This window comes from Poecilia mexicana, unplaced genomic scaffold (genome assembly GCF_051168715.1).
Source record: "Poecilia mexicana isolate PSO_F unplaced genomic scaffold, ASM5116871v1 scaffold_19, whole genome shotgun sequence".
Classification (NCBI taxonomy): Eukaryota; Metazoa; Chordata; class Actinopteri; order Cyprinodontiformes; family Poeciliidae; genus Poecilia; species Poecilia mexicana.
In genome coordinates, this window is record NW_028263388.1 from 22,827,374 (window position 1) to 22,971,253 (window position 143,880).

A 143,880-nucleotide genomic window follows, 5' to 3' on the forward strand; every position below is an offset into this window, starting at 1 on the left:
GGCTTGGTTTCAAATCTTGATTTTGAACTTGTAAGATTACATTTAGTGAGAAATTTACAATAATTTGGAAAGAGAAGCTTGATTTTGCTAGTAATTAGATGAAAATGCATTTATTTTTAGATTATGTGTCAAACAGAAGGTCCGGGTGCCAAATCCGGCCCACCGTAGCTTTTTAAGAGGCCCTTTAGACTCCAAACTTAAGCATAAATAGAACCGTCAAGATAACAGTCGTGTGCTTAAATATTGTTTTATTAATTAAATCAAAGTGGCTCTTTACTTGAAGCATTAGTCAACGCTTCCAGTTTTACTACGGTGTGGAAATTCACACAAAATCAACAAATTGCGTCATTTTTTGTGCTAATTCATAATTGGGAGTTTACTGGAAATTTTCCAAAATATTGGTTTGAAGTGATGCCAACTCCCGCCTGTAGGTGGCAGTATATTTTACTCCTCCACTTCTGCCTCTCTGTACTTATGTCAAGTTCTAGTCTGTGATAGATTTTTTTGTTTGTTTGTTTGTTTGTTTTTTGCGAGTAACAAAAAGTCACATTTAAAGTCATACATAAGTGGAAATATTGCAAAAGTCCTTGGTAATATTTTTAAATTAGCAATTTATTGCAAAACATTACAAAAATAAAATGACATCCTGGAGGGACTGATCGATATGAAAATGAACTTATCAAATGCAGAGACGGTTCTAACTTTTTGTTTATCGGGTTTATCGATACATTTCGGCAGAACCGGCCCTTTAAGAATATTCGTGATATTGATCTCAAAATGAAAACGAGTTTGCGCTCTTGATGGGAATATAATCGGTCAAATGCAAATATGTCAGATGAATTTTGTGGGTGGCATCATAAACGGTGGCTGGGCTTCACACACACACACGCAGTGAAGGCCAGATGGCATCTGCAGCATATTGGCGACCTGGCCTCCCCTTTGTCTTCCTCTCGGGACCCGTTCAGCAGCGAATGAATCTGACAAGCAGGTGGCGTGCACGCATGTTTACGTGCGAGCCGAGAGGAGAGAGACATTTGGTTAAAATATCTGTACGCAATGTTTGGAGATTTGGCCGGTTTCTCGTTTAACAACATGTGTGATCCACATTAACGTAAGCTGATTTACCAAGTATACACTCCGCCTCATGCGGTTCGTAGTTTTTGTCTCTTTAATGATCATTTCTCTGCATCACTACTGACATTTCCTTCTGCTTTAGTTTCACTGAAATCTTCATTCATGCTCTCACTGCGCGCTCCTTCGTCTAAATCCTGGAGGTTGGATAAAAGCACCATATGGTCCATGGAAACCATAAGTAACTCGAGTTAATGAGTGAGAGAAACACCAGAATGATGCTTGAGTTAAGCTGTTGCTGACAGATTGTGATTGGAGAGAGTCGGATTGTCGACTCCCAGGGCCAAACATAGAAAAGTCGAGGAATGTGCTAAGTAGGCAAAAGCCTGATTCTCACGGTGTAATAATGACCCTGAGCATCCAGGTGCTGCTGACACCAAAATCTCAGCCGAAAAAGCAGAATATGATATTTGCTTTCAGTTAAAGAAGGAAATCATTCCAACTGCAACTAAAGTAATGTAATATATTGAATATTCTTTATACTATTGCTGTAAGAACCCTTTTTGCATTACTAGATTTATGACAAAACCCTTAATTTTCTTTAAGTATTTATATTAGAGCCTTTTTGCTTTTCTCTTTATGTGGTGCAAACAAAAATATCAAGCTACTATAAGCTAGTTAGTCAGGTTATGACCAACTGTAATTTTAAAGCGGCATCCTCTCCGTTAAAGGTGCTGGGAGACATTTATCGTTCTCTTAACCAAGGAACCATGTGAGCCTGCAAGGTCAGACCTGCAGTGCACAGCATCTTATTGTACCTTCTTTGGTATTCTTGGTGGATAACTGATCCATGTTTAGTGCCAAGTGAGCATTCAAATTGAAATTAATTCAAAAATACTTTATTAATCCCAGAGGGAAATTAAATGTAACCTGTATTATTGAAGGTTCGTCAAAAGGTTGTTGAGGAGAATTGTTCGTTTGTTTTGGGTCTGAGAACAAGCCAAGCTATAAATAGTAGTTTGAAAAATAATATGTCAAAATCATGCCAACTCTGACAAGTTTTTATTTAATATGTTTAAATTCGTTTAAATTAAAATACATTATTTTGTCTTATTAAAGATTAAAGCTAAAGAAAAGACAGCCATTGAGTTTTAAGCAGGCGATAACCATTCTCTTCTTTATATCTGTGTTGTATTTAACCAGCTTTCAAAATGGAGTCAAGAATTTACATTTCCCAACATTATCTGAACTGAGATTTTCTACATTTTAAGTATATTTTCTGAAACTGTAACAGAACACTTTAATGTGGGAAATCAGTTTTATTTCTCTGCACATTCAGCTCAATAAACACATAATGAGTGAAATTGAACTGAAGTTGTAACATGAACGCATCCAGCAGCGATAGACTGAATCAGTCTGGGAATATTATTATCATTGATGCCTGGTTTAAGGCTCAGTCTTTGACTGAGGTTAAAGGTCATGACTCAGCTGAGCAGTTTCACACAGATGGCTTGTAATCACAGTGGCGACATAAGTCTTTCACCATACTGTATGAGGATTAGTTCAGGCACAGCTGTGCAAAATAATAGGGTTGAGGAGAAGCAGATAAAAGTTTGTTTTTGTCACTTTTTGTTATATACAGACATATATACCACGGTAACCACTGATATTGTTTATTTTCTTGCAGCACCATGTTCGAGTAAAATTACTACCATCACAGCATTTAGAGAAATGCATTATTACAGTATAGCCATACGCCAATTTGTGCTGCATTTGTGCTGGTTTGTGGAGCAAAACAATTCATTTCAGCTGCTGTCACTTTAAGATATTAATAAAAGTTTCTGGAGGTCAGAGATCTTCAATCTGTGCCTCTCACATTTATGAAATAAATCAAACTGAGCAGCCAAAAGTTGGTTTTTGTCTCTTTTTGTTATATATACACCACTGTAGCCACTGATATTGCTTATTTTCTTGCAGCACAACGTTCTAGTGATGATTGACACCAAATTTGGTGAGCTACAATTTTCCTGCACAAACATAGGGCAAACGTTTAACATCAATTTTGTTTCATTTGGTTAACGTAGAGGGGCTGGTTGAACCTTTCACCTTTAGACTTTCATTAATATCTTCAAAACAAACACAGCTCTTAACCAAGAATGACAAATATTAACACTTTAGTATCGGTGGCATGATGAGTAAAACTTTTCCAGTTTTATTTGACCTCAGTTCTTCCAGTGCAGCAGTTTGAGATTAGTTTCATGCCTCAGTAAAAAGAGCAGGTAATAATTACAGCATCGCTTCAGCATGAATGAATCCATGGATCACCGTCAGAAGGACGCCGCTCTCTCCTTCATCTTGCATTTAATGGCTTTTTAATTAGAAATTACAATCAGAGCTATGCCATCTGTAATGTCATGTGTAAAAAGGTTTTAGTTGCCAGAGCACACAACTTTGATTCACCTTAACTGTCTGTAAAAATGTTTTTTTTTCCTGTAGTTGTGTGTGACTCTCCACACAGCTTTCCTTCCTTTCCCCTCCTCGTTCTCTCCATCTCCTCATCCTCCTTGGGTTGAAGTCATGCCCATCGTTTCGGCAAATACAGGTAGAGTGAAGTAAATGTCCTACATGTTTGTTCACACGTTTAATGTACTTACAGAAAAATCCAGATGTTGTACGATGGTCATTTGCCTGTTATTTAAAAACTGGATTGTGAAGGAATAAAACAAGCATGCTAATAATGGTATGATTATTATTTATTTATTATTTGCAGGGCTCCATGAGACTCTGGCCATCCTCACATCTCAGCTCCACCCTGACGCCAACCACAAGGAGGACCTGGTCTTCCTCAGAGACGTCTTCAGTGAGAAAAGCATCGGTTACCTCATGAAGGTAGAGCAGATTCTTCATATTAGACGTACAAAACGTCATTTAGGAACCTTTTTCTTTGCATCTACTGTTGACAATAATGTTTAAATCCACCAATTCAACAACAAAAATCTGCCAACCAACAAATAATTAATAAAATCCACTACCACTCCATTTCCATAAATAGTATTAAAAGTAGCAACTAAGTTGTTATATAATATATATATCAAAATATTGAATGCACAGTTATTTTATTTCTTGTAAATAATAATAAATGTTGTTTTGTTCACAAATATCCATTCACGTTTCTTTGAATTACTCTCCTCATTTGCACATTTCTTTTAAACACAATATGCTTTTTTTAGTTACTGTGCAGTATTATTTATTTTGTTGTAATTTTACCCCTTACTGCTGTTGAAGAAGATTTTAGGTTATTTGTATCTTAAGAAAACTCTCTAGCTCGATCTTCTTCTCATCCCAGGTTCTCCCGGCGGGCCGCGTGTATCCACACAGAAAACAACGAGTATAAATGTCACAGAATTACAGAGTTTAATCCAATAGAAGACAACGTATGAAATTACAACAGAAATGGCAGAACAACAGAGACATACATTCATTTATCTGAGACAAATGGAAAAGAAGAAGAAAGAAAGAAAAGCAAAGACGTCTTTGGAGAATTGCGAGAGCAAATCTGATTTGTTACTCCTGTGTAGAAAGTTTTATAGTAAAGGTGTATTCTTGTCTTTAATATATTCAAATAAGGCGTACCTTTGCTCATCCAACCAGGAGCTATCTCTGACCCTCTTTAAAAGTTAGAAACTCCCTGCAAGTCATGATGTAAGGCCATCTGTCTCCTTTGTTTAAACAAAGTGAGAGTAGAGCTTCTCCTGAACTGATATTTTATGGCTTTTCACAGATCTGTGTGAAAAGCTGGAACTTCTCCTGATTGTTTCCCACACAGACAAAGATCTAATTTGTCTAAAAGTTACTAATTTTAAAACTATAATTAGGCTATTTCAATCAAGACATGTTAAGTTTCAAAACCAGCATACTTTAAATTTATTTTCTTAACACTGTACAATCTCTTATTCCAATTTTTCTGTTTTTATATACATTTTTTTACCTAAGTTTGAATCTGTGTGCTTACATTAATGTAAAATTTTAGCATTGAGTTAATCAGTTATGTAACATCTGATTACAGTACTTTTTTTTTTTTACTTCTTAAGGAATGTGTTTATCCCCTTAAACAGATATAAAAATATATTGGGGTATCACTGGCATTTAAGTTTATGATTTCTTAAAAAAGAAGTTTCATTAATATTCATCGTCTCTCTGTTTTACTCCTTACATCTATTTAGTAGTTTCTCTTATTTTCCTGTAGATCCATGAGCGGTTAAAGCTGTACGAGAAGTACAGCCCCACTCCGGTCCTACACAGCGCCTCCTGTCTGGCAGAGGATGTAGGTGCAGTGAAGTTTCCCTCATTTTTTAAATTGAGCTGTTCTTTTCTCTTTGTGTGACACTCATGTCTCATAGAGTGATCTATGAAAGAAATAAGTGTGATTTTGGCTCGTTAGCTGGCAGAAGAGCTTCAGAGCGGGCCGCTGCAGGATGACGAGCGAGAGCTGCTGCTTTTGCTGAACACACCTCACCTGAAGGTAGATTCACATTTACTCTAAAACTTTTTCCCTCGACTTTTCTTCAACATTAGATTTTTTTTTTACATTCTTCAATTAAAAAATGCTGTTTTTATCACAAAGAGAAATTAAATGTTGTATCTTGAAAGAGTTGTTGATGGGGATTGTGTGGTAGCAGTCAGTCTTTCAGCGAATCTAAAGAGGCCTCTGACTGAAGACTGCTGCTGACGTGCTAACACCTTAGTTTCCAGACAACAGAGACAATATTTCACAGCAACATGTCCTGTATGACTCTTTAAATTCTCATTTTTAACTCCTTTGGGATTTGGGGCTAATAGTTCAGGTATTATTTGAGCTTTTGAGATGCTAATCAGCTATTCACAGTTGTAATAACAAAATCTTGTTCCTACAGTTTTGCAGAAGTTTAAAAAAACAGACCAATAATCTTTCCATACTCAGTATCTAAAACCAAAGGGAATAACTATCCAAACATATAACCTCAGCCAAAAAAAATCTGAACAAAAGTTGAGAAAAAACAAATCAGAATAAAGTAGCAGAGTTTCTCCAGCTTGCTGCCTCCATGAGCGAACTCTGTGTTCTCGGTTTACTTTAATGCATCTGTTTTATCTGTTGGCTCATGCAGGCGGTGCTGTCAGCTCACGACATTGTTGCCCAGAAGAAATTTGACCCGGTTCTTCCCCCATTGCCAGAAGATTTGGACGATGACTTTGAGGAAGAGTCTGTGAAGATCGTCCGTCTGGTTAAGAACAAAGAGCCTCTGGTGAGGGTTGACTTTAAATGCTTACCTTGACCAGAGAAAACCCAAGCTCCAGTTGAATGTTCATGTTTCTGTTTTTTCTTCCTTATTTTTCACAAGGGAGCAACCATTCGGAGAGACGAGGCCACCGGAGCTGTAATTGTGGCCAGAATCATGCGGGGAGGGGCAGCTGACCGCAGCGGTGAGGCCTCTGAATGCTAAATCTTTCCGTTCTTTTAGGAAACAAATGAACATTCAGCAGGACAGCAGCAGGAAGGAGCTATATGTAAATAATCCTGAAGCTTCTATAGAGGAAACTACAGTAATCTTTCTCTTATACGTTATAAGTTGATGTCATCAGAGCTGCTACATGTGAGGAGATTAAACTGTGCGACCCATTGAACTGTCAGCAGGCATCAAATCCTTGAGATTATGGCCACAAAATTGCATATTTCCAGATTATAAGCGACTGGCCGTCGCCATGGGGATGTTGTTGACTTGTCGCCAGTGGGAAATGGCTCCAGTCTTTTTCTGCCTGCGGTTTGAAACACGTCTGCTTTCAGGTCTGGTCCATGTAGGAGATGAGCTGCGAGAGGTGAACGGAAACCTGATCACTCACAAAAGGCCTGATGAGATCAGCCAGATCCTGGTAAACAGCAAACAACTGATCAGAATGATGATGATGGTGGTGGTGGTGATGATGATGATGGTGGTGGTGATGATGATGGTGGTGGTGGTGGTGGTGGTGATGATGATGATTTTGATGATGATATTAGGCCTGTCGCGATAAATCAATTAATCGCACGATAAATTAAACCTATCGACCTCATTTTAATTATCGGCTTTATTGTCTCTTCCTGCCTTTTATTCTTTCTGTTGATGACACTGAATGAAAAAAAGCTCAGCTCCGGTGCTCTCCACTGACCCTCCCTTCCTCATTTTCTTTGTGCAATATCCAGCTTACACTACACGAGTTGTCGGCCGATTGTCGGCCCATTTTCAAAACCTGAGAGACCACCATTAGCCGACAGAAATCCTGGGTATAACGGTTCGATCGGGTTCGTCGTACCGTGTGGTGTCCAGCCACATGGGCACAAAATAATGGCTACAAGACCAGTTAACTAATTTTAAAATCAGTTATTCATAATCATAATCTGCACTCTTTTGGTTGAATGCAGTATTTATTTCCACTTTGGCTTTATGTTGTTTAGTTTTTATTCAAGTACATTTTTTTGTTAATGGAGACTGAGAATCCATTTTTGTTTGTTTTGTTTATTTAGTTTATCAGTTCCAGTATTATGTTCTTTTGAAAATAAAGAGTATCTATCTATGGCAGGAAATCACATGCATTATTACGTCATTTCCATTAAATCAGTGTCAAAAGGTCTTGAAACAATATTATCGTTTATCGCAATAATTTTTTAGACAATTGCCCAGCAAAATTTGTTATCGTGACAGGCCTAATGATTATGTAGATAATGATTATGTAGATGATGATGATGCTAATGATGATTTTGATGGTGGTGGTGATGATGATGATTATGTAGATAATGATGATGATGATGCTAATGATGATTTTGATGGTGGTGGTGATGATGATGATTATGTAGATAATGATGATGATGATGCTAATGATGATTTTGATGGTGGTGGTGATGATGATGATTATGTAGATAATGATGATGATGATGCTAATGATGATTTTGATGGTGGTGGTGATGATGTAGATAATGATGATGATGACGTACATGATGATGATGTAGATAATGATGATTTTGATGGTGGTGATGATAAAGATGATCATGATCATGGTGATGATGATGATGATTTTGATGATGGTGATGATGATGATGATGATGATGATGTAGATAATTATAATGTAGATAATAATGATTGTGATGAAGATGATGGTGATGATGATGTAGATAATGATGATGATGACGTACATAATGATGATGCTAATGATGATTTTGATGGTGGTGATGATGAAGATGAGCATGGTGATGATGATGATGTAGATAATTATAATGTAGATGATGATGATGATTGTGATGAAGATGATGGTGATGATGATGATGTTGATGCTAATGATGATTTTGATGGTGGTGGTGATGATGATGATTATGTAGATAATGATGATGATGATGCTAATGATGATTTTGATGGTGGTGGTGATGATGATGATTATGTAGATAATGATGATGATGATGCTAATGATGATTTTGATGGTGGTGGTGATGATGATGATTATGTAGATAATGATGATGATGATGCTAATGATGATTTTGATGGTGGTGGTGATGATGTAGATAATGATGATGATGACGTACATGATGATGATGTAGATAATGATGATTTTGATGGTGGTGATGATAAAGATGATCATGATCATGGTGATGATGATGATGATTTTGATGATGGTGATGATGATGATGATGATGATGATGTAGATAATTATAATGTAGATAATAATGATTGTGATGAAGATGATGGTGATGATGATGTAGATAATGATGATGATGACGTACATAATGATGATGCTAATGATGATTTTGATGGTGGTGATGATGAAGATGAGCATGGTGATGATGATGATGTAGATAATTATAATGTAGATGATGATGATGATTGTGATGAAGATGATGGTGATGATGATGATGTTGATGCTAATGATGATTTTGATGGTGGTGATGATGAAGATGATGATGTAGATAATTATAATGTAGATAATGATGGTGATGATGATGATGATGCTAATGATGATTTTGATGGTGGTGATGATGAAGATGATCATGATCATGGTGATGATGATGATTTTTATGATGATGATGTAGATAATTATAATGTAGATAATGATGATGATGGTGATGATGATGATTGTGATGAAGATGATGTAGATGATGATTATGATGCTGATGATGATGTAGATGATGATGATGCTAATGATGATTTTGATGGTGGTGATGATGAAGATGATGTAGATAATGATGATGATGTAGATGTAGATGATGATGCTAATGATGATTTTGATGGTGGTGATGATGAAGATGATCATGATCATGGTGATGATGATGATTTTGATGATGATGATGTAGATAATTATAATGATGATGATGGTGATGATGATGATGATGATTGTGATGAAGATGATGGTGATGATGATGAAGATGATGACCATGTTTCTCTGCTGCTGTCTCCTCAGTCTCAGTCTCAGGGCTCCATCACTCTGAAAATCATCCCAGCTGTTGCTGAAGAAGATCGACTGAAGGAGAGCAGAGTAAAGTTCATCCATCCATCCATCTGTGCATCAATCTGTTTCATCATCAATCCATCCCTCTGTCTATCCATTAACCTGTCATTCACGAGAGGATCCAAATTTGGGTCCTCTCGTCCTGTCCTGCAACTTTTAGATGTGCCTCTGCTGCACCACACCTGAAAAGAATAATTAGGTCATTAGCAAGGCTCAGGAGAACCGATCTACACAGGGAGGAGGTAATTAAGCCATTTCATTCCACTGTTTTTTACCTGTGGCACATCTAAACACTGCAGGACAGCGGCCCTTGAGGACTGGAGTTTGACACCCCTGTCATTGTGAATGACAACCTGTGAATGACAGGTTAATTAGTCATCCTTCTCTCATTTGTTTATTTCTATCCATCCATCCGTCTTGTTCTGTAACTGAATTTATTTTTTAAACTCTTCATTGTTTTGTCCAGTGAAATAATGTAGAATATTTAGTCATTTTTGCTTCCTGACCTGAAGGTCTACCTGCGCGCTCTGTTTGACTACACACCTTTTGAGGACAAAGCAACGCCATGTCAAGAGGCGGGACTTCCTTTCAAGAGAGGGGACATCCTGCAGGTCGTCAGCCAAGAGGACGCCACCTGGTGGCAAGCCAAGAAAGTGGGCGACTGCAACCTGCGTGCTGCCCTCATCCCCTCCATTCAGTTTCAGGAGAGGTAACATAAAATGACTCTTCACATTACTGTGTGTATTGTCTCTTTTGTAACGGAAACATTATGGATCTGGTTCCAGGCGTCTGAGATACAGAATGAAGATGAATTCCCTTCCTGCTCCTCTGTCTCCCAAAGCTCCAACATGTAAGAGTTATTTACTCTTATTTAAAGCTCTGCATATGACCAGCAACTTCAGATTTACATGACATCACATGTAGATGAAATCCAATCTATGGAAGATACACAGAAAAAGAGATTATTTAAAAAGTTGGGCTTAATCTCTGAAATAGTAAAAGATTTAATTTAAAAAGCAAATCTATTATTAGAATCAAATTTCCAGACTAGACATTTTTCAGTCATGTCACATTCTCTTGTATAGATTTAGATTTAATGTGTCTTTCCAACCTCTTGTGCTTCTTTTCTTTTTTCTTTCTTTCTGTTAATCTTCCTTTTTTTCTTGTCCTAAGTTCCATTTTACCTTGAGTCATTCTTTCTCTTTCCTTTGTTTTTGTTCTTTCCTTTCTTTTTCCCATTTTCTCCTACATTCCTTATTCCTTCCTTCCTTTCTCACTTTATTTTTTCATTTTCCTTTCTTTCCTTCTTTTTGTTTTTTGTCTTATTTTTGTTCCTTTTTCTTTTCTATCTTTATTCTTTTTTGTTTGCGTCTTTATTTTTCCTTCCTTGTTTTTTTTCCTTTTGATTTCTTTCTTCCTTTCTCTGTTTCCTTCTTTCTTTTTAATTTCTTTCTCACTTTCTTTTATTGTTCCCTTTGTTTTACCTTTTTCTTCTTTTTGTTTTCTCTCTTTCCTTCTTTTCTTCCTTTGTTCCTTTTCTCTTTGTTCCCTTCTTTCTTCCTTAGTTCTTTTTTTTGTTTTCTTTCACCACCATTTATATCTGGACTACGCCTCTAAAGCAGTTCTGGTTTGTTTTTAATTTTTCCCCTGCTGTTTTGTTTAATTATCAGATTCTGAGAAAAACATTGGATTATAATTTTACAAGCCCAAACTTAACAGCATTGAGTGATCATGAATGTATCTGAACTTCTCACCAGACCTCAGTTATCCAGGTCCAAACCTCCCTGATAAAATAGGTACAGAAAAGCAGAAACATGACACTTTAGAAATGGTTGTGAATTTGGGAAAAACATTGCCGAAAACGTTGGTAATAACGTTTTGCTACAATGATGCTTTGTGTTGCTCTCACTTTGCCAACTTCAGCTGATCGGACAGAGAAAGGTACGTTCAGAAACCCTCATGTTAGAAAACATGAACCATCTTTAGACAGAAACAACCAACCTGAGGCGTTAAACACAAATACAACTCAACACACAACAGATCAGAGGTGGGCAGAGAAACCAAAAACTGTTCTCAAGTAGGAGTAGCACTACTTCAACATATTTTTATTCAAGTAGAGTAAAAGGTATTTGGTAAAACATCTACTCAAGTACTGAGAAACTGATCAAATTATCTATCATTTAATATTTAAAAACTTCATAATCAGACTTACAAAAATATAAATCCAAGTGGAAATTTTGGCATTTTAAGGATGAAAATGACGATAATTCATAGAAGTAACAACAAATAACAAAATCAGGCAAATGAAAAAAAAAATTCAAATCAGTTTCTTTCAATAAAAAACTCATGAAACTTAACGAAAACTGCAGGTGTGTGTCTGTGTCTGGTTAATTTTTGGTTAAAACATGTTTGTTTTTCATTCAGTGGATAAAAAATTTACTCAAGTAAGAGTAGAGATACTTCATTAAAAAATTACTCAAGTGAAAGTAAAAAGTACAGCCATAAAAGTAAATTTTTTCCATAAAGTTACTCAAGTAACTGTAATTTAGTAAATGTAACTAGCTACCACTCAACTCTGCTCAGACACAGCAATGAAAAGCTTTTTTATTGTTTTTTTTATCTAAAAACTGCTTCTCAGAGGAAATGTAAAAGTGTCTGAATATTTTTTCTTCTTTGTTGTTTTTGTGTTTGACGCCTCGGTGAAACATCACCATATTTTCATGCCTGAATATCGTTCTGAAATTCCCCCCAAGTGTCTCACCTGAAACTCAGAAACATTCTGATTCAGTTTTAATCCTTCCTTCATTCAGGATCATGAATTTGCTTTGAAACATTTGTTTTTACTTTGTTTATACCACGCCTCTCCTTACTGTGCCTGCTGCCTGAGTCTCCTCTGCAGCATCCCCTGCCCGTTCTCACCCCGTTCTCTCCCTGCTTGTTGTCCCACAGAAGACTGTGACAGTAAAAGTGCTCTGAATGGAAAGGATGTAGGTGAGGAAGCACGCCGCCTGAAACATCACATGTTGGCTTAGCCTGTGCGCTAATTCATGCTTTATTTTAGAGGCTGCAGGCTATTGTTGCTAAAGTGTTAATGTAGGTGTTTGTGTGTGTTTTTTCTGCTCCTTACATATTAAAGTTGTTTTTTCTTTAAATATTCATTTATTTAAAGAAATGTAAACATTTCCTTTGATATTTGTGAACTGTTGCTTAGTTTCCAAGGTCCTCAGCTTTCTAAAGAAAACTGTTCTGAACAAATATGCTGGGATGAGTTACATTTTTAAGGCTCAGACAAACAGTACTATGTTTTCCTTTAAATTCAGTAGATAAAACAGTTAAATAAGCATTCTGGGTTGTTTTTTTTAAGCTGAACTTTCCTGCTTGGTTAGAAAGTTTTTAAAGATTTTAAATCAGTTTAAACAGTTATTGAGACTTGACGATATAAACAAAGTACATTTTGTCACTAAATTTAACATTGTGTGTTAGAATGGTAAAAAATATATTTTATTTCTTAGGCTTGTTAAATTGCACATTAATCTTTAGATTGAAGTCAATGAAACCTACACTAGGACACAAAATCATTTACTTCCACTTTTAATGATAGAAACATTGATGGTTTAACTTTCACTGTGAAGTGTTTGGAAAAGTTTCCATCTATTAATTATACCACCACAATCACTTCATGAGAACTACTAAATAATTTAATTTCTTAAAAGAATAAAATCAATAGAAAATGGGCCAAACAGTGAACTAACTACTACACCCTCATAAAGAAATGATTATCAGTGTAACTTAAAATAAGTTTTTAAATTAGATATCTTCAAAATTTTGGAAAAGGCCAATAATATGTACATTGATGGTATATTTATGTCAAATATGTGTAAAACTGCGTGATTTGTCTCCCCCTGCTGGCAAAAGTAGTAATACTTTTGATGTATTGGTTTAATAGCATTTAGATTTTTTTTTTTCACGTTTTTGTTTTTTTAGAACAAGAAACAATCCCCAAAATAACAATATTTCAAGTGACTTCTTGCTGATTTATGCTTTGGTAGAGAAATAAATTTTTGGTTAGTTTGTAAGGTGAACAGTCAGGTGTGAGAATTACAAGGACGTCCCATTCGGCAATGTGTGTTTTTATAGCTTATCACATAATATCCTTTGTAAATTAGTCTTAGAAATTTTTGCACTTGATTAATTCAAAGAAAAATTACTTCCTCCTCCAAAATATTAAACTTAAGCTAATATGTTTTTATTACATAGGAAGGAGGGGAAAAAGAACAAAATACAACAAAACAGTTTAATCTAAATCGTCTGCTCTAATAACTATATAATTCAGTTGAAGAAATGTAACTAAACTGATGTAGAGAAAAGCTGAATATTTCTATGTAAATAATGGGAATCATAGTCTTTTCCTATTTAGTTTTGTGTCTGATGCATTTATTAAACCGTATTTTAGAGTTTACGTTGATTTAGAACAGTTTTAATTATCATTATCAGTAACACACGGCTTAATATCCGGTTCATCTTTTCTGTTTCCAAAAAAGTAACAATCTATTACTGCAGCGTACAGATTATTAGTAAATATGCACATTTTAAATGAATCTCTGACATTATAGAAAGCATCGGCTGATTGTGCTTTCTGTTTCTTTGAAACGCCGTTTTGAGCTAATTTATTCTAACAAGCAGGATTGTTGGAATACATTAGGAGGCTTTTTGTCTCACCAAGCTTCTCACGTTGTCACTGTGAGCCGTCGTGGCATCTCATTGGCCAGCTCCAACTGCTGATTTTTTCCATGTGTTTGAAAGGCGGACGCGGCATGCATGGCTTCATAGCTTCCATTGTGTTGGTGACTGAAACTGGTGAAATAAATGGTCTAATATGACGCTGTAGTTTCTCCCAAGAGTAAGGCAGCTCCTGCCTTCTGTGGCCATGCTTTCTCATGGGAATTTTACTCAGGTACTCTTACTGGTTTCCTACGGTGTTTGCTGTGCTGTAACACAGTTCTAATCGTGCTTCTGTAATATGTTTAAATAAAAATAGAGAGTTTATGTTTAAGGAGTTGTAGCATTTTACTGAATCTCTTTTCTTTTCTGGATAAACAATAAGTCTATTTCTGTATGTCTCGACCGCAGCCAGTTTACGCCGAAGTTTCCGGCTGAAAAAAGATCGACAGGGTTCACCGGCAGAGACCCAAACGCCAGACGGCCATCGGTCGGACTTCCGGATCTATGAGGAAGTTACGCAATATTTGCCCCGCCCTGGAGAAAAGCCCCGCCTTATTGTACTGATAGGTAGGTACGCTGTTAAAAAAAACGGACGTATTTTCAAAAACATTTGGTGTGGCAGCAGAAATGAAAGAAAATTACTGTTGTGAGAAGCTAAAAGTGTTTTTCAGTCTTTAACTGAAAATGTGTTAAACTCATGCTAAACAAATACAATAAGGTTTATTTCTTGGAGATATGTTTTAGAAAAATATGCGGGAAAGCTTATGCTGCTTGGAGTTTGATGATACTTTATGAATAACAAAGTTATTCTCTCTACACTGTTTTTTCTCCTGTTGACGTCAACAGGAATGTACTTTTTAAAATCTATTTCTGTATTTGTTTTGTCTTGATTTTTCCTTTGGTTACACTTTATTTGAAGGGATTTGCATAAGACTGGCATGGATTTGGTTAAAAATGACATTCTTAATGCAAAATTGACACTTTTATTGGATTTTTAATGCATGTTTTATTGAACTTTGCATTAAAAGTTTCATTTTTTGCCAAATAATGCAAAGTTGGCACTTTTAATGGTCTTTTAGTTCATCTTTTAGTGCATCTTTTCATTAAAATTGTCATTATTATTAAATAAATAATTACCAGATTATTTATTTAATGCAAAGTTAACACTTTTATTGGGCTTTTAATGCTTGTTTAATTGAACTTTGCATTAAAAGTTTCATTATTTAGCAAATAATGCAAAGTTGACACTATTAATGGACGTTTAATGCAACTTTGCATTAAAATTGTCATTATTTACCGAATGACATTCATGACAGCAGTGGTAAACATTTATGAAGACTCTTTCATGTTCATGACGGTTGTCATGTCAATCTTATGCATAAGCCTTCAAAATAATTGCTACCTTTTCGTTTTTGATTTGCACATGGAAAGATTAAAAATTTCAGATATCAGATTTGATGGAAATTATAGGGTTACATTTTTAAAAAATATGTTCAAACAAATCATTTTGTGGGCCACAGGTTCGCTGGGAGCTCGGGTCACGGAGCTAAAACAGAAGGTGATAGCAGATAATCCTCGGTGGTTTGGTCTGGCTGTTCCCCGTAAGCATTCCTGTACATAAAACAGATAATTCAGCTGATGCAGCCTCTATATTCAAAAACATGTGTTTATCCCCATCTCACCTGACCTGGTGGTTGTTTGAACCTTGACCTGAAGACACGACCCGAGCCAGAAAGACTCACGAGAGAGAAGGAGTGGAGTACCACTTCATCAGCAGAGCAGCTTTTGAGGCCGACATCCAGAATGGGAAGTGAGTAAACAAACAGTATTATAAATGAAAAGTTTTAACAAATTGATTTTTTTTTTTAACTCGTGCAAACTAATTTCTGAGAATTATGTTTCGTTCTTCAGGTTTATTGAATATGGGGAGTATAAAGAGAATCTGTACGGCACCAGCTTGGAGTCCATTCATAAAGTTCTGAGTCAGAACAAAGTCTGTTTAGTGGATGTGCAGCCAGAGGTGAGTATGACTGTCACCATCTGCAGCAGGGATGACAAACCCGTCTCCCTTTTGGGCCAAATCAAGACCATAGATGTTCTTAAAGGGCCGGAATGTACTGATAAAGTCTGTTGAAACAGAAATAAATTCTTAAAATTAAATAATATCGAACATCTTTTCAGTCCATCCAGAATTTCGCAATTGTTTTGGTGATTTTTGTTTGTTTTTTTTTTGCATTAGAAAAGTGTTTGTGGTAGTAATTTAGAAATATTTGCGCCTTTTTATTACTCGCCATATCATTATGCATAATAACTCGACATTAAGAAAGGCTGAGGCAGCTGTTTGGTAGAAAAAACATTACTAAGAAAATGGGGAATATTTTTCTCCATTTTTGTGAAAAATCTACAATAAATTCACAATCATGCATTAGTGCAAAAAAAGTGCAGAGTTTTGAATTTTATGTGAATTTCCACGATAATTCAAAAGAAACTGGAGGGACTGATTGATGCAATTTGGCAGTAAACAGATAAAAACTGCTTGAACTGATTGATAAAATAATATTTAAACACTGTTATCTTGACGGTTCCATTCATGTATCAGTCTGCTGGTTGTTATGTTACATCTCAGTTTAAGGTACATTTTTAATTATAGATGACTGTAATGCATCATAGTAGATTGTTTAGCTGCATTGTGATGAATGCTTCCACATCATTCAGGCCCTGAAGACGCTGCGAACGGCCGAGTTCAAACCATACGTCATCTTCGTGACGCCTCGCTTCCCCGACTGCCAAAGAAAACACTTCGGCTCCTCTTCCTCTCTCAGCGCCGGGATCACGGTAACTCACACGAAAACCAGCATACGGATTCTTATTACTGGTGACGTTTGAGTGAAAGTAAGCGTCTGGTTGTCACCAGGAGGAGGACCTCCAGGAAATGAAGCAGTCTGCAGAGAAGATGGACGAGTGCTACGGCCATTGGGTGGACTACGTGTTGGTGAAGGAGGACCCAGTGAGTGCCTTAGCGGAGCTCCAGGTGGCGCTGGAGAGGGTGCAGACGGAGCCGCAGTGGGTTCCTGTGTGCTGGGTGAGGCGTTAGCCTAATCAGCTTCCTGATAAACGGAGACCACTGTGCAAGGACCCACCGCTGTGGGGGGGTCAAATGTCTACTGCCATGTAACCATTCCACACTTAGAGAAGGACCGCCATAAAAAAACAGAAAAATGTTCCTGATAGTTGATGCAGTCACAGGAAAAATAAGTACACCCTGTTTTGGCAGACTCTTAAAGGGGCAGCATGCGTTTTCCACTTAGTGCCGTTTTATAGCACCATCAAGTAACTATGTTAACTTTTGTTATAAAAATGCTGTATGACTTAGTAATTTAATGAAGAAAAATGATTAAAACGTCTGCTCTTTCTAAAACTCCACCTTCAGGACATCATCACAACATGGCTCCTCTGTTGACCCTGTAACATTTTTACCAGCACTGCATTCAGCAGTAGCTCATGTAATGAGCTCAGCAGTTCCACCTGAGGTGTTTGCTAATTGCTGCTGGCTAGTCTGAAGGAGCTGAATGAGCTGCTCTGTGAAGCAGAAGCTTGAAAGCCGCAGCTCTGAGGAGGAGCTGCGTCTCAAAGGCGGGGCTAGGGCCATCCAGACGTTTTGCACAGCTGAATGGTTGCCATGGGAGATTCAATGATTTCTGGAACATGCATGAAAGAATCAAGGGAACGTACAGCTCTGGAAAAAAAGAAGAGCCTCTGCACTGAACCGCATTGAAAACCTCCTGGTTATTCCACCAAATACCGATTTCTGATCTCTTCCCGAGTTAAAACGTTTATGTTGTTTCTAAATGAATATGAACTTGTTTTCTTTGCATTATTTGAGGTCTGGAAGCACTGCATCTTTTTTATTTTGACCATTTCTCATTTTCTGCAAATACTAAATATTTGCTTTGAATTTCAGAGACATGTCAGTAGTTCATAGAATAAAAGAACAAAGTTCATTTTACTCTAACATAAACCTATAAAAAGCAAAATCAGAGAAACTGATCATTTTAAGTGGTCTCTTAAATTGTTTTACAAAGCTGCATGTGTTTTTGGTGAGGGACTAACGTGAGGCAACTCTAAATTTATTTCCGATTACACACATAGATGACTAATTTATCTTTGTAAAATCCTCTGGAAGCAGCAAGGGTGTACTTATTTTCCTATGTCTGTTGCTACAGTTAAGGGAACTTTCTTTCCAGCGGCTAATTGTGTCTTTAATCCAAATAAAGTCTGCAGTGGCTCCCGGGTTGCAGGTGAGACTGTTGCAGTGAAGCAGTGCTGATGTACATACTGTATATCTGAAGTACGGCGGTAAAATAACGGCTAACTCAGGCATGCAGGACCAAGTTTCAGTCAATGTCTCAGATCTGTGGTGGTCAGTAATAGAAGACCTGTTTTAATACTGTGAAGTGCCATAATGAATGTGTTGAATTCACACAGGAAACTGTTGTAACCTGTGAGGTGACAGAATAAATCTGCCCTGCTGGACAAACGTTAAGTTTGGTTTATTAAATATTTGGAATTAAAAACCAAACAAACCAACTATCACCAGGGAAACCATTTAATTCTGGACTCATACAAACAAAGAAAGGAAAATGTACATATGTATTTGCAACGTGTGCAGGAACTCCACACTTTTTTTTTTTTTTACTTCCACAGCTTCTTGATAGACATGTTCTTCTCGCTGTCTTTCTGCATCACCTTTGCCACGGCCATCTCGAAGTCCTCCTGCGTGACGTGAACTCTCCGCTCCCTCAGAGCGTACATCCCTGCCTCTGTGCAGACGCCCTAAAACCAAAACAACACGCACATTATTTATTAATCGATTATTCTGACCATTAATCAGATAAAAACAAATTGCCAAATTCTGCTGGTTTTTCCATTCGATCACTAGAGCCTTTTTATAGAGTATTAAAAATGCACTAAATTTAATATTTAATAGCCTAAAATTGAACGTTTGATAATTTGTAGCAAAGGATGAATTTGTAGCTAAAGAAAAATACTTTAAACATCAATATGTGTAATGTTTGACCACTCTATGACTGGTTAATTTTTGGATTAACTGATTACTAGGATAACTAAAGGTGAAGCTGAAGCTGTTTATTTTTAATCTTGCATAAAAGTTTTGTACAGTTTTGGCTGAAAAACTGCTCTCAGTATGTTGCTCTTTCAGCAAATGGATTTTTTTAGTCTATACTCCAGCTAACGATTAATCATCTACTGAATTAGTTGATTATTTCAAGAATTGTTTCACCCTAAACCAGATTTAGTCGTGTTCCTGCTCATCCAGATGCTAAATTCTCCAGATTAACGGCTGTAATTCCCACCTTGACTTCGGCTCCGGAGGCTCCCGGCATGAGCTCTGCGATCTTCCTCAGGTTGATGCCGCGAGTGAGATTCATTTTCCTGGAGTGGATCTTCAGGATGTCCAGACGGGCCTGTTACACGCAGAAGTGTTAACATTTTTAAGCAAATAAAATAAATGACCCTTTTTAAGAAAATGTGGTGATAGGAACCTCTTCATTAGGAGGAGGGAACTCGATCTTTCTGTCGATCCTTCCTGGCCTGAGCAGAGCCGAGTCCAAGATGTCGATGCGGTTGGTGGCCATGATGACCTGCAGGGGAAAAGTAACATGATGTCAGCTTTTCATCTCTAAGCAGAACGTCTGTTTTCTGAAATGTGACCTGAAATCAGATTTTACAGACCAGGAAATACATCAGTTCTAACAGGTTGAAGTAAAACACTCTTCTGTGTGGAAGTTATTACTGTAAAAAATACTTATTTTTATCCATATAAGGATTCTTTGGTTTTGTTGTGTGTTTGGAAAAAAAAGTTAATTATTAAAGTAATAGTTTATGTGCAATATAATTTCTGATGTTACAATGATTATATTTTCTTGGCTCTTTGTTCTCAGAATGTCCCCAACGCTCTTTGACCTTTAGCATCTCAAACACTTTGGGCACTGATGGCAGGAAAAGCAAATCTAGAAGGCCAAATATGTAACTGCAGTCGTCAATTTGCATTTGAAATGGTATATTTTCATATTTTTATGAATGCCAGTCCTTATATTTTTCTCCAGAAGTTAAAGGGGAAAATATTTACAGAGTGGGAACATTTTTTACAATACCTGCCATAAAATTGTAAAAGTGATATCAGAAAATTAGTTGCAGCTGTTACGGGGGGAATTTTAAAATTTTCAAAACCTTTTCTATATTAAACTGATTACATATGCCATCACAACTACTTTAGTGTGGGTTTCTTACTTATGGTGCAGGACACTTCACTGTACACTCATTAAACCTGTAGTTGTGGAAACGAACCGATCTGCATCACCTTGATGTTTTTAGTGGCCTCGAACCCGTCCAGCTGGTTGAGCAGCTCCAGCATCGTCCTCTGCACCTCGCTGTCGCCACCCGAGCCGCCCTCCAGGCGGGACGAGCCGATGGAGTCGATCTCGTCCATGAAAATGATGGAGGGGGCGTGTTCCCTCGCCATGACGAACAGCTCGCGCACCATGCGAGCACCTGGATCGGAGCCGGAGACATTACAGAGTTAGGAGACGGTTCAGGATCTTGGCTGCAGGATTGATAAGAGATGTGACGATGGGAAGTCACCCTCTCCGATGAATTTCTGGACCAGTTCAGAGCCGGAGACCCTGATGAAGGTGCAGTCAGTGTGGTGGGCTACCGCTCTGGCTAGCAGAGTCTTGCCAGTTCCTGGTGGTCCATACAGCAGCACACCCTGCAACAAACAAGAAACTTTGTTGACGACTGTGGCAATAAATCAAATAATCCAATTTCTGGCATTTTAAGATTTAATTTTTGGAGAATCTGGATTTTTGTTTTCACTGATGCACTCTCAGGCGTGTGCATCAGTGTGATGTCAGCGCGCCCAAGGCGGCCATCTTGTTTGATAAGCAACCTTTACAGCTTCAACTTATTTGGACTTTGAAGCTATGATTTTGTTTTAATTATAAGAATAAAGTTCTAATATTAGGAGAATGAAGCAATAATTTCATGAAAATCAAACACAAAAAATTCAAAAAAATTAATGAGGAATGTAGAGCATCTTGTAAAGTTACACAGCATCACTTTTACAGATAATACCTGATAGAAAAACTTCATCTTTTAACACATCAGCATCAAATGATTATCAGTAACAGGGCTATGAAACTACATTCCTGTAATTAAACAAAAATTCTTGTAGCCTGATCCTATTACTCTGTTGTACAACTAAAATAAAACCCACTTTTTGAAAATTTTTTCTGTCATTTCTTTTTTTTTTTTTTTAGAAAAGATAATTAGAAAAATAATAAGTTGATTAAAATCAGAGAACTTGCTCAGCCCTAGTGGTCTCCAAACTAAAACATAAAAAAATAAAAGCATTCATTGACTTTCACCCACCTTTGGCTGTGCGATTCCCAAAGCCTCAAACAGCTCTGGGTGCTTCACCGGCAGCTCTATGACTTCTTTGATCTCCTTGATCTGTTTGTCCAGCCCACCAATCATTTCATAGGTGGAGTCCGGAACCTTCTCCACCATCATCAGGGAAACCAGGGGGTCCACTTTGTTGGGCAGGATCTTGTGGAGGGTGTAGCTGTCGTTACGCAAAGCCACGCGGCAATTTGGAGTTACCTGGTGGAAAAGTGACATTAATATAAAACCTGAAAATGTGTTCTCCTGAAACTGATCGGCTGTGATACTTACATCATTGATGTCAATGTTCTTGTCCACATCCACAACAAATTTCCCCTCAGGATGTACCTAAGTGGACGAAGGAAGAAGTCAGACAAAACTGCAGAGAAAGCATAAAGCTGCAGTTCAGACCTGGAGCGCTGCATACTTTCACCAGCACTTTCTTTTTGTCCATAACCCGAACCACTTCCCCCACGTAGGATCCCTGCTCCTGCAGCAGCTGCAGCTCCTCACGGAGCAGACGCACTGACGGGCAAAGACGTGTGAACATGTTTACATCCAAACCCTGCGAGCTTTTTAAAAATAATATGCTAAAACATAAAAATCTACCTTTGGCATTGAGTTCATTCCTTTGCGCCTGCAGACGTCTCAGATTCTGGCTCTTATCGTTCACCGTCAGCTGTTATGAGAGAAAGAGAACAACAGAAATGAAGCACTGACACTTTAGCAGAAGGAGTTTTCACTAACTTTGCATATCGTGCTTACCTGTAGCTCTTCTATCTTCGATAAGTAGTACTGTCGGAGACCTGATCCACCTTTAAACTCCCCTGTCTCCATCTGGCAGAGGAGAAGTGACCTTAGATGCATTTCTTATACAGCAGGAGTTTGTCTCTTAATTATTTACACTACATTTAGAGTGGAAAGGGTTCAGGCTTTTATTATTGCATCTTACAAGCATGAAAACAATAAAAAAGCGAGAATATTCAAAGCTAAAAACAACAGGGGATTATCAAAACTACTAAAAAGTTTTCCAGTTATATTCATGGTCTTAATGAAAGCAGCAAAAGTCGGGTAAGGAAAAAACGAAATTACCTACACCTTAAAATGGCTTTTCTAAATGGTGAAAATATGTTGAACAACTTACACTACAATGTGAAGCAAAATGACTCTAGATAAATCAATAGATAGATCAATAATTTGTTCTATTTTACGCTGCCATTTTTTCGCTATATAAAAAAATGGATACATATTGTTCCTCTTAGCTTTTGTTTTATTTCGTCTACGTTTAAATATAATGTATGTCTGAAGTCGAAGTCAAACTCCGTGTGCACAAAATCTCGCCTAATCGAGCTAATTCTGATATCTATGAAAACTGGTGGATCACTAGACTTTAAAAGCACTTGTTTGTAAGTAACAAATCCAAAGTGAGCAGATTCTCAATATCCAACTGAAATTTATACATAAACACAAATTTCACTGACTCCAGAGTGAAATTATTTTCTTTTAACTCTGATTAACATTTGTTAGCATGAGCTAATACCCGAGTAAACGTTTGGTTAAAAGGTGATAAACCAAAAACTTGGTTGCTTATAAAAACACAATACATCTTAAAAGTATAAACATACGCTACAATTGTGAAGAAGTTGTTTACATTCGGTACAGGAAGCAAAGTTAATGTTAACGAAGCATATAGTTGACAGCGAGCCTGCAGCTATTTAGCAGGCTCGGCTACAATGAGACAGCAAACCTCCACAGCACATTCATTGTTTTCAATAAAAATATCCCGTAAGTTTTTAAACTAAAGCCTCAAATAGCTGGCACAACACAACAGGTTCAAAGTAATTATTTACCAAAAAGCGCTACAATATGATTTTCCTACTATTTTTTTAAATTAAAATCAGCAAAACGACAGAAAATTACACCTACTTGATCGACACCGTCTACCTCCATCTTGAAATTTCGGCGTCCGCTTTAGTGCAGTCGTATTTCCGGTGAGCTTCTTCTTCTTCAATGTGAATTTGTAGTAAATAACTTAGATCGCCCCCTGCAGTTCAAGTTATAAAACGGAACTACTTTTTCTTAGTTAAACGAATGGTCCCCAAACTTTTTATACAAAATACTCAGAAGTGGAGTACCCAAAAATCGTATTCAAGTAAAAGTAGCAATACCTCAACATATTTTAGTCAAGTAAAAGTAGCTTCCTAAGAAATTACTCAAGCAAAAGAGTATTTGGTAAAAAAAAAAAAAAAAAAAAAAGCTACTGAAGTACTGAGCACCTGGTCAGAATGACTGATTTAATGTTTAAAATGATTTCACCACACAGGCAAAAAATAAAAAAAAGATATGAGTACATTTTAAAGACTGAAATAAAACAATAATACGTACAAATATCACTATTTTAAGCACTTTTCCAAATCATTTTTTACCATGTAAAACTTCACACTGTAGGTAATGTATATATTTTTAGAACAGTTCTTGCAGTGACAAGTGTTTACCATAAATTCACTTGACCTCCACATGGCACAGTAGGCTCTGCAGATAAAAGATAAACATTTTTTAAGAAAGAAAAAAAAAAGGTCTGCTCACATTTTGCATTAACTGAAAGTTTATGCAAAATATATCTCATGCAGTTTTGGGTAAAATGTCCTTGTTCTTCATTCAATGAATTTACTCACTGGAGAGTATCCAGAAATTTCACTTATGTAGCTTTAGTGTAGTAAAAAGATGCAGTGAAACTAATCCTAAAAGTAATTTTCTTCGTATTACCAGTCAATCTAGACCAATTCCTAACAGATCAATGTATTTAGTTTATGATTCTGATTAGATTTTTTATCTTTTTTTGCCAACTAAGCCTCTTTGGGGATTGGGTTTGCCCAGCATGCTGTTAAACGTGAGAACCACCGCTGTAAACCGGTGTCAATTTCCAAGCCGAGACTCAGAAGGGAAGGTTGTATTTATCTTGGCTTTTAGTTGAGGAGTGGTAGTGTTTGAGTAAAACCAGATATACCTGTTGAAACGGCAGCCCTGCAGAACAACCTGAGCCCTGGGACCAGCCCAAACACGCAGCTGTGCGACTGCAGCACAAGTGGAGGAGGTATCGCTATCATCTGCCGTGACCGTGCAATGGAAAGCACTGCACAGAAATGCTCAACTCTTTATGAAGAACTTAAAAAACATTAAGATTTATAAGTACATTTATTGAAAAATACCTCAAATGTATAAAAGATAAAAGCTTTTGAACAAACAACAAGCCAACATTTTACAAAGAAGCTTTACAAAAATACTTGTACACATTTCTTATTCACAAAACACATTTTGGCACAATACGGTGGAATGGTCCGAACCTTTACAGAGGATTTCAATTAAACTCTTCATAAGCTGTGTCGATCTAACACGTTGGAATGTGCCCTATTAATTAATAAACTTCCACAAAGTCTGCCAAAGTTTCTGTTTTTGGTCTTAAAACAATGATAAACACAAAGAAAAACAGCATGTAAACCTTCACAAGGTAATGGAGAAAGCCAGTGAACTGCTTCCTCACATATCAAATATTAAAAGAATATTAAAAACATAAACAGCACAAATTACTCAAATATATTTTTGCATAAAAAGAGCTTCCTGTTCTGATGTCTTGCAAAGAATGGGATGGTAAATGTTAAAATGCTTTGAAGCATTTGTTACTAGACACTGGGCACTTTGGGTATTTAAATCTTACTTCTCTTTTTTTAAAGGTTTTGTTGGCTCTAGTGGCCTTTATTTGAAAGTAGTTAGACAGGAAAGATGATAATGAGAGGGGGAAGACGTGGCAAATGTCGCCAGGCCGGGAATCAAACCTGCGACCACCATGGGTCGGTTTTGCCCCTGCGCCACCACAGCACCACAAATGTTACTTCCGTTTAATATGAGCAAAGACCCCTCTAATAAATGGGAAAAAGGAAAAAGAAAATACAGCACCAGCACTTATCGGTTTTCAGAATTTTGTACCATATATAAAATATGTAAAACAAGGCACAATTTCTTTTTTAAAAAGACTCACAATGACGGACAATGCAAAGCAAATACTTTACTACATAACACATAAATCATCACTTTTGTCCCAACTTCTTGCTAAGAGAAAAAGGCTGTGTAAAACATTTTAACCTGCAAGAATGGCTGAACTATTTCCAGTTTCAAATAAGCAGATATCAAGATTGGATGAGCTGACTGAAGCCGACCGGTGGCTACGAAGACTCCAGAATCCATGTTTAGGTGAGTCGGATGCCCAACACTTGCTCCAACTCCTGCTTCCTCTGCTGCACCTGAAACAAAGATGGTTTAGTGCAAAGATGTCATAAATCATCATAAATGTTCTCAAAGGGCCACAGTGTACTGATAAAATCGGATAAACAGTTGAAATATAAATGAATTCTTCAAATTAAATAATATTGAACATCTTTTCAGTCCATCCAGAATTTCCCAATTGTTTTGGTGATTTTTTTTTTTTTGCACTATAAAAGTGTTTGTGGTAGTAATTTAGAAATATTTGCGACTTTTTATTACTTGCCATATCATTATGGATAATAACTCAACTTTAAGTAAGGCTGAGGCAGCTGTTTGGTAGAAGTAAGAAACCAATCCAATGTTTTTCTCCATTTTTGCGAAAAAATCTGCAATAAACTTACAATCATGCTTTAGCACAAAAAAGTGCAGGGATTTGTTGATTTTGTGTGAATTTCCACAATAACTCACAAAGAAACTGGAGGGACTGATTTATGAAATTTGGCAGTAAACAGACAAAAACTGCTTTGAACTGATTGATAAAATAATATTTATACACACTGTTATCTTGACGGCTCTTTTTATGTGTCACTTTAGAGCCTAGAGGGCCACATAAAAAGCTACAGTGAGCCAGATTTGGCCTCTGGGCCTTGAGTTTGACACATGTGGTTTAGAGTCTGCAAACAGTAACAAAAAGCAATCTGCTATTTAATCTGCCACTTTGCTTAAATTCAGCTTATTTATACAGCAACAATTCACAACACTTAGCCATTAGGCACAAGATCAAGATGATAAGAACGGGGAGGTTGGTGAATGTTTTTAATAAATGAAATTGAGTCTAAAATAGCATTAAAATTTACATTTAGGCTATAAACTTTAACAAACACTAAAAACAGTGATAGTTTGTACTTACTTTGGAATAGACATATCTGCCCACTGCTTCAGGAACCCAGGGTTCCTGGTAGAACTCGGTTCTTCGCTCTTCTTCTGGGTTTCCTGCTACGTCGGTCATCAGCTGGTGGAACAGAAACGCTTCATGAACACAGTGAACCATATTCCAAACCTACAAAAACCTTTACGCACAAAGCTTGAAACCTGAATCCTGTTTTTGTGAATAAAGGCAGCACAACTGAAGAGCAGGAAAACAAATGAAATGTAGACAGGTTAAGCCTTTAAAGCCCAAAATTCATAGTTGGTGGGCGAAAGGTTTTACCTCCTGACATGTTTTTAGACGTTTTGTTTCAAGTCTGACACTCCTTAGCTGGAGTGTAATTATTTTCTAAACTATGATGGATTTGAGCTGTCTAAGCATACCCTCATTATGGGTTTGGTTGAAAGTTTTGTATATATTGGATAAAGTGTTTTCGCTGACATCACAGTTTGCATTTCATGAATGCAGGCTGTGTTCCTGTGTGTGAATGTTTTCTGTAGTCTGCAGCTGAGAAGTTTTAGATTAATTTAAACCATTAACTTCAGCTTTGAAATGCAATGAACATTAGAAATTCCTGAATAACTGAGCTAAATAAACAATTTACAAACTGGAGAACTCTCTTTAGTTAGTTTTAATTTGCTCCCTGATGGTAACTCCCAGCACAGGAGATTGCTTTATCTACATCTAATGCCAGCTAAAATGGAAAGTTAAATGATTTTAATTTTTCGTATCATTATTTGCAAATAAACCTCTTAAAGAAGCTACACTAGTCTTTTAAACATTTACAGAGGTTCTAAGATAAATACTGAGTTATAGTAGTTTTTATTTACAGTTTAGTTTAATTTTGTTGCGACTTTTTGTCAAGTTAGTTTGTAGAGCGTGTTTGCTAGTTTTTAGTAGTTATTAGTTAAATATTGCTTAGTTTTTATTAGTTTTTATTAGTTATAGTAGTAGTTTTTGTTTTACCATTCTTTGGTTAATGTTTTTTGATGCAGAATTCAAAAAGGCCAAAGTATTGTATTGTGATTATCTGTATATCTCGACTTGGAACAGAAAATACAGTTTTCAAAAAATTTATTCAATCATTGTTGAACCACCTACTGACTCTTCTGTTTAATCCCAACTTTTGCAGTCGCCATTTTGCAGACAACCTAGTGCCACCAGGAGGATTAAGGGCTAATAATAATTTATATCATTTATACAGTTTAACTTCCACGCAGTATTTAAAAAACATTTTTAGTTTGTATTAAAATAAGCTTCTATAAACACAAGAGATGTTTGACTGACTAACATCCAACAAAGACTCCTGTGTTGAGGTGGTAGAAAACTTTACATTTATTTACCTTCAGATCTCTGCACTGGGACTTCAACCAGTCCTTGATGAACTCTTGTGGATTATTGCTGAAGCTCAGCATGAAGTCTCTCTCCGTCTTAAGCTGGTTGATGTATTCAATCGTTTCATGGATCTGTAGCAAGCAGCAGAAAGGTTTCACTCTAACAGTTTTATGATAAAGATTAAAAACGTTTGGGGATTACTATTCAGGTCCGACCTTCATTTCAAGAGCAGCAATTTCCTGTTGGTTGGTGGTGGAGGACAGGAAGCTGTTCATCTGGCCTTTCAGAGGGTCGTCCACCTCCACGTCGATATCATAACAGGCCGTTTTCTTCTGATCGGTGGGGTCCACACTATTCAGAGGAAACATGCAGGTGGAGAGCTGTTGCTAATCAGGGTTTGATTTCCAAGAAAAATCAAGTTCAGACAACAGGACAGTTTTCAACTGTCCCTCATTTCAGGAGAAATGTATATTAAGACCCAAACAGAGATTGGACAGTAACTATTCCTTTACCTGATAATGTGATTGATGATGATAGGGTCGGGGTGGTGCAGCAGGCCTGCTAGTTTCATGGGAATATCAGAGAACTTCATGCGTGGACAGCCGAAGATCTGAGATGTGTCACAATAATCAATCAGTTAAATGCCTAAGAAAGGCAAACATTTGTGCAATACAAGACAAGGATAAAACTGAACTTCGTGAATGCCAGCTCTGACAAAACTAAGCTGGGACTTTTGGGCCACAATCCCATGATATAACTTTACAAGAAAACAACACTGAGCATCACCAAAAGAACACTATGCCCAGACTGAAACATGCGGGTGACGGCTCCAAATATCTGCAAGAAAGCTTAAGTTGAGGAGGGATTTCCTTTTTTGGTATCACAAGGAGTCAAAATCAACAAATTTTACAAGTTGTAAAATGGTTGACATCTAAAGCCATCAGACTTTGTGGCCTGACCTGTCTGAAGTAGCGGTTGCAGTTGATGTACTCCTTCTCGTGGCTATCCTGCAGCTTGTTGTTCTTGATGTAGAGCCAGAGAGCTTGCATGATGCTGGCCCGAGTCTGCGTGTGAACGCCCAGAAGACGCGCCAAGCGAGGGTCCAGCTTGTACTGCGGGGGCTGAAAAGGAGAAATATTGGCCAAAAGTGAGTCCTGGTCGACAAAAAATATGTTAAACTATGACAAAAAGAGCAGCGGCAGAGGGGGTTTTGCTACCTGGTGGTCAAGCATGAGCAGAAGAGTGCATTTGACATTCACATCGCCCGGCCTTTTCACCTGGAAACCATCCGTCTCCTGAGTGGTGGGCATTCTGTGCCACTGGGAAAGAAAAACAAACAAAATTCTCTTAAATTACAATAGAATGGGTGTAAATTTGAAATTCTGGGTGAGGAAAACTAGTGGAAACAAACCTGAAAAGACTTGCAGTGAGAGATTGTTTTTACAAAGCACTCAGTTTAAAAAAAAAAAATTTAAGGTGAACAATTGTTTTAAAAAAACAGTTCAGTAACATTAATTTACTCTCTCAATTTCACAACTTTATTCTTGTAATTTTATTATTGTTATTTTCTTAGCATGGTGAGTATTTGTAATTATTTATAAGTACTGAAAGGCATGTAAGCTGGTGTAAATATTGGATATCTGCTTCTTTGGATGTTTAAACACTGTTTAAATGAAGAAAACACAAAGAAACCACTTCTTTTCACTTAATATAAGTTTTTATTGCGAGATAAATCCATGTGAAGCTGGATCATCGCTGCGTACCTCTACTAAGTGATTGTCGGGTCCATAAAGCTCCTTATCGAGCTCAATCACCAGACTTTTGAAGAAAGAGGAGAACTTCTTCTTCTGCTTACCAGGCTGAAAAAAAAAACAGAAAGAGACAAAGAAAGAAAGAGAGAGAGCAGAAAGACTGTGAAAAGCCAGCACAACACGTTGGCCTCAGTGTTTCCTTACTCCGCAGTGTCAGTCCACAACTGCATTGTTTAGCTCTGACCACATCGGGAGTGAGGAACCAAACTGTTGAGTAGAAAAAGCTGTTGCACCCCCCCAGCCTCCTCGCTGCCCTGTCAAAGCCTGTTTGCTCAACGTGACCCCTCTCACTCCTTCCCCGACATCCCCTTTGCCTTTTTTTCACTTGCGCCATGCGGCGCTCCTACGCATGCCTGAACCAATGAGCAAGAGGGAAAAAATTAACAGAAAGAAAGAAAAAAAAAAGAAAAAAGATCCATCTTCTGTGGCCCCAGATGACACAATGAGCCGGGCTAGAATTGATGGAGGGAGGGGAGGCATGTCAGCTCTTGGTATGCAACGGCCAGTGGTTTCAATTCCGCGTTTCAACAGAGAGTGTGAGCTTGTGTGCGTGTGTGCAAGTGTGTGAGAACGTTAGCTGTTGTGGGGTGGGATAGGGGAAAGCTGTAAACGCACATCTGGCTACGCGGTCTGAGCCAAGGACCAACTGCAACTCGCAGGAACACAACAACAGGGAATCAGAAGGCAGCGAGCGAACGTCCAAACAGAAACGAAGAGTCCGGTTCCCCAGCTGCGCCGTCCACTTACTTCCTCCAGGAGTTTGCCTTCCACTCTCAGCTCCCAGGAGGACACTTTCTCAGATTCCTCTCCCTCCGGCTTGCTGGGAGTGTAAGTGTTGGAAATGTAGATGCGAAGCTTGCGCTTTTGCTGCATCAAGAGGAGAAAGAAGAAGAAGAAAAAAAAAAGGCTGTAAATTCAGGCCGGCGTAACGGCTCCGACGCAACAGCTGTTTATTAAAACCTGTTTCAGATAAATGGCAGCATGAGTCAAAAAAGCCTTAAAATAAAGAGCTTTCCGAGTCTTAAATGGAGAAATGCAGGAAAAATCCAACATATTTTTTAGTTAGGAGAAAAAAGAAGTTCTTTAACAAAACAATACGAAGTGCAGCTTTTGAATTAGGGACATTTATCGCATCATTCATCACGATAAATTTACCGTTTTTACGATGAATTCATGATGCTTAAAAACCCTGAAAGCTTTTCTTGTTGTCAGAACTGATGATGTTTGCTCAATAAAAGCATCAATAAATATGAATCCAAATGAAAAACATTACAACTGGGAACGATTTTAAAAGCATTATTTATATTTGTGGAGTTGTGAATGCTGTCACAGTCATAGTTACCTCAAAAAGATGTAATAAAATAGATCTTATCGTCAGCTTTATATTCTGTAGTGTTTCACAAGGTTGGAGCAGAAAGAGAGGAATCTTTCAACACTTCTCTCCAGACTCATTAGTTCTTCCATTTGTTCTTTTATCAGGTTTTCTATCAGATTTAGACATGATGACTGAGAGGTGAATGACTTGTTTTGTGTCTGCCAAACCATTTTAACCATATTTTTGGACAGATTTCTGCTAAAGAACCCAATTATGACCAGTTTATTGTTTTCTAGTTTTCCAGGTGATAGACTGAGCCGAATCAGAATATATCTGTTTTTTTCTTAGATTATATTAAGCATGAATCTAAGCAGGAAATTCATCAATATTTATGCATCAAGTCCTTCTTTTGCATAATCAATACTCCAGTGATCCAAAGAAACCATGCAGGTTTTCAAGAGGTTTTATGATTTGGATCATAGCCTAAATGTGCTTTTATCTAGACTCTATTACACATTAATCTCAGTATCATTTCACAAATAATTCCTTTAAAATCTAGACTACTCTTTTAATTCTAGACTAAATGAAGGTAAACTAAGGACTTGTTCCTGTGAACTCTTCTAAATGCTACTTCATGGAAAGTTTTCATCTCATTGCTGAATCCCAAACAGATGTTTCTTTGAGAAAAAAAAAAACAAAACAGCATTAGTCCGCTGTTGTCGCCGGTGGACAGCCAGAGTTTTCACACTGCAGAGTTTATTCTCAGAATGGATCAAAGATCTTTCCGTAACCCAACAGTGATCTCTTTCACTTTCATTCAAAGCCCTTTGAACCACATGTTGGTCAACAACAACAAATTTGAATCAACCGAAGATCTGTTATGCAAATAATAAACTGACAAAGAAATGCACATCCGGAATATTTCTAATAATCTTTGATTCTCAGACAAAAACAAGCCCAGCAGCTCTTCTTAACTCGAGTTTCTGCTGCTTGAAAAGCCTGAAATCCACAAAAATAAGTAAATGAAGAGGAGATACCATGATCGGCTTCTTGATGGCCTCCTGAATCTCCATGCGTTTCCGAGCGATGGTCTGATCCAGCTTCCTTTCAAAGGCCAGAAGATCCATGTAGGCCTGAGACTCGGGGACCAGGTCTCGAATCTAAACGCCGAGAAAAAGGCGAGTTTTTATGAGCTCATCATCTTTGATGGGTTGTTTTTACTTATGACTGTTGGGTCAAACATATACCTACCCTTTGAGGAAGGACCTTGTCAGCCATTTTGCGCCTTTTTGCTCTAAAACGACCAGAAAAGAAACGGTGAGCTCCCTAACTGACAGGAAACAAGCCCTTCTATATTGCGTTTGATCACTCTTTGGTTAACCAATTTCTCAGGAACTCAGTAAAAGACCATATTTGATTATCAAATACTGGGGAATAACTTCACAGTGCAATCACACGATCACAGCCAACGTTAGCTCTTTATTAAATCTTCCTGAGGTTTCTACTGATCATTTGCTGCTCAACACAAGAGCTGATCTGTTCTTTTAATCTAATTATACAGTAACTCCCCCCCCCCTTTCATTCAGGATGGTGCTTTAAGCAGTTTGGCGTTCCTTAATAAACATTACTGTGTTGCTAAATAAACCCCAGAGCGCAGCAGATTCATTAAAGCCGATGCTGTAAATGTCGTTTCACGTCGCGGTGCAGCACTTTCATAAGCGTGGCGTCACCAAGCGGTTTGAAGTCAAAAATAGCCTCTTGTGTCTGTTGCTTTGAAAGCCAAAGGCCAGTCATGAGACACTGGGCTCTTCGTGTTTTAACACTGCAGCCACTTTCAGGGATTTTCTTTAGGATCATGACTTTAAGGAAACACACACACACACACACAAAAATAAAAAATAAAACAGTTTGATGATCAGAATCACAACTGATTTCTGAATGGTAGGTCAAAAACTAAGAATCCGATCTTTTTTTCTGATCAGTGAATGCACCAAAACTAAGCCAGGTCACTGACGGCAGCAACCTTCAGTGTAGAAGTTATTACTGAGGAAAGAACATCCAAAGTTAGCGAGATGTTTTTTTTAAATTTACTACCAAAATTGAAGAGTTGGACATGAGGAAGCTTAACGTAAAGTATAAGTCTATAAACTCTCCAGCAAATACACACACACACTGATCTTTGCCGTTATTAGTACTACGCTAACAAACGTTTAAAACGGCACTCTGTAATCATTTTTTTTAATCTGTTTACCGGCAGAGCTGTGTAATACCAACTGCTCTCTCTCATGCACACAAAAATTTAAATAGGTGATAATTGACTATGACTGAGAGACTCCTTATGGCTTCTTTATAGTTTTAAAAAGTTAGTGGAGGAATCATTGTAAGTCAGCTTTTTTGTAGAAAACAATTAACATATTTTAACATGGAGCTTCTACAGTTTTCAATCTACAAAAAAATATAATGAGTAACTGTCTTGGAAAAGAGAAAAGCAGATATTCTGTAAATATTTTTACCACTGCGTCCTGATTTAAGGGATTTCACTTTGTAGGTTTTCAGTCATACAGACAGAGACAACACTGTAGAGCTGAAACGATTAAACGCTAACGATTGATTATTGAAGTAATCATCATCTAATTTAGTACTCGTGAATGATCGGGAGTATACAGATTCAAAAAGAGGCTATTTGCTGAAAAAACATTCAGCAGTAACTAAGCCAAAACTGTACAAAATATATTTAGAATTTAAGATAAAAATACTTTTGTCTGCAAATATGTTCTACCCTAAACTCTTTGAGTGGCAGATTTAGCTTCACTTGGTTCAAATTCACTAAGGGAATTTTATGTTATTGTGTTCTGGGGAATAAAATTTTCAAAAAGGAATTTGTTTATTTGCCTCTGCTAATGTTTTTCTAATATTGCATATAAAAAAGCTTTTTCGATTTTTGTTTTAAAATCGATCAATAGAATAATCAATTAACATTCTTGTCCTATCATCTTATAGAAATGACATTTTTGTGACAGAACTTCCAACCATTAAAAAATTAAGTATCTTGATGTTATTGATACTTCTTTAAAAGAAGTCGTAATCCGCTGAAATCTATATGAAACCTTTACAAAGGTGGTCAAATAACTGCAATACTCCTGATTGTTTTCATTTCTACATATTACAGAAAAAAAATCACTTTCAATTATAATACTTAATTTACAAATTATGCAGCTGAACTTGTTTTACATAACTTACCCCCTTCTTAGGCCTCCCAGCGCCTCCTGCTGCTGCTGCTGAAGGAAGCGCTTCCTTGAGGCGTCCATGCCGGGATGGCCCATGCCTGGACGCATCGGAATGCTGCCACCGCCGTAAGAAGGGCCCGGCATCTGTCCCCCCATTGATCCTATGAGGCCCCCCAATCTGCTAGGGGGCATCCCAGATCGCTGGAGTGAAAAAAAGACGGAGATTGACGAATAGAAGTATTGAAAAAGCTAATGGTATAAAACTACAGATCTGTGCAAAAAAACATAAAGTAGGTCAAACACAAAATGTATAAAACATAAAATAACAGCAGCACAGAGTTTTAACAGCTTGAGGCAAAAAGCTAAAGCATTCTGCTGGTTCTGCACCTGTAATAACCATTCTGAGCTCCCCTCACTATCCTCTGCAGGACTATTTTCTCTGCCGTACCACAGTCAGAGTACAACCATGATTTCAAGTTTATCTGTAATGCCAAGACATTTTGGCCATCTAAACCCTCTCTTCTGTTGGGAAAAAGTTAATATTTCTAATGTTGAGTGATTTCTATTAAATCTGATAGCTTTAGTTACTCGGTTGGTCTTCAAACTCCTTAAAACCCACTGTAACTTGTCCCCAACTCACAGCACCATCTTTTACCATAAGTTTCAACGATAAATAAAAGTGTAAAAGTGTGATTTCCTCTATTATTTGATACAATGGTGTGGTATTGAAGATTCCAGTTTTCATTTCTGACAAAAGACATATGAAAACCCAAGTGTTGATCAGTGCTAGAATCAATAAATAATCTTCTCTGGGAGTTTAATGGTTGAAGGTCTTAACCCAAACTAGAAATGGTTTAATTGGGGTTTTAAAAATGACAAAAAACAGAAAAAAAAGTCTCTAATGACATGAAGTAGAAGGTAGCAGAGTGACAAGAGTTTTTAAGGTGTTGAGAATATTTGCAGTCTTGGAAAATGGACAGTTTTCTGCATGGAAATTAAAGGAAATGCAATTATCAGTCATTAAAACTACAGTTCACAAGCCATTAGCAAAATAACTGACTGCAGGTTAGCTAAAATGGTAGAACAAAAAAAAACTAAGTTGGTTCAATTGAAAACTAATACTTTATTTTACTAACTACGTGTATTAATAAAAAAAATACTTCAAAATTATGCCTCAAGGTTCAACTTATTTTAACTGAGGTCAAAATAATTGTTGCTTATCTGCATCAAACTAAATTAACTAAATTCTGTTACACGTTTTTTGTTTCAAATAATTCAGCAAATACAGTTGTATTGTGAAAAACAAAAATATGAATCGTGGATGTTTATATATTTTGGACAGATATTATTTTCAGGTTTTAAGCTGAAATGTTATGAGAAAGTGTAGAACATGTGTCTTTATCTGATCTCAAGAAAATAACTGAAGCCCCGCATGTTTTAACTGCCAAAATAGATATCTGCTGCGTTTGTGCATGCCAGTTTCAACAATATGAACCTGCAGATGGTAGAAGTGGGATAATATATGCAGGCTTGCCCTGGGGGCAGATGGTGGTGATGATAAACTGTTATTTTCACTAACTGACAGGATGCTAAGGGCAACCACGTGACTTTCTCCTTCATACCTGAACAAAACATATTTATTGTATCACTTTTTTATATTTAATTATATGCAAAGCATCTTAAATTTCAGTAGAAAAACGATAAAGTCACAGTAAAGAGTTGCGACAATTTAACAGATGGCAGGAAAGTAGTGTAGAGCTCTTTTAAAGGCGGAAGTGCCATCAATAATGTGGAATTTTAACACATCGAAAATTAATTATACTTCTATAACTTTGTATTAAATTCAGAGTTTAATACAAAGCAACTCAAATTATAAAACTGACTTGATTCACAAAGTAAATGGAGGTTAAATATAAAAAAGGAAGTTCAAACCTGGTGGTATTGGGGAGTGCTGGTCATGCTCCGGGGGTAACCCGCGGGAGGCTGCGGCATCCCAGGCATCCTCATGCCCGCGATATGGCCAACATTCATGGGGCTCACAGTCGGATTCATCTGGGGAGCCGGGAAGCCCCCTCTTGATGCCATCTTCTGGATCCACAAGTGGTTTTAAAAAAAAAGTGACGGAAACTCAAGGAGGTTTTGAATGTGTAAATAAAAGCCCGGAAGGCTTTTAAAAAAGAAGCGCTCAACGAGAGAGAGCCTTCCGCCTTTCCTCCGCGGAGTTGACAGCAAACACACCGTCAACGAAAAGCTAGCCGACGTTAGCTCGTTTCCGACCGTTTCGAGTTCCGGGTTTTTTTTTTTTTTTTTGCGTCTGTAAAGCCCCCGCACTTCCCCACTCACTAACTCAGGGCTGACTGTTGTTCCTCACCTCCCGCCTGTGTTTACCCTCCTGAACATGCCCAACTTACACCGACTTGACTGCCTCACCAGGCGCCTTCTCCAAAGCGCCTCACTTCAGACAAATTCAGTCCTAAAGCCAAGTCAACTGCTCGGTCTGAGCACTGCCCACCCACGAGACACCAACGGTGCCTTCAAGTACCGTCGGAAATATCGAATGTTGTCAGGCTTTCCGCACAGTTCCGATTTTTGTTAACGTCTTCAACTTTTTTCAATACAAAAATGCTTCAACTTATTCTTTCAAAGTAAATATACCTAGTTTTCAAAAATAATGAACGGAGGAAACAATTAGAATTAGCAAAATTTTCTATTAGCTAAATGCCTCAATAATGAGAGAAATAATTTACTTATTACTATTATCTTTAAAAACTAAAGTTATTTCCTCTGTATTGGTTGCAGAGGTTGCATTAGGTTAAAACTCATCTTTACAATACATCTTTAATTGATGTATTGTTTTTACTCTGTTTTGTCGTTTGTGTTGTCGTTCTTGTACAGCACTTTGGTGCAGTTTTATACCTGTTTTAAAGTGCTATATAAATAAATTTGACATTGACCTTTAAGCTATCAGTCAAAACTTTTGGGGTTTTCACAATACTTTTGGTTGAACTCTCACTTATTTCTCCTGACAGAACCCATCTTGCTGGATTTACATTTCAGACAATGGAACAAACAATAGATATGCGAGATGTTCAAAGCTTGTGATGTTGTTTTGGAACCGAACCCCGTTTTAAACTTCTCCCAAAACGTTCTGCTGTGTTTCTTGTTTCATAATCCCATCTGCTCAATGTTCTCCAACCTCTCAAAAGCTTCAAAGAACAGCTGGATTTATACTGAAATAAAATGACCCACAGGTGCTTTCTATTTACTAAAATGCCAGACTTCTGAAGGTACTTTGCTAGATTTTATTTATGGGTAAATGGGGCTGAGTGCATATGTTGTCTAGAGCTGAAAGTGACTCAGGTATGACTGGGTGAACTGGTTAAAAACGTTATTCTTTTGGGAGGGAAAACGGAAAAAAAGAACCAATTACTTAATTTGTACAAAACCAAAATAGAGTCACTGTGTGAGGAAAACTACTGCAATATGTTGAGTTTATTAGACCTCCACTATGGAGTGAGTCATTTTAAATTAAGATAGGGTCGAATTGGTGATGGCTGCCCCCTGTTGGTCAGTTCGTTTTAGTCAAGCAAGCAGGAATCCTTCCGACAGGTAACAAATCATTTATTATGCTAGACAGATGAAAACAAACCGAGCCATGACAGCAGCAATTCGACTATTAGAATATTTACACTATCACATCACACCATGGACAAATGTGACCCTTTACAATGTAAACATGATACGAAGACGTATTTGAATGCTAGAAAACAAGCTGAGTCTATCCACCGAAAGAGAACCCAAAAGAAACCTGCTTTCTGCAGGCAACCTGCAGCCTGCGTGCAAAATCCGATGTTCATTCACCGAACATTTCAAAACCAGTTTCCTTAGGCGAGCACCAAACAGAGCTGCTCACGCCGTGAACTGGAAAACTACAACCCCGACAGTCAATGTGGAAACAAGACAAACCATTTCCAATGATTGTCTTTGACATTAGTTCTCGAATAATTAGATTTTCTTTTTTTAAAAAACAAAAAGGAGGAGACGTCAGCTCACCTACTGCCTGATCTTTTCTGTCTTATGAAATAAAATACTGTGTGCAGACTGTTGCACCAAACGCGGCCGTCTTCGCTTTAGCCTCTGGATCATTTCCAGACTCTTATTCTGTGCAGAAAAATTATACATGATGATATTCACTATTCAGGACAAAAAATATATATAATTAAACAAATGAGGAAAACATTGTTTGGTTCAATGATTCTGTGATTAAAACTAAAACAAATCCATCAAGAACAAAGTGGGAGGTTCAGGATTTCTTCTGCAGAGCAGCAGACACCACGAATGTCACCGATAACATCAACGCCCGCCGGTTCGACAACGTCAAGAACCGAAGGGCTCCTGCTCTCCCTCGAGTTCTCCGCCTGTGTGTGTTCGTCTACACAGTTCAAGAAGGTGTGTTTGTGGCCAAGTGCGTTACTGAGAGAAAGCCTCGTCTTTCATCAGCATGCGGGGACTCTCCTGGTTTTCCATCCGCCGTCTAGGGCCCATCATGCCTGTGCAGAAACAAAAAGCAAGGGGTCGCTCCTAACACACAACATACACTGTGAGCTCTTTAGATTTCATCAATATGCACAAACTCTTTTCTAATACGGGATATTTGGAGAGGAAAAATAAATAAAACAAAAAAACAAAGCAGATCCTACGTGGTCAGTCAGCTACAAACCCATATGAAAGGTTTACCCCTGTCCATACCCACAGGCCTTGAAGAGGCAATGTACGAGTCTTTGGGCGGCGCATGAGCTTCATTGTCTTGATTGGTCTTACTGGCTGTACCTGGGAAAAGGCGGATAAAAGGCATTTTGTTAAAACATTCTGTTGCGACACATTTTTCAGGTCAAAATGTCAGACCTCTACAGAATCTAATGTTAATGTTTCTTTGCCCTTCTGAAGATAATAGACAAATGTAAGAAAAAAGGTGCAGATGCTTCTGTAGCAGTCAGAGGAAAATGTAGACTTTCAAAGAATGAACAGATGGAAGGATGGCGAGACTAACATGAATGGATACATGGTTAGATTAATGGAATGGTAATTAGAAAGATGGATGGATGGACGGACAAAAAAATGATTGGAAGAATGACAGAGATAAATGGATGGGTGGATAAATAAGTGGACTGATGAATAGACTTAATATAACTTCTAGATAATCAGAATAGAAAATATGATCTTGAAATCTTATTTCTTCCACACATGATTTCTATTTCCATTCTTATCAAAATCTGAACAAAATAAAAAGTAAATACTTTTCCACATAACAGGAAGGAACCCCGTTTTACTATTATGTTCTGTTTATTATTTCCAATTTCATTTCATTTTGTCACAATAGGAACCTCGTTTACCTTTATTTTTTACATGTGGGCATAAAAATCACACTTACAGGTCTCCATTTCCTAAGTTGTTAATAATGTATAAATTGTAAAGCATTCCATACAAACTGTTTCCATATCTTGGAGAAGATATGTTCAAAATGTCACCTATAATCAATGATGCTTTCCTCAAAATATTTAACTCTAAATTAGTTTTTTCCTCTAATTATCTTTTATTGCTTTGTTTAGTTGTTTTCCGTTTCTAAAGGAAAATTTGATGTACTCTAATCGCACATGTGATTTCCTATTTTTACTGCAATCTACGTTTTCAAACAGAGCTGATAGAATTTCACATGAGTTATCTGTGTAAATAATAATAAAGATATGTTTACTTACTGCTTTTATGCTTGAATGATTTGGATCTTCTTGGTGAATTTGGATTCTGAGGATCAACAAAAGAAAAAAAAATAGAGCTACTATTTGGTTTGGGTTAAGAAGTCAGGACAAAAATTCTGAACACTTTCATGAATAAAACAGATGATAAACAATATATATATTTAAGGGTAAAATAAAAGCACCTTATCCGACTTTCTTTTCTTTGCTGTAAAATAAAAAAACAGATGAGGAAAAACAGAAAATCTGCAGTGAATCAGTTTTTGAGGAACATGAAGAAAGTCCAAAGCTTTACCTTTCTTTTCTGCCCCGTAGGACCAGTCGTTATCGTTGACGTCGTCGTTATCTTCTTGGTCACTCTCCGACTTGTTGTTGGTGTTGTTGCCAGTAACTATTCTGTAAAACGGCGAAAGACGGCAGCATTACTTATGAGAAATGACCCAAAACAGATTCCAGGAAGAAACCATGAAGCTAATTCTGATTGTGGGAACCAATCAGATTCACAGATGGAATCGGAGATAAACACAACGTGAACATCTGAGAGGATGCTGGTCTGCACTTTGAACCTGCGGTTAGCTATGCGGCTGCTGTTGCGTCCCATCCCGAGGCATTTCTCCAGGTGTGGCGCGAAGCGAGACGCCGCAATGCTCCGGTTGCAGTTGGGACAAACACACTCTTTGTTTTTCCACTGGTTGTACACTTGGCCGAACACGTCCAGTCCAGGCTGGTCCACAATTTCTGAAAGGGATTCGAATCGAGAACCGTGAATAAAACTGTCATCAAATCTCAAACTAAATACTTTAGGGAAAATTCTGCATTTAATCAGAGAACATTTAGTCAGTGAGGAAAAGAAAAATGTAGATTTTCAAAATTAATCACAGTTTTCACAATTTCTGCCAACAATAAATCTTGTTAGTTAATTCCTAACATGGATCTTCACTCAGCCATGATTGTTCCTGTAGTTTTAAACAGTTTCATTCATTCATTCATCTGACTTCAGATAATAGTAAATTATAAAGATTGAGACGCATCAGTATTACGAGGGACATGTTTTCTTGCCATTCCTATTATAAACAACTGATAAGAGAAATATCCATTTTTTACCCCAGATAAACAGAAAAGTATGGGTGGCAAAATAAATGTTTCTAGATACATTTCTAGTGAACAATTGTTCTTTGATGCAGCATTTCTTTACATTGAATAAATTTTAAATAAAACTTGGATTTTATTTATCAGCATGAGATTATATTGGAGAACTGATTCATTTATTGTAGGGTTTTTAGACACCATTAACAGAATCAACACAAGTTTGTGTGCATCTGTGTATTAGTTATCATCTGCATGTATGTTTGTTTGAAAAACTCAGATTTTTGTGTTTGGCTTTTATTCAGTGATGCAATATAATCTTTTTGCAAGGTAAGACAGATTGTGCTCACCAAAGTCCCTCATGCTTTCTTGGTCCGTGTCATCCAGGAAGAAGTAGCCCTGCTTCACAGCCCGGTGGACCTCAAAGCAAAGACCCAGACATGCGTCCTCCACCAGGTCAGACAGGATGTCCTGAGCCATTGCCTGCCAGGGACGACATGCGGTACATTTCTGTGGCTTGTCTGAGGTGATAAAGTCTTAAACCCCTTCAAAATAAATTCTGTTTTTGCTTTTTTTTTTTTTTTTTTTAAAGCCCACTTGCAAGTTTGAGATTTAACCAAGTCAGACAAAAAATTACCTAACTGTAAAAAATAAATAAATTCTGATTTCACTAATTAAGCGTTAAACCTTTTTTAAACCAACCCTACGTAAACATTTGTTTCCATCCAGTGTCACATACATTTTTCTGAATATGGTTAAGGTTTGAACCCTGGTGGAAATGAAGTCTCATGCTCAAGGAAACAGCTCATCCTGGAATATCCCTGTTCATCAGGGAAGAAACCAGCTCATAGTATATTCAGGTAATCAGCTGACGTGACCAGTTGCAGCAACCCCAGATCATAGTGCTTCCTCCACAGGCTGCGCCAGAAGCGCCCATCACTCAGGAAGAGGGTAAATCTGGACCCATCAGAGCACATGACCTTCTTCCATCACTCTAGAGTTCAATCTTTTTGCTCCTTTGCAGGTTGAAGCATTTTTCTCCAGCTACCTTCACTGACTGAACAACTTTTCAGTCCTAATTCTTTGAGTTTTCTTCACGTTGAGGTGTGAAAATACTCCTACTTAAACATAGTTCTAGTTTAGTTTTTCTTCGATTTGATCTCACCAAACTTTCCGGGGATCACTCAGGATCTTTTTTCTGACCACATTTCTTCTTCAAAGATGATGACGACGATTCCCCTCTTTCGCTAGTTTTTAACAACAAGTTGGACAGTTCTCAATCCACTTTTAAGAGTTTCCTTACAGGTTTTCTCTGCTTGATGCCAGGAATTTTACTATTCTTAATCAACCACAGGATGCCTTTTCAAGATCCAAAGGAGACTTGCACTCCTTTGCTTTTTGGGGGGTATCAGGCATTGTATAGTATAGTTTGGGTGGGTATTTCTTTTTAAATCATGAATGAAATCATCATTTGAAAATGTTACTTTTTGCATTTACACAGGTCTGGTCTGATATTAAAATGTCTTTGATGACACCTGTTCACAACAATGCGTGTCTGCTTGTTGCTGCTTTCCACCACCACCATCATCATCATCATCACCACCGTACCTCCAGCTTGCTGTTGTCCAGGCTGGACACCGAAAGCTCCTCCATTTTCATTTGCCAGATCTACCAGATGAGCAGACGTTGTTGTGTTCATGCTGTAGCGCAGCAAGCATCGGCCGGAGCTGGGCTGCTGCAGGAGGGAAGCACAGTTAGCAGCACAGATGCCAGTCGGTCACTGAGAAAGGGATGCAGGGACTCACAACGGAGCAGAGGGCTGCTTCCCGCACTCACAGCCTGAGAACAAGCACACAGACACAAAACACGAAAAGGAAAGTCAGCGGAGTCCAAAACACGGCGCGAGTCCTCGACACTTCCCAGCAGCCCCGAGCTTTGCCATTCAATGAAAGGAGCTTAGCCTGAAGCTGGAGGAAAACAAAGAGCGCGGCTATGAATAGGCTGGAGGTAGTGAAAATACCAGGAGGTAACAGGAGAGGCGGCGTCCTGCGTCAACAGCTAATATGGCTACAACACAGAAGATGTACACGAGCGGTTGCAATTATAACAGCGATAAAAATATAGATATTTTTAATTGTTTCGCAGTTGGAGGAACATCCAACAGTAGCTAGGCTGCTCGTCCCTGAAGCAAGCACTGCTGCTGCTGCAGTGCGGCTGTGCGCCTCCCCGCTCCCTGGAAGAACCTCCGGCAGCCAAAATTCCGGTTCTCAACCCCCAAATACAGCCTTCCCGGCGGGGAATATCGCAACCGCGGTCCCAGCAAAACCTTAATTGAGTTTATTTACCTATTTCGACAGGCATCCATCTTTACTAAGCGATCAGGCAGAAACAATCACTCTCTGCACGCGTTCCACCGATGGCCTCCTGTGCCGCAGATTACCCGGCTGCTTTCACTTTGTTCGCCAATTCTGCTTATTTGAAACACCACCAGAAATAAAAAGCCATGCAATTAACACAATTCTTACTTTTCTTACATTTACAAGATGAACTATTAAGTTTAATGAAAAACCTAACTAAAATCATGCGTACTTTAATATGCACCCGTCTCAGGCAGAAGCAATCGATCTCCTCAGGAGTCACAGCTGCGCCTCTTGAGCTGCACTGACTCCCACAGAATCCACCGTCTGTTGCTACTTTGATCAAATCCACCTTTTAACAATTTAACGACCATTGATTAATTTAATGCGTTTTAATTACGTCACACTTAAAAATATATAGTTTCTTTTTAGAGAAATATAATAGCTCAACCACCTTCTGTCATGGAGATCGTTTTTAGTATTAGAAAAAACATTTTGTAAAATTTCACTGAATAAATTAAAAGGTATTTATGTATATTTATTTACAACATGTAGAAAATATTTTTTTAGGTGTATTACTACAACAAATGGAGGCAAATTATGTTAAAAATGGACTGCCACTAAGCCTGCAGCATTAGATCTTTTTTATACCAATAAAAGCATAGTTGGTTTGTTTGCTTCAAACTATGGATCTCGGTGTATATTTTTCAGTTGTACTCAACTCTTTGACCCATGTACTGCAATTTATTTATGAAACAGCAATAAAGTGATTTAAAGAAATAAAAACTCGGTGAACCGACTGAACTTTAAGTGAACTACATTTACAATCCATTCAGCTCAAGTAAAATTAAATATAAAATATCTGAAGTCACACTTATTGTAATTACAGGCAGCAAATTTTGAAAGTCGCATCTAAATTCCAAAGCACAAATATGAGTTGTATTATTGTATAATCTGCAAAATAATTTACCTCTATTTTTTTTACTCTTAACAGTTCTGTTTTGTTTTTTTTTAAGAAAACTTCCACACCTCTTAAACAAAAACACTTAATTGGTCTTTAAAATATATAATTTGTCACCAAAATTACTTATATCTGTTCTATATTTTTCATTTAAAAAACCTACAAATCCCAAATTCATGTTTTAGTTTTTCTTTAATTACTACATCATCCCTGACATGACATATAAAAAGTGACAAAATTAACCTCAATTACATTCCCAATTCCCCTCTATGAATATGAATTTAAAACAGTTTACATCATTTTAACCAAGAGGCGAATGAACTAAAATAAGCACTTGAAAAATGTAAAATTATCGTGGCGTGAACGAGGAAATGACCCTTTCTGTTCTTCTGTAATTTTTCTTCTTACTCCCAGGAACTCACTCTAAAGCTATGAAAATATTCTTGATGTAGCTATAATAACGACAAGTAAACATTATTGAGAATATCTCTGCCACACAATGATGTAACTTTACAGGCAGCACTTTTTCAGCTCAGTTGTGTTCATCTAAGTTTGCCTATAGCAGTGTATGAAGGTTCTGATTCCGTCAATCAGCGATGCATCTCAAACATGTTCCAGTCCTCTCCACTCTCATCCTGTGGACCAGAAGATGATAGAATTGAATCAATTCATCTTGTGACTCATTTAGAAAAAAATCCAACAATTCTTCCGAGGACATTCATTGTTTTCAACAGGAAGAACCATCAACATCACCTCATAACTGATCCAAATATCATCTTCACTGCTGTTGTCCGTGATGTCTTCGTCCTCCGAGTCCTGAGAACCAAAAACAAACAGGAAGCAAAATTACAGCTCAGCGTGAGAAACCTCTTCCTTCTCTCACAAGTCAAAAAACTGTCAGACAAAAGATCATTGGGTAGCGATCATGCATCATGGATGTGAATCAATAAGTCCAAAGTCTCCCTGGCTTTGTAACCAGACAAAGATTTAAAGAGGAGCAGCAAAAGCAAATGAGAAGGATTAGCAGAGCGCGTAAAGAACAGATGGTGTCATCCAGGAAATTTTAGAGTGGAAGATCGTCTCTGCTGGCCAAACATGGAGCAATTAGCATTATAATGACAGTCATAAAGCAGAGGCTTCTTCAGATTTGTTGCAACACTGACTGCTGTCCTTCCTGCCCACGGCTTCTCCATTTGCAAAACTTTTTGAATACAATTGACATGCGTTATGACACTTAATTTCCATTTTAGATATAAAAACAACAACATTGTTTAACTGGATTGAATGTGTGTGTTTTATTCATATAACTTACTGAAGGTTGACTCAGATGTAGCTCTTCTCTGTTGTGCACCTGTTTTTGTTTGGGATCGAGGAACTGCAATTTCTGCAATGCAAGTTGGAACATGATTTCCAGAAAACCAACTTTGAAAACATTGGCGAATTTCAAAGTACTCACGCTGGGATTTTGTTTCAAATACTTCGTTTGCTCTTCTGTGGTCAAATTCTGCACAGAGAATGGAAAATAGATACATTTATCTCCCAGAACATTTGGGAAAAACCCAAAGCAAAGATGGACATTTGTAAACACCTTGAACCACTTTTGCAGGTTTTCTGAGTATTGTTTCATGTTTGAATGCATCTGTTCTTTGTAACGTTCCTTCTCCTTTGCAGGAAGCTTGTCCCAAAGTTTCATAGATTTGGCTGAAGACATCCTCTGACCTTTGGCAAAGTATGTCAATACAGTTCTGAAAAACAGAAAAACAGTGCTGAATTAGTCAAACTGAATCTTGTCAGGGAACATTTCGAAGGTTTTGGTCACACACTCACTGGCTGGGCATCTTGGGCTCACGGGGTGACGTCCTCTGCACAGAGTAAAATGTGTTTATGCAAAGTGAAGATCCAATACGATAGCAAGTACAGAAGTATTCACACCTCTTCAACGTCAATTCATTGGAATTTATTTTTGTCGTTTCAAAAAGTAAAACTCGTATCACATAAATCCATAACATGTGAAGTGAAATATTTCAAACTATTTCTTGTATTTTTTCTGTGATTATTTAAACCTTATTTCTTAGGATTGCCTGTTTGTAACACGAGTAACTGTGAAACTTAAAACATTAAAAATATCCCTAAGCCAAGTGTTTGAGTTTATTAACAAGGAAACTGTAATATTTCGTCTTACCAAAGGCTTTGCCTTCACAAATCCGATACCTTGTTCTTTAATGGTTTGTTGCTTCTCTGTCTCATCCAAGCGCTGAGGAACAAACAAACTGTCACACGTCTCTTCCTGTTAAATCTAGAAAAGTCTCAACTTACATCCAAAGATTCCTTTAGCTTGGCATTATACTCATGCTTCATCTAAAAATGACAAAAAAAATACTTTTAGGGTATTGTTAAGTCAAAACAACCACGTTCTTTTTTTTGTCCTATGTTGGTACCTTTAGACAGCGTGAGCAATACTCATGCTTCTCTGCTTCGTTCAGTTCTCTCCAGTCTTTCCTCATATCATTGTGCAAGTCCGAACCTAATGAAGGTCTGTTTTCTGCAGCACTCTCCTTCATGAACAGAAACAGACCATTTCTGAAAACATGCAAAGGGACAGAAAATTAGACAAACGGCAACAAAAGTCTGTAAATAATGAGATAAAAGTTCTAACCTAACAGCACAAAGTTTGGGGCCGTTTTCAATGGGACCGAGTGAAGGTTTGTAAATATCAGAACACAATTATCAAACCTTCTGATTTTAAGCAGAATAATAATAGTAGAAATGCTCCCAGCAACTTCCTCAGATGTCTACTGGAAGCTTTATGAATGTTAGTGTTGAGAACATTAGACAAGTAAAAAATCTGCAGTCAGAGCAATCTCTCAATTTGGTGAATCAAGGAGAGATTTTCAGTGGAGAGTCATGCAAACAGGAGTTATTTCTGCAAGTCTCATTAAACTGAATTCGAGACTTTTAAAGGCCGTTTCAGACAGGTTTTGGACCCACCCTTTATGAAAAGTAATACGTTACTTAAATTATATTCACCTTAATAGCTTAAGTTAAAACTGTAAACACATGATCAACAAAATAAACCAGTTCACAAGTTTTGCTTTTTCCTAGCTAAAGTAAAAAAATGTGACAAAAATAATCTCTTACCGAGGTGGCTTCGTAGGCAGGTCTGCATCAATCTGACAGAGAAAATTAACAGATTTATACAAGAGAGGTCAAACATCTACAGTAGAAACGTTTCTCACCCAGCAAATCGTGCGAACAGCATGCCGAGACAAGGCAGAATAGAAGACTTACAACTGCAGAGAGTCTTGCCCTTTTAGATTTTCGAGGAGAGGGTAGATTGTTGTCTTTACTGAAAAAGAGCACACACAAAAAAAAAAGTTTACAATATAAATTTAGATCAACCGCTTTGTTAAGTCAAGCCTGCATAGAGGGAGTTTTGTACCAAAGGTTGTCTGACTTTCTCTTGCGCTCCACACGTCCACGGGCGTGCTTCTTTTTATATCCGTCCTACAATAAAAAGTCAAATCTGTTAACTTTCAAGTCACTCTTATCAATGAGTATTTATTTATATATCCACTTCTCATAGACTACCAATCTTCTAGAAGCACATCGTACACAGTAATGATTTCAGGGATTTCACAATCTTGCATCTTGGGGTAGACTGATAAATTGTCCCGTTTCCTTCATTGTGCATCATCAGCCGATACTTAAAAGTGAAACCTAAAAAAACGGTCTGAAAAAATTCACCAACTGTCCCTTTTTGGTCTGCCAATTAAGCGCATCATAAGTTAAAATGAGTTTCATCATTTTCATTCTGATTATTAATTTTGAAGGGAAATTGATTACAGAATTTTCAAAGTCCATTTTATTTGTGGTTTCAGTTGTGTGTGCTTTTTCATTTCCGGTTAATTTATTGATTAGTTATGGTTTAGTTTGGATATTTAAATATATTTCAGTTTCAGTGTTGCATGTTCTTTACAAAATTAAAGTTTATTGATCATTGGGAGGGCCATTATCAACAGATCACTTGAAAATGGTCTCAAAACAACAAAATTATCAATTACTGCAATAATCACTGGGACATTTTATCATCCAGCAAACACTTTTGAACCTGCGCATATAACAGTCACCCCACTGTTGCTAACTTAGCAACTTTATTGCTCTATTTAGCAACTTTTTATATGATTTAAAAAAAAGAAGAGAGAAAAAAAAAATCCCCATTGTCCAAAATCCAAATTAGCAGGTTTTGTTAAAGATCGGTGATTGTCTGGAAAACTGCAATTAATGCACCACCACTTGGAACATTAATTAATGATTAATGATACACCAAGGAGGTCATTCAGCCTTTTGATTCAGGGGTGTTGGAGCAGAGATGCATCCAAAAGCTGAACTAAAGTGGCACTTGGGGATCGGAGTTGCAGACCCTGGTTTAAACCACCTAGAATCAGCTATTACACAAAAATAAAACGTTAACGTTCCAAAGGCAGTTTTATTTGGCTATAGATTTTAAAGACAACACAGGAACAGAAACATTTTATTCAAAAGTAGGGTTAAGACAAAATACAATTAGACTCCATGTAGGTACATATTAGGTATTTACCTTTTTCTTGTGAAGGGGAGGCTTGGAAATGGCCTCTTCAGCTTCTGCAATGAGTTCCGACAGGCTCCGAAATATGCGCATCTACGCAACAATAACAAATTTATCACACTTGTTACAAAAGTTTCCACATTTTGGCACAATGCAACCTTAATCTGCAGAGATTTCTATTGGAACTTTGTATGATAGACCAACAAAGTAGTGTAAATGTATTAAGTGATGGGGAAAACAAATGTTTCTCCACTCTCAGCTGTTCTAAGACGACATCAGTGAACAAACGGCACCATAAAAACCAAGCAACACAGCAATAAGGGAGAAGTTTAGAGGAGAACTCACCTTTTCCATCACCTTTTGCCACTGGTCGTGGCATTCCTTAGCAGAATAGGGAGGGAATGCTGTTTTATCCCAGTTTACAGACAACACTCCAATTTCACACCTCGTCGTTTTCTCACTTTCTGGGATGTTGCTCCTAATACGGTCAACAAGCTTCAGGAGGTTTGCAATGGTCCATCCTGTAGGTATAGCACATTTGCACAGAACATACTCACTTAACCTCAATTTACCAGCAGCAAGTTTTCGTTAGGTCAGTAATTATACCCACCAGATTCTGCACCGTTCATTTTGCTTTTACTCATTTTTACTTTTCAAGACTTTTAAGTGTGTCGAAGTAACATGCAGTAGTTAAAACACGTAACTGAGAAGCTAGCTTTAAAATTAGATTAACATATCAATCTAAAACAGCTTTTCATAAAGCTGTAGCCAAACACATGACGCTCGTCAGTTTTGAAACATTCGCAAAAGTCCTTTGCTAATGGGCGGAACCCTAGATAGGACGTCCAATCGGAGAGAAGGACCAAGAAACGTCACTTGAGCAGCGGAAACACCAGCCAATAAGATGTGTCCGTGTTTAAAACGACAATAAATGGAAGAGGAGTGTAGCTTGAAAAATGTCCGGTACTCGCCCCCTACTGGCCAGGAGCTCGGAAAGTAAAATAACGAACTGGGTTATATTGAGGAACACAGTTTAATATTTTAAAACAAATATTTATAAGTTGTATGTTATAGTCTAAATAAAACTGAAATTTCATAACTTAAATACACACGTTTTGTCTGATTATTTACATTTTTCAACAGTTCATTTGCAACTGTTACATTATAAGCATGCATAATTATTTCAGTATTTACAAATTCCCTAGACTCTGCATCTATTTCTCAATAACTTAGTTTTCTTGCCTTATAAATATATTTTGTATTAATGTAGTTCTTTTTTCCATTATTGCTTTTCAATGTGCATATGTATGATGCCATTTGCCTGTCACTTAGTCACCAATTAGAGGGTAGCGTCCAAACTCAATATAGAATTTGAGTTCAAATAAAGTTCATTTGTCAATTTAAAAATACATTTTAAAACAATATTAAAGCTGGTATTAAACATACTCTTCATAACTCCAAATTTCTGTTACTCTGATAATTTAATTTCATTAGCTGAAAGCCAAGATCATAAAAAAAAAACCAAGATAAATGTTTATTTTATTTTATTGGCACATATTTCCTGGCTCACAAAGCAGCAACAACAAACAAATCTGTTGGAGAGGAACATCTAAACATAGGAAGAAAAAAATTATGCTTTATAAAGCTACCTCTTTAACTTTATGCAATTCAAATAAAAAAACATGTTCCTTATGAATTGCATGAAAATATGCAAGCATTCTTATGTCCAGCAGTCAGTAACACATTGTAAGCAAAGTCCAAGACAAATATTTCTGTGTGGCATTGTTTAGATTTGTTTTTCAGTGCATGAACTTCAGCTCTGCATCTGCCACCCTGCAGAAAGTGAACACAGCACTCAAGATGGACCACCGCAGACCTCCTGGGTGGCGTTTTCTTCCTGGCATCCATCACAGAAACCAGTTGGTTGAGAATCCTCCATCTGGATTTGTCATCAATGATGCATCTTGAACATGTTGCCATCCTTTTTTGCTCTCAACCTGACAATGAAAACTTGATGATTAATAAACTGATGTGAAATGTCAACAATATTTACATTCAATCCTCTAAGACGAGTAGAATGAATTCTATTTGATGAAGGTTGAAATGAGAACAAATTTTAGAGGTTTGTTTTTGTTATCGTCTTTCAATAACAAATTTACCCAGCTGATGATGCCGTGGCTTTTGAATCTTTTGTAATTTAAAACAGTGAAGGTCCACCAGTTGGGGATTTGAAAGCAACACCTAAAACACACTGGATACTTGTAACATCACAGAAAAATCAAAACGATTAATGAAGACATCAGGAGGAGTGACTGGTTCCTCCTTACGTTTCAACTTCCTATTTTCTGATGGTGCATATATTTGATAACACAAAATATTCAAGGAGTCTTGAGCGTCCAGGAAGTTCAGCCCAAGAAGGAGACAAGTTCTCTGACCAGACATAAATGTGTTTTAGTAAAAAAAAAAAAAAAAAAAAAAAAGTACTTTACAGACTACAGACTTGCTCTGAAACGCCTCAGAGAGGAAGAAGCCATTAGTCAAAAACAAAGTTTTCATAATTGCTTTTGTGATTTTTTTTTTTTTTTGCAATCAAAATGACTGCAAAAATTTTGTGGCGCTAATTTAGAAAGGAATTATGTACGATTATAAATGTGACTTTTTGTTACTCCAAATAACCTACAGATGGGAGTTAGTCAATTAAACCCAATTTTTTTTTTCTTTCAGAAAATTTCCAATTAGCTAAAAATTATACATTAGCACAAAATAAATATCCTGAGATCTGTTTATTTTCGTAAATTTCCGCAATCACAGAATTGCAAAAAAACTGAAGGAACTGCCTAAGAGACAACCTGATTATTGGAGACACGTTGTCTGGTCTAATAAAATTTAATTTGAAGTATTTGGTCATAATCAGCAGGTAAAACAGTTAGAAAGCTATTAGAAAGCAATGTGATTGGCCTCAGAAAATCATCATTTATTGCGAGACGCTTGTGGAAAATGTTTGATATTTTAGGTCATACAGTTCAAAATGGAATTCTGAGGCATTTAGCAAACAGAAATAATTTGGAGAAAACTGTCTGACCTAAAAGTTTGAAAGTTTAATCTGATTTAATGTCAGACGGAGAGAAACAAATTTACACGGCGTATAAAGTAAACAACCTTGCACTTGCTCTCGTTGCTACTTTCGTTGTACTCGTCTTCTCGTCCTGTGTGCCAAAAACAAACAAAAACTGAACATGCATTCATTCTTTTTTTGATTCATCAATTGCTGCCAAATACATTTTGGATCAGCTAATCGTTTCTGTGCATTAAAAAGTTGAAGGTGTGAGCATATTTTAGAAGCAAATCAAAACTGTGTCACTATTATTACATTCATACTTACTGAATGTAGGTCAAGAGGCTCCTTTTTCTCGTCTATATATTTCTGGAGAAAAACAATCCTCTGTAAAAACAGAATGTGATACGATTAGGAACTTTCTTTCAGGCTTCTTGAAATAAAAAAAATACAGTAAAGGGACTTACATCGGGTTTTTTCCTCAAGTAATCCCCCTGCTCCTCTTCACTCAGCGTCTACTCAAATAATGCAGAACAATTTTAACTCCCAGCTGAAATTTCAAACACTTGAGTTAAAATGAATGACTGGATGAATACCTGGAACCACGCTGGCAGCTCTTCTGCGTATTTTCTCATATTTTCCTCAACTATTTTAGCGTAATGATTCTTCTTTGCTTCTGAGAACTTGTGCCACTCTTCCCTGGCCTTTTCAAAACGCTCTTTCCTTGGCATAGATTTCTCGGCATGTTTCAAAATATCCAAGTGAAAATATATAAACCCAGAGCTAAAGGAAAAAAAAAAAAAGCAACATTTTCAGGTTGGATTTTGAGAATAAAAACAATTAATATCTTTAAGATATTTTGGTTACACGATGTGGGGAAAAATTTTCTCCTTACAATTTTGTTTTCCTATTTTTGCTTTTAATTACACTTAAATGTTTCAGATAATCAGAAAAAAGTGTCAAACATAACCTGTGTAAAGAAAAGAGGTTTATTTTAAATGTTGATTTTGATTGAAAAAATTTGAAACTTTATTTCCTAAACCTAATAAGTTGATGTGTCACCCTTGGAGGCAGAATCAAGATATTTTTAACAATAAGCCTTTTACATACTTATTGGGAGAATCTCTTTTTTTTTTTTTTTTTGGAAGAAATTCATGAGGGACAATTTTATTTGTTTATTTTTTCAACAGCACTTTATATACTCACCGGGAGGGCATCGTCGGCTCACCAGGGTGCATCTTGTGTTGGTCCTACAGTGAAATAAACACGACAAATTTTAGAGGAAATTCCCAGAAGGAGGCCTTGAAATTAGGCGCTTGTCTCTTTAAGAATCTCCTTCTGGTTCCGCCACTGCACAGAATTAAACCCCAGGAAAACCCCAGGTTGGAAATGAAATAATAAGCTAATTGCAATTAGCATATTATAACTGTATTTTACGACAAAACCATTTAATAAAAGTCAATTAACACATGCTGAGTCCTTAGACTTAATTCAGAAAGCTTTGGTGGTGAAATATGAACATAAATTAATTCAGATTTAAACCTGAACAGATCAGAACTTTTAAGTATTTCTCATCAGAGGTGGACTTGCACAAGACCGATCGCAGGAGGCAGGGAGAACTTATGGCAAGCCATTTTGGTCTTTAATTGGGCACTTTCCCCTGGCATCTCCTGAACACCGTTAAAAGTGCCACATGGTGTTTATTAGCGCCACTACATGTTTAATAAATGCCAACAAACATTTAATAGGAACATTCAAACATTAAAGCACCACAAGGTGTTAATTAAACATCTGGTAGCACTTAAGTAACTCCGCCCAACTGTTTTGACAGCCAGTAGTTTTGAATTGCAAGTTCAGATGTTCAAACATGAAAAAAAGAAAAGAAAAAGAAAATATGCACACACAAAATGTTGGTCAGTAGGTTAAACATGCATTTTTAAGATCTCAAGAAGAACATCATTGTCAGTTTTTTGATGCGCCTCATTAATGGTTGCTGGGTTTGAAAGTTGTCACTTCAACTCCATTGAGCTCACAGCTGCACCCACCACATCTGTGTGTTTCAAACATCCCAGAAAAAGTAGAAAATGAAAGCTTACCAAAATCTTCTTTGGAATTCTGATTTCTTTTTCCTCGATGAGCTGCTGCTTCTCCTCCTCATCTAACCGCTGAAGAACATAAAACGAAGCGAAAACAAGTGACTGTTTCCGTGACGACAAAGCAGATCTTACAAGTTAAGCTGCGGAAATGCTTAGGGAGTTAAACATACCCCCCTGAAAAAGTATATACATATTGCAGTTGAAAACTCTCAACCTTACTTACATCCAGATATTTTATCAACTTGGCTTTGTATTCTCTCTTCATCTGAAATGACAAACTGTACTTAACAGGCTTGAGGGAAAAAAAGGTGTCATTTTTTTTCTTGTTGGACAATCTGCTAATACCTGTGCACAGCGTTTATTGTACTTCTGTTTCTCATTTTCACTCAGTTCTTTCCAGTGTTGACTCATAACCCGTATAAAACTCGCTCCATGTGAAGGCTCTCCTCCTGTGACTCCTGAAGAGTGTTCTGAGATGAACAGACCAAAACCATGCCTGAAAGTACAGAGAAAAACAAAAACATAATGATCAAATTGTAAAATCTAAAAAAATAAAAATCCAACCCTAAGGTGAAAAGGACTCAAACTATCTAATCCAGGTTTGAATTTGATAAGGTTTTTTCCTACCTTCATTAGGCTAAAAAGGCTTTACTACTTTGTGTTGCAGAGAAAATAATGACCGTTCATCAGAGGTGGGAAGAGCAACCAAAAGTACACTCAAGCTGAAGTATAAAGTATTAATAAGAAAAATACTCAAGTAAAATTTAAAAAGTATTTGGTAAAAAAAAAAGAAGAAAGAAAAGCATACCCAAGTACTGAGTGACTGTGTGCAAAGATATGTGCAACTTCTAGTATTTTTAAGAATAAAATAAATCATAAAGAGAAATTATTACAAAATAAATTCAAGAAGAAAAACATTTCCAAATAAAATTTATCACAACCTAAACCTTCTAACTTTAGCTATAGAGGGCTTTTCATATAGTGAATTCATGTAGGCCACTTCAGATGTTCTGAAGATTTTTATTTTTTATTTTTGCATGGTTGAATACTAATTAAATGTGACTGCAATTAATCGTCAATGGGTCGATTTTAAAGTTGTTGAACAATGGGAGTTGAAAAGAAAGAACAAATGAATTCTGCTGTAAACTCAAAGATGTATTTCAATGTTCACTTCCTGAAAACATTGTGCTTTGGAACGGCTTCTTAAACCTATTAAATGATAAATATGTTACAACAAAGGCAGTTTACTTGTAATAAAATGAAAGAACAAAGAGGTGGACAGCAAGTCTGACTTACCAAGGTGGTTCCCGAGGAAAATCTTTGTCTTTGTCGTCACCTTCCTTCAAATTAATAAAAAAATAACAGATGCTTAAGCACCAACAATGATTCTACACATTTTTCAATACAAAAGATTGTTTTATTTTTTTAATAACATTTTATTTTTTATCTCCAACATACAAAAACTCTTAAGCTAGAACCCATAAAGTCCCATTTATTCTTCCTTCAGCCTGGTTTTCCTGCCTGATTTATTTTTTCCCCCCAGTTTTTCTTTTCTTTTCTTTAACAAACAAATACGATGATATCCTAATTGCCAAGAAATGTAAAAAAAAAAAGTACACAACTAGTAAACAACTTCATAAACTGATAAAAAAATCTTAAAAGTATTAATACTTTTGTCAAAAAAAAATTCAAGGCAACTAACAACTTAAATAATCAATGTGTCTTGCTGTTTGAAATAAAAAAAAATCAGTTTAATGTTTTTCTTTTAAGTATAAGAATAGGGGATAATTTCCAAAAGCACAATTTTTTCATACTCTCTTTTCCACTCATACTGAAATAGATTTAGAATGTGATAAAAAAGTATTTTTCTCATAGTTTTCCTGAGGATGTAGGAACCATGAACCGATATTTACTGTTAATCAAAGTAGAGCAGAGTAAAACAGTTTAAACCTGCTAACCATGTGAGCAACAAGCAGCATTTCCCAAGAAAGAGAAAAATCACTCACATATTTAAGGGTGACCCTTTTCTTGTGCTTTTTCTTCTTTATAGGAACACGCAGATTGTTCTCTTTGCTGAACGACAGAAGAATTTGCTTTACATTAAGTTTAGACGAGCAATTTTGCCAAATCAAATGTGAATACCAAAATTGCTTTTCTACCAAAATTTGTTCATCTTTCTGGAGTATTCTTCAAACGCAAGTCTGTACTTCTTTGCATATTTAGCCTAAAGAAGAAGGAGGGGGAAGAAGTTAAATGTCAGTTCTTTGAGATATTAAGTACTGTTTTACAAACAGGCTCACTAAAGACAACCTACTTTCTTTTTGTCTGACAGTTTTTCATAGTCCTTGGAAAAGGTCTTTGTCATTAACACCACATTCACCCCTGGATTTTTCCTCGCATACCTGGACATACACTTCCTAATATAAGTCATTTTTGGGGGATTAGGTGGCTTTGGGAGGTCGGGGTGAATCTGCAAGAAAAATAAACCACACATTTTTCAAAACAAGGACGTGTTATTATCCATTTATACTAAATAGTACCAAACTGCAATAACAGCCACACGAGTTTGAAGGTTGACCTCTTACATTTTTGTCAAAGAAGGGGTTCAAAAGCAATTCTTGAGCTTCATCAAGGAGCTCAGGAAGGGTGCGAAATCTGCGCATCTGAGGAACAACAATAGAGAGAGGCCACATATGCCACATTAAAATTTTTAGCAGCACAGTGTCACATTTCGCTTATTTTACACAGCTTTTGTGCTCTTCAATAAAAGGAGGTTTGACTGTTTGTGGGGAATTTAGGCTAATTTATCTTGCCGCTAGTTCAGAGTCTGAAATATTTCCACTTCATACAGGTAAATATTACAAAATAACAATACAGATGTGCTTAATCTATGCATCTGATGAATGAATCCAACATTTAGACAACAGTAAAGAGAACAACAACTAAAAACATAAATATTTTTCCAGTATCGCTACTGTTACTTGTGTAAAATTTCTGGACTCTCGACCCACTGAATGAAAAAGAAAAAGAAAACATGTTTTCACCAGTCACAGACACAAACCTGCAGTTCCTGTTAAAGTTTCATAAGAAACTGATTCAGAAAAAAAATATTTTTGTTGCTTATATAAATTATTGTCATTTTGTACCACTTTAATTCCAATTTCTATTTTGGTCTGTCTGATTATGCAATTTTTAAATATTTAATTATTTATAATTTGATCAGTTACTAAGTACCTGAGAAGAATATTTACCAAATACATGTTTTACTCTTCCTAGAGTGATTTCTTGGATGGCTACGTTTTTACTTTTATTTCAGCAAAAATATGTTGAAGTAGTGCTACTCTTATGTGAGTCCAATGTGTGGTACTCTATGATTACAACACTACATTTTGAGCAGAAAATCCAATCAACATTTAAAGCTTTAGCACACTGCTCACCTTCCGCACCAATCTCTTCCATCTCTCCTGGCATTCACCTGCAGAAAACGGGGGGAATGCAACTTTATCCCAGTCTACAGCTTTTAATCCTTTCTTATAAGGCTTCGTTTTGTCATCCTTTGGGAGGATGCCTTTCATAGAAGCAAGGAGCTTCTGGAGGTTTTCCTGCGACCATCCTGTAGCTTCAGCCCCTTTACAAAAAAGACGGTTGAATAACCAGCTAAAATACTGGAAATATCTGAGGCAGCAGTAGAAAAAAAGCTTTAATTAGCCGTACTCACCTGATTCACCAGCTTCAGTTACTACTTCATTCATTTTAAAATTAAACCGAAAGACGTTGAAAAAGTGAGAAGCACAACTGAACGATTCTCAATTTTTTCCACTCTATCCCCGGTTATCGGCAGAAAACCAGCGGTGAAATAACAACTGTCTAATCGTTCATTCAAACTATTAGAAAAATAACAACCTGAAATGCATCTAAAATCTGTAGAAGCCACATGGCATGTTTCTGTTATATTACAACTTTATTCTTCTTCTTCTCCTGCTGCTGCTTCTTCTTCTTCTTCTTTGTATGGCGGTTGGCAAACAACGTATTGGTGCGCATTACCGCCATCTACTGGAGTGGAGTGTGGATAAGTTAATACAACTACCGTATGAACTTCCAAAAAGGCGGAACCTTACAGAGGAAACAGCCAATCAAGAACGAGACGATAGAAACGTCGCTAAGCAACGGAAAAAGACATTAACCCTGGAAGACCCAGTCACAAAAATTTATGACAAAGGTAAACTTTTCAGATGGTTTTGAAGGAGTAGCAAGATTAGAGATAAAAAAGATAATATTTTCAGATTTGTTTTGCCTTTATAAGATTTTATGAAAATGTAACAGTAAATTTAAAATGTAAACATTTTTTTTGTTTAAAATAGATGCAATATTACAAAACTGGGTCATGCAGGGTTAAATGAACATGTGTTTAAAGTTACAGAATCTGGGTGCATCAGTTATTAGAAAAAACATGAAAGTTGTTTGTTTTTAAATCAACTCCTTTTTATTCTTGCGAAAGTTTCATATCCACAAATGTAAAGCACTCAAAACTTATTTTGTATACATTTTGTACTTTGGAAAAAGGAAGTTAAAACTTATCTGGAGGCCTAATCTGCCTTGCACAACCTTAAATCTGGAAAAACACAAATTGCTCTGAATTTAATGTATTAATGTGTATCAGTGATTCTTGAGAATAGGGACAAAACAGGTCCTGTGCTGTCCTCGCCCTGAGTTTTCAATCTTTTCAGCCGCTAGACAGCCAGACAACGACGCTCCAATAACCAAACTTCTTTCTTTCTTTTTAGTTGTTTATTGAAGAGTGGCCTCTAACCACTGCCATCACTTTGGCCATCGTAAACTGCAACATACAAGGCGTAATGTTAGCTAACATAGCAAAATAGCCATTCTTACTGCGAGCTTAAAACAACATTTTCTTAAATGACTAAAGTATACAAATTACTTACACCAGCGTTACATGAAACAAAGAGACAGTTATTATTTTCACAATTAACAAGCACTTACGAACAAATCTTGTCGGAAACACAACGAATAAAGACAATAGTCAGCTACTCCACGAGCTGTTTGGTGTCGCATTCCACCATCTTGGATCTTGGATCTATGTTTTCTTTTAGCATCACAAAGGCAACATAACAAAAATATCCACCAGGGGGTGCTCTAGTTCAAAAACCTTGCTGGTCCAACTAAACTAAACAAAAGGCAGCACACTCCCCGCCTGGCACAATACAATTTTGCCACTACAAACAATCTTTTCTAATAAACATTTTGAACAGTTTTTTAGCTATACATTTTAATTTTCATCTGATAAAAGCAAAACCATATCAGTAATGGGTCTCAAAAACACTTTTTCATTTCCATCTTTTATAGTTTTTACTTCTGCTTTCCGAACCTTATTGTCCTTACTCTCAAATGTTCTCACAACTTTTCCCATGGACCAGAAGTTTCTGTGAGTGAGAGAATCTTTCAATAACACAATGTCACCAACTTTAATGTTCGGTTTATCATCAGTCCATCGTCTCCTTTTCTGCAAAGTTGGTAAGTATTCACTTTTCCACTGTTTCCAAAAAGAGTCTGCCAGAGACTGTACTTGCTTCCATTGCTTTGAGTAGAGGTCTGGAGATGCAAAGCTTCCTGCTGGTGCAGATAGGGCATTTGTCTTTTGGGTGAGGAGCATTGCTGGAGTGAGGAGGTTTGGTTTATCTGGATCTGTTGAAATTGATACAAGTGGTCTTGCATTCATTATTGCCATTACTTCTGCCATGAATGTACTTAACACTTCATGTGTGAGTCGGATGTGTCCGGCTTTCAAAAGAATACTGTCAAGGATTCGCCTTGCAACTCCGATAAGTCGCTCCCACGACCCACCCATATGTGAGGAGTGGGGAGGGTTGAACAGCCATGTGCATCCTTTCCCCAGCAGGAAAGAGTTCAGTTCTGTGTCTTTATGATCAATTTGCAGTTCATTGCATGCTCCGATAAAATTTGTCCCTCTGTCAGAGCGAAGTATTTGAGCAGGTCCACGAATGCAGAAGAATCTTCTTAGTGCATTAATGAAGCTTGATGTTGACATTGATTCAATGAGCTCAATATGTACAGCTCTTGTGGACATGCAGGTGAAAAGTACAGCCCAACGTTTGCTGTCTGCACTTCCTGCTCTGGTGCGACGTGTGGTGACTGTCCAGGGACCAAAGACATCCAGTCCTACGCTAGTGAATGGTGGCATGGTTGACAGTCTGTCAAGGGGTAAATCTGCCATCTTTTGAGTCTGCATTTGTCCTCTAAGTTTTCGACAAAAGACACATTTGTGAATGATGGAAGAAATAAGCCGTTTACCACCAATAATCCAAAATCCAGCTCCTCTGATTGCTCCTTCTGTTATGTGACGCCCCTGATGCGCTACTTTCTCATGGTAGTATCTGATAAGAAGGATAGATATGTGATGAGACCTTGGAATAATGACAGGATGTTTCTCCTCTTTTGTTAGGTTAGCAGGTGCCAGACGTCCTCCTATTCTGAGAAGTCCTTCTCCATCAATGACAGGGTTTAGCTTTTGGAGACAACTCTGTTTTGGAAGTGGTTGATTTGCTTTTATGCACCTGAGCTCCTCTTTGAATGTTTCACTTTGTACTGTGTGAATGATAAATTTGGCTGCTTTGGATACTTCTTCTGCAGTGTTACCGTCACTGAAACACTTCCAGCCTTTACTTTCTGTATCTGTTTTCTTGAATGATGCTGCCACACGTTTCAGTGATGCAATAGTGCAACACAATCTCATCCAATGAGAGAATCTTTCAAAACGAGATGGTTCCAGCAGCGTTACTGAGGTTTTAGTAACAAAGGTTTTCACATCAGGCCTGATCTCTGTATCTGTCTCAGGGTTAATGAGACTAAAACTATCACAGTGTGATGTCTCAATGTCATGTAGTGTCAAAAAAGAAGGACCACTAAACCAGTTTGTGGAAGCTAATGTAGAAGCTGGGATCGGTCTAGTGGCTATGTCTGCTGGGTTGTCACTAGTGGATATGTAAACCCACTGTGTTGGATGTGTGGTCTTCCTGATTCGAATCACTCGATTGGCCACATAAGTATAGAATCTCTTTGTGGTGTTGTGTATGTAGCCAAGGACAATTTTACTATCTGTGAAAAATCTGACAGTGTCCACTTCAATGTCCAGCTCATCTCTAATGAGTTCATACATTTCTACAGCTAAAACTGCTGCACATAATTCCAATCTAGGAACAGTGTGAGCAGGTCGGGGGGCGACTTTGGACTTCCCCATGATGAAACCTGTGTGCCACTGACCTTCACTGTCGAGAGCTCTCAAGTATGCCACTGCTCCTATAGCCATGGTAGAGGCGTCTGAAAATATGCATAGTTCTTTCCTTGCAGCAACAGACTGAGAGAATGAGAAGTAGCACCTGGGTATTTGTAGCTTCTCCAGATCCTTCAACGAATTTCTCCATTTGTCCCATTCCGCTTCTCTTTCTGCAGGAAGTGGTTCATCCCAGTCTTTCTGCTGTGTGGATAAGTCACGGAGAAGAGATTTCCCCTGCATCGTGATGGGTGAAACAAAGCCTAATGGGTCGTATAAACTGTTAACGGTGGCCAAGACACCTCTCTTGGTGAATGGCCTTTTTTCACTTGTGGCATGAAAAGTGAAACAGTCACTTTTAAGATTCCACAGCACTCCTAAGCTCCTTTGCAGAGGTATGTCGTCCAACTCCATGTCCAAGTCTTTTAGATCTTTGGCTCTTTCTGCAGCAGGAAACGCTTCGACTACTTTGTGGTCATTAGAGGCTATTTTATGTAGCTTCAAATTTGACTGAGCCAACATGTTTTGTGCATTTGTGAGTATCTCAATGGCTTCTTCTCTTGTTGCTGTAGATGAAAGGCCGTCATCGACATAAAAATTCCTCATTATGAACTGCTTTGCGTCATGGCCAAACTCTTTTTCTCCCTCCACTGCAGTACGCCTCATACAGTAAATAGCCACCGCTGGGGATGGACTATTACCGAAGACGTGAACCTTCATTCGGTAGTCACAAATGTCTTTGTTGGTATCATTATCCACATACCAAAGGAATCTCAAGTAATCCCTATGATCCTCTCTCACTTCAAAACAGTAAAACATTTGTTGCACATCAGCTGAAAATGCTACTGGTTCTTTTCTAAAACGCATAAGAACACCTATTAGTGTGTTGTTTAGGTCGGGTCCTCTTAATAAAACTTTGTTAAGGGACAGTCCTTCAAACTCTGCACTTGAGTCAAAAACTACTCTCAGCTGGTCAGGTTTTTGTGGGTGATACACACCAAAGGATGGTAAGTACCAATGTTCTTTGTCTGAGTCCAAAGGTGAAGCAACCTCTGCGTGATCGTTGTCCAGCATATTTTGAATGAACTCTGTGTATTGTCTTTTCATTTCAGGCTTACGGTCCAGTGTCTTTCTGAGGGACTGGAGGCGTTTGAGTGCTTGCTCTCTGTTACTTGGAAGTTCTGGTCTAGGCGAGCGGAATGGCAAAGGTGCCACCCAGCTATTACCTTCATTCTGATACACTTCTTTTTCCATAACGTCAATAAACTCCTTATCCTCTACTGACAGTGCTGGTTTGTCATCATCTTTTGTTCTGTCAAACACCTTTTCTCCCAGTTGACTGACAGCTGTGTTGTCAATGTCCTTTTGAAAGGCAAGTGTGGTGCTAAGTTGGTAATTGCAACCACTTGACTCCTTGACTTGAAACATGTTAGGGCATGGGCATAGGTAAGAAGCACGGCCATTCTGAAGAACATGTGTTTTGAGCACATTCACATTAGGGGGTCTATGCGTCTTCCCCATGCAGGCTTCCCCAACTATAACCCAGCCTAAATCTAAACGCTGTGCATAGGGCATAGTGTGTGGCCCATTGATTCTCTCTCTGACCTTATGAACCTGAATAATGTCTCTTCCCAAGAGCAAAAGAATAGGAACCTGTTCTTCTACAGGAGGGACTTTTTCAGCTATCTTCTGTAAGTGTGGGAACTTCATAGCAACTTCTGGAGACGGAATTTCTCTTCTGTCATCCGGAATCATGTCACACTCAATGAGGTTTGGAAGTGGGAGCTTTACTCTACCATCTATTGACTCAATCGTAAAGTTTAATGCTGTTCTGCCAACATTATCTGAAAGTCCTGAGCATGTCCTGAGCTTGTACGTGTCTGAGCGTGTCTCAATATTAAAGATCTCAAAAAACTGAGACTTAGCTAGAGACTTGTTACTTTGTTCGTCAAGCACTGCGTACATCTTTCTTGCCTGTTCTCTTTTTCCCTCTGGATAGACTAACACAGGACTTATTTTTGAACATGAATGTGGGATATTTACATCACCACAGACTTCTGTGCACTTAGAAACAACTGAGACATTTGTACTATCCTGTGTCTCCCCGCCATCACCTTTATCAGCTTCAAAGATCTCAGCTGGAGCAGGCGGTGGACCTGGATGTAGGGCTGTTAAATGTCTGTCACTGCCACAGTCCATACACTTTATCTGCACCTTGCAGTCCCTTGCTAGATGCTGGGTAGAGCCACAGCATTTAAAACAGATTCTGTTTTCTTTTAAAAATAACTTGCGCTCATCTATTGGCTTTGCTCTGAAACTTTTACACTTTTTAAGTGGATGAGGTTTCTTATGTATAGGACAAACCTTGTCAGGGTTTTCTATAGGCTTACTGTAAGTAGTTTGAGCTGAACTACCATCTGTAGGGATGTCTGTTTTGTGTACAGAAATCACTTGCCTGCTATTGCTTTTGAAGCTTTTCTCTTTTTTGAAGCTTGCGTTAGCAGGTGTGATATCAAAGCTTGGGTCATTTCTTATTTTGGCTTGTTGTCTTACAAACCTTGAAAAAATACTGAAAGGGGGAAAGGCAACTTTAAGTTCCTCTTTGTACTTTGCACCTGTTGCAATCCACTTTTCCTGCAGTCCATAGGGTAACTTCTCCACAATGGGATTGATTCCGCGAGCTGTGTCCAAATATGATAGTCCCAGTAAGTAGCCTCCATCTTTTGCACATTCGATTTCCTGCAGAACGTCACCCAGCTCTCTTAACTTTATGTTGTCTCGGTTGTTGAGTTTGGGAAACTGTTCAATCTTTTTTAGCAGTGCATTTTCCACCACTTCAGGAGAACCATAAGATTCCTCCAGTCTTTGCCACACAAGGTCCAGTGCAACTGTTGGACTAAAGACGTTGGCTGAGCGGATTCTTTTTGCCTGTTGTCCAGACTCAGTTCCAAGCCATTTGACCATTAAATCTAGCTCTTCTTGGGCTGTAACGTTAAAATCTTTAATAGCATTTTGAAATGATGTTTTCCACGACCAGTAATTCTCAGGGTGGTCATCAAACTGTGAAAGTCCTGAACTTAACAGTTCTCTCCGTGTAAGGTACTTGGCAATCTCATGTACACCTTGTGCCTCTGTTGAGGTTTGAGGAGTGTGGAACGGATATAGTTTGGGGGGATCTAGTGTCTCTCTGTGTGCTATTTTGGGCTTAGCTGCTTCTGCACTGTGTGAGCTGTTGTTGTCCATTTCTTTTATCATGGCTTTTTCATACTGTTCACGTGTAGCCTTGTGACAGGCGAGTGGATCTGCTGTCAAAGAGAAGCCTTCAAAACTAATATCTGAATGTTTTTGAACATACTCTGCCGTACGCCGTTTTGGGCTGGCAGGTGGACCCACTAATGGATAGTCCTGTTCACTCTTCGAGAGAGCCTCCCCCTCTTCATAAACTGCAACTTCTGCTTCTGCGGCTGCAACAGCCTTCTGAGAACTTAAAATATGCAAATTAGCTTCAAGTTCAGTTTTCTGCTTCATTATGGTTGCTTCTTTTTCTGAAAACGCGAGCTGAGCACGTGCAGCCTGTGCTTTAGCCCGTGCTTTTAATGCTGCAGAACTTGTGGACGAACGTTTGGATGTGCGTGAGCGTGTAGACTTGGAACTTGTGTCTGTATTGCTTACTTTATCCTTGTCCTCCATGTCATCTGCTTTACCTGACCGCAGGCTCATGATTGACTTGCTGAATATTTCCTTGTGGTTGTGGTCCGCTGCGCTGATGTTCTTTACTGTGCTGTCCTCGCCCTGAGTTTTCAATCTTTTCAGCCGCTAGACAGCCAGACAACGACGCTCCAATAACCAAACTTCTTTCTTTCTTTTTAGTTGTTTATTGAAGAGTGGCCTCTAACCACTGCCATCACTTTGGCCATCGTAAACTGCAACATACAAGGCGTAATGTTAGCTAACATAGCAAAATAGCCATTCTTACTGCGAGCTTAAAACAACATTTTCTTAAATGACTAAAGTATACAAATTACTTACACCAGCGTTACATGAAACAAAGAGACAGTTATTATTTTCACAATTAACAAGCACTTACGAACAAATCTTGTCGGAAACACAACGAATAAAGACAATAGTCAGCTACTCCACGAGCTGTTTGGTGTCGCATTCCACCATCTTGGATCTTGGATCTATGTTTTCTTTTAGCATCACAAAGGCAACATAACAAAAATATCCACCAGGGGGTGCTCTAGTTCAAAAACCTTGCTGGTCCAACTAAACTAAACAAAAGGCAGCACAGGTCCTATGGATAAAGCATGAAATTTGAATAAAATTTACACAAAATATACTTTTTTCAAATATCTAAGTAAACTAACCTGGGTCATGTGAGCACAACAATGTATATTTTTCTTTTTTTTGCTGAATATTTTTTTATTTTAAACATTGTAGTCGGTGGATGATGCCTGTAAAAGCCCTCGTCCAGGAGCAGAACTCAACACATTCTTATAGTTTAAAACAATTAAAGAAATACTAAAATTATATATTATGACAATTAAGTATAAGTAGTCATATAAATAATTATAAAAGTATCGATAAATTGAATTAAAAATCATTTTTAGATATTTTCCAACTCCGTTGAAATTTGTCCTTAGTTTTTGTCAACACCGTCAGAAATGAAAAGAATGTAAAAAAATCAGGCATTATTGGGGGGCACCAGAACTTCTGAGGACCCCATGACGTCGTCTTTTCCTTATATTATGTCTATGGTCTTTTCTCTTCCTTTGCTAGGAGGGCTAGTTAGCTCCGGTTAGCTTATGTTATTCTTTAGTTTTTTCTTCTTTTCATTCCTAAGTTGCTTGTCACAACCATGATGTGTCAACTCCATAACTGACAATTTACAAAACTTTGATGAAATTTTGCGAAATAAAAGCTTAATTTTGGTATAATGTAAAGATTTCATGGACCTGACGAGCTACAATATGGCCTCCTTCAGAATAACATCATATAAATTGAGGTAGTTTGGCATTTCGTCAACTCCGTCAGATGTCAACTCCGTCAGAGTTTTTCTGACTCTTTCAGTGAAATTGTTGTCAAATCTCACTTAATTGTGCAACTAATTCATTTTAATGTATTTTACATGAATTGCATTACTTCACATGTACCAAGTTTTTCATTTTACTCACTAGTTTGTCACCACCTTCAGTTCTGTGTCAACTCCGTCATGCACTGTCAACTCCATCAGATTGACTTTTTGTTGTTTTTTGTTTTAAATAATATTTATTTTATTTCTTGAGAAGCATTTGTCTGTAAATTGAGTAAAAATATCACTAATAGGGTATTTTAAAAATCATTTTAGATTAATTTTTGACAGATGGTGATGACAAAGTTTTGGGTCAGGTCGATTAAAAATGTAATTTTTTTTTTTAAATTCGCAACTGGGAGCCTGTACCTTAGCATCTTCATATTTTCTAAACATTATTTGTCATATTTGCATACATAAGGTTGAGAAATAATAAAAAAAAAAAATGGGAAAATTAAAACCCATTTTGTCCCTATTCTCAAGAATCACTGGTATATTAAATTCTGACTTAAATGACCATTTTTTGTGTGTGTTTTTCTGTTTTGACAAACCTAAGGTTTTGAATGTGTCTTTTCCTTTGGATGACTACTTTGAAAAAACATTTTAAAAAATAATATAAAACACACATCTTGTGTTAAAATGTACTAGTAGTGGTCTAAAAAGCTTTTATAGCTTTTATAATTTCAACAAAAGGCTAGCCAACAAAACATAGAATTCATACATTTTCCTTTAATATTTACATTTGAGACGTCAAAAAGATAGCAACAGCAAGCAAAAAGTGTTTAAAAACACAAATACCGCCATCTTTTGCATTGCCGAAAACCACTGTTGTCCTACGTTAAAGCCTGCATTCATTTTTCTGCACAAATAGCAAATCACAAAACCTTTTAATCAGAATTTGTCTTCAAGTAAGCAAACTGAAACACTCGTTCTAATATTACATTCAATGTAGTTGCATGGAAAAGACATACAGGTTTGGCTATGAATGCAATAATTTAAAAACTTTTTAAAATACATTTTATTCTCTCTTTTGTTAATCACTTGTAAAACACTCCTCTGTTTGTCATGGATCAACTAACATTCAGTTGACATGCATTCCATAAAAAATGTATGTAAAATGCAGATGTGCTATATTTTATGGTGTGAGAAGCTAAAATTAGAGAGCAATGTATCCTCTGATCAAGTCTGCTTCAGTCAGTGCTTTCTTTTCCATTACATTCAATTGTCAATAATCAGTCAAGCTTGCTTTTCTTTTCTCAGTTTTGAATTTCAAATGATCAACTTTTGGGGGCTCGTCCGGGACGCCCCAGAGAATACCAGTGCATCAAAGATTAACTATATTTTATGGAGAGCATGTTAATTTAATTTAATTTTTGTGACAGTCAACCATAAAAAAAATATCTGAGTTTTTTTTTTTTTTTTTACAAGCTTTTTTTTTTTTTTAAGCAAAAATACATCCATCCATCCATTTTCTTTACACCAGGGGTCCCCAAACTTTTTCCTGCGAGGGCCACATGACTGTTCCTCTTTCTGGTTGGGGGCCGGTCTTAGTTTTTCGAGAAAGAAACCTTAGAAAAGTTTTGCTGACGGGGGGGGGAGTAACTGTGGACCGGGGGGGGGGCATTGGATTACTGCCAACGACATATTCGCGTTTGTAGATAGATTTTTACCCAGAATGCAAATGGAAAAAAACTGTGAGCGAAACGGTGACTGGTACTGACTAGTATATAGTCCTTTGAGGGAAACTAAGTTTCGTATCTGCTCAAGAGCCCCCCTGGTGGTTGAAGAAAAATCCACATATATATGAAAAAAAAAACACTGAATGCTCTCTGGTATTGTTCAGGGGGCCGGACCAAATGAGGAGGCAGGCTGGATCCGGCCCACGGGCCATAGCTTGGGGACCCCTGCTTTACACCCTTGTCCCTTAGTGGGGTTGGGAGGGTTGCTGGTGCCTCTCCAGCTAACGTTCTGGGCAAGAGGCGGGGTACACCCTGGACAGGTCGCCAGCTTGTTGCAGGGCAACACAGAGACAAACAACCATGCATACACACACTCACACCTAGGGCAATTTGGAGAGGCCAATTAACCTGACATGTTTTTGGGCTGTGGGAGGAAACCGGAGTACCTGGAGAAAACCCACACATGCACAGGGAGAACATGCAAACTCCATGCAGAAAGACCAGGACTGGGAATTGAACCCAGAACCTTCTTGCTGCAAGGCAACAGCTCTACCAACTGCACCACTGTGCAGCCAGCAAAAATACAGAAATCATAAAATGTTTCGCTTTATAAATGCATAAGCAAAACATTTTCTAAGCATATTAAAACTAAGGGGCTTTCCAGAAAATGCTAAAGCTATCAGTAATCACCCTCAATAAATATAATCTGCATCTTCATTTATCGTGATACAGTAAATAAATATTAAATATCTTGCTTTGCTCATCAGGGAATTAAAAATTCACTTGAGCCTAAAATAAAAATACAGTTCTTTTAGGATAAAAAAAAGTGTCAGCAGCCATTATTTCAGATGTCTACAAAGGCATCTGAGTTTCACAGTACACATCCTTTCCAGGCTCCTCCTCGAACGTCACTTTGGCGTCATCAGCATCCAGCTAAAATAAACAAAAAATATGGGATTTATGCATGCAACAGAGCAATTTTTCACCATTAAATAATAAAAGGACTCTTACACATTTCATTTCCAGTTCGGTGAAGAGACGTCCAGTCATGATCATTCTGAGAGGGATGGTGAGGATGAGAACGAAGGGAAGAGCAAGGGATACCGGGCTGGACTTTACGAGCCACAGGATGCCGAGGCAAACTACCTGGATGGCCGTGTACAGGTGCATTCGTCCTGTGCTTACCTGTGTTAAACATACACAGATATCAGTCAAGCAAATTGGGTCCTAATTATGATCAATCAATCAATCAATCAATCAAGTTTATTTCTATAGCATATTTTAACAACTAGGCAGTTCAAAGTGCTTTACATAATAAAAACACATCAACAACTGAAACATAAAATTTTTCCAAGTGCCGTCATTTCACATCAGAATTTTGATTAATGTTTCATTAATTGTGGTTCAAAAGCAACTCTAACCAGATGAGGTTTTAGTCTACTTTTAAAGGAACTCAGTATTTTGGATATTTTACAATTGTCAGAAAGTTTGTTCCAGATTTCAGGTGCATAGAAGCTGAATGCTGCTTCTCCATGTTTGGTTCTGTTCTGGGGATGCAGAGCAGAACCAGAACCAGAAGACCTGAGGGGTCTGGAAGGTTGATACAGCAGCAGCAGATCTTTGATGTACTGTGGTGCACAGCCATTAGTGATTTATAAACTAACAACAGCATATTAAAGTTTATTCTCTCAGTGTAGGGACTTCAAAACTGGTGTTATGTGCTCTATCTTCCTTGTTTTAGTCAGAACTTGAGCAGCAGCGTTCTGGATCAGGTATCTACATGTCTTTGGATTCGCTTCTTTCCTGCATTTTGCTCTTCAGCTCCTGTGAAAATGGGGGGAGTCTTACTCTGGTGGCGTAAGGCTCATCTGGATGGTATTTCTTTGGAATGAGGAGAAGCAGCATGCGATCCCACAGCTGGATGCCATTCAGTGACGTCACTCCCATGTAGAGGAAGATCCCAAACAGAGCTGACATGGGAATCAACTTTAGGATCGGCTCCATTAGAATTGACAGACCTGGATGTACGAGGATATGTTTTTATAAAGGAATCTTCATTTCCACAAATCAACACCTGAGACGAAGACAATAAGCAGGACCTACCAACAAGCAGAGCTACCACAATGCCGCTGATTCGCTGCTCCACTACTCTCTCTATCTTGGGTTTCGTTCCTTTGCTCATGACCGTGAGAGCGTTGGCGTGGGTTACAGTTCTGACCGTGGCAGCGCTCAGCCAAGGCACACCAAATATGGCGCTGAGTCCTCCCATGCCGACCAAAACCAGCAGGTCAAAGTGGAACCCGGAGCCTTTGGCCATCTTCCGCTCAGGTTTACTGATGATCAGACTGCTCAAAGACAGGAGGGATAAATCAATATAGCCAAAGGCCGCACTCTCTGGTGCTAAAGATCTAGAGGCAAACTACAAAACCTTTCCACTTTATAACCACAAATGTCAAGATATTTTGTTTGGATTTTAAGTGGCAACAACACAAACTAGGTTGGGATTTATTCAGCTTTTCACAGGTTTTCCCCCAGCCAGCCGTTGTGCAATAAACTCTGAGAAGCTAAAAGTATTCCTCATAGCATGATACTAATCCCTCCATGTTCTTCTGCAGTGAAGATGCATTCAGGGTGATGATCAGTGTTCGTTTTTCAAAACACAGCGTTTTGGCAAGTAGGCCAGGAACATCTGTTTGATCTGAATCAATGACATCATAATTTTATAGATGTTTACTTTACCCTCTTCATTGTGACTTTTGGCAAATGTAAATAGGACGACTATTGGATTTTCTTCAGCAGTAGATTTATTTTCACCAAAATTGTGGATTGCACGGTTAATAGTTATGTTGACAGATTCTCCCTGAGCTCCTTCAAAATTACCATGGTGGTTTAGAGAGAAATGGGCTGAAAATACTTTTTTTATTTGCTATAAAAAATATGTAAACAAGAAAACATATACTTCTAACTTCTTTGTGTTGGTCTGTCACATAAAATCTGACTAAATTACCTTAAAGTTTGTGGCTGTAGCAAAGTGTGGGAAACGTCAACAAATGTATCTGTTTTTGCAGGACACTGTAACTCACGTAGTGATCTGAGACTCCAAGAAGATGAGAATGAAGACAAGCAGAGCAGGAACGCAGGATGCAAACATCAGCCATACGGGAAAAGATTTGTGCTCCCCAAAGGGATTGATAAGCCAGCCTCTTTTGGCCGGATTGGACACCGTCAGGCCTTTAGGAACAACCAGTTTCTGCACATAAGAAGTAAAATGCTGTCAGTTCAGGGCATTAGAGGTTTACTGTCTGTCTTTTAAACAATGTAGAAGCTTTGAAAGAAAAGCCCAACCTGAGTGTAGGTATCCTCAATGTTATAATCTACAACAATCATGAGGAAAATTGCAATGGGAACTCCAAAGTCGCCAAGCAAGCGCCTGACCTGAAGAAGAGAGGCAAAATCCAAAACAGTTGGTTATTAAATCCACTTCCATACTGCAATAAATCAATTTTATTGATCTATCACCAACTCTAAGATGAAGTAGAATTGATCAAGTCATAATGTTACAAAAAGAAAGTTGCAGTAATACAAGACAAGTCAAAATAATATGGGAACAATGTCAGTATTAGCAGATTGAAGTCATAATATTTGAGGAATTATGTAGTAATTGTAAGAGAACTCTAATACAAAAAATTAGCATTAAAATGGGGAATTTTTAGCATCTTGTGAAGTTATACTTTGGTATCGATTTTACAAATACGGACATGCAATTCAAATAAACTTGATTGATAAATACTTAATCTTTTAACACATCAGCATCAAATTATGAGTAGCAGGACTTTGAAATGACTAAGAAAACGTTTAATTTAGAAGAAAACCACACAAACTGAGCTGCTCACATCAGATCTTGACAACCCTAAAAGCTTTTTCTTAAAAATAAAAACCTTAAGACATTTTGATATAGTCAATATTTTGACTGTATTCTCTTTGTAGCCTAATACTCCATTGTACAACTCTCAGGAGAGATGATTGAAAAGAAAGCCACATTTTCTTTTTTAGAAAATAGAGTGAGATTTATTTTCTTAAAATCGGAAATAAGATCTGGCATGAAAAAATATAAGATCTCATTTTTAAACTCAAAATAAAACCTGAAAAATAACCAGTTATAATAATAACGTAAAAGGTCTTGACCGTCGTGCGATGACTCACATTTCCAGGAAGGAAAGTCCCGTTCTTGAACTGCCGCAGGAAAAACGCGATGAAGAAGCAGCCAAACATGAGGCACATGGAGAGCAGGGCCGTGTTCGGGTACGGCGGCTTCACGGTGCTCTCAATCACCGTTGTGTTTCCGGTTTTGTTGTCGTACGTGGTGATCCACTCCACCCTTGGGTGCCAGGGATTTTCCAATGTTGCATTCACATGATCATAATTCATAATCAGCGGATGCGCCTTGAAGATCTGAGAAGAAGTTGACAGAGAGTTAACAAAGAGATGTAAGATGATTTATTTGAGGAGAGAGAATACGTCTTTGAGTTTTTGTTTACCCTTCCTAGCTTGGCAAAGGTTTCATAAATGAAGATGATGGAGATGAGAATGGAGAAGATTTCCTGGGTGAAGCGTGAGATGTAGCGCACCAGAAAGCTGCCCTCAAAGGCGACAATGATCACCACGATGACGACGAGCCACACCCCGACCCACACCCTCCCGACGATGTACTCGATGTCCTGGGACTTACAGAACTGAACGAAGGAAATTAGGGATGAAGTGAGCCGCGACCATGATCAAATGTTTTTAAAACCCGACAGGTAAAACTCACAGCAAAGAAGGCCTCTTCGAACACCAGAAGAGGGCCGGAAAAACCGATAACCAGGATGGGCTGAGCTGCGACGAAGCAGAAGATGATACCCTGGATGCTGGTGGAGATGAGGAGCTCCGGCACACCCATCATGTTCTCCACCTTATCAGCTACACAGCGAAATGTTTAAAAGTTATTCAGGGGCTCTCTCTGGAAAATAAAACCAGATTTCGATTTGGTTACACACCCAGCAGGCCTCCGAAGGTGATGGCAGGAGACAGAGCAGCAAAGTAGATGAAAATAATGGCGGCCAGAGCCTGGGCGTTCAGGGCATCTGTAAGGTCGCTCTTGTAGTATTGGTAGCGTCTCTTTATGTCTCGAATCATCCCGCCGAATGGCCGGCCGGTGCGTGAGAGCGGATCTTCAACAGAAGCCGCGCTCGCTATAGAAACTGCAGAAAAATGCCGTCAAGTTAAAGCTGCTCCCAAATCTCTATGTTGGTGAACATATTGGTCTTAACATGAGGAAATTAAGTAAATATGGACAAGTTCTGTCTTGTTTTTTTAACTATATGTGCTGCTTTTTACCCACAGAGTACCCAAAGATTGTACGCAAGTAAAATTAAAATGTAGCCGTCCAAGAAATTACTCAAGTAAGAGTAAAGAAGTATTTGGCTCAAGTACTGAGTAACAGATCAAATGATCAATTATTTTTATATTTAAAAATTACATAATCAGACAGACCAAAATATAAAATTAAATGGAAATTTTGGTATTTTAAGTAACAAGATGACAAAAATTCGTATAAATAAATAAAAACATAACAAATTTAGGCAAAATAAATTTTTTCCAAATCAATTTCGTTCAATATAAAACTGAACTGTTAAAATATGTTTGATTTTCAGTCAAGTAAGAGAAGCAATGCTTTGTAATAAAATTACTCAAGTAAAAGTAAAAAGTACAACATAGCAAAAACACTCCTAAAAGCACATTTAAAGAAAAAGTTACTAATGTAGCTGTAACTGAGTAAATGCATCTAGTTACTACCGAACTCTGCACATTTAACCTGAACAGTGAGCGTATGCTGGGATCAAAAGTGAGAAATCCACAGTGTCCTGCTGCGTCAGCACTGGGAATGGTACTTCTGCTTCTCTTGCTGTATTTTTGTTTATTTATAAATAGTTAAGGATCAACTGGATGTATGGAAATTACATTTTTATGAACAACTATTTATTGATTTAATGCTTTCTAAATGCTCCCACCTGTTCATATAGCTATAAACCAAATTGACCATCCTGGTTTATCTGCTTATATTGTGTTAAATATGTAGTAATTCAATCCCAGAGAGATATTTCCCCTTAGATGTGATGAAAGTTTTCACCAATCATTATTTAGCAGCTTGTCCGATTCACTCGTGTTAATAATCAGTGGTGCTGCTGTTTTGTTTATGGTTTGGTACATTTATTAGCTCCACTGGTTGAAAAAAAAGCTGAAAAAGACTTAAAATTAATGGCTGCTATAAGTAAGTGAAGACTGCACTCTTTGTGGCTGTTCTCTAAACACTGAATATTTTTCACATCCCTTACCAGCATACCCAGCATACCCACTGAGTTTGGTGTCATGGTAAACAGGGATTCTCCATCTTTGTTCCAGTTTCACTTGTTTGAAACTGCTAAGTCATGGCCATAACTGTTTATATGGGCAACATATGTTTGAGCTTCTGACAAAAAATATCCATAAATCTGCAAGATTTATGGAGATCTAAGTGTATATTGAAATATGACTCAGGTACATTTTCAAATATGAGTGTGAGATCATGCTCCTGCAGTAACATATAAAATTTCTTTGCACATCTTTACCAGAGGTGGTTTTAAAAGTAACTCTCACCTCTGCGAGCTTTGGAGTCCCTCCGGAGCGTCAGGTCTTGAGAGTGCAGTCTGTCCTTCAGGAGTTTCTTCTGAAAGCTGATGATGGAGCTGAGCATCCCTTCATTCTTGATTTCAGTGGGTGGGATAACAATGCTGCAGTCGATAAAATCCACCAAGGCATCCGTTAGCTCCCTGGCCGTCTTTGCTTGAAAGGCCTCCTGGTTAAAAACCTCGGATGGAGAAAGTGGGGAAAATTTTGTAATTTCTCTCACAAATAATTTGATATAAACCTCGGTATGTTCGGCGAACGTCTCACTTTGTCAGCCATCAGAGCGGCCATGGCTCGGCCAGTCTCGTGGTAGTCCAGGTCAACCTTGCTTGGGCCAATCAGAACAAAGACGAAGCGAACGGGAACCGGGGCCTCCAGAGCCGAGTCGAGGGCCACCGCTTCCTTCAGCCGCACAAAAACAATCGTGGCTTTCTCCAGAAAGTCCAAGGCTCCTGGTCAGAAAGAGACACAGTAAACGTTGTGTTTGAACTTTGATAAAATAAAAATGTCGGCCGTAAGAAACCAGTTCCGTCACTGCAAGAAGGCAAAATAAGAATAAAAATTGGAGCTCACCTACGAGCACCATGCAGGCCTCAACATGATCGGATTCATCTTTCTGAACAACACAGAAAAAAAACGAGTCAAAAATATATACTTTATCTTTAAGAAGGAGGTGAGTAAAGTACCCAACAACTGTACTGGAGTAAGAGTAGCAGTGAGAGTAAAAACGTCTTTGGTAAAAGATCTGCTGTTTTTGTTCAAGTTTTCTTATTGAAAAATATTTTGTATTATTTTGTCTGAGTAATTTTTAAATATTATTAAATGATTGATAATTTGATCAGTTACTCAGTTCTTGAGTACTTGAATACACATTTTACTAAATATTTGTTTACTCGAGTCATTCCTTGGCTGCCTACATTTCACTTTTGCTTGAGTAAAAATATGCTGAAGCAGCGCTACTCCTTACTCGAGTACAATTTTTACTCTGCTCACGTCTGAATAAAAGTAAAAAGTATCAATCCAAGAAATTACTCAAGAAAGAGTAAAAAAGTATTTGGTAAAAAGTCTGAGTGACTGATCAAATCATAAATCATTTAATATTTAAAAATTGCATAATCACATAAATATAACATTTATTGAGAATTTTTTTATTTTAAGAATGAACATTTTTTCCAACAAATTAACATAATTAAATGTAACTAGTTACAACCCAACTCTGCGTATATGTTGTTGTATGCTCTGCAGCAGTAAAACCAAAGACGTCTCATAGAGGAAAAATGCTTTCCTCTGTGAGAAATGGAAAGAAATAATATCAGAGATTATTCTGAAAGGCAGCCTCATTGTTTTATCAGAAGGAACTTACTCTCTCCCTGACTGAAAACCTGTGCAGGTCCGTCCCATCGGTCAGCGTTTGGCTCTCTGGGTCAGTGGATTCACTGCAGGCAGAAACGTCACAAGCTTAAAGCTTTTTCTTCACATATATAATGCACACAGGTTAGTCAATTAAATCTTCTCATTTAAATTTCCAAAAAAAAAAAAAAACAATCTGAGGACCTTGATGTGTCAAAGAGACTTACAGATATTTTTGTCTAGTCAGCAAATGCAGAAAAAGAAACAGTCGTTTAATAAATAAATAACTAAATCCATTCTACTTATTGGTTAAACAAGGGGTCAACAATCTTTTAAATGCAAATAGCTATGAAATAAATTGTGTCCAAAGACCCCAAATAATAAGAAAAATGTAAATATAGATATTTTCTAAATAAACGTTTTATTTTGAAAGCTATAGCTGCTTAGAAAACTTAAATGTTATCTTTTTGATTAAACAAATTATCTTGTTTTAACACTGATCATTTTTGTGTTTTCATGACCCTTCTGTCATAAAACTACACCCCAGAATAATATATTGATTTAAAAATAAATAAAATCATATTTTGAAAATGGTTTTATTCTTTTCCTTCAAATCGGAGTAATACCTAACATGATATCATGCCTTCTCGTCCAACATCAGTGTCTGACCTCACAAATGCTCTTCAGGAACAATATTCAAAAACACACTTTGAAACATCAGGGTTGAAGCAGTCACAACTCCAAAGGAAGGGAAAATAACAAGAGACCAAAACTTTTGCAATATATTGTAAATTTGAATTTCTTAATTTCTTGTATTGTAAAAAAAAAGTTCTTAATTCTGCTTTTAACATGCAAGGTAACTATTGTCCAGATTTGTTGCCTTGCAGGCAGATTGTTTGGTGGTCAGTGATGGGTTCCCATAATCACAGGTTTGGGCGTTACAGCAGCAACTTTCTCTAACTAAAGCAGTTAAACCTGAACCTCCTGAGTGGAGCTTTGGTTAATTGCCTGAGCTGAAAGCCTAAATGTAGGTCACCGTGTTTGAGTCACTGCTGGGTGGCGTCTCAAAGGATACCTGCGGTTTTGAAGCAGAGCGTTCAGCACACCTTCGCGGTCTCCAGATCTAATCTCTTTCTTGCTAACCATCTCGCCAACCATCTTCTCAGCGATGGCAGCCAAAGTTTTCTCCTCGCAGTCGAAGATGGTCACAACTTGAGAGGAGAAATATTAGAAGACATGTTAACAACACAAGGAAAATCATCTGCATTAGCACCATTTTGCAAAAGCGGCATTCAAAAAATCTGTTATATTTACTGTACTTTTGAGAACAAATGCGTGCAATGCAAATGTTGCTAGACTTCTGAATTTGAAGTACACTGCAAAAATACAAAATCTTACCAAGTATTTTGGTCTAATTTCTAGTGCAAAATAAGAAATAAGACAAAATTATTTCACTTACAACAAGATATTTTCCACAAATCTGGAATAAACTTTCAGAAAACTGCAAAACAGTTGAAACACTGAGTTCCTTTAAGTCTAGAGTAAACACCCAGCTGTTTAAAGTTCCTTCTGGAACATAATCAGTGAAGCATTCATCAAAAATCTGTTGTGTAACAATGACAAAATATAATGTTTCGATGTTGACTGTGTTCTATAACTTTGTACTTTTGTGTTTTTATGATGTAAAGCCCTTCGAAATGCCTTACTACTGAAATGTGCTATACAAATAAATGTTAATTTGATTTGATAAGTGAAATAATCTGCCAGTGGAACTAATATTTTTGAACAATATTAAAGATTATTGACTTAAAACGAGGTCTTATAACTTGCTGAGAAGTTACATGTAAGTTTTGTCTTATTTCAAACATATTAAGATATTTTCACTAGAAACCAGACCAAAAATACTTGGTGAGATGTTGTGTTATAAATGTAGATGTCAATACAACAAAACCCTAAATCAATATTTAAACCTCTAAGGGACAGAGACACCTTTTAAAATACATTAAATATTCCCAAAGAGACACGTTTTTAGAAATGTTAGCACACACTGACCGGTGTTCATGGTGCGCCGTAGCTGGATGAGGCTCTTGAAGGTGAGGTAGGAGATTTGGGAGGATGCCCAGACCCCAGCCTGCGGGTCCAAGCTCTCCTCGTAGCCCGCCCATCGGCCCGTCTCCTGCCAGTAGCCCTGCTGCTCCTGCTCCTTCATCTCCGCCTTCTGCGTCACACACCTGTGAGCGGACAGAGGCACACAGAGCTGAGGACATGATGGAGCCGCTGGTGAAACGAAGAGCTGCACAGGGCTGGTGGATGAACTGGAGCTGCGCCGCCTACAAGCGCAGCCTGAGCATGTGGTTTGCAGCTGAGGTTTCTGTGACCACTTCATGTACGTGAAGGGCCGTCGGTCAGATAAATGACGGACAAGACAGTGGCTTGTTTGTAATAAGTAGAGGGCGCAACCAGAAAGATCTGCTTCCTCTTAGCCTGATATTGACGTAAACTCTGGTTAAAACAAGAGAGTTATTGGAAATCTAATTCCGATTTTTCTTCATGCAGTTAAAACATGAACGTGGTTCTTCTGTAATTACTCAGCTGATTCATTTTCCTGTATTTTTTTTGTTGTTTTAGGTTTTATTACCTAATTTTTGGGGGGTTGGATGACAAGAAAAGCATCAGTAACATTTAAATGACTGAACTTTTGGTCTAGTTTTAGTTCAAATATCTTAGCATACTTGAAATAAGACAAAATTAACTTACAATTAACGTTTCAGCAAGATATAGCAGCTTGTTCTAAGTAAATAATTCCACTGGCACATTATTTCATTTATAACCAGCACTTTTTCATCAATATTTAGCAACTACTGACCGAAAACAAGCTCATATATCTTGCTGCAAAGTTAATTGTAAGTTAACTTTGTTTTATTTCAAGTGTACTATGATATTTGGATTGAAACTAGACCAAAACTACTTGGTAAGATTTTTTGTTTTTGCAATGTGCTGTACATTTTTGTGCAGCCTCCTTTACTCTGAAACACCTAATTCAAATCCAGTTTAAACAGCTGTCTCCAGTTGTCTCCAGACTTCAGATTTTTTTAAGTCTGAAGTCCCAGATTAACCCAGAAAAGGATTTAGAGCAAACCCAGAGAAGGATATGTAAAGCAATTTGAATTGCCTTGTTGCTGAAAATGTGCTATATAAATAAAATTGCCTTGCCTAAGTACTCTAGGAAGGCCTTGCCTAAGTACTCTAGGAAGGCCTGGCCTAAGTACTCTAGGAAGGCCTGGCCTAAGTACTCTAGGAAGGCCTGGCCTAAGTACTCTAGGAAGGCCTTTCCTAAGTACTCTAGGAAGGCCTTTCCTAAGTACTCTAGGAAGGCCTTGCCAGTGTACTCTAGGAAGGCCTGGCCTAAGTACTCTAGGAAGGACTTGCCTAAGTACTCTAGGAAGACCTGGCCTAAGTACTCTAGGAAGGCCTGGCCTAAGTACTCTAGGAAGGACTTGCCTAAGTACTCTAGGAAGGCCTGGCCTAAGTACTCTAGGAAGGCCTGGCCTAAGTACTCTAGGAAGGCCTGGCCTAAGTACTCTAGGAAGGCCTGGCCTAAGTACTCTAGGAAGGCCTTGCCTAAGTACTCTAGGAAGACCTGGCCTAAGTACTCCAGGAAGGCCTGGCCTAAGTACTCTAGGAAGGACTTGCCTAAGTACTCTAGGAAGGCCTGGCCTAAGTACTCTAGGAAGGCCTTGCCTAAGTACTCTAGGAAGGCCTTTCCTAAGTACTCTAGGAAGGCCTTGCCTAAGTACTCTAGGAAGGCCTTGCCTAAGTACTCCAGGAAGGCCTGGCCTAAGTACTCTAGGAAGGCCTTGCCTAAGTACTCTAGGAAGACCTGGCCTAAGTACTCCAGGAAGGCCTGGCCTAAGTACTCTAGGAAGGACTTGCCTAAGTACTCTAGGAAGGCCTGGCCTAAGTACTCTAGGAAGGACTTGCCTAAGTACTCTAGGAAGGCCTTGCCTAAGTACTCTAGGAAGGCCTTGCCTAAGTACTCTAGGAAGGACTTGCCTAAGTACTCTATGAAGGCCTGGCCTAAGTACTCTAGGAAGGCCTGGCCTAAGTACTCCAGGAAGGCCTGGCCTAAGTACTCTAGGAAGGCCTGGCCTAAGTACTCTAGGAAGGCATCTGAGGTTTGGTAATTAAGTTAAGTGAATGGAGAATGAAGCATGGGAATGGCAGCATAATGCTCTGAGGATGCTTTTCTTTAACAGAGACGTGGAAACAGGTCAGAAGTCGTGATAAAAACCCTCATGCGCCACCATGTCTGGGTCTATTACACAAAATCCCAACCAAATACAACCAAGTTTTGATAAAACAATGGAAACACTCAGTGGTGCGTGAATACTATTGCAATGCCAATATGCTTGATAGAGGGCAACGAAACTTTCTGCCGAGGTTCAGTTGAGTTCTTTTCAAGCACGTTGGATTACCGTGACCTGGATCACTGGAAGACTTCAGAGACGACTGGATCAGATAAAAATCACCTTCATGCTTTACTGCAAGACCCAAACACACAAGATATTATGGGTGTTGTTTTCCCGCAGAGCGGCAACAGGTACAACACTGAATTATGTCAGTCGTGTCCGACAAACTGGACATGGATCAAGAGGAATCAGGAAGGTGACGCTTTGTGTCTAAAGTAAACATGGTGGCTATCCTGTTTCAGGAGGAAACTGGCTGCAGGGTCTGCTTCGTCGCTGGTTTCTGTCAGCGGCGTGAACGACGGATCACCCTGGACAACGACTTGTTTGCACTGTCAATACGTCTTGAGTGGTCCGGTATGCGCCGCGTACCTGGCAGTCTTCCACTGGGAATTTGGATGGAGGTTGTCTTCCTTTGTGCTGAAAGAAACATTATTGAGCAAATTAGAGGTAATTTAGAAAATGAACATATGAATATTGTCAAGTGTTTGAGACGGAGTTTGTCCAGAGTGTAGCGGTTGACCTCCAGTCCCCAAAGTTGGGTAAACAATCCAAAACTTACACTCAAGTAAGAGTAGCAGCACTACTTTGTCATATTTTTTACTCAATTACATTTACTTGAGTAACTTGTTGGATATAATGTACTTTTAGGAGTATTTCTACTACGCTGTACTTTTGAGTAATTTTATTATGAAGTATTTCTACTGTTACTTGAGTAAAGTTTCTGGATTTTCTACCCACTGAATGAAAAACAAACATGTTTTAACCAAAACGTCACCAGACACAGACACACAGCTGCAGTTTTTGTTAAAGTTTCTGAAGTTTTTGTTGAAAGAAACTGATTCGGGAAATTTTCTTTTACATGATTTTGTTATTTTTTTGTTAATTATATAAATTGTTGTCGTTTTCATCCTTAAAATACCAATATTTCCACTTAACTTTATATTTTGTTCCGTCTGATTATGTATTTTTTAAATATTAATTGATTGATAATTTGATCAGTTACTTTATATTCGAGTAGACTTTTTACCATATATTTTTTTCTTGAGTAAAGATATGCTTAAGTAGAGTTACTCTTACTTGAGTGCAATTTTTTGTACTCTGCCTACATCTCAGTAAAATTTAAAAGTATCCATCCAAGAAATTACATAAGTAAGAGTAAAAAAGTATTTGGTAAAAAGTATTGAGTAACTGATCAAATTATCAATCATTTTATATTTAAAAATTAAATAATCAGATGGACCAAAATATACAGTTAAGTGGAAATTTTGTTTTTTTTTATGGACGAAAAAGACAATAATTCATATTAGCAAAAAAAATAGCAAAATCAGGTAAAAGAAATTTTTTTCCAAATCAGTTTCTTTTAATAAAAATCTTTAACAAAAACTGCAGCTGTGTGTCTGTGTCTGGTGAATTTTTGGTTAAAACGTGTTTTTTTTTTCCATTCGGTGGGTAGAAAATCCAGAAACTTTACTCAAGTAAGAGCAGAAATACTTTATAATAAAATTATTCAAAAACACAGCATAGTAAAAATATTCCTAAAAGTACAATATATCCAACAAGTTACTCAGCTAACTTTAAGTTTGTTTTTCTTTCAGTGGGTAGAAAATCCAGAAATTTTACTAAAAGTTACAGTAGAGATAATAAACCATTATCATAATAAAATTACTCAAGTAAAAGTAAATAGAACAGCATGGTGAAAATACTCATAAAAGTAACTTTTTTCAAAAAGTTACTCAAGTAAATGTAGTTGAGTAAATGTAACTTGTTACTACCCAACTCCCAGAGCAAACTTGAACAAGTCCAAGTCTTAAAACTTGCCATCTCCTATTAAAAACATTTCATAACATGAAAAAAATGAAACACATTTTGTTCGTTTGTGCCATTTTTCCATTGCAGTTGGATCAAATCTCTGTTGTGTTTACATAGTTTGTATTTTATCTGAGATCAAACCTGAAGTTTTATGTAACAACAAAAAGATTTATTTCCAAAACACAGCTGTTCAAAGAGCAGACGATTCAGAAGATTATACTGGGATGATGCAGCTCGACCATGAGTCTGGGGTTTGTACGCTGCATGCTGAGGACGTTTTGCATGATCTCTTACTCTCTAAGGACCGATAGGGTTCATATCGCCGACAGCATCCTGCAACTTTTAGATGTTTCTTTGGTTTTTTTAACAGAATTCACACAAATGTCTAAGGACCTAATTATATGAATCAGGTGTGTTGAAGAAGAAACGCATCAAAGAGTTGCAAGACATTGTCCTTAGAGGATTGGAGTTTGAGTTTTGTGCTTTATTTGACATCCTAAAGTGGTGGATCGTTATTGTTTGAGCTACCACATGTATTCAGCCTGGTTTTGGAGCTTTAGGTAAAGTTTAAAGCTGGAAAAAGTTCAAGGTTGAACACAAAATTAATAGAAGTCAATGCAAACCCCTAATAAGTGGATTCATTTATGATGCCTACTTTGGACTTTTTCTAGAATAATCACTTAACTTTTGAAGACCAGCAGTAAAACCAAATCTTGTTCCAACTGCTGCAAACCCCAACTTTTAGAGTTGGGTGCAATTACACTTAAAAAGTTGGACTGTGTTAAGAAAGAAGAGCTTGTGATTTTGCTTGTTTATACATGATGCTGGAGTCCATTATTCATTTACTACCTGTAAACGTGGTGACTGAATTCACTTTGGTTTTAGTTTCAGGGCTAAACTGTGAATTAGTTAGGTTGAAGTTAAGGATCAGATAGAAGATTTTAAATGACTTAACATAAAAATTTTGGCAGGCGGGGACATACAAATCTAATCTTGAATAATATGCATAGATATGCATAGTAAATATGAATTTTAATGTGTGTTTGCTTTGTTTTTCCTGTACAGATTGAAATTATTCTTAAAAACCCAAAACTGGGGACACATTTCTATTCATAAACTTAAGGAGTAAACTTTAAGTTAGTGTTCAGGACTCAACTTTTTAGCTTCTAGCCAAAATAATAGAGAGATTCAACTATTATGTAAATAAAATATTAAGTAAATGTCGGTAGAATAACAGGAAATGAAGCCTTAATGTCTAATTTATTGCTCATATCTATTTGTATGTTGGATATTTTTTTTAATGATAAAATGTTAAGTCCATAAAAATACATATTTAAAAAGTATAATAGAAACTTAATTAAATAGAAAAGAACACAATACACAAAAATAACAGCTTCTATTCTGTGGCAAGAATAGAATAGAATAGAATAGAATAGAATAGAATAGAATAGAATAGAATAGAATAGACCTTTCTTTTGGATTTGAGCATCAACAGATGTCTTACAATGTACAATAGTTTCCAAATATTTATTTGTATTTTTCATTTGTATTTGTTGCCATAATTTTTCAGTAAACAGCAAAAGTTATAGCTGTTACAAACCATATTTTACTAAAACTTTACTTTAAAAAATTACCAAATTATGAAGAAATTCTTCACTGAACTGTGGAAAGCACCCAACGCAACAGTGACTCTCAGAAAATAACACGAAGCGCACATTTTCCAGGAAGTGTTCTGCTCCCATATTTTTCGCCCTGCAAAGTTACAGCTTTACTTGCATTCAAAACTTCATCACAAAAAAAAAAGTGGCACCTACCTTCTGCGGGCAAAGTGTCCAGGATGGCAAAGAAGTGTGACTTTATAAACACTCCCTCTTTCAAAGCCTCTCTCTCTGCATATGTAAGTGCATGCTATATTATGATGGGTGGGACTAAAACATGTATGCAGAGACAGACGTGAACATGGAGACTTGAATTCTTTGGGACCTCCTTCTACAGCGCAATGTGTTCTGCACTAACCCATAATATTGATGGTGCATACACTGACTTGGCATGCCAGCAAACCAGCCACACTGTGTCATTACAGCCAGCATCTTATCAAATTTTTGTTCGTGTTTATTTGACAACAAAATCTTTGATTACGCTGCCGGGTTTACCCTCTAACCTTTGTCGTCTTCTTTTTCTCTAAACTGTTCAACCCTGTGCTTTAACTTGATGCCTACTTTGGGATGTGAGCTTACAAAATAAATTGGGAAGACAAGCCTATAAAACTGAACAAAATGATATTAGAGTAATGTTTCACGAACTTCAGCAAACACTCAAGGTCCATCTAACTTTAAATTACCCCACAATGACACATCTTCATTTAAATACAACCTGAAATAAAAATATTCATCTCTTATCTCACTTATTGTCATGAGCCACTCATTTTGAACTATTTACGTATTGTGAAAAGTTTGGTTTCTAAGCTTTCCAATTATGTCAAATACATGGAACTAAAAATATATAGTTGTTGTTTTTTTTTACCACCAATTGTTGTTTGCATTAATAACACTTAGGCCTATTTAACATTTAGAAGCACAATTAAAGAAAAATAGATTTGACTTGCTTTGGCAGAAACAACTAAATATGAAAAAAATATGCACCCATGTATTTATCTCTTGTATTTAGTGCATTTAAATTTAAGTAAATAAAAATAACAATAGCTGTTGAGGTGCAAGCAGAGCATCTTAAGCAAACAAAATCATAAAAGACAAAGAACAGTATTTTCACTGAGACTTGAGTCCTTCCGTTCATGGGATAGAGCTGTTCAAAAGAATTGAATCGTTCGTGAACAACACATCAATACCCTCACTTGGTTTCTTCCGGTCATATAAGTAATCCTGGAGTTGTTTGATCTCCACCGGTATCTTCAGCTTTTCTTTTTAGCAACCCGGTTTTAAGCCACTTGTCCATTATTGATTTTAACCACAATCATTGGTATGCTAACTGCAGCGTCGCCCTTTGACCTCACGCCACGGAAAATGAACACTCCTTTACATGCAGTACCTTGCGGACCACAAGGGGGCGCCCGCGGACCATCAGTGGTGTTCCCTAGTTTGAGGAAAAACTAATAATCCAACACAAAGTAGTAAGCGAAACGTGAAGTCAAACAAAAGTGATATTTCAAACACTTTTTGAAAATAAAAATGTGTAAATTTAATACTTTAATTTCAGTGATGAAAGTATAACTTGGAGTTTGTTTCTACGCTGCTTCCCACTGCAGCCAGAAGTGAATTTAGATTAATTTTATTATTATTAGTTTTTTTGTTTGTTTGTTTGTTTTTGCATTATTGCGACCTGTATGTAATCTTTCCATGACAGTCTGAACAACACAGGCCTCACTTAGATATCTGATACGTATCTGATATTTTCAAATGTGACCCAAGTCCGAACGGCCAGATCGCATTCATTCAACCTGAACGTCACTAATACTCGGCAAACGTCACTATTCTGCGTCCTGATACGCGCAAGCGAGAAAAAACAACAACAACCATGGCGGACGATAAAGAGGATTAAGTTCTTAATATGCTGGCTCTGGCCGGACAACAAACTTCAAAACCGTAAGCTATGCTCCACCGTTAGCATCCCTGTTTACTTCCGCAAACACTGAGCTCTACTTTTTTATGGCGGTTGGTTGGCAAAACTGAGCACGGCTCTCTGATGTTATTGCCCCTCTACTGCGCATGCGGGACACTTTCAGGTTGCAGTTCACACTGGAGATCCCATTTAGATCACATGTATTTGGAAACGTGAACGACCACGGCAAGAAAAAAAAAGATCAGATTTTACAAAAAAAATAAAAAAATAAAAAATATACACTTCAGCTCTGCACATCAAAGACAGGAACAATCACTTTTTTTCTTCTTTTTTCTTTTTGCAGAAATACCTCAGACTCAGATTGGATGGCAGGCACCTGAGAACAGCATTTGAATTTTTTCCCCAAATCTAGCGTTTGTGTTTCTAGCGTATTTTCTAGCGTATTTATGTGTTGCAGAGTCTATAGACTCTCTGCAACTCTGCAACACATAAATATGGTTTTATTCAAACAGTTCCATTGTAGCTCTTGTTGTATCTGTGGCTTTTTCTCCATTTATCTTTCGACCTTCTCTGTCCAGCTCAGCTCTGCCTGAAAAGCATCTTCATGTTTTACAGTGGGAGTGATTTGTTCATGAATTTTGCTTTAAATCATGCGTAGGCTAACGTAGAACAGGAAACTCAATGTTGGTTTTTCTCTCCTACATGATTTTTTGGAAAGCGTTGAACTTTTTCATTGCCACGTTTCCAAAAAGACACAGTTGTCCTGTCAGCAGAAATATTCTATGTAAACTAAGCATCTCAGTCAGAAGAAATACCTTATGAGCAGTTTTTATTTTTTGCTGGTTAATAAAAGCCTCACTGTGTGCAATAAACCATCTGGGGGGGAACTAATGTAAAAGCAAATAAACATTAACTCAAATTTCCAAGTGGGGAATCAGTATTTTATCAACATCCATTATCTATTTCAACATAATTATTTAGAAAAAAATAACATAACATTTTAATTTTTACTTTCTAACAATATCGCTTTATCTTGTATGCTCATATTTACTGGTTATTTTTTTTTACAAGCACAGCTTTAGAGAATACAAGAAAAATGAAAGAAATGAAGCATAGATGTGCATTCTTTTATTTAATATAAGTTTTCAAATTTATATTATATGTTTCTGTTCATTTATTATTATTTATATCTGTGTCCATTACATTTGAAGTAAACTCAAATAAGTATCACTGTGAACGCTGTAATGCTCCACTTGTGAAAGTAAATCTGTTGGTTCTCACCTTGACAGTCAGAAATCAGTTCCGATTAAATATTTTGATTTTTTTGTTAGTGAAATAGTTTTCAGTCACCTTTGAAACACAACACTGTTCTCCTTGGCGATGGAGCGTGGTTTCATTATGCTTGTTTATTTTTGTTGTGTTTTTCCTCTCTGTGCCTGCATGACGTGTTGCCCTCTTTAATCTTTTATAAACCGTTTTTGTGATTTCCTACTCTCCATGTTTAACTTTTGATCGACTTTCTTGCAGTAATTTATAAGAACCATTCCCTCCTCCTGTAAACAGAGAAATGCGTGTGGCGCTTTGTGTGCGCCTTCAAAGTGCCAAGCGACAGGTCAGTGGCAACTTTGTCCTGCCCTGCATCTCCTGTTGATTCACCGGATCTTACCTGTAGCACATAGCAGCAAGTCATCCACCCCTGCAAACCATCAACAAATATTAAATCTGGACAGGAGACAATGTTTCACAGTGGCGGTTTTTTTTTTTTTACATTGTTTGTATAACAGCTGATTCAATAAACTGTTTTCACAGAATTATTACAGTAGTTTACCCAAGATGTACAAATTATTGCTTTCCAGTTGTTAAAGTAGTGTTTTAACAACTGGACTTGTCTGGACCATTTATTAGTCAGAAATTATTATTTTTTTAAACACGTAACAGTCAATTTCAGATGATATTTTGAGGTTACTGCAGATGCTTCTGTAAGCAGATCATTAGTTCAAAGTAAATGATGGTTAAAATTGTATCCAAACTACAGGAACTCCTGAAGCTCTCTATGGTTTTAGATCCAATGACAGCATTTAATACTGTTGACAACGCAACAAAAACACATTTTAGCAATTTTGGTCTAGTTCCTAGTGCACTTGAAATAAGACAAAATTAACTTTGAAATTAGTTATTTCAAGACAAAATGCCTTTTTCACCTCTCTACCACCTGCTTCTGACGGCTTTGTTAACTAAAACTATTTTAACTGTTAATTGGCCCAATTTTAAGATCTTTCTTTTGGCTCAGAAATGCCTAAATGGTCTTGTCTCTCTGTATCGTTTTCACCTTTTATAAACTTATTTTCCACCACACACTCACACACACACACACAAATCATAAATCAGGTTACCGCTTTTGTTGCTTTTTTAAAATACTTTGCTAAAGCTTACACTTTAAACTTGGTGTGTGTTACTTGTCAGACACTTCAAGATGCACATTCATGGAACAGACTACCAGCATACATCAGGGAGACAGTATAAACTAAAGTGCTGGTTCAAAGTAAACCAGCTACGTAACCATTAATGCCTCCTTATTGAGGAGGGTTTCTGTATCCTGTATTTATATTGTCACCTTCCGAAAATAATGGCCGGAGTCATTTTTTTTTTTGTCAAAAATGAAAAAATCCTTCTGGTAAAAATTGACGTAGGTCATTATTTTAGTAAGATGATGTCATTGTTTCTGTCTGTTTTCTATTTATGTCTTGTGTTTTGTTGTTTTTCTTTAATTTATTTTAATATAACTGTGTGTACTGTGTTCTGTCCAGTGAATTGTATGGTGAGGTGTTTGTATTTTTGTCTTGGGACAAAGGATGAAACGGATCTAATGTGCTAATTCCTGCAAAATTACACTGCCATGAATTGGGGTAATGTCCTAATCAAATAAATAAAGCAAATTAAATAAATTCTTATTGTTAAGCAAATATATTCTGTTAAGAAATAAAATATTATTTAACCTTGTTCTTAATCGTTGTTCTGTATTCTCGTCCGGGTCCAGAATCTTTGTGTTGTTATAGGTGGTTTCACTATTGCAATATTTTATTTCTTAACAACTCTCAGTCGACTTCAGCTCAATGTAAGTAGTAGAATTTGGTTTTTATGTTTATTTGATGTATTTTACACATTTTCCAGCTTCTTCAACTTTAAAGAAGCTTTTTAAACAAACTGGACTTGACCTTATATTACAGTGTAAAACTACACTGCTTTAAGCAAAAGGGAAACTGAACCAAGTGCATGATTCAGCAGCTGCAGAGCTCAGTTTCTTTACATGTACGTGTGTTTACACTAATTCGTGCATGAGGTGATTGCAGAGGACACCAGCAGCATCCTACAAGCTGTGGCGCTGCGGGTTCAAGAGTCATTAACATGATGGTCTGTGTCAATTCATCTCAAAGCAGTGTTTATAGGGGCCAGTGACACCACTGACCCTCCCGCCGCTTCGTCCAGTCAGGAAGAAGAAAGATCGTGTCCAGAGGCGACGCTGATGCTCCCAGCCCTCCAGGTTTGACTCCGGCTGTCGAGATGACCCTTCACCTTACGCTAGCTACATCATGGGCCTGCCGCTGCTTTGGATGTCAGTCACTTCATCACATCAGTTTAATTTGACTTGAGTGGAAAAAAAAAAAAATTGATGGTAGAAAACATATTTTGCCTCCAGCCCTTATTTAGTGTGTTTAGGAAGAAAACAGAAGTCAATTAACTTGAGATGTCAACCAATTTTCAAACTTTTACAAACCATTTTGTCTGTTTTTGGATGCCAACTGCTTTTAATATTACAGGCACATTAAAGTAAGACGTTTAATGAAAAAGACATAAACCAGAGTTAAGATGCAGATGCCATGTTTGTATTTATTTATTTATCATACAAAATCCATATGTGCTTGGAGAGGGAGTCAAGATCCACATATATTTGTGTTTTGGTGTTTTAAGTATTTCCTTGCTGTTTATTTTTGCTCATTAGGTCTAGGTCACCTACATCTAGGTGTTCATTATTGTTAGAATGGTTTTGCCATATAGGCTCATTCCTTTGTGTTTAGTTTCTAAGGCTACATTCACACTGCAGACGAAGTGACACAAATTTGATTTTTTTTTTTGTTAAATCTGATTTTTTATTTTTATTTTATTTTATTTTTTTTTGCCGTGGTCGTTCACAATTCCAAATAAATGTGACTTGAATGCGATCTCCAGCGTGAACTGCAAGCGACCTGAAAGTGTCCCGCATGCGCAGTAGAGGGCGCAGTAACGCCACACGTAGAGCGCATGCTCGGTGTTTTACCAACCGCCATAAAGAAGAAGCGGAGCTCGGTGTTTGCGGAAGGTAATAGGGATGCTAACGGTGGAGCATAGCTTACGAGTTTGAAGTTGTTGTCCGGCCGGAGCCAGAACATTAACAACTTAATCTTCACTATAGTCCGCCATGGTTGTTGTTTTCTTCCTGTTTGTGAGTATCAAGGCGTAGAATAATGACGTTTGTCGAGTATCAGTGACGTTCAGGTTGAAGGAACGTCACTGATCTGAACCTGGCCGTTCAGATTCTCGTCACGTCTGAAAAGATCGGATATATATGGGGTATCTAAGAGGTCTGAGTCGCTTTCGGAAAAAAATCGACCTGTGCTGGTCAGACTGTCACGAAAAGATCAGATACAGGTCACATTATGGCGGGGGAAAAAAATCCTCTCCTACATGTTTTCTTGTTTTTTCTGCTGAATGCAACGTGTCTGTGACCATCACTGTTCAAGTTGGGCCTTAGATTCTTGGCTTGATTTTGTCTGGGCTTTGGCTAGGCCAGATGAAAATGCTTTGATCTAAACTATTAGCTCTGGCTGTATCTTTTGGGTTTTTGTCTTGCTAAAAATGTATCTCCTCCTGAACCTCAAGCTGTTTTTTGCTTATATTATTTTCTATCCAAAATCTCATTCATCAGTATATTTTCTGTATTTCCTAATCTCCTCTATAAGAAATTTGATTCCTTTTTTGCTTAACATGAAATCCCAATAAAATATATACTTATTCAAACTTTTGACTGTCAATGCAAATAAAGTTTACTAATCTAATTCTGTTGTAATAAAACCAGTGAAAAATAAAAAGTGGTCATTTTTCTCCATTTGCACCCCAACATATCCGGTGCATTTAGAAGTGTTTAAAATCTGATTTTGTTTTAGGTGGTAAATATTTTTTTTATTGTAAAAATTCTGTGTAAAATTTTAAAGTCTTAACTACAAAATTTATTTTTTTCTACATATTTTTTATATTTGATATATCAATATATATATATATAGAATTTTTATATTTGGAGTCTGTTTTTGTCCTGTAACTACTATCCCAACAATTAAACGAGAAATTGTTTCATAATCAATTACAACATTGTCGCATATTTGCTTTACATACTTTGACAATCATTTAAAACAAGTTATTTCTAACAGTCCTCCAGTGTAAAGCTCAGCTTCGAGTAAGAACCAGAACAGATGTTGGCCACCAGGGGGCAGAATAGGATGGTTTTGAGATTTTTCTGCTTTACGTTTATTAGATGATCTGTTTTCCTGATTACTTCATTTTCCTCGCTTTTGAGTGACGATATTTAGAAATACTGCATTCCATAAAACCGAATTCTGTATATTTTCATCAGAATGAGTATTACATATTTATTTATTTGATCCAATAATGAAGTTTACTGGTGAAACAAACTAACTTATTTACGTTTAATTTCTCTTTTCCGTGAAGTGTCTTTGCTTGTCTAAAAATTCACAACAATAAACACTCAACAAAGCATCAGTAGACCTTAGGCAAATTTTAGTTTATTACATGTTTTGTTTTTGTGGGCATTGCTGACAGATTTCAGCCTCTGGGGAATGAATGACCTCAGATTTGCACAAATGTGTGGACAGATGCTCAACTATTCTTCACAAATGGTTCATTTTGGGGTCTTTCTGCTGTTTGTCCTGTCGATAGGCGTTTTAAATGTATGTGTGTTGAAAGACATTCTTTGCTAGGGGATAATTATTTTGTTTTTAACCTCTGATGCTGAAAGTCACCTTCAATTTGAAGATACAAATAAGCAAAACGACTCTAAACAAATCCAAATTGGGTTTTTTTTACACTGCATTAGAAGGGTTTTTTAAGAGAAACAGGTTCACAGCATCACAGATCCACCCCTGCACTTCGCACTATTCAAATAATTAACCCTTTATTTCACAAATTTGAAATGTGAATTACTTTTGATATTGGAGTTTCTTTCTAGAAATCATTTCTTGCTTCTACATGTTCTCTTGTCTTACCCATAGCTTACCCATAGGGAATTGATAGATTTTACCATTTATTTACTGATGTATCTGCTATTTTTATATTTCTGCAAGATGTGATTTCCTGTTAAAGATATTACCCATGCAGACACTTTCACAGCTGTCTACAAAAATAGGTAACATCCTATGTAAACCCAAGCAGTCTTAAAGAATTACCATATATGGAATGTATTTCCTGTTCTTGCCTGAGCTGTTGAGTTATCACTTTGATGACACGCCTATGCTTAGAAGTGAATAAATATTGAAGGGCTGCAAGCCCCCGTTGGAGTTGGTCTGCTGGAGTTAGCACGTCTGACGCAGCTAAGTCTGACACGTGTCTCCCCTTTTGCAAAAGACAAGTTTTTGTGTCCTTGTGATTTTTTCAGAATTTATTTGAAAAATAAACCTAACATTCAAAATCCTACCCTGCAAAAACACAAAATCTTACCAAGCAAATATGGTCTTGTTTCTAGTGAAAATATGTTAGTACACTCAAATAAAGACAAAACCAAATTAGAAGTAAGTTTTCAGCAAGATATAGGAGATTGATAATTCCTTAATGTTGATGAAAACATATTAGTTCCATTGACAGATTCCCATGTTACAAGTGAAATAATCTGCCAATGACTAGTGATTTTTCATCAGTATTGAGCAATCAGACTTAAAACAAACTCCAGTATCTTTCTGAAAACATACTTGTAATTTAGTTTTGTCTTATTTTAAGTGAACTAAGATATTTTCACTAGAGACTCAACCTAAATTACTTGGTAATATGCTGTGTTTTTGCAGTGCATGAAGTCATCATCACAGCAGTGGGTGTGTCTTGCATAACAGACCTTATTGATTGTCCTCAGCCTGAGGCTCATTGTCACCGCAGTGTTTTAGAGGGAGATGTGTCCTCCAACGCTGATCAATATTCTGACCGACTGAACTGAAAAAACATCAATGAATATATTAAAGTGAATAAAAAAAATATTCCCCAAGCATCTGCTGTGTCATAAAAGAAACAAATGCAATGCTGTTGTTAATGTTCAGGGAAAACTCAAGACATGTAAATCCCTAAAACGTTATCAAAGTCCTTAATCTCCAGGTCAGAAGGCCAGCTTCGTCAGCGGAAGAAACAACCGCTTTCATTTCTTCATTCATTGTGGATTTTCGAGGACAAAGATCGTGGGAAAAAAAACTCATTCACTCCAGCTTTAGGAGATAACTCACAGAACAAGCAGCGGCTTAAATGGACAGAAGCAGCTCTGGCAACACCTTGTTTTCAGTTATATTTAAACAAAGACTCCAACTGCTGCCGTGACTCTGATCTGCTAAACTTTTCATTTTTGAATTCTTAGAAAAAGGTAGGCAGATGAGAAGAGATGCAATTCAACACAACCAAAACACAGATTGGCTTTTTTAACAACAAAATAAATATATCTCAGTCAATGAGTTGCAAAAATGGAACATAATGAACGACCAAAAATGTTCCACTCAGTGGAAAATGATGCTTTACAGATCATAGAGGCTGCACACATTAATAATAAGTAAATAAACAGATAGATAAACAAACAAAATAAACAAGAAAATAAACAAATATCTAAATAAATAAGTAAATACAATAGATAAATAAATGAACAAATAAATAAACAAGTAAATAAACAGGTACATAAACAAACAAGTAAATAAGCAAATGTATAACAAATATAAATCAATCAATAAATAAATGCATAAATAAACAGATAAATAAATAAGTAAATACAATAGATAAATAAATAAACAAGTAAATAAACAAACAGAATAATAAAGATACATATGAATAAACAAAATATGTTTTAAATACTGAAGCAAATTAATAATAGAGAATTACAGAAGTGTGTGCATTACAGCAGTTTAATGTGTCAAACTCTTGGTGTAAATCAAAAGCACAAAGTGTGAACTATTTTCTCCTGGATGCATAAAGATTAAATTATTTATACCGTGTCTGCATGATGTGACAGCAGTGAACAAAGGACGGAGCATGGAAGTGGAGAAAAGAGGGTTAGACAGATCAGATCAATAAAGAGCAGATGAGGGAATCCCAGGGGGAAACGTTGGGTTTGTTGCCATCTGGTCATCCTGCAGTCCACAAACTCCACCATCCAGTTCCTACAGCAGCCTTACAGTAAGACCAAAACCATCTACCAACTCCACCAGCCCAGGCCTTTCAGGATGTAATGACTGTTTTGCTGAACTTTCTCCAAAATCACATGGATAAACAACACAAGAATCCCACACAGAACACAACATGATATCGCTCCGGTTATTGGTGTGAGTGCTCTCAGAGTAATTCAAGGGCTTCCTCTGCTTGTCATATGATGCCCCTGCAGCTATTACAGTGCATTAGAGGGAGAGCTTGCAAGAAAACCGTGGATCACGTTGCCCATGCTTATGCGCCTGATGCAGGACCGACTGCAGAGATTCAGATTTTCAGGAGATGGAAGAAAAATGACAGTAATTATTCATGAAGAGATCGCTCAGGTGGGTTGGAACAAGAAGATATGAACCGCTGAAAAGACTGAAGGAATTAAAGAGACTGCCTGATTTATCATGGGGTGTGATATTAATATTTATAAATCAAACAAGTCTTAAAATCCATCAAAATCAGTCAAATTTATTTATTTTTTACCTTTTTATATATTTATATAGGAATTAATATTCATTGGAATAAAAGACTATATTCAAGGTCAAAGAAATAATGGAAAAAACTTCTTTCTTTTATGTTAATAAAACAAATGTGCGCAGTTTCCAAAATCTATTCTCTTCAATAAGTACTTTCTTCGAAAAATAGGTGCTGAAAAGACTGAAGGAATTATTCAGGTGTTAATTACACCTGTATTTGACCAGGTGTAATTAACAGAATAATGATGTGTTGTTTAAAGAAGTCCCTAATGCAGCTCGTAGATAAGAAATGTTCAATCAAAAAGATGAACAACAAATGTGCAAAATTCACGGGGAACACAGGGAACCAGAACCAAGCAGGAATCCAGAACGAAAAGGCAGCAGGATAAAACAGGGAAGCAACGAGGTTTAACAGGAGTTAACGAGAGGAACCAGCAAGGAGGAACTGAGAATGAGTTTTATTTATAAAACTCATTCTCAGGCTGAAGGAACTGATAGCTGATTCGAAACTGGTCACAAACCGCTGCGACCAAGTCGGTTTTGAAGTAAAATCATTGAATGTTTGTGGCCCAACTTAATCTAATATTAATATGAAAACAAAAGATGTGGCTAATAAAAGCAGTACATTGTTTAGTACTTAAAACTCTTATTTTAAGGAGATATAAGTCAGTCTTCAAAAACTGCAGCTTTCAAAAATGACAAAAAGCGTCCGTCTGCATCAGCTCTAATTGCTGGAGTGTCAAATTTGAGCCATTCTTGAACTGCAGTCAGGAGGCACCCAAAATGTTTCCAAGGGCCACAAGTGGCCCCAGGACTGAAGTTTGGACACGCCTGCTCTGAAGCGTTCTCTCTCTGGATGACAATGAAATGATTTACTAACATTAAAGGGGAAAATTGCTTCTTGATACATTTTCTAGGTTACATTGATGCACAAAGAAAACATGTTCATGTTTTTCAGTAAGTAAAGTGAATTTGGGGGAATCCTATTCACCATGAGACTGTAAAAATGTTCCCAAACCAAACTATAACAACTGACAGCCCAAACTTAGGCCTAACAATCACCCTTAAATTAAGATCTGACCATTAAACAGATTTTTAAAGTTTTGGTTCTATGGGCCCCAAGCAGACTCTGCCTTGCTTGGCCTCTTAAAAACAAAGATATATGAACTCAATAAAAGAACAGGATCCTTTTACTGAAACTTTAGATAGGACAGTTAAGGTATCATGGACCACCCATCCTCTGGTAATCTGTCTGGGAGCAGATGGTCACTGTGAGAGTACACTATGCACCGCTGTGATTTCAGACCAAAACAGACCGGTACGTTTTCACTTTGTCTTAAAATATGAAGTGTTCTTGCTTTCACATCCTTGTTTTTACAAAAGAAAACAGAGAAAAGTTTAAAACTGACTCATATTCTTTTCATAAAACTGAAATGGAAAAAAAAAACTTTCCATTTCAGTTTTAAATATTCTTTTAAGGAAATAAAGAATTTTAACGGTTGGAGACTGAGGGTGCATTCACACTGCAGCCTGAAGTGACTCAATTCCGATTTTTTTTGACGTAACGCAACCTGTATCCGATCTTTTCATGGCAGTGTGAACAGCACAGGTCGGATTCTTTTTCGAATGTGACCCATATCCGATATCCGATTCAAACGCGACCTAACGTTCAGGTCGCATTCATCCGAACTGAACGTCACTGATGCTCAACAAATCTCACTATTCTGCGCCTTGATAAGTGCAAGTGGGAAGAAAAACAACAACCATGACGGATTATATGAGGATTAAGTTGTTAATATGCTGCTCTGGCCGGATAACAACTTCAAATATGTAAGCTAAGCTCCACCGTGAGCCTCCATGTTTACTTCCGCAAACACTGAGCACTTCTTTATGGCGGTTGGCAGAACACTGAGAACGCTGACGCTATTGCGCCCTCTACTGCGCATGCGGGACACTTTCAGGTCGTTTGCCCGTTTACACTGCAGAACGCATACATGTCGCATTTACTGGCAGTGTGAACGCACCCTGAATGGTTTGTGAGTCTCTATGACTCAAGCCATTCATATTTTCCAGCTTTATTCTTTGTAGCTGACAGTCATCTTACGTGGCAGTTGCTATGGAGTTGCTATGACAACATTAAAGAAGCCGCACGCTTAGCTCTCGCCTCGTTCTTGACTTTTAAACGGTATAAGTACATTAGGACTGTTACCCGATCACAATTTTTGAGTACTCTACCCATCTCTGTGTAATACTAAGATAAATATCAGTAATACACACTGTTGAACTAGCAAAATTAGTTAGCTAATGTAGCTTTTGCTAGCTAAGACGGACATGTAGCCTACATGTATGTTACTACGTGTACTTACTTTCGCAGCCAGCAGTCTTACAAAAAGAGTTTGTATGTCCTTTACAAGTCTTTTTAAACATTGATTGTATTCGTCCACAGATTTTAGGCAAAGTTCCTCCATGATGTATAAACTTTTTGTGTTCAATAACTATGAGATCGGAGGCAGCTCATCCAAGTTTTCCTTCTCCTTCTCATCGATCCGTCAGCAGGCATTTTGTTCATGTGTCTTTCTCTCCCACATTATTCAAAAGTGTCCACAGATTTTCTTTTTGTTGGTGTCAAAGCCATGAGTCTGCTATTCACTCCATATGTGCGATGGATAACTTCCGGTTCAGGCTTTTGGAAATATGAAAGAAAAAGAAAAGCTCTATCTAAGTTTTCTCTTCCATGTAACTCTGATTCTCAGAGTTGTTTTGGTTTCTCGTATTTTTGTTGTTTTTGTATTCATGAATTATTTATTTAACCAATTCCACAGCAGCTTCCTCTCTCCCTCTTCATCAGCTGTAAATCCACACAGCACTTAGTCCTGACAGGATTTCTGTAAATCAAAGCCTCATCAAGTGTAATTTGTGATGCATCACCATCAAGCCTCATGCTGAAAAACGCTCTACAAACACTGTCATGGATGCTTTAATATTTAAGAAGTCAGTACAGTAATAATCAAGCTTTACAGCAACTTCCTACAAATACCAAATGTTTGCACATGAACATGAAATTAAATTACTGTTTTCTGGACATTATAAGTCCAGGATGCCACTCTTTGAGTTCTCCAGACATGAACTTTGGTTTATTTTCATACGATTGGAATTCCCCTCTGTCAAAATCTTGTGTTGTTTTGTTTTTTTCCTGGGTTTCCAGTTTTGATCTTTTGTTGTCTGTTTGGCCTCCATTAGTCTTTGTTTTCTCTTTCCCTGTTTTGTTTTTATTAGATTAACTTCTTTTTCTATCTTACTTTAGATCAGTCCGATCTTTTAGTTAGATCACATTTGTCTATTTCTTGTGTTTTGTTATTCTTTGATCCTTTTAAATTAAGGGACTGCATGTGGAAAATAGCTTAAACTAAATTTGGTGCAAAAGATCTTTTATTAATCTATTTTGCTTATTGTCCTTGTTTTAAATAAACTAATAAACTAAACTGTTTTTCCTGTTTCCTACTTTGCTTACTCCACCTTGCTCCTCTCTCTCTTTTTCTCCCTCAGTCTGCCTCCTGCTCTCTCCTCACAGCTGCACCCTGATCATATTTCTGCACCAGAAGTTATTAATTATCCTTTCCTGTTTCTTAGCTTTCGTCATCTTGTTACGATCTTATGACAATGATTACTCACTGTAAAACATTTGAGTCACATTTAATTTTATCTGCTATCTTCTACTCTCTTAAGTCAAATAAATTTTAGATTTCGAACCTAAATGTGTGAGTTTGTGAAAGATAACCTCACAGTAGTAAGTTGTGTTAACTTTGTCTTCATTTTGTTGAATAAACTAGAGTTTTTAGAGTTAGCACTTTAAAAAAAGCTGAAAGAAGAAAAAGACAGGAGTGGGAACTATTTCCCAGAATGCTTAGCGGCACCTTTTTGTATCCTGAGTCTTGTGCACTATTAAGGCAAATTTTTATTTTAATGAAAATAATACAGAAGTGTGTGCTCTTTAAGTTAGGACATGTTTTTTTATAGCATATCTTGAAATAATTATTTGGTTGAAATTGTAGCTTTAAGTTAAAACTCAATTCAAGATGAATGAACTTTAAAAACAATGTTTAGACAACTTGTCTCTTGTTGTTAAATCAACTTCATGAACTTTAATTTCTGAGTTAAAACCAAAATAATTTTCTTGTTGGCTTTAATTGCATTTTCAAGGCAGCAGGTGGACTTTCATTGTCAAGTTAAACCACCTTAAATTGTTTTACAGTGCTTACATAAACGCTGAGTTGCTATGTGATGTCTCGGTTTTCCTTTTGCACATGCAGTCCCCCTTGAGGTTGTAAAACATTCACACAAAAGTCTGACTGAACATTGTTTTGTTAGTAATATGTAGAACTACACAAAAGAAAAGCACAAAATTAGAAATGATATATCACTTGAGTAATCCTCTATAATGAGATCTATCATCGCACCATAACTCATTATCGATGAACAGAAACAAGTTTGGTCCTGTTAGGTTGCAAAACAACATCCAAACCCTTCAAAAGTTTGAAATGCAGCCATAAATAATGCATTTTAATTAATTTTTCTAGAGGCTTTAAGAGCATTAAATCCTACAGAGCAGTTACAACACGTGCAAAACAACTGTTACGTTTGGTTGTTTATGACACTGCTGACTTAGTGAACTTAGTCACCCTTACAGCTCAAAGCAGAATATAATGATCAGAGGAGGCCAGTTATCCACATCAACTCCTTCAGCTTCTTGCAATTTATTGAAATTTGTATAATAAAAGAGAATAACAGGTGAAGATTATTTTTAAAAAGCAATGAGGAAGAGCTCTGTTATTTGGGAACAGAAACCAGTACAGAAACCAGTACAAGAAAAGAAAACAGAAACAGATTAATTGTTAAAATTTGCTTCAAAATTGTTGGTTTTTGATATGCGTCAGACAGGCAGTCGCCCATAGCGGCAGAAATGGTAGAGCGACAAGAACTGAAAACTAAAATCAGTCAGTTCAGTTCTGTCCTGAGCAAGTTTGATACAACTTGTATGAATATGCAGGACATACAAGTTATGTCCACAGCATATTCCGGAGTAAAGGGACACTAAGTTACCTATTAAAAAAAAAAATCATTGGTTCAGTTTAATTTAATCTTTTTCTTAATAAAATAACAATTTTCCTCCAGAGTGATTGACATCCACAAGAAATGTAAGCCACAAGTTGTTTATTTCCAAAGTAGCTGGCTGTTCACAAAGTAATGCACCCAAAATATTAATGGGAAGTTGAGTGGAAGGTAAAACTCTGCTAAAATAGCATCCATTGTCTGCAGTGATGTTGTCTGCTAGTGTTGGTTCACCTTGTTTTTATCAAATCTTATGTCAGATATTGTGGATCCCTTTATGTTTTCCTGGTTGATTTGCCAATTTCACTTTTTAGCAAGTCTTGGCACCTGCTCCTTTTGCCAAAAATTGCAATATCTTCTTTAATAACCTGGGATTCAATGTGTTGGAATAGCCAGCAAACTGTCCTGGCCTAAACCACAATCTCATTTTCATTTTGGGCTAAATCAAGATCATGAATCCTCTTAAAGGGCCAGAATGTATTGACAAAACCTGTTCACTAGCTGTTAAAATATCAATGAATCCTTAAAATTAAATTATACTATTAAACATCTTTTCATCAGTTCCTCCAGGATTTTGTGATTCTTTTTGTGATTTTTGCAGTAAAAGTGTTTGAGGTACTAATTTGGAAATATTTGCGCTTATTTGTGTCAGGAAAGGAAACTTTTTACTCGCTGTATAGATCATGGACTATAATCTGATAATCTGACATCAATTAAGGCTGAAGCAGCTGTTTAGTACAAGTAAAAAAGTTTTTGACAAGTTTTGAGAAACAAAAATCTGTAATAAACTCCCAATTATGTATTAGTGCAAAAAAGTGTGTGGATTTGTTGATTTCCACAATAATTTTCAGGGAGGGAGAGGGACTGATTGACATAATCTGGCAGTAAACAGATAAAAACTGCATTGATTTGATTGATAACATAATATTTAAACACACTTAGTGTTTAGTCTGGAATCCAGAGGACCACAGAAACAGCTGCGGTGGGCCAGATTTGGCCCACGGGCCTCAAGTTTGACACATGTACCGTAGAGACTCTAGAGAGGTTCATCAGGGGGAAGATGAGAGAGACCAGAACCAACAATACGGCTGCTGTTGCAGCGACCCGGGCTCCTTTAGAACCGCAGCTTCGCCACAGGCTGATTGCTTCCTTTGAAGGAACGGAAACATTATACATTCAGCTGAAACCAGATATTTACATACACAGTTTTAAAAGAGTCCTATCTGACATTAAATCAGACTTAACTTTTCCCCTTTCATTCACATTATTTGAGTTAACTGCAGATGGATTTATTTCAACAGTTTCCTTCTGAGACATTATGGAAGCATCAAATAACAAAAGATGACAGGCAGGGAATTGTGTACCTTCACACGTCTGGGGACAATTTCCAGGTACCGGAAGATGTCACATTCATCTGTTGAAGCATAAACAGCCTGGGAACGTCCAGCGGTCATCGGAGTATGTTTTCATGTGCAACATGAGCATCACCAACAGACCAAAGAAAAACTTTATGAAGATATTGGCTGAAACTGATTAAAACAGAGTCATTATCCAGTGAAAGATGGCCGACACCAGCATGGGCTGAAGGGAAGAAGAGTAAAAACAACAAAAACACAGGAGGGATCAATAACAGCTTTGCACTTTGCACTTTAAAACAGTTAAAATCAGATTTTATTGCTTTGTCTTTCTCAATAAACAAATGTTACAATTCTACATCTGTGGTCTGTGTTAAAAGTGAAGCATTCATGGCAGGTCCTTGAAGATCTGGGGACCATGTGTTTGGTTCTCTTTGCCTTGGGCCGGCTGAGTCCCATAGCAAATGGCTCTTTTCACCAGTTCAGACTCAAAATCAAGGCAAATAATTGTGAGGCGCTTATGGGGAGATAATCAAAGCGTGAAACCAAAGTCAAACTAAAGTATTTATTTAAGTATTAACGGTTTATTGATGAAAACAAGCTCCTGAAAAGTTACTTGTAACACCGTTTTCTCTTTAAAACAAAATGCACGAATCAACAGGTGTAGTTAAAGGCCTTGTGCTACACTTTTGTCGGTTGGAGTTGTTAAAGATAGAACACGCTGTATGCGTGTGTGCGTGGAGTGGGCGTGGAAACGGGCACGACTGCTTCCCTGAGCGGAGCCGACGCGCTTCAGCCACATGAGCCAAAACCCGGCGGAAGAAAAGCGCACAGAACCAGAACAACCCCCGATGGGTCATCTTCACCCGTCGCGTCATCTGGACCCTCAAACTGGATTGTAGCTACACGCAGGGGGCGCTTTAAAAACTGAGCTACTTTTGTCGTTTTTTTTAAGCGACTTGTCATTTGGAGCGTTTTTCTCCTCCTCCTCCTCTCTTTGACAACAAACCCAGAAAGAATCGCGCAGCGATGACAGCCGTGGTTCCTTCACCAATAAACTGCTGAGACTTCACCCTCCGTCGATCTTGCATCTGATTGCTGACGCTTCTAGAAATATGCAAAGGAGATACAGGATGAAATTGGTTTTAATAGCAGCCTTACTTGGACTGGTGAGTGACACTTTTTGTTCAGATTTTGTGCGTCAAACATGTTTCAAATCTTTACTTGTTTTAATTCAAGTTTTATAAATGTTTGTGAAAAAAAGTTTTCCCCCTAAGATGATCAAAATCACTGCATTTCTTTAAAATCCCCCAGTTTAGTGATGAAGTGTCACAAATTGTTGCTTTTTTCTGGCTTTCTCCGCCTTGCACCTGTCTTGTTTCTGGCGCTGGACCGGCAGGACGGATGCCTGCAGCAGAGCAGTCATTCAGGTTGACACTTTATAGCTCCGACTGCTGCGTGGAGCCGCGGCTCTCCACCCGTCTCAGTTACATGTGCGCCCGCAGAGAGAAGGACAAAAACAGCGGATTCAGCCACACATTTACAGAAACCAGGCCTGATTCATTCACTTTCTGCCACTCCATGACGGTCTACTGACTGCAAAAGGAGCTTTTCTGTTTGTCAAGAGTCACATGACCTCATATCAAAACTTACACAAGAGTCAAAACAGGAGCAGGACGCTCTCCAAGCATGAGGGGAATTCAAGAGGAAGCCCAGCTGACGGTTTATAATACCTGTGATTTACCTTGAGGTTAAAGGAGGGGATACATTTTTCAGTTTCCGACGGCAAGAGTCTGTCCGGGTCCTGATTTAGGAGCCGCTACATCACCAGCACATGACAGCCGCTCCCACTGGTGGCTATGCATCCTCTGCTGGCTCAGCACATGCAATATTGATAGGTGCTGGACCACTCTTCCTCCTCCTTTTTCTCCTTTTCCTCCTCAGTCTTCTCCCATCGTCTGCCTCTCCATCTCATCCTCGTTCTGCTTCTTCCTTCCCCTGTTTAAGAAGTGATGACTCAGCATTGCTTGTTGTCTGATTTTCTATGATCTCTGCTTGGTTTTAAATTCGAGTCAACTTCATAAAACATTTATTTTAGAATATGTGTTTTAAAAAAAATTAAGCAGGCACAAAAAGTAAGAAAATTTGTATTCATTCATTTAAATGTATTTATTTATTACAATCTGTAAGTATTACAGAGTTACCCAGAAGGCTATTTTTCACCAGATGGTAAAAAACCAAAACTAAAACTTTGTAATTACATAAACAAAATAACAATTACAAAATATACTAGCCAAAATGTACATAAAAAACATAAATGAGACAAGATGGCAGCAGAGGGGAGCTGGATGTTGACAACTCTGATGATTAATTTGCTATTAATTTGTTCTTAGTTGTACCTTAAATTTGTTTAAGACGCAGTTAAAGAAAAGGCTAATTAGTTGATTTCTTCAACATTGTTTCCTGTGTTGTTGAAAAACTTGATTTTCTCTTGAAAAAAAGGAGCTCAAACTAAAACAAATTGGGTTGATTTGTTACATCAAATTTAGTTTGTCAAGCTTAATTTATTTACATTTATTGAACATGACAACTCACTAAACTTAATGTATTTACTTGGATTAACTTAATTTGATTATTTGTAACTCACTTTTTTTTTAAGGTAGTCACCTGTTTTCTTTTATTCGGTGTTAGGAAAATTCATTCATTAAAAACTTGTAAAACAATCTATAAGTGTCCAGGAACGTTTAATGGAGGCAGTATGATGCTGTGGGCTGGCAACTCACTCACTGAAAAACGCCCAGCAGAGCGTTTTTATCACACAATGACTCCAGAATTGAAGTGAAAAGTAGATAAATGTCAATTTTGATCAACTTGGATGTGTTTGAAGAATGGCTTGGCGTCCCGCAGCAGTCTTTGACCACCAGGAATCTGTACCAAGCTGCTCAACTGATGTCTGCTACATTTCAAATATATCTTTTTGCTTCCTTACAAATGTTTCGAAACGAACAGATTTTGTAACAGTGTAATACTTATTGCCCAGAAGCATTGCAGGTTTCTACATGCTTTGTGTTAGTTATATATTCTATCATATTAAGAAACAAAACAAAACAACAACAGCATTTCTCCTGAGCAGCATTTTGTTGAAAAGACAGCATAAAATTTAAGTTGCATGATGAAATCACAACATTGCAACTCTGGAACATGTTAGCTCAAAGAAACTTTTGAGGCTAACAGATCCAAAATTAGATCCTAATTACAATATAATTGAAATTAGTTTACCATGTAGCGTCAGTTATTGGTAAAGAAAAAAAAAGTTGAGCCAGTTGTATTGAATTAAGTCCTTATTCTGAGAAAGCATGTGGCGACAGTGGAGAGGAACAACCCACTTTAAACAGAAATAATTCTACTCACGATTTTCTTGTTGTTGCTGTTATTAGCAAAATCAAAGCTGTTGGTAGATTTGTAGTGCTTGGAGGTTGCATGTCTAATTCCTGCTGCAGTGGAGCTATCAGTGGCATAATGCATACACAGTCTGGGCTCAGATTAATCATACCAAGTAAAAGCAACCGTTTTCTGCTCTATGGAAAAAGGGTCACCAGTAATATTTGTCCTTTTTTGTATTTCCTGTTGCCCAGTCTCTATATAACACAGATTCATTCATTAGAATCAGTAAAACACTCGTTATTACATGTTTATTACACTTAAAACAGTTTTTTGTCAGTAATAACTTTTTTTGCAGAAATGTAGTTCAGTCAGAGAATATGGCCTGGCTAGTGATGCTGAAATTTAAATCTGATTCATAGCTTCCAGTTTGTTCAAGCTATTGAGTCATTCCACATTTTTTAAATAAATCTGGACATTTAAGTATCTGTAGTCAAAAGCTAAACTACCTGGATGTGCTAGTCGAGCTTCACAAAATAAAATTATTTAAAAGTTTTTTCTAGCTTAGAAAATACAAAATGAGGTTTTTATAGCCAGAGGTGGGCAGAGTATCCAAAAATTGTACAGAAGTACAGCACTGCTTCAAAATATTTTTACTCAAATAAATGTAAAAAGTATCCATCCAAGAAATTACTAAAGTAAGAGTAAAAAAGTATTTGATTAAAAAAAAAAAAGTCTAGTCAAGTACTGAGCATATAAAATGTAAAAATTACATCATTAGACAGACCAAAATATAAAACTAAGTGGACATTTTTGGTATTTTATCAATGAAAATTACAGTCATTTATTTACGTAACGAAAAGAAAAACATTTCAAATCAGTTTCTTTCAATATTAAATTTATAAAACTAACAAAAACTGCAGGTGTGTGTCTACATTTTAACTTAAACATGTTTGTTTTCCACTCAGTAGCTAGAGAATCCAGAAATTTTACCCAAGTAAAAGTAAAAAGTAAAGCATGGTATAAGTACTCTTAAAAGTGCGTCATTTTTTTTCTAAAAAAGTTACATTTTGAAGGCCTTCAAAGCCTCTTAAATTGAGGTTTGACATGTTGGTCTATAACAAGTCCTGAGGTTAACCCTGAGCGGAGCAGTCAGGTCCATTAGAGCAGTAAAGCCGTGTTGAGATCTGATTTCAGCCTTCACTTCACACCAGTGTACATTTTGTTCCATCTTCAGGGACTCCACATTAAAACCAGCTTATGGAAGCATGAAAGTCGAGCTTCAACTTGCCAAAAAGGCTTGTTAGAAATCCTCATTTTCTTTTTCACACGCCAAGTGCTCAAATGCCACCCTCCAATAATCTCTTTGCACCATTCATCGGATTCTAGCCAGCTGATGCGTTTTAATCTGGTGTTTGACTCGGTGTTTTGTTGCACCGACACCTGGAGCTAAAAACGGGTCGAAGAGAGAGAGAGAGAGAGAAATAAATAAGCAGATGCCAAACATTGGACTCACTCCAAGTGTCATTTTAAAACGAGTTTGTTCAGATCATGGGAGGTTTGAGCAGAGGCGTGCGTCTGTCGAAGGGCGTGTGCGTTAAATTAGGGGGGCAGGAAAGGGGAAGTACGCAGCAGGCGGGCTTGATTTACATTTTAATAGCTGCTTTTGTGGAGTGTAATAGTGAGGCACAGCTTGTCTTGCGGTTTTGAGCAAAGTGAGGAACAATTTGTGGGAGACAAGAAGCATCTTTGAGATTCTAAATACTGTATAAAAAATTACAATGTTCAGGTTTTACCCCCTGTGCAGATTTAACCTGAGGGAGTGTGATCACTGGGAAAAAAGGCTGTATAAACCAACCTAACCCTAAGAGATCAAATAATTGCACCCTCAGCCTAATAACTGAGTGTGCAACATTTATTTGAAATACAAGGTAGAGATCAGAGAGATGTTCTGCTCCACAAGCAGCTTAGTCATCCAACTCCATCGTTTTTGACTGTCTATTGTTTATTTATTTATTTGTATTTGTGATGTCACTTTAAATGCTCTTGTTTTTTTATGATTAACTGATGCGCTATTCGAGTAATTTTGGTTGGCTAAGCACTGTTCCAGTTTTGGATTTTTGTCACTTTTTGCTTTGTTTTCCACTTCTGTTCTTCCTTGGTGATTCTAGTTTAGTTTTTTCTTGTTTCTGGTTATTTTCCGTTGTTCTAGTTTAGTTTTTTCTTGTTTCTGGTTATTTTCTGTTGTTCTAGTTTATCATGTTTCTTTAGTCTAAGTTATTCTTTAGTGTTGGTATTACTTCCTGTTCCCCTGTCCCACTTTCTCTCCTGCATCTGGAATCAATCAGCTCATCAGCCCAAGCCTTTTGTTAAGCTCCATAAGCCTCTCATTCTCAGCCACTACTTGCCGGATCCTCATGTCTACTCCCTTCACTTCCTCCTGTTCCCCTTGCTGGATCTTTTTACATTGACTTTTGGTTTTTGTGTTTTTGCTCCCTTTGCTTTTTGTAAGTTTGTTTTTTCATACTCTATATTAAATTTTCATATTCACTGGCCACTTCTGTCTCCTGCTTTTGGGTTCTACTTCAAACATCTTCCAACTCATGACGGCTCCAGGTTTTCTCCATTTGTGAATAATCCCTCTTGTGATTTACTCTCAAAACTCTAGAAATTTACCCTTTTCAGACTAATTAAGTAATCTCCTAATTGCACGGGTCAGTAATACAAAAAGAAAAGAAAAAAGAAGACAGTTAATTCATATTGCTTAATTTTATTTTCAACATATCCAGTTGGGTTTGGGTTGCCCTTTCACAGATTATCTGTCTCGACATGGTGGAAAATATATTTTTTATAAAAGTTGCACCCTGAAGCGTTATTAAATAAAATTATTGGCTTTTCTGTATTAACTCAATTTATTTTGTCTGACAAAAAAAGCAAAAATACAAGAAATCTTTTCAATGATAATTTGTATTTACTACATAACACATGTCAAACTCAAGGTCCGGGGGCCAAATGTGGCCCACTGTAGCTTTTTATGTGGCCCTCTGGACTCCACATCAATAAGTCTCTCTAGCTTTTCACAAATCTTCAAAATCCACATTTTTTCAGATTTTGTTGACATCTTTTTCTCAAAAATTGGTCAAAACCATTGGTTTTAATTGACTGCTGCCTCAGCCTTACTTGATGTCAAGTTATAGTCTGTGATCGATACAGTGAGTAACCTCATACATTAGTGCAAATATCAAAATTCCTATATATATTTATAAATTAGCACCACCAAATCTGTGATCTTTTCATTAGTATTTTAACAGTTTAATGTTTTATCAATACATTCTGACAAACCGGCCCTTTAAGAACATTCAGATTTTTGATATGGCCAAAAATTAAATGATTTTTTTAAAGTTAAAAGATCTCCATCAATTCCCACAAACTCAATGACAGATTCTCGACCAGAACGAGAATGTCGGAGAGCGAATGTCCAAGGTGAATCACGTGACCAGCTGCGTGTGTGAGTTCGCTCTCTCGCTCACACAGAAACTCATCAGCTGACTCAGAGGAGCCTGAAGGAACGCCCGGTCCTCGCTCTCCTGCCAGCTGCATTTCTCACACACCTGAACCCTGACAATTTACACAGAGCGTACCTCCTTCACTCAAAGCCTGCATGTGTGCGCACATCCCTTTACGGCGCTCAACTCGCTCACGATCAGAGAACTGTACTCACGTAGGAGCAGCACCGCTCCAAAGTATTTTTACTCAAGGCAAAGTAAAATCCAAGAAATAACTCAAGTGAGGTAAAAACGTATTTGGTAAAAAAGTCTACTCAAGTACTGAGTAACTGATCAAATGATCAATCATTTAATATTTAAAAATTACATAATTAGACAAACAAAACATAAAGTTAAATAAACATTTTGATATTTTAGGGACAAAAAGTGACTAAATCAGGCAAAAGAAAATGTTTCCAAATAAATTTTTCTCAATATAAACTTTAACAGAAACTGCAGGTGTGTGTCTGTCTGGTCAGGTTTTAGTGAAAACATGTTGGTTTTTCATTCAATGGGCAGAAAATCCAGGAATTTTACTCAAGTAAGAGTAGCAATACGTCATAGTAAAATTAAGCAAAAGTAAAAAGTACTGCATAGTAAAAATACTCCTAAAAGTACATTTGTTCAAATAGTTTCTCAAGAAAATGTAACTGAGCAAATGTAACTAGTGACTACCATCACATGTTGCTTAAAAACCATTTCTGCTGATTTATGGGAAGCTGATGCTGATAAACGCTGAAGTAGAGCAGGAGTGTCCAAAACTTGTCTCTTAATACAGACGATGTGCAAAATCCAACAGGAGAAAAGGACAAGTACATCATTAACTCCTTTTTTTGCTTGTATTTAGAGTCTTTTTTTTTTTTAAAAAGAAAAGTTTGGACACTCCTGCTGTAGAGTATGAGTGGGTCTGATTTATTTTCAAACTTATCACCGCTCTTATCAGGTTTTGCAAAATGATAAAGGCGTTCGTTGGATGAGAGATTAAAAACAGAGAGGTGGTGTGAGAAACGCTTTCATTTTTTAAAGATCACACATTAACTTTTTACATAAACGTGGAAATTTCACGATTGGAGCAAAGTGTTCTCATGGCTTTGTGCACAAACTTCTCTTTCTGTCTGTGAAGAAAGCAGAGTGACTTCACTTTGCATGGATGTGTTGTGTTCCTTCATTGCAGCTTCTCACTTACACGTGTAAATATTCAAACTCAGAGCCAGCCAGAGGGCTGGTGGGTCATTAACCCTTTAAGAGCTGACACTTGCAATAACATAAAGACTCAAACAGATTAAATTTCTACTTCAAGAAGGAAAGCACTCGAAAAAATGTATGCACTAACCCGTAAAATAGGCCTGCTGATACATTTTTATCACGGTTTTGCTATAAAACATTGCTTGCCTTGAGGCTGTAACCTTTCCAACTGCAGTGTGGTTTTCTTTTCCTGATTGTCTCAACTTTGTTTAGAAGCCAGATGAAGATAAACAGTCTTGCTTTTCACAAGATCATGGGAAACTGAGAAAGAAGCGGAAAGTTTTCCAGGGTTTCTTTGTGTATGTTTGCTTTCCAAGCCCTGATCCGACTGCATAAGGACTAATATATCTTCAGATCCTAAATTTATCAAAGGAAATCCCAAAAATAAGTTTGTTAGAGAGAAAGAAATGGAATGAAAAGAGAGAGAGAGAAAGAGCATTGTTTGTTGTTTCTGCTTTCCCTTGCCAAGTATTTTTACTCTCATTTTCAGTGCAAATATCTTAGTCAATTTGAATTAAGATAAAACTAACTTACAAATAACTAATCAGCAAGATGTTGGAGCTTGTTTTAACTAAATAATTCCTTAATATCACTGAAAAAGTCCTAGTTTCACTGGCATATATATTTACTTGTTACAAGACAATTTAGCAAGACAAATTTGAATGATATAATTTGTCAGTAAAGAGATAAAAACTGCATTGATTCGATTGATAACATAATATTTAAGCACACTTAGTGTTTAGAATCGAGAGGGCCGGATTTGGCCTTGAGTTTAACACATATGCCCCAAAATATTGAAAAAACATTTTAATTTGCACAATAATTGCACTTTCTTTTGATAGAGCAACACAAACTTTTGCACTTTGGAAACAAATGCATGAACTTTTTAAACCGATAAGCGTTTACGTGCACAGCTGAAGGGAAGTGAGCGCTCATTTGCTCGACCTTTCTCTCGAATCGCAGGCCGGAGCCGTGGCCTCTCTGCGCAGCTGTCCGTCGGGCCAGAACACGACCAGCGGAGAATGCTGCAAGCAGTGTCCACCCGGCGAGGGCGTCGTCACGCCCTGCGGTGCCAAGCAGACCGAGTGTGCGCCGTGTCTTGACAGTGAGTACCAAAGAAACATCATCTTCTCCGCCAAGTTCTGTGTTTGATTACACCGCCTGCAGCAGAGGAACAGGGAAGATTGGGATAAGATACACCATTTTTCAACCTTAGATTAGTTGCCAACTGATAAATCTGCATATTTATAACCCTGATTTTGCTGGACGATAAATTATTCCAGATCTTATTGCGATAAACGATAATATTGTTGCTTTGAGGCCATTTTCAAGTAATATAACGCTTAAGAACATATTCTGAGAGATCAGTAAACTTTAAATTATTATGAACATTTGACACTGGAACTGGAAGACGTTAAATTTCCTAAATAAATAAATAAAACTACAAACAAAATGAATTATGACGTCTCTGTAAATGAATCATGCAAATGGAAATGATTGAGCTTGTTTTAATTTACCATATGATTAATTGATTTATTGTTTATTGTGACAGGCCTAATTGTGCATTCCTTCAATCAGAATGAGTTTTTCTAAAAAACAAAAAGTTGTTTAATGGCTCAACTTTCCTCAAAGCCACAATTCAGACTTTATGTGACAATCTGTGTTTTTGTGTATTTATTTCTTGGTTTTTTTCTGTGTCCTTGTTCCCCGTGAGTCTCTGATGCCCTGTCCTCCCTCTTGGATGATCCCAGCTGTGTCTAGTTTTCCTGATTATCCTCCTTGTGTATTTAAACCCACCTGTTGTCTTTGTTTCTTGTCGGGTCTTCGTCTTATGTCAGTTCTTGTCGCATGTCTAAGCTCTCCAGTTGAACTGCTAAGTCCTGGTTAGCGTTAGCGCTCGTTTTTCAGTCCTCTGTATACCAGTTGCTAGGGGTAATTAGCTGTGTGCTAACTGTCTGCCGCCTGTGTTGGACTGTTTGAGCTTCCATCATTAAATCATCTTCATCATCATCATCATCATCATCGTTCTCACCAGCACCGCCTCACGACACTTTATTTGTGCCCGAATCTAAAATGCTGCGTTTATGACCTCGTGTTGAAGGTCATACACAGGATGACAGATGTATAAACACATTTATGGTCAAAGCACAATTTTTATGAAACTTATAATAGACAAAATTCATGTCAAGACTGAAAAACATTTCTTAAGAAATAAACAAACTTATACATTGTATGTATATTTCAGGATTTTTCCATCGTTTCAATCAGAATGATTGTAAACATGATCAGTTTTTACTCATGTAAAAGTTATCAAACATTAAAGAACAACATGCTTATCACATGTCCTAACATGTGTCTTTTACTAGTTTTTGCCAATTTGTTTATAACTTCTGAGGTTGGATTTATTTTTAAAGACACATACTGAGAAATATTCAAGCCTTATTTTTAATGTACGGCTCTTAAAACTTTGTTTTCATGGTAAAAGAAACCAAACCACACAAATTCAGTTTTATCCTTATTATGCAGTCAATGCATTGTGAACACTTTAGGTCTGAGGAAAATCCATTACAGGCTTCAGTTTCTTCTCAGCTCTTATATCTTGCTAAAAAGTTTACGTTAGTTTTTGTCTTATTTTAAGTGCATTAAGATATTTGCACTAGAAACTAGACCAAAAATACTTAGTAATATTTGGTGTTTTTGCAGTGTTTGTCCTAAACTCTGTGCAATATCTGTGTTTCCTCAACAATTACAGCGACAAAAAGCATAAATTATCATTCGCAAGCATCTTTTTTCATTCAAATGAAAGTGCAAAAGAAGAATCAGAGCTGAGCAGCAGAGTGTCTTCCTGCACAGCTGCCCTCATCCTGGCCTTCGCCATGTAGGGAGAGAAGCTCTGGATGACGGATAGACACGAGGACAGTAGCGTAAAGAGGATAAAAGAGTGGGATCCGCTCCAGATGCAGCTGAACGGATCTCCAGAGGGAGACACTTAAAGCATCGGATACGTTATTGAACTATAATTAAAGCGGCATGCATTGTAAATTTAAACGGGACAAGCACAACCGGTGGCTGAAGAAGTCTGCATATTTTTAAGGATTGCCTCTTTGAGGTGAATTTATGCTTGAGAGTAACCATTACACAAGGTCAGAGGTTACCGTGTCCTCGGCAGAGGACGGGGTTGGTCCTCTGCCAGCGTTCCCAGAGATTTTCCACGTATGAATTCCCCAACTCTCCCTCATCCTGCCCAGGAAGTAGACGTCAACCTCTTTGGGTCAGTGAAACATTGTAAACCATAAGCGAAGGATTCAAATGAAGGTCATGAGAGAAGTCACGGAGATGGAAAAGTTATTACAGTGTCTGCAAAACGTCTTTGGATGGATTGATACTGCACCTCTCCTTGTGCAGTTTGGGGTTAACGTGTCCTCCTTTCTCGGAGACATTCTCGGATGTTTTGTCTTTCTCTTGTACAACATGGAAGGTTTTAGAGGCGATAAATACCAGTCACACTCCTTTTTCTGCTCAGACATGAGCAAACGCACCATGACAAGCCATGTGCATTTAATCATGGACATGGAGAAATACAGATGGCTCTCTGTCAGATTTTATCACACAGCTACAAATTAAGATGGACTGTTATGATGTTTAGCACAAGCATGTAAACTATTTATTTCGCCCTGGCTGAAAGGCGTTAAACTCTGACCTTTCAGCTGCAGAGCTTTTTAAGTACCTGCTTCTGAAACAATGACTAAGCTGTTAAAAAGCAACATTTTCATGACTGTAAAGGTTAAAATGTTAAAACGATTAGCTGTTCTTCCTGTAAATACTAGCATATTTGGGAAATAGTTGTAAAGATTGGGCTAATCTTTCGCAGAATACATTTAGGTTGCTGATACGAGTAAACATTGAGAAAAATAAAAATTTGGAGCTAATGTCCAGGTGATGTTAGCATGAGGTCAAATGCAAAAAGCAAATATTCTTTAAAACTGTCACTATGTCATGACAGTATAACATGGGACACGATCATCTGTAAAAAAAATTGAGCTCCACCTTCTCCCAGTGCTAACGAGAAACAATCAGAGTCTGGAGCACGGGCTTAGTGTTGTCAATCACCCTCTGGGTGGCGCTGCTCATCCTCCTCCTTCTGCTCCCCCTGCTCTGTGCTGTGCTGCAGCTGGGAGAGTCTGTCGTAAATGCTAAGGCTAGTGAGCACAGCCACCGACAATGGCAGACAAACGGTTCTTTATTCTTCACCATTAGCACATTTAGCAGCACGTTCATGGGATTGATTGACAGCGCTAAGACTCTCCTCCTGGCTCTGACTGGTTGTTTTTGACCGGAAGCAGTGAATTCTTCAGCATTAGTAGCTCAGGTGAAGCAGATCGATCTTTTCACAGACTATCTGTCTCATAACATTATTCCACAACATGGTGACAACTTTAACAACTATGTAAAAACATACATATATTTTTAACAAAAAAGTACAAACTGCAGCTTTAACAGTAAACATGGCATTGCTATGTTTTACACTAGGTAAGGTAATGTTTATATAGCACCTTTTCAGCAACAAGGCAGTTCAAAGTGCTTTACATGAATTAGAAGGAAATACAAACAACAAAACCGAAAGACAAAAAGGTAAAAATATAAGATGTTGAATCTCCATGTTTGAGTCTATTAGTACGCATAAAGCTAAACGTTGATCTAAAGTAATAAGTTCTCCACATGTGGAGTCCCAGTTTCATTTGGGAAACTTCACGTTTACATTTTGTGGTGATGGGACAGGCATCCCTCCTAAACAACTGATTGCCATGTAAATAACATCTAATTGTTGCTACGGAGATGGCAGTTTGTGCTGCAGTTCCCTAGCAGTGAGCTTTGGAGATGTATTTATCTTCCTTACCGTCCTCATCTCTGTGTGGCAGCAAGATAAACGTTGGTCCTCATCTAGCCGAGTGGCTTACGGCTAAGAGAAATGATCTCCTGTGTCACATCATATTTATACCCAACGGTAACAGGAAGTCATGCATTACTAATCAGAAGATCTCAGACTCTGATCAACTTAAAAGAGTAAAGTATGAGTTCATGATGCTGCATCATTCTGTGTTTTCTCCAAACAGCAGCCATTATGTTCTGTTAAATGTGTTCTTTATCGCTTTAGGCCTGCTTGAAGTTTTTGTTGCTGAAAAAGTCAAATCCCTCGTCCCTTTAAGAAACACTTTAAGCTGTTTAGATGCAGTTTTGCAGAAGGATGAATATGACAAGGGGGGTTGAAGCCAACCAGAAGCTGTTCCATCCTGACTTGTAAATCAAGCATCCTGTGTCGGTTGACTTGTGAAAAAGGAAACAAGGGTTGTGTCTTCAACTTGTGATTTATTGACTGCAAACGGTTTGTGCAGTGAGTATTTAAGGCAAAAACACACCGCAGAGACAGAACAAATTACTGGACTTCAGTCTGTGGCAATTCATTCTATAGTATTGATCCTTGAAAATATAACAATATCAAAATAGCATCAGTGAGTTTAAGCCGTTAGAAAAGCAGATGTTTATCACCAGTCGTGTCCACTCAATTCAGCCTTTTAATCACAAATGTGGCTTCGGTTTTGAAAGTTTGTGTTTTATTTCGTTAGCTTGACCTGCAGGTTACGAACATTCAGAAAAAAACTAATTTCTGAGATGGTTTATTAAAGGCTTTACTGCTCTGTAGAATGGAGGAAACTTTGTACATTTATTTTGGGATGGTAGGACATTATATGCATTTTTTTTTCTTGCAAACAACTGGTGTGAATGCAACAAGCTAACGGTGCTGCATTCATGCAAAACTGTCAACCTTAAAATGCATCTCCTACTTCTCCAGCAATGACCACTGGATGTTTTCTCTCTTCTTCTTTGACTCCCTCACCTCCTTCCTCGTTGTGCATGGTTGCAGACAACCGCCTGTTCTTGGATAATTTGCCTATTTGTAGATTTGTATTGTAGAGCGCATCTAAAATTTTAAAAAGAAAAAGCAGAAAAAGGTCAGCTCAATGCTGCTTTATATGCTGTAAACCAGCCAACCCAGTTGGCTGCAAGAGCAGAGATAAGAAAGACTATGGATGAAGTTGTGCCAATTCAGTTTCCACTGCTTACATTAATGCATATTAAGACATATTTTGTGCTTGAACTATTAAATAGGCAGTTTTAAGCGATTTTAGTGGGAGTGACAAGTAAATGCGGATTTTAGCCACTACCCGGGGTCCTGTCTTGTTCGTCACAGTCACATTTTTTTCTGCAATTCCTTTGGATACCAACAAATCCTGCCTTATGAAAATATCTACCTTCCTTGGATGGCAAATACTTTTGTCTTTCCCATTTTAAAGAGTGGCCTAAAGAAAGGGACCACTGTGAAGTAAAAGAAACAATGCTTTAGCTGCCTTTCTCATACAGTTTGGTTCAAATAATGGTGGCATTTCTGATTTATTCAGAAACAGCTATTAACTGCACGTCTTTCAACCTTCTAAATAAACAAATGATTAAAAAAAAAATTCCAAATGTAGAATTTGTTCATAAAGGCTTTTTTTGTACATGATAATCAATGAGCTGTTACTCAATCTCTATAATTTCCCATATGTTGGAGAATGCAGAATTTTCTGCCACAAGTTTCTAGCTAGAGTTTCCACATAGGCTTCATTTTGAACAAATAATAACCAGAAGTTTGGCTGAAAAGCTGCAAAGGATATTCAAGTGTAAAACACCAGAGGAGTTTGGACGAATGAGCAGATAACTGGAGATAAAACAGAACAAGAGGAGTTGGAATGGAGACAAAGGAACATTTTTAGTCAAGAGTCGAGGCATCATGCACACACACACACACACACACACACACACCGTGGGCCAAAGTGGGCGACATTAGAGTCCTTATTTGAGTGTTAAAATAAACGGAAAGACGGCATGTTTGACCAGTGGCAGCAGAACTGACATCTTGTCCTTCAGAAGGAGAACTCAGTCTGCTTCTCTCCCCCTTCTCCCATTTCTCTCTCTCTCTCTCTCTCTCTCTCTCTCTCTCTCTCTCTCTCTCTCTCCAAGCTGCAGCCACTGTTATTAATGTATTGACTTGCATTATTGATGCATGGCATTATGATAATGGCTCCAAGAGCCCTCATGGGGGACAGTCAGAGTAGTCTGAGTGTGTGCGTCTGTTTGAGTATAGCAGATAATGGGGGGGATTGCAATACATGACTGGACACCAATGAGGCCTTGATGGTTTCTAGCTCTGAAAAAAGACAATTAAGCAAAAATGCGAGGGACCCACATTTGACACCATCAATTAAAAACACAGCGAACCGAGATTGGTCCGCTGCTGAGATGTCTCTGATTTCTTTTGTCTCTCTGCCTCAGGGTCTATCTCTTCTCATCTCTGTTTTAATCTCTGTGGCATCAGAGCATTTGGCGTTGTTGGTGGGCAAATACAATGCAGGCTGAGAACTTGATACGCACCTCCCACAAGCTCCTAAACGCCATTTCTTTCCTGTTTAGTTTAATGTTGTGTGGAAAATAGACTGATAGAAACTTTAAAAGCTTAATAAGTTGTATGAGAAGCACTTTTCTACGCGACAAAATTATAGGAGTATTTAGGTTGGTTTTATTGTGTTACGCAGGGAAGATGGTGGGAATAAAAGACCGACAGGAAGGAGAGATATTATCTGTAAAATAGATTCTCCTGATTGGTTTTCACGTCTTTTACTCCCACATTTTACATCAAACAAGATCAAACAAGCAGGCAATCTTTGTGAATTAGCAGCTGAGTGTCCACATTAATAATAGTTAATGGTTCATGTTAAATAGATGACGTAATAAAATGGCGGGAAGCCATGACAAAACACAATTACACCAAACATGTTGAAGCTGTTTTCTAATCCAGAGTAGCTTAATTTTTCTCTACTGTTTTGTGGGAGGAGTGGATTTCTGTTATTTTGTGTCTTACTTTGTTTCATGAATCATCCAATGACGGTCATAACTAGAACTTATTGATTTATTCTCAGAAAGTAAAAACGACCCGACCATATTCTCTCTTAATACAGTGCAATAGGATATGAAGCCTTCTTGTTTTGAGTTTTCTTGGATTTGGTTTACACTCCTTACCAGTAGGTGGCAGTAATCAGTAATCCTCCATTAAATTGTTTACCAACAAACAACAAGAAGTAGAAGAAGAATTGATCACAGTCCCTGAACTGCAGCATCACAACGCTTCACTAACATAAAAATTAGACAAAATACTCAATCAGACTCGATGTCAGCAGCTGATTGAATCACTTTTAAGCTCCTTGCGAGGAAAATTTAGGTTAATATAAGAACTCTGAGAGAAAACACCGAAAATCTTTCAGAGTACTACGGAGGCCCCTAAGGGACATGGAGGATTCTTTTTTTCTTTTGCGTTCCCTCACAATAATGTACTGATCAGTTCATGCGGCATAACTAAATACTGAACGTCTTTCTTACGGTGGCCCCGGCACTTTTTGCTATAAGATTTCCATATTATATATATCTCGTTTGTGAGATATCTGAAGTTTTGCACCACAAACCTGTGTGCAAAATGCAAAATCAAAACAGGCCAAATATGGACTTTCCATCTTTTTCCATCCCTTATAAGATATAAACAGACTTTCTTTAAAAAGTAAAGAAAAAAATACATCCAAAGTATTTGGACTACTTCTGAATTATTTTCACAGGGTAATGAAGTCATTGCCTTGTGATGACTTTATTACCAGTTTGGTTTGTTGGTCTGAATGGCTAATAAAGGGCCTTTTTCATGTGCAGTTCCAGCTCAACTTTACACAGACATGCAGTGAATAAGTTGATTTTTAGTCAGTGTTCTGCACCAATGAGTTAAGAGAATACAAACACATTTTCATTGAGGCTCTTTAAATACCTGTATATATGTGTAAATGTCAATTTTAAATTGGAATTTGAGGAGAGGCAGACATGCAGCAACCGTCTCAAGGATCAGAATCAACCCTAGACAAACTCTACAACACGGGTCGTCCCAGAAATTTGTGTTTTGATTGAGTCCAGATGTTTTACATGAACCACAGCTGTAGCAGAATTAAGAAAAGTGAAAATAACGTTTTTTAATTCAACTTCTAGGGTTGCAAATAACATTTGATTTATTGAGTAGCTCAGTCAGTGCAGACACGTCGTCCTTGAGTATTTCTATCAGTTACTGATCCTGTGCAAATAAGATGTAAAACTCAACATCATATTTGATATAGAAAAGTTAAATTACCAAACAATAGATAATGCAACACTGTATTAACAAATAAATAAATAAATAAATGAACAAATCAAATCTTGTGTGTCTTGAAGACAGAGATTGTGATCTCTCTTATAATTTCAATTCTTTTGCTGTTTAGACTTACACACACACACACACACCCCCACACGTATGCACACACGCAAACACACTCGCTGCTTTTACAAATGGGTCTGTTGCATAATTTAGTGCATTTCCCAGTTCTCTATCCAGCTGAAATAGAATTCCATAAACCATGAAGTATTGATTGTAACCTTTGCAGATATGTCTGTCCGAGGATTTCTGGCAGGTGTTCAAAACATATTATTGATGTCATTATCATTCTCAAAAAAAAAAAAAAAACATTTATGAAAATATGAAAACATTGCTGCTCACTTTTAGTAAGAAATATTTTCCTGTACAGGCAGAGAAGTTTATACAGAAACAGTTTTGGGTTTATTAAATGAAGGCAAATGTGTGCTGGGGACTCAAAACTATCAGCAAGTTTTGAACTTGCATGAATTTTATTACAACCACAATCAAAATGGAACCAACTAAATTTGATTCTGTCTTTATTATTGATTCATTTGATTACATATTTCTGCATATAAACAGAATCGGTTTGTCTTGTACGAAGACAAAACAAAAGTATTGCATTCCCTCACAATAAATTAGCAAATATACCCTAGTCTATTTCCTATACAGTCACGAATGTCAAATATAATGAACTGCTTAAGCTGTTCAAACCTTTTTCTTAAATGTGTTCCCAAAGCTGTTATGCGTATACTGACATAAAACCGAAAAGGTGATCTTTCCTCCTGCCATTCTTCTTACAGGTGAGACCTTCTCAGAAAACTTCAGCCACACAGAGAAATGTCAGCCTTGTACAAAATGCACAGGCCTGCTCCGCATGAGCACGCCCTGCACCGACACCAACGACGCCATCTGCACATGCAACTACGGTTACTACCACAACAAAATCAATGATCGGTGTGAAGCCTGCACCAAATGTCCCGAAGGCCACGGCATGCTGTACAGCTGCGAGTCGGATCATGACACGGTGTGTGAGCAGTGCGACGGCGACACTTTCTCGGACCAGGACAATTTCAGGGATCCCTGCATCCCCTGCACAACGTGTGACGAGGATGATGAGGTGGTGCAGGACTGCAGTCCTGTCAACGACACCATTTGCCGATGTAAGTCAATTATATTAATTTTTTCTACAATAAATTATTTGAATATACTGTAAAATTGGCCATCTAAGGCTACGTTCACACTGCACCCTGAAGTGACCCAAATCCGATTAGTTTTGTGAAATCGGATTTTTCCAAATATATGTGAACTGCAAACGACCTGAAAGCGTCCTGTATGCACAGTAGAGGGCACAATAACGTCAGTAGAGAGCGTCCTCAGTGTTTTACCAACCGCTATAAAGAAGAAGAAGTGCTCAGTATTTGCGGAAGTAAACATGGATGCTAACGGTGGAGCATAGTTTACGGTTTTGAAGTTGTTATCCAACCAGAGACAGTATATTAGCAACTTATATACTTATAACTGGTTGTTGTTTATCTTCTCGCTTACACGTATCAGGGCGCAGAATAGTGACGTTTGTCGAGTATCAAGACCTGGCCGTTCAGATTCAGGTCACATTTGAAAAGATCAGATATCGGATATCCAAGTGGCCTGTGTCGCACTTTAAAAAGATAAAAAAACAACTTGTGGTGTTCAGACTGTCATGAAAAGATCAGATGCAGGTCGCATTAAGGCAGAAAAACATCAGATTTGGGTCACTTCAGCCTGCAGTGTGAACAAAGACTAAAGGTCTTTGCACTGAGGTGAGTTGCACAACAAAACACAACAATACCCACTGAGGAGCAACGATTAAAAAGGAAAAATCATCAAGATTAATAATTCTACCAATGTGTTCTTCATTCACAGAAAATATGGGTTTCGGGTATCGAAATGAATGGTCACTACAGAAACCTTTCCTGGGGATCAGAGTAAAATCTTTCAAAGTAAAAATATACACTGGAAGATGTCCAGTGCATTGATTAAAAAACTGCAACACTTTGGTTCCAAATCATTTTCTGTGGGAGAACCAAACATTTTTACCAGTTCACATGCAAATATCTATTTGCCATATTGCTGCTCAGTTACCTTTTCTTATTAGTAATAAAACACGTTTTATTACACGTAACACACAACTTGGTATTTTATCCGTCAAAATCTAATTTCAGTGTATATCCGCTTATGCAGATGACGAGATTAATTCCCTTCCTTATTTTTCATGTCGATTTATTTCTGCTAAAGTTTGTAGCTGCACAAATCATTGGCTTAGATCATTTAAAATACCATAGAGAGCCTGATCCAATGGGCCTCTCTAAAAACACGAAACGGCCAAGTCGGACAGTTCTGTTGAAATATTGCAGTGGATTTTTTTTTATGTTAGCTTATAAACTAATACATATGGAGTTGTTCTGTCTGACCAGTACGCACATTAATCAAACTTTTGTGCAGAGTGAAGTTGATTTACTGGGTTCACTGGCCAGGGTCACGCTGAAGTCACTGGAATATAACTGAGTGCATATTTGCTGAGCGGACAGTTCAATGACTGGACAGATAATTCATCAGCCGCATTATCAGCTCATCTCAGTGCAACACTGTCGGCGTTGTTGGCCTAAATGCCATGCTCAAGCCAGTCTCGTTGTCTTCTTGGACTCATCCCCTCTCTAGGAACAAGGGCTACAGTCTTTTTTTTATATATATATTTTGGATTTCGTCAGGGTCAGATCTATAAACAGGGCTTTGAATTTTTCTTCTTTTTTTTAATATCATTGGACCCTGTGGGTATCATGCTCCAAATCACAAATTCCTACAGACCGCAGTCACTTCTCATTCCGATGATCTGATGCCTCCCAGATTAAATCAACGCTTTTGTGAACTGACAATAAGGAGTCTGTTGATTAGCCATGCAAGCGCTCTGAACGATGTGATCACAGAGTTACCAGCTGAAGGCAGTCTGTTGTTCAACTCTAATGAACTTGTGTGGCCAGTGAAGAGCTTTGGGGATGCACGTAGATGCTGTCTTTAATTCAGGGTACGCTTCATAATTTTAACCATTTTTTAAAAAAAGTCATAATACTGTTTTTGTAAATCGTTGATGCAAAGCTTTTGTTTTGACTTTTGTACTTCCTAGGACTTAAGATCTTGGGTTCAGCCTGTTTTACCCAATTAGGCTCCATAAAGGTGACAGTAATTATTAAACCAAGCTGAGATGCTGCGCAGAAATGTGAAATAATTTCCAAGGTTCCTATGCAATTTTGGAAAGTGTTTATTTTTATTTGACAGTTTTCCAGGTTTGATAAAAAATGTGATTTTACGTATTTTTATTCTGCTATATTCTAAACCTGTAGTGTTTTTATTTATTTTAGTTTTTTGAATTTTTTTTATATAACTTTATATTTAACTATCAATTATTTTGATTTTCAACATTTTATCCATCAGAATTTTTGGTTTTGTTAACTGGCTGCAGTTTTTAGGCTTTAGACGACTTGCAATTCAGGTTGAACTTGTGGTCTTTAAGCTGAATTGGTACTACTGGTGCAAGGTGTACCATTTGTACCAAATGTACACATAGAAGAGTTACTGTAAAAGTTTGTAATTAAAGTTTGTAGTTAAAGATTTTGAAATGGAGAAGAGAAAAACAGTGAAATGGCACTAAGCCACACTCTGAACAGCTAAGTTTAGCACCATGTTGTAAAAAACATAAATTTAAGTGTCAAAAAGTAGAAAACTTTCAAGAGAGAAATCATTTTTAAGTAATTTACCTCATTGTATAACAAATTTTATATAATTCACATCCTTTACTTGTGATTAAACTGTAAAATTTGAGTGAGTGCAACGGTAATAAATTGTTTGCCGTCTTCCTGGCTTTAAAAGGAGCTTGGGAAATAGACCGCAGATGGATTAGGTTATTCGACAAGCAAAAGTGGAAAAACGCGTATTGATGTCTTCCACCAAGTGCCCTGCTACTATTAGCAACAACGCTTTAACGGCTTAATACAGGCTCTGAGTGGGAAGCGCGTTTGGCTGAATGACGCAGCCAAGATCAAGACACAAGAAGCCAGAACTCCAACGGTAATACATCCCTTCTGATAACAGAGCAACTCCAGATCATGATGAATGGGAATTAACTGTGATTGTAAGCATGATGTCTTACAGCCCACTGCCTATGAGCTTTATTGTCATATCCTACTCCTCCCTCTAACCCAATCATGTGCCTTTTATTTCTAATTTAATCTTTTTAGGGAAGAACACGCGTTATCGGCGCTGACGAATCTGTGGCGCTGCCAGATGTCCATATCCATTAATGTTGTGGAGTCAGGCGAAGCAGGCCTGAAGGCTAAACACAGCCAGGAAGGTAACAGGGCAAGCTGTAACTTGAGATACTAGAGACATAGTTTAGCTGTAGGTGGAAAGAACAGAACATCATTAATCAGATTATCCTTTGAGAGAAAGCTAGATATCCTGCTTCTCTGTTTTGATTATGCTTAAATTTAGCGTCAAGGGCAAATTTTCCCCTGTGATAATTTAAGATTTCTGCTATTTGGTGGGAAATACACCCAATTTCCTCCAACTCCTCCGGTGGGATAGTTCATGTTTTGAGTCACACTCACAAAAAATCCTCTGTCTTCATCTTCCTCTACAATACTGAGCAGGCCTTTACAGGCTGGCCTCCAGAGTTGACACTTTGACAGCAAGATGGTTATCTTAAGAAGTGTGATATGGCTTCCACTCCTCTGTAGGCCACAGAGCAAGGTCAAAGGTTGAAGATCATGGGAGGCTTGTATTTTAAGAGGGATTATCAGGCAGAGTGAGCTCCCACCAGAGCTGAACAACACGGTATATAATCCGTTCAGGGGTCAAAACATCAAATCAGCAACAGTGAAAATGAGGGTAATTAGGTAATTAAAGTAATAGAGCACAAATAACTCGATATATTCACAACTGCGACTCTGATCGATGTTTATAAGATAATTAGTCAAAGCATCTAGCAAAAAAAGTGAGCCAGTTAATTTTTTAAGTATAAAATAATGTGTTTTTTCTGCAGTATTATTCTTAGAGATTTCTCTATAGCATTACAGGATCTATGTACTCCAGAGGAGCGGTTTCCAAACTTTCCAGCTTCTTATCCACAAAATAAAAATATGAAAGGGTCATGACCCCGAATTTTGGCTGAACATTCAAGCATTTCTACTGTCAGTTAAAAAGCTGCACAATCTGTATATTGGCCAACATGTTACTTTTATTCACTTTCAGATCTTGTTTTTTTTTTTTTTTACTATATTTCTAAAATGCAAGTGATTTCTCATAGTCATTTTTTGGTATTGGTATCATGACTCCAAGTGGACCTCCGCAACCTCCCCAAATTAACGGCTCCACATTGCAGTTAATTTATGTTTCAAGTTTATTTACACTGAACTAATTTAAAACAATGTAATCTCAAGTCCTTGTAGAGGACAGACTGGAAAATGAAAAATGCAATTAAATAAACTCAGTTCAATCTGTCTGTCAACTTACATTCACACTTAATTCCAGTTAACATGAAATATTTACGGCAACGAAAGCAATCGGTTTCAGTTTTTAATTTGAATTGGTCAAAGGTTCCAACAAAATAGCACTGTGTGTGAAGAAAATACAAAACACAAGAGATCACTTTAAACCTAATTTTGGAGACCTTCACCTTTACAACTGTTTGTTTGGAGGGTTGTGGTTGTTAAAAACATGAGACCTGTTCTTGGTTAATGTAGCAACATTTTGTTTTGCAACAGTGGAAACTTAAGATGATTAGCATCATGTCAAGATGGGGGCAACACGAGACTTATTGCCCCCATCTCAGAAATGTCTAAATCCTATAAAATCAGTACCACTAGGACACTTCTGTTGCATCAACTTGGCCGTGTTCATACTGGTAGACCTACAAACCATCCAGCTACACAGACAGTGGGACAGTGGCGCCTGCAGCTGTGCATACCATGAGTTTTATATTATAGTTATTGTACTTTATATTGTGTTCCCCCTATGCTATTCACAAGATGTTGGAATAAAAGAAAAATGATCTTTTGTGTCAAAATATTGTGTAGGTAGCCCACAACTACACAGGCATATGTCCATCATAAACCTTATTGTAATAGATACTGTTATTGTAATACTTTGTGTATTTGGCGGCTTGGCACTCTTTCTGTAAGCTGAATGTGACCATGGAGTGAAGCTAGCTAAAAATGAAGAAGTGGACATTAAACCCTCACGCAGTTTTAAGAAGGGTTGAGTGAACCCTGCCTGAACTTTTTATCCTGTGCGCAGTCCGCCTGTGTTTATTTTTGAAGCATCCCATCATTTCGCCATTGACAGACCATCAATGGTGCAAAAAGTGGGTATGCAGCGCATGCAACGCATAGGGGCGCTGCACCAGAGGGGGCGTCAAAACCCCGTCTGGAGGGGGCGGCGCCCCGATGATGCCTTCACATACACTTCACCGCGCCCTTACGCTCCTTCACCTCACGCACATGTAAATGTAAATGTAACGAGTTTTACCTTTCACGTGTCTTCGTCTCTGGGGGGTAAACATACGGTCGCTCATACAGATAGAGCAACTGTATGTTTTCTACGCTCCTTCACCTTTACGTACCTTCTTTTGGGGGGGAAGGGAGGGCGATTTATGTTTTCGCATCCACCTGAATAATATGCAGTTACGCTCCTGCAGACCATGACACCTGCCGCGCACTTCACCTGTGCCACGCTATACTGGGAGAGTGAAACTGTTAAATCCATTCAAAACGGTCAAAAAGAGTAGAAATTAAGCAAACATTATCGCTTCACCTCGTCCTCTTCTTGAAGTCTCAGACACACCACCTGATCCTGGGAATCATCCTCCTCCTCCCGTGGATCTGTCTTTATTATTTAGTGTAATTTATCAAAAAAAAGTAGGCTATGCAGGCATAAGTGTGGCGTGTGTGCTGCATTTGGACTCATTGGGCCTTGTGTGGATCAGATCTGCTGTTTCTCTGCCATCGCATCACGTTGCAACAGCGTTCATGAGGATTAGGTGCAATGATAGTTTTGTGCGTACCCTCCGATAATATCCTGCAAGCGCCCCAGGTTTCGATAAGTTAAGTGTTGGCCTGATCTAAGAACGATCATGTAGGTGGAAACGAGAGCTGATTTGAAGTAATGCACATTAATTCCACAGAGATTATTTCAAAATACATAATTAATAGGAATGGGGAGCCATGCTAGCTCGGCGTTCCAAGGCCCTTTTAATGCCATTATTAAAGATGAATGAGTTGTGCTTGAGTTTGACAAAGTAGGTGCTGCCCGTTCTTATCAGGCTGAGGTTTTGGCTAACCTCCCTGAAGGGCAGAGATGTTCAATGGCAGAGTTCTGCCTTGGGATTTTACCCAGAACTGACAGCGCCAATGTGAGCTAACCTTTCACCCAAACCTAGAGGTTCCTAAAGTTCTGGCTCTAAGGCTGCAAAAACACCACATGTGAAATCATTTTACTTGTGCAAAAAAAAAAAAAAAAAGAGGAAAGTTCAAGGGATTCGTTCACCGTGAGTCACCAAAAAACTAAGCCATGTGTGTTTTCTTCCGGGCACTGATACTCAGCACAGATTGAAATCAATAAGATGACTGATTGAACATCACAGATGGAAAGATGAATGTTTAGAGGAAGGGAGGCAGAATTTGACTGGGTCAAGTCCATTCTGGTATTGAGTTGATAGGTGAGAAGGCCAGGAGCTGTTTCCTTCCTGAATTCGGTTGACCTTAACAATATTCAGCCTGGCCTCTGCAAGCGAGAAAGCAAGATCGACGAAGCGGCATAATGCACAACCTCTCTGACACAAAGAGAGGGACGGGAGGAGAAGGTCAAATGTGTAAAGGATTAAGGTGCATGAAAAGAGCGGAGGAGGACGGATTAGACACAAAACCTCATATCTGTCGTTGGCGGATGTCGTTTTTCTTATTCATTGATTTGTTCACACAAGGCAAACATTACAGACTAGAAAGAAGAGGTATTGATCCATAAAATAAAGAATTAGACAAGCAAACACTAACAAAGAAGCAGAACAAATTAAAATGGAGAGATGGAGATTTTGTTTTCTTGCCAAAATCACTTCTGGAAAAAATTATTTGGTCCATTATTTTAAGAAAGGTGACAATATTCAAGGGTTACGATACTTTTTTCATTTCTTTTTGGTAGTTATTTTCTGATTTTTATTGCTAGTAGTAATAGTGGTATTTTTCCCTAATATCTCTTGTTTTAGTTAATCTAGGGCCACATTAGTCTTGGGCAGAAGGGGGAAAGAAGAAAAAGAAATAACAAGACATAAATAAATAAATTAAAGAGCTAAAGAATATTTTAACCATTTATTTATCATTTACAATTAATTTGTAGGTATCAGTTCTGTTGTGATAGTTTTAATGGTTTTAATGTATTAAATATTATCAATATTATTAATATTACCTATGGGTGCAAATTTAGTACCTCTTATTCCAGTCAGTATATAAAGTTAAGTCCTAAAATATTCAGTGAGACAGGCATCTCTCAAAAGATCATCTCAAAAGTCTCTTAAAAGAAACCCCCACCAGATTATAATTAATACAATTTTCATCAAAAATGTATCTGTATTTTTTTGGTCTCCTAATATAAAATACAGATACATTTCTGCTTTTAATAAATAAAAAACCATGAATAATCTTTGAATAAATTAGTAAACAAATGTGTCAAAAACTTCTCTTACATTATATATACACATTTACAGCTCTGAAAAAAAAATTTACACATCACTTTAACATGATGCAACTTTTAACTTGTAGGGGAGTCTAGTTATCCCCACCAAACAATAAATTAGAGATCCTAATGTGCATTTGAAAGGAATCTGACAGACAAACAAAAAACCCCGGGACAAACGGGGGAAACGACAAAAGAACAAAATGCCATGAACATTCCTGATTTTCTGCGTGTAAAACCACATCAACTCCACAGATGTGAGGAATCCCCAAACCCACTCCCACTTAACAATTGTCAGTCTTTGTACATCACAGTCCGTCTTTGTGTGGCTTATAGCTTGGATCATTTGTACTGACCTATATCTCAACTGAGCTGGGGTGTACGGCCGCAGCTGACCTCCTCTTTTTTACCCTCTTGATCCTTGCTCCACACAGTATGCACATTGTAACGATGAGGGACGTTTTTAAAGGCGACAACATGTATGCACCCTGACTCCGTCTCCTAAAGCTGCCAGCCAGCACCCAGGAATTTGCCCTGACATTCCAAGCGGAAAAGTTTTCGGGGTGGGGGGTGATTTTTACACAAGCGAATGTGTCGGGTGGCAGGGGTGAACACAACAGTCCCTGTGCGCACTCGTGCCGTCAATTCGTTGTCAAAAGTTCAGCACGTTTTTTTTTTCCTCATGAAGATTGAGAGTCTTGTGTTGGTTGAAAGTGTCTTTGTCAAGTCTAGTCCCTTTCACACTGATGTTGTGTTTTAATGTCACATAGATGTCTCCGGTGGAGTTGGTTTAAGTGGCATCAAGAGTGACTGTCAATAATAGATGGGTTTTCTGCAGCCTTGTCCACATGTAGCCCGGTTTTAAAGAAATATCAGTTTTTATAAACACAAACCCATACAAATCTGTCACTGAACGTTGCTGTAAACATGCCAGACCCATAGAGGGCAGTGTAGCTCAAAGTTAAAACCTTTCAGCCAATCAGATTGCTTCAAAACAACCATAACTTCCTGTTAGGAATGGGCTCTTTGCACCTCAGCTTCCACGTTCGGGGTAAAGCGGCTCGATTGTTTCCGATCCAATACAAATATCATTTACATTAGGTGCTTTCAGGGCTTGGCCAAAGTTTGTACATCGATCCGAAGCCCCAACAAGTCAGCTGGAGAAAGGTTTTAAGATGTTCGCCTCGTTATACATTCACTGACACGAAGGTGAGTTTTACTTAAACTTTGTGGCTAACATTAAGGTTAGCTTATGCTAGTAGGCAATATTCTCGGACATTGTTCTTGTAAAAATGTGCTATTTAAGTGTCTAAACATTTTAACGGACAATGTATTTATCTTATTTTCAAGTATATTATGTGTGTTTATTGTCGTTAGTGTCACAGACTAACGGGGAGGTCACGGTTCGGGCTTTTTACTAACGAAGCCTGACGAAGCTCAACAAGCCTCATAGCTTGACAGTAGCGCAGCTCTGGTGTCAGAGATCTGGTTCAGCTGTTCAGGTTCAAAGTTGCTGCTTTTAGAAAAATATGACCGTGTTGCTTCATGTCTCCGAGTTATTTCGTTTTATTACCTTTGCATGTTTCTTGTTCAGAGCTCAGATAGGACGGTGTTTACAGCAGGATGTACAGGCGGATCAGTTGCTCGGCTGTCTGGCTCCGGTCTGCTCTCTTGTTCCCATAAACTCTTTCAGGCTGAATATAGAAGTGATTCCATGGAAATAACTCAGGGAGGCTCCTTTATTTACCATCCGTATCCCCGGTAGTTTTAGGCTGATCCGGAGTGAAGGCTGCAAACTTTGCTGTGCGGCGTTAGCTGGTAGCAACAGATATTTACAAGCCATCTTCTTAATTCAGGATCGCTTGGAAATTAATGAAAACTTAAAAGCCCATTATATTAGGAAGACAACAATGTTAATAGTATTGTTTTTTTGCATCTGAAATACGACTTAGTCTTTTCTACCAGTCATGGTAACTCAAAGCGGAAAAAAGTGAGCCGCATTAGCTCCTGGAGATGTGACGTCAACGCCTTAGGTGCAAAGAGCCCATTAAACATGGTGCTAGGAGGTTCATTTGAAATACTTTTAAATAGCGTATCAGTCAAAAGTGTTAAAGCAAGTACATAAAACTAACTTTTCTGCAAGATATAGGAGCAATAATTCCTTAGTAATAATAAAAAAAGTACTAGTTGCACTTGCAGAATATTTAACTTATAACAAGATATTTTATAGTACAATATTAAGGAATTATTTACTTAAAACAAGCTCCAATATCTTGCTGAAAAGTTACTTGTAAGTTAGTTTTGTCTTATTTCTAGAATACTAAGATTTTTGCACTAGAAACGTGACTGAAACTACTTGGTCAGATTTTGTAGTTCTTGCAGTGAACATTGTGCTACTTGCAAACCTTCTTTTAATTATCTTCAGAGCAACTGAACTAAAATGTTCCCGTTTATCTTTTCAGTGACTTGAAGCTTTTCTGTTCCACAAATAGACAATGCAAACAATAAAGACTCTCGGGCTCGTGGCTTAAGTAGCAAATTGATACCACATATATCAAGGAAATCCATCCTCTTAAAAATATTGATATTAAAAAATATGAACTTTGACGGTAAACAGGAGAGAGAAACCGAGAGCTTCACAGACGAAAGAGATGGAAAGCTTCTGAGGGTGGAGAAGGAGAACAGATGCTCAGAATGTGGCTTGGTCGATAAAACCGATGGAGTTACTCATCTGCACTCTCGGGTTTCCCAAGTTGACCTCTACGAGTGCCGATCACATTCTGCCGCAGAAGAGGCAAACGCACACATCCACTGGAGCGTCACGCGTGCACACATGGCAGCTTCCCCTCCACAAACATGCACACGTAGAGGTGTGGCCCAAGTATGCGTGTAGAAAATTGAGATGGGTCAAGTAAGCTGGGACCACAGCCAGAAGTCTCAAGGAGAAAAGAGAAAGTTGTGAGAAAGAGCAGATTAAACGAACAGGGATAGCGTTATCTGTTGTTTCTCTTCGCTGCTCGTTTTTTGCTCTGGGTTTGTCTTGTTTTCTTGGGTGGGTGCAGCTTATAAAAAAGAAGCCCCTCCTTTCCTTTACATTAAGACTGCAAAGTATGGAAACATCAACACCTGTTTGCAAGAGGCTGCAAGCAGCTGGAATTACAAGTTAAACTCAGGTGTGGCCGAATAACTTATACACACACACACACACGCACACACACACACACACACACACACACACACACACACACACCCGTCGCACACAAAGCACTCATGCAAGGGTGTAAGGCAACAACAGCATCTTCCTATATAATTACTTGCTTGACAACACACGCAGGAGTGGATTTCCTGCTGCAAGTCGTTATCAGATGAAGCCAGAAGGAAAATTCTTTTAATATTACTAGCAATCAGACTTAACCTTAAAAATATGGATTAAACGGTTTTGTTACTGTTATACTTGGTTTCCAGCTGACAGATCCTGCTAATTTAGAAGCTCTGCACTTTTCAGGTTTAAAATGTTTAATGACAAGCTTGGGTTATGTGACGGTGGAGGCACCTGGAGTCTGAAGCCTCCGGGCTTGATTTGTATCCTCCTCATTTTTAAAATGTTTAAAGCTGAGGGTGTAAGGGACAGTCACACATTACTGAACAGTTTTTCCTTCAGAACCGAACTAATGTTCTGTCTCATAGATCCAACAAGGTGTCCGACGTCCTTCTCAGACTTTTTGGTCCATACTGGCAGGATAACATCACACAGCTAATGCAGATTTGTCAACTTAACATTCATATAGCTCAGCATAATGGATGAATTGGAATAATGAAAGTCAAACATGTAAACATGTAATCTAGAAGGTTACATAGCAATAATCTCGTGTGACTTAGAAGCACGATAAATGAATACAAAACTGACTAAACAGAAGGTTGAAAACTGATAGTAGCACGAGGATAAAATGTAGAAGAGAGATGAAGAGAGACGGTGGGGAGGGGACATTTGTCCTGGACAAAGGACATTTTTGTCAATGAATGGTGTCCTGTTTCCTGAGTATATATATCTTCTAGGGGGTAAAAGATAACAGGGTGAGGTGGGTAACTATGGTGATACTGGTGCATCTCTTTGTCTTGTGCTGAAGGTGGCTGGATGGGACATGATGTAGTTTCTTCTTAAAATCTAAGCAAATAAATAACCCAAACAGAAAAATACAGATCATTCAAAACGATAGTCTAAACTTTCATTGACATTAACTCAATACATTTTAAACATAAAATTTAACTTTGATCTGCTATAGAGTACTTTAATGCAAACACACTCGGTTCACTCCAGGGGGTGTTGACCTTTTGGTCGGAAGGCGACCCCCTCCTCAGTAAATCGTAGCTGCTGAGTCATAGCTACTAGAAACCGCGGAGCGCTGCACCGATGAGCCGTTTACAGATATTTTTAACACTTTGCTTGAGACGTGCCATTTGTCAGACTGTTGTAAATCCTACACCTAAAATAATCACAGCACACAGGACCGAATGACCACACAGAAGCTTAGAGACTTTAATAACATGGTTTCTGTAAAGGTATGTAATTCTTGAGCTAGCTGAATGCAGTTGGTATGGGGGAATTTTTCTGTCATAATTCGAGAGCACACATTTTCAATTTGAAAGCAGGATTTCATGTCTTTTGTACTCAAAATTTCTGCTCTCTTTCAAATATTCACTGTGCTTTCTCAAACCCGTCTCCTCGTGCTCAAAACGTATCTCTGCTCGAATCAGATCTCCGCTTGCAAACCTCTGCGAATTATTTTCTGCTCGCGCTTGGATCAAAAACGTACTGTTGCCTGGCAACCTCTAAGCCAATAGAATGAAAGTGTTATACTGGGTGCGTTTGTTTCCTTCTAGTGGGCGTGCCTGTGTGGCTACTAACGATTGTGGCAGCCTGTGCCACCCACTGGATGTAGGGATTTGATTTGACACGTTTTGAGCATGAGAAGAAAGATTTGAGAAAGCACAGAGAATATTTGAAAGAGAGCTGAAGTTTTGAGTACGAGAATTATTTAAGAAGAAAGACATGAAGCCCTGCTTTCTGAAAATACGTGCTATTTAACAAATACTAAACAGTCAATAGTTCAGTAAGTGGAGCAGCAAAGGAAGGAAGAGAAAGATACCTTTTATAAGTTATGAATACCCAAATCTGATAACAAAATTAATTGATTTGCAGTGTGTTGAACACCAATAAAAGGCTTTAGACTTTAGCATAATTGTTCAGCAAGGTTGTCATAAGACTCGGTTGGAACAAATGAAATAGCCTTAAGAACAGTTTCCGGTCCTTAACAAGTAGGAAAGTGTTGGCGTTTCCACAAAGCACTTTTCTCATCTCTGGAAATTCCTGTGCCAAAAGCTCCACAGCAGCTCATCGCATCGTCTTGTAAATGTTTTCACCTCCTCAGTGAAAAATGGACGCCTTGCACTCAGCAGCTCTCCTGAGGTATTTAGAGCCCTTAGAAGCCAACACGCTGATTTCCTGTTAATGATGTGAGCAAGTGTAAGTAAGTGACAGGCGAGGATAGGTTTCCATATCCGCGGTGAGGAGGGAACGTGTCCGCTAATGGTCGGAGGAATGCGGGCAGGACTGGATGGACGAACCTGCTCTTACGCTCATTAATGGTTCCTCTGGGATTTGGGGAAAATGACCCTGATGTGGGATCCAATGTGTGTCTGCATGTAGAGCTATGAAGGATAGAGGCTGAAAAAGAAACAGGAGCTTGTAGAATTTATATCTTCAATCTTGTATGTGATATTTAAAAACTTGTTGCTCCATCTACCGCAACTTATGGAGGAGCAAACACTGTCAAGGTACAATCCTTATAAATGAAATATGACGCAATATGGACAAACAGCTTCTAGAAAATCAAATATGCATGCACTGATCATGTGATTCTTGTTTTTGTTCTGTTTTTTGTGTATTAATTTAGTAGAAAATGATTTTTAAGACTCATATGTTCTAACGTTTTCTGGTATTTTGATCCAGTTGTGAGAAGCTGTCACTGATAATGAGTTCTGAATAAATGTACAACGTCTAAGACCAGAGATTTGCAAACATGGTCAAGCACTAATTCAAATATCAGTAAATGTTTATAGCCTGGAGAAGCTGGCTGTAGATCAAACAGAAAGCTGAAAGGAGGAAGAGTATTGGAGTGACACTGAGCAGGCAGCCAAAAGGAGCCACACAAGCTAAAGCCTGTCACTGGAATGCTGCTTTTCTACTGTAGTTATGATACTTAAAAATAAAACCTTATGTGGTTTTATTTTATTACCTTATGTGGTTTATATGTGGTTGTTTTTTGCAGCAAACTACCAAACTTCCACACCTGATGGTAGTTTCCCAGGGTCCCAGTTTGAGGAATACAATACGCCAGAAATCCTCCCACCAGAGGCGCCTAGTCCCAACACCACCACCACCACCACCACCACCTCCATCATAAATGGAGACTCCAAAGAAAGGCTCTACCAGGGGATTAATGACAAACTCATCCCCATCTACTGCTCCATCCTGGCAGCTGTCGTCGTGGGTCTTGTGGCCTTCATCATCTTTAAGAGGTGAGTCTCCGTGGTTAAAGACGTCATAAAGAATCCTACAAACAAAGCAATTGCTGGGTTTCAGATGACGCAGCACAACGTCACCCAATGCAGATGGAGGGCAGGAAGTAAATGCGGCCCATTTACTTCTGTTGATCCAGCTTCAAAATGCCTAAAGTCTGAGTCCTGCACGGTTGCTCCATCTAATAGAGAGAAAGATAAAAGTTATGTTCGTGTTTCGAAGGTAGTTGGACACAAGGGAGTTAATTTTAAAAAACTTACCGAAAAAAGAGGAGAAAAGTGGATCAACAATCTACAGCTAAAAACAGGAGGTGTGGAAACTAACAGTGCCAGGGTTCGCAGCGCCCACTTTCTAACAGGTAACCATCGGATCATTTAAATTGTAATTTCAGATACTTTATTGGACAGGAAGACAAGCATCAGATACATTATTTTTATGCCCTTAGTTGGTCAAACCAAGATTTCTACAGGTTTCTGTATATCGCCGCGAACGGTCGACCTACACAAACGCATGAATTTGGGTTTACAGAAGCTAAATAAATGATTTACCAGGAGATCCAAGCACATAGAAATAACACGGGTTAGCTTGTTGTCATCGTAAACTAATTCCTTAAAAGAGTACAACTCACTACTCACCCAGCAGAAACAAGTTTAATGCTTCTTGTGATCCGAAATGATTGACCCAACTTGAAATGAAATAGTTTTATGCTTCAGGCTTTTGAAAGCTTTCATCTGGCTCATCGTATAACATGAACTGTGCAGCTAGACAGTTAGTTATGTCGATTGTCTCGACGCCGGATAAATCCTCAAGATTATATGAAAAATCTTTTTTACATAGACAATATGGATCATGTTCTAAATACACATATTTCTTTTCGAGATACCTCGTCTGTTCCAGCCCATTTAGGAGATTAGCGTACTCGTTGTGATCCAGTTTGTCCTGTTTTGAACCGGAGAAATCCACTTCCTGACCTCCATCTGACTTTTGCACATCATCCAGGCCACGTGTCTAAAACCAGCAATATAATGAATCCATGAAGATTCAACTTAAGTCTTTAAATAAATGTTGAACTCACTGGATGCAAAAGATGGTTGTTACAGTTTTTTCATATTTAATGAAGTCGTCTGGTGCTACATTTCAATATGGCAGCAATCTGCTTGTTTTATGGGTCACAGTATCCATTCCTCCCATTAATGTTGCATGCACAATATGTTTAGGTATTAATGTTGTATTAGTGGGTAACTAATAATAACTAGACACAAGAAATAAACATAATAAACTAGAATCACTAACAAAGGACTAAAGAAAAACAGGAACAACAATGAGCTAACAAAAATAGGAAATTAACACGAAATAATAATAAAACTATAATCAAACTACATTTACAACCCAGAGAAGTGAATTGAGTGTTGTAAGCAGGCAGGTGTTGCATTTTCTCTCCGTCTTCGTCCCACAAAGCAAAGTTCAAGGTCATCCGTTTTTGTTTGCACTGATTTTCCCTCAGGTGGAACAGCTGCAAGCAGAACAAGCAAGGAGCCAACAACTGCACGACCAACCTGAACCAGACTCCGTCTCCGGAGGGGGAGAAGCTCCACAGCGACAGCGGCATTTCTGTGGACAGCCAAAGTCTGCAGGAGCAACAGGGGCAGACTCAGTCACAAACAGGTAACATTCACTTAAAACACAAAACTCTACCTTTATTTAAAGACATACACACTGTTAAACATCTGAGGTGCATTTAGTTGTGTCTACTGTCTTCTGCTCTTTAAGTCAGATAAGTTTAGTGAGTTTAAGATGTTAAACCTAAATGTGTGAGTTTGTGTAAGATAAACCTATGTAACCAATATACTGGATAGTTTAATTTCACAGTCCAGGTTCAGAAAGAGCCCAACACAAAACAGGATCCAGACAAGGATTAAAGGGGGAATCAGGGGTGAAAGTTTGGGGTTACGGTAGGGTACTGTGTACCCCTAAAGATTTAGCGGCGGTACGCTGTACCTGCAAAAGAGGTCACATTGATGTGACTCTGGTGTTTTATTAAGGCAAATGTTTATTTTGAGACTGATGTCCTGTTCATACTCAATGTTTTTGAGCTGAATTCATTGTGATTTTTAATAAAATTCATTATCAGAGCATACATTTTCTTTATGCAATTTGAAACAAGAATTTACATTACTGAAGTAAAAACAATAGTTATTTTAACTTGATATTGGCAGAGAAAATAATTGCAAAATATGTTCTCTTTAATTATTTTAAGTTGCAGCATTAAGTTAAAACTGGCAATTCAAGATTAATGAACCTAAAAAAATAGTGTTTCGACAACTTGTCTCTTGTTAAATCATCCAAAACATGATTTAAATTGCATTTTCAAGGCAGCAGGTGGACTTTCATTTCAAAGTTAAACCACCTCCAAATGTTTTACAGTGTAGTAATTACAAAACCACAGTGACTCTGTTGCATGCAGACATGTTTTAATTTGAAAACATCCTTTAGTTTTTCTCTGAACTGCTCCTCCAGATGAAGTTTCCCCCATGAATGAACCATCTGAAGCCGTCACTAACTCCATGTTAACAATGACCTTTGAGACTTAATCTAGCAAATCAGCAGAGCAGGACTAGAAAACTGACAGTGTTTGTTTTCAGGGCAGTTCATGCTGCTGCTCCTGACAAACCAGCTCAAGACAATGTATGGATTTCAAAGCATCTGTTGAGTATTTAAACAGCATTTCCTGTATTTTAAGTTGAAGGAAACATTCACAATCAGTGCACAAAGAACAATTTAAACAAAATAAGAACTGTTACACATTTTTTTATTATTATTTATTATTTTATGCAGGTTTTTTTCCTGCTTGTATGAATAAACAGGGAGACTCCTTTAGATCTCTTCCATGATCATTAAATCGTAACGTCCCTTTAAGGAACTATTTGCCAAGACTGCTTTTTGCAGCAGACAGTGTTTTGATTGTTATTAGGGGATTTTTTTCCCCTCTGTCTTTTTGGTTAAAAAGAAAAAAACAAGTCACATTTCAAAACTCAGCTTTTTATAGTGTTGTATAAAAGAGAACAGTTTTTACAAAAGTCATGCTTTGTTGCATCTCAAACGGAAGTTAAAACGGTTTGCGGAAGAAAAAAAGAAAAGTTTTATAGCTGTGTCTAAATCCATAAATATTGTCTCTGATATTGATCTGAGTTATTGAAGATTAGATATTTACAGATACAAAGTGCCATTCAGAGAAATTAATGCCATGGGGGTCCTTGAAAATAGTGACACTCCGAGTTGTTAGTAACATTTTCTCAAGAAATGCAATTGATCAATTGCATTTACTTGAGTAACTTTTTTGAAAAAAATTACTTTTAGGAGTATTTTTACTACGCTGCACTTTAGAGTAATTTTATTATGAAGTATTTCTACTCTTAATTGAATAAAATTTCTGGACTCTCTAGCCACTGAATGAAAAACAAACATTTTAACCAAAAGTTTCCCAGACACAGACACACAGCTGCTGTTTATGTTAAAGTTTCATAAGTTTTTTTTATCGAAAGAAACTAATTTAGAAAAACTTATTTTGCCTGATCTTGTTATTTTTTCTTACTGATATGAATTATTGTAATTTTTGTCCTTAAAATACCAAAATTTCCACTGAACTTTATATTTTGGTCAGTCTGATTATGTAATTATTGAATATAAATGATTGATAATTTAATCAGTAGACTTTTTAACAAATACTTTTTACTCTTGAGTAATTTCTTAGACAGCTACTCTTTTACTTCAGTAAAAACATGTTGAAGTAGTACTACTCTCACTTGAATACATTTTTAGGTACTCTACCCACCTCTGGTACTTTTACAGCAGAGAAAACTATTGCACTGTATTTAATCAGTAGTGCGATGTAGTTTGCAGGGAAAAACACAACTTCACATTCAGAGCTGCAGACAAGCATCAGAGACAACAACAGCCATCTGTATTTGAATTTTTGAAGAGGACTCGTATAAAACCTGCAGAATTTGCATAAAAAATTCCATCAAATTTCGCAAGAAAATAATTCAAAATAAAATAAATCGTGCCTAATTTCTCCCTGCAGTTGTGACAATCGACGAAGAACCATGTCTGCTCCTTCCTCTCCATACCAGAGAGAAAGTGGAGAAGCTGCTTTTCCAGGGCAGCGAAGGGGAAAACTGCGACCACATGCAGGACAGTGACTGGTGCAACCTGGCAGGCCTTCTCGGATATGAGGAAGAGCGAATTGCGACCTTCCAGCAGGAAGAGCATCCCGTCCGAGCGCTGCTGTCCGACTGGGCGAGGAAGGACTGTGCAAGCGTCGACGCGTTGTGCACAGCGCTCCGCAAGATCAACCGTGACGACATCGCGCAAAGTCTGGTGCTCAGCCCGAGCGGCACAAAGCCCACTGCTACCTCTGTGGTGTAGCGACTCTCCGTTCCTGTCCGAAACAACTTAACACCTGGACCTTAACGTTCAAATATTCCAAATACAGCGTCTTAGATTATTCCACATAATTCCTGCTGCAGCTGCTTGACACTATATCTTTATGATGCAAGTCAGAGAGATGATCCTGGAAACCCCTTTAATAAATCACCCTGAATTTAAAATAAATGAGCAAAACAAAGCAAAGTTAGGTTTTCCAAATTACTTAAACTTGCAGACAATGGAAAATTAAAGCAATTTAAGATTAGGAAAGGCACATTTCATTTTAAATCATGGGGACATCAGGTTTAAAATCCTCTGACTGAACTCGCCGTGGAGCAGTTGTCTGCTTTGAACACAAACTTTTGTGGATAACTTCCTGTTTGCTTCTTTCAGCTCCTTTATGTGTCTTTATCTTCATATGTTTGTATTTTCTGTGGGCCTTCCACTTATTACATTGTGTCTTTCTTTTTATGTTACCAAAGAAGCTGAAGTGTTTTTCAGACCCAACCTGTTCAGTCACATTATTTACTTTCACGCCCTGTCAGACTTTTTGAATTTAACGTGACGCGTGGCTTGCGTCTGTAACTACTGTGCCTGTTTCTTCTACTCGATGAAGAAGTATCTGGATTGACAACCTGAGGAGGTTCTAATGGACTCATTTCAACTGAACCTGCTTTCTCGCTCCCTTATTATTATTCGTATTAGATAAAAGTGCAAAGCAGCAGTGCATGAGGATGTTATCTCCACGTCACTCCATCTGTTTCTGCTGACTTTTGTTTTGTTAATTCTCCCTGAGGCGCTGTAAAAAGTGCAACCTGTTGGTACGTAGGCCTCGGCTTGCTTTTAACCGCTCAAACATCATTCCAGCATCACAGTTTCTCATCCTTACCCTGAAGATGGTAGAAACTATGTAAAAATCCTATGTACTATATTTACATGACAAACAAGTAGATACAAATGTAGATGTAGTTGACGTACATACACACCTACAGTCTGTAGCCCTGCATGCATGTACTGTGCTCAACAAACACACATTTGCATTCAAAGTTAATGTTGATAAAACAAGAAAAACATTATATTCTGCCACATATATGGCATGGCGCACTCAAACGAGGGACCACATACTGTTTATTGTTCATATTTGTGGAAATTTGTTCAATGATCTCTAAAGTCTAGTTGCTTTTGTTGCTGACTAACTTATCGCTCTGTTTTTTACGAACACATAGCTGACTCAAGACATACAGCTGCAGTCTGCAATATATTTACAACTTCCTCTGGCTTGACATTTTGCTCTACACCTAGCATTTTTGTGCGTCTGGTTACATTCAAAGTCTATGTTGAGGCGCATCGAGGGCACATCAAATCCGCTCTAGCCGTTGTTTTCTGCTGCTGGCCTATTTGTTGGACGCGATGGACGCTTTTGACATGCCAAACGGTTCCAATGGGACCACGACGCACGTAGACATTGAATGTAAACCACACTCACCTGATGATCCAAACACGTTTGGTGTGAACGCACCAGGACTTTAGCATTTTACTCTATTTTGATATGATCCGTTTATAATCCAGTACTCACTTAAGAGATGCAGCAGCTAAGGCAGTCTCTCTTTTCACTCGTTTTAAACCATCAGAAACATTTCTCCCTCCGCTAAATAAACCCAAAAAATCTAGAATCCAGAGTAAAATTCTCAGGGATGTTAACTCAAATCTCAAACGCTCGACAACTGAATAAACACGGTCCGACATGACAAAAGATGCCATTATTCTCGCGACTGACAATCCTTAAAGCTGATTAATTAGATGCAGAAACTGGTCAGCAGAAAAGGAAGGAAAAAAAGAAGAGGAGAGTTTCACTTCTTCTTTGTTTGGAACAATGAACGGCGGATAAAAGGCAGGCCAGCTGAGACAAAAGTCACAGGATGCATGAGAGAAACGGAGACGTCTCAGATTACTTCAATCAATGCAAAGGAGAAACCCAGGCCTATACGTTAACCAACCTGTTCAGATGTAAGCATGTTGATTTTTTTTGTTTGAATTTAAGAATATATTTTTTTCATCTTATTTTTTTTTACAATTACGTTACATTTTTTGTTCACCAGAAGACGCTAACCCACCCGACTCGAAGCACATATTACTATTATTCCCTTGTACACTGAGCATATTGCTGTTGTATTACTTTATATGAAGGTATTCTTACTACTACTAGTACTCCTAACAAGCAATTTTTAAACGGTATTACATTTCTGTTTTTGATTGTAGCACTTAAATGTGTAATCATTTATGTTTTATGCATCACAAGTGCCTGGGAACTATTTCAGGTGTATGTTGGTGTTGTACATTTATTGTTTAAGGAGTTTGTAAGTGTAATTCTAGGTTATTTTACTTGTAAATAATTTGTCTTTTATCTTTTATTTGTAGTTTTGTTGAAGCAGCACTGTATAGTGTACATGTAAACAGGGCTTACTTTGTTATTGTCAGTGCTGTCCTTGTTTATCTAAGTAAATAGCAAAAGGAAATCAACTTCATTTATAATTACTGGCCATCAGGTATCTTAAAATTAAGAAGACAAAAATCAAAGTTAAAAGTCTGAAAGTTATCAGGTGTTTTAGCAAATACACCTTACACCTGTGGTTTACCATATTTTATGCATAAACACACAGAGGAGAAATGTCATAGCCAAAGCTCAACAATTTCTAATAAAAAGCCTAATGAAGCTAAATGAGGCGTTTCTGTACTATCCTATTAGTGCCATATAGTAAGTTTTGTTTAATTGTGAATAAGTTATGAGAGGAGATGCATGCACCACTTTTAAACTCCTGAAAATCTGCAATTATAAGTTTGTTAATGCAACTGCAGGGAGGCATGGATGTGAACTATTTATGCTAATTTTACTACTTTATTCAATTTCCAAATTGAAAAAGTAAGCCTTGTTTTCCCCTAAAATAAAAAAGTATTTTATCATTAATGTCCAGATGTGGTCGACTGCAAAGGTTTTCAGTTCTGGTGGTTGTGTTGTAGTATTCACACATGTGCACTATTACAAGCTGTAGCATAAAAAAATCGTCATAATATCACAAATTACAAATAAATTACAAAAAATTCCCAGACCAGGGTATTTGAAACATTTGCACCAGCAAAAGCAAAATCCAGTTGAGCTACAATAAAAAATACATTATTCTACCAAGATAAATTTCAGTTATTGATACTTATAATATCTAAGGGATTTCTCATCCTCCTACTGATTGTCTGTTTGTTCTACATCTATCTTGGTTTATCTAAATTATGTCAAACAACATAAATGATTTTTTTCTTGCTTTTTCTGCCTAAGACGCTGGCCTACCTGTACAGTTGAAGGTGAATGTGACGATATTGCACTTGAGACACAAGTTACAACCTAATTATGCAAAAAGGGACTGATAAATATAGGTTGGAGTGAGAGAGTAAGGGTGAAAAACTGTTTTGGGTAAAAAACAAACAAACCCTGATGGTAAACAGTGATGAGAATGACAGCAAACCAGGACTGAATTGTACAGAAACACTGAATGTTCCATGTATACTCACACATATACTGTCCTATACTGAATGTGAATTTGCTTTAAGTTCTACAATAGACAAGCAGTAAATAAAGCTCTTTAATTCACTCATGCTCTTTATTGATCCAACATAATACAGAAGAGTGTGTCAAATTACAAGCTTCACACTGAATAACTAAAGGAGACGAGAAAAAATATGTGAATATACAAAAATATCAGATTTGAGTGAATTTAGAAATTATTTTTTGGATTGCAACACTTTTATCTTCCACTCTTTTTTTTGCCTTATAGTTAGCTAGCAACAACAAATATTTTTTCAAATTTCCAAGGTCAAGCTGAACTCATAAATGTTTTTTGTAACATAAAGCGCTGGGGGGAAAAACTACTTAAAATGATCAGTTTCTCTGATTTTACTCTTTATATGTATATATCTGAGTAAAATCAACATTGTTCTTTTATTCTATGAACTGCTGACGACATGTCTCCGAAATTCCAAGCAAATATTTTGTATTTATTTGGTCAAAATAACAAAAAGGCTGCAGTGCTTTCAGATGTAAAATAATACAAAGAATACAAGATTATTTTCATTTAGAAAAAACAACACTAATGTTTTAACTCAGAAATCAATATTTGGTGGAATAACCATCAGGTTTTCAAAGGAGTTCAGTGCAGAGGGCTCTTATTTTTTTCCAGAGCTGAATATTTATTATTTTATTATGAATTCTTACTGGATATGAAAACAAAATAAGATCTCTTGAAAATTGGTTGGATATGAATGTGCAGAGAAATCAATACAGAAAAATGCAAAACCAACAACTCCAGATCAACATGCATTCAAATTTAGTTTTTAAACATTATTTATAAGTGGATATGGATATATACTAAACAAAAATCCTTATTTTTTAAGCCAGGTTTTATTTGAAAGAGATTTGCCTTCAGCACCAAAAAGGCATATTCCTTCATCCTAACTAAACAGAGGAAGAATAATTGTTTAATGGAGTAACGGATATAAAAAAAGTTTGTCTTCCTCATGTCATCAACCCGACTGCATGAAATACGGCGCTGCATGTTGTAATCGGTAGCCCTGCTCTGTTATGATAGCCTGTCAGCGCTGCTTCCTTTGTCTGACGAGAGATACGGAAAACAAATGGTGCATGAAAAGGCAGAACAGATGGAGCTTCTACCAAGAG

At 37.6% G+C, this 143,880-nt stretch overlaps 6 protein-coding genes, 1 long non-coding RNA gene and 1 pseudogene across 10 annotated transcripts; 3 read left to right on the plus strand and 5 right to left on the minus strand.

Annotated features, from left to right (window-relative positions):
- The first annotated feature begins 3,807 nt into the window (after window positions 1-3,807).
- On the plus strand, window positions 3,808-17,719 carry LOC106932784 (MAGUK p55 subfamily member 3-like; annotated as a pseudogene). Its single transcript, XR_015761533.1, has 18 exons — window positions 3,808-3,960; window positions 5,318-5,395; window positions 5,513-5,593; window positions 6,216-6,353; window positions 6,450-6,531; window positions 6,893-6,978; window positions 9,532-9,606; window positions 10,092-10,288; window positions 10,365-10,429; window positions 11,503-11,520; window positions 11,625-11,626; window positions 12,467-12,570; window positions 14,710-14,868; window positions 15,822-15,902; window positions 16,018-16,111; window positions 16,213-16,321; window positions 17,017-17,136; window positions 17,216-17,719. The product of XR_015761533.1 is annotated as an MAGUK p55 subfamily member 3-like (transcript).
- A 1,172-nt stretch (window positions 17,720-18,891) lies between these two features.
- On the minus strand, window positions 18,892-23,804 carry psmc5 (proteasome 26S subunit, ATPase 5). Its single transcript, XM_015011648.2, has 11 exons — window positions 23,689-23,804; window positions 22,528-22,599; window positions 22,372-22,441; window positions 22,190-22,287; window positions 22,054-22,110; window positions 21,751-21,981; window positions 20,962-21,088; window positions 20,681-20,871; window positions 19,863-19,961; window positions 19,674-19,784; window positions 18,892-19,134 (listed from the first exon to the last, which is right to left on the minus strand). Exons 1-11 carry the CDS (start codon window positions 23,710-23,712, stop codon window positions 18,994-18,996), a joined length of 1,221 nt encoding a protein of 406 aa, XP_014867134.1. The 5' UTR covers window positions 23,713-23,804; the 3' UTR covers window positions 18,892-18,993.
- Window positions 23,805-24,938: 1,134 nt separating this feature from the next.
- Window positions 24,939-37,331, minus strand: smarcd2 (SWI/SNF related BAF chromatin remodeling complex subunit D2). Its single transcript, XM_015011647.2, has 13 exons — window positions 36,571-37,331; window positions 34,652-34,839; window positions 32,663-32,705; window positions 32,449-32,571; window positions 30,844-30,963; window positions 30,049-30,144; window positions 29,503-29,604; window positions 29,245-29,406; window positions 28,798-28,895; window positions 28,501-28,636; window positions 28,294-28,416; window positions 26,933-27,034; window positions 24,939-26,060 (listed from the first exon to the last, which is right to left on the minus strand). The coding sequence occupies exons 1-13, from the start codon at window positions 36,721-36,723 to the stop codon at window positions 26,007-26,009; spliced, it is 1,500 nt and encodes a 499-aa protein (XP_014867133.1). The 5' UTR covers window positions 36,724-37,331; the 3' UTR covers window positions 24,939-26,006.
- A 911-nt stretch (window positions 37,332-38,242) lies between these two features.
- atxn7l3b (ataxin 7 like 3b) lies at window positions 38,243-44,155 on the minus strand. 3 transcript variants are annotated; one of them, XM_015011650.2, is made up of 11 exons: window positions 44,067-44,155; window positions 43,823-43,945; window positions 43,283-43,316; window positions 43,086-43,212; window positions 41,828-41,960; window positions 40,958-41,129; window positions 40,687-40,787; window positions 40,577-40,599; window positions 40,395-40,440; window positions 39,376-39,468; window positions 38,243-39,188 (listed from the first exon to the last, which is right to left on the minus strand). In XM_015011650.2, the coding sequence occupies exons 4-11, from the start codon at window positions 43,134-43,136 to the stop codon at window positions 39,109-39,111; spliced, it is 699 nt and encodes a 232-aa protein (XP_014867136.1). In that variant the 5' UTR covers window positions 43,137-43,212; window positions 43,283-43,316; window positions 43,823-43,945; window positions 44,067-44,155; the 3' UTR covers window positions 38,243-39,108. The 3 variants fall into 3 exon arrangements, with proteins under 3 accessions (XP_014867136.1, XP_014867138.1, XP_014867137.1); XM_015011652.2 differs by having other exon boundaries at window positions 39,392-39,468; window positions 43,086-43,316; XM_015011651.2 differs by having other exon boundaries at window positions 39,388-39,468; window positions 43,086-43,316.
- Window positions 44,156-44,968: 813 nt separating this feature from the next.
- Window positions 44,969-58,680, minus strand: LOC106932783 (nucleolar transcription factor 1-B-like). The gene is made up of 31 exons (XM_088001076.1): window positions 58,250-58,680; window positions 57,969-58,159; window positions 57,117-57,194; window positions 56,846-57,001; window positions 56,691-56,755; window positions 56,538-56,604; window positions 55,828-55,871; window positions 54,877-55,027; window positions 54,755-54,796; window positions 54,532-54,600; window positions 53,642-53,685; window positions 53,032-53,218; window positions 52,903-52,950; window positions 52,763-52,822; window positions 52,540-52,586; window positions 51,342-51,377; window positions 49,991-50,013; window positions 49,726-49,901; window positions 49,393-49,473; window positions 48,235-48,299; window positions 48,084-48,141; window positions 47,934-47,965; window positions 47,234-47,375; window positions 47,112-47,153; window positions 46,978-47,049; window positions 46,623-46,657; window positions 46,384-46,540; window positions 46,252-46,299; window positions 46,108-46,179; window positions 45,549-45,611; window positions 44,969-45,430 (listed from the first exon to the last, which is right to left on the minus strand). Exons 1-31 carry the CDS (start codon window positions 58,281-58,283, stop codon window positions 45,386-45,388), a joined length of 2,430 nt encoding a protein of 809 aa, XP_087857202.1. The 5' UTR covers window positions 58,284-58,680; the 3' UTR covers window positions 44,969-45,385.
- Window positions 58,681-59,082: 402 nt separating this feature from the next.
- On the plus strand, window positions 59,083-66,350 carry LOC148153742 (uncharacterized). Its single transcript, XR_015761498.1, has 2 exons — window positions 59,083-59,218; window positions 66,132-66,350. It is a non-coding gene; the product is annotated as an uncharacterized LOC148153742 (long non-coding RNA).
- A 1,270-nt stretch (window positions 66,351-67,620) lies between these two features.
- On the minus strand, window positions 67,621-84,818 carry slc4a1b (solute carrier family 4 member 1b (Diego blood group)). The gene is made up of 18 exons (XM_015013585.2): window positions 84,738-84,818; window positions 81,484-81,531; window positions 78,698-78,876; window positions 77,721-77,856; window positions 76,659-76,731; window positions 75,869-75,911; window positions 75,563-75,747; window positions 75,266-75,476; window positions 73,627-73,830; window positions 73,401-73,549; window positions 73,129-73,323; window positions 72,794-73,042; window positions 71,936-72,025; window positions 71,674-71,840; window positions 70,694-70,935; window positions 70,439-70,608; window positions 69,602-69,775; window positions 67,621-69,523 (listed from the first exon to the last, which is right to left on the minus strand). Exons 3-18 carry the CDS (start codon window positions 78,852-78,854, stop codon window positions 69,443-69,445), a joined length of 2,526 nt encoding a protein of 841 aa, XP_014869071.2. The 5' UTR covers window positions 78,855-78,876; window positions 81,484-81,531; window positions 84,738-84,818; the 3' UTR covers window positions 67,621-69,442.
- A 17,809-nt stretch (window positions 84,819-102,627) lies between these two features.
- Window positions 102,628-142,797, plus strand: ngfrb (nerve growth factor receptor b). Its single transcript, XM_015013583.2, has 6 exons — window positions 102,628-103,095; window positions 111,061-111,202; window positions 120,196-120,555; window positions 134,482-134,731; window positions 136,237-136,397; window positions 138,814-142,797. The coding sequence occupies exons 1-6, from the start codon at window positions 103,042-103,044 to the stop codon at window positions 139,155-139,157; spliced, it is 1,311 nt and encodes a 436-aa protein (XP_014869069.2). The 5' UTR covers window positions 102,628-103,041; the 3' UTR covers window positions 139,158-142,797.
- The last annotated feature ends 1,083 nt before the right edge of the window (window positions 142,798-143,880 follow it).

Bases quoted from the DNA above. Each gene is read 5' to 3' on its own strand.
- smarcd2 (XM_015011647.2), bottom strand. From the start codon at position 36,723: ATGGCATCAAGAGGGGGCTTCCCGGCTCCCCAGATGAATCCGACTGTG. The intron at 29,407-29,502 runs GTAGCAAAACCC...TCTCCTTTTCAG, and splicing joins TGCTCATGCTTGACCACCAG to CCCCCGCAGTACAAGCTGGA. The intron at 27,035-28,293 runs GTAAATAAATGT...CTGTTCCACCAG, and splicing joins CCCAGTGCAGAGATCTGAAG to CTGATGACCGACGTAGCAGG.
- atxn7l3b (XM_015011650.2), bottom strand. From the start codon at position 43,136: ATGAAAATGGAGGAGCTTTCGGTGTCCAGCCTGGACAACAGCAAGCTG. The intron at 41,130-41,827 runs GTGAGCACAATC...AATCCCTTTCAG, and splicing joins AGAAAGCATGAGGGACTTTG to AAATTGTGGACCAGCCTGGA. The intron at 40,788-40,957 runs GTTCAAAGTGCA...GCCGTTTTACAG, and splicing joins AGCCGCATAGCTAACCGCAG to AATAGTTACTGGCAACAACA.
- LOC106932783 (XM_088001076.1), bottom strand. From the start codon at position 58,283: ATGAATGAAGTAGTAACTGAAGCTGGTGAATCAG. The intron at 49,902-49,990 runs GTGGGTATAATT...CTATACCTACAG, and splicing joins AATGAACGGTGCAGAATCTG to GATGGACCATTGCAAACCTC. The intron at 46,300-46,383 runs GTGTTTACAAAT...TTCTCTGTGCAG, and splicing joins ACCTGCAAAAGTGGTTCAAG to AATTTGACCACAGAAGAGCA.
- slc4a1b (XM_015013585.2), bottom strand. From the start codon at position 78,854: ATGAAGGAGCAGGAGCAGCAGGGCTACTGGCAGGAGACGGGCCGATGG. The intron at 75,912-76,658 runs GTAAGTTCCTTC...TGTGTTGTTCAG, and splicing joins GGTTTTCAGTCAGGGAGAGA to AAAGATGAATCCGATCATGT. The intron at 73,324-73,400 runs GTGAGTTTTACC...TCCTTCGTTCAG, and splicing joins TCGAAGAGGCCTTCTTTGCT to TTCTGTAAGTCCCAGGACAT.
- ngfrb (XM_015013583.2), top strand. From the start codon at position 103,042: ATGCAAAGGAGATACAGGATGAAATTGGTTTTAATAGCAGCCTTACTT. The intron at 120,556-134,481 runs GTAAGTCAATTA...TGTTTTTTGCAG, and splicing joins CAACGACACCATTTGCCGAT to CAAACTACCAAACTTCCACA. The intron at 136,398-138,813 runs GTAACATTCACT...TTCTCCCTGCAG, and splicing joins GCAGACTCAGTCACAAACAG to TTGTGACAATCGACGAAGAA.
- psmc5 (XM_015011648.2), bottom strand. From the start codon at position 23,712: ATGGAGGTAGACGGTGTCGATCAA. The intron at 22,442-22,527 runs GTAAGCACGATA...CTCTCATAACAG, and splicing joins CGAAGATAGAAGAGCTACAG to CTGACGGTGAACGATAAGAG. The intron at 22,288-22,371 runs GTAGATTTTTAT...TTTGCCCGTCAG, and splicing joins GAATGAACTCAATGCCAAAG to TGCGTCTGCTCCGTGAGGAG.